The sequence below is a fragment of the Scyliorhinus torazame genome, chromosome 11 (genome assembly GCF_047496885.1).
Source record: "Scyliorhinus torazame isolate Kashiwa2021f chromosome 11, sScyTor2.1, whole genome shotgun sequence".
NCBI lineage: Eukaryota > Metazoa > Chordata > Chondrichthyes > Carcharhiniformes > Scyliorhinidae > Scyliorhinus > Scyliorhinus torazame.
Window position 1 is genome coordinate 125,542,369 of NC_092717.1, and position 144,179 is coordinate 125,686,547.

Here is a 144,179-nt window from a genome sequence, read left to right on the forward strand (position 1 = left end):
GACTGAAATGGCACAGATTTCCAAGAGGTTAGGAAACTTGAGAATGAAAGGTAGGTGGGAGGTGTCTGCTCTCAAAGATAAAGGCCCCTTTCAGCACTTGCTGCGGGCCAGAAAAAGCAGGAGTGCTTCCCCAAGCCCCTAAAGGAAACCTTCAGCTTCACCGAGGCCTGATTCCCAATCTTCCCCCAGCTCTCCTGATCGCAGGTCCTCTCTTCCCTCTCCTTACTGCGAATCTCAACTTACTTCTGATGACCGAGAACATCCCGAAGGGTCTCCAGCTTTGGTCTTCTGTCACACCCATCCATTGGCCAAGCTGTCCCTTAGGCCTGTTGCGGGGTATGAAACAGACCACTTGCCTTTAGGATTGGACAAGACCTCCACATCCCCACATCTCTCAGACATGATGGGTCCTTCAGCCATGACCGGAGTCAACCATCACAAACATTGGCTCCATTAATGCTGTTTCTCTATCCACAGCTGCTAATGGATGTGCTGAGTGTTTCCAGACCTCCAGCATTCACAACATTTTGCTCTTGATCACGTAAAGAAGGATGATTTGATGGTGATTCGGCTTGCTGGACTTCAAGGAAGCATGGAGGATCACATTTTGCTGCCTGTGGTAGCCGGCACCTGGGATGGACTGGTAACAATGGAGGCTTCTGCCTGTATAATGTAATTTGCTTGATGCTGAAAACACTGCTTGAGTAGAAGTTAACAGTGAAGCCTGATCTTCTACCATAAATTGGGAGAGACCATAGAGTAGTGGTAATTTCACTGCATTCGTAATCTAGAAGCCTCAGATTATGCTCTGAGGTCATGGGTTCAAATGCCACCAGGGTACCGCAATGCAACCATAGCAACTATCACTGATTGTTGGTAAAAACTCATCTGGTTCACAAATGTCCTTTAGGGAAGGAAATCATCCATTCTTACCTGGTCTGGCCTACTTGTGACTCCGGATCTGCAGCGATGAGGTTGACTCTTAACTGCCTTCTGAGAAAAGCACATAGTTCAAGGGCAATGATGGATAGTCAACAAATGCTTGCCTTATCAGTGGTGCCCACATCCCATGCCAGAATAAAGAAAGTGGTGGAATATAGGTGCTGGCTGCATTTAATTTATGCCAAAGGCAGTTGTGGACTGCAAACAAAGTTGCTTTGGATGAACAATTTTTAATGTTTAAAATAACAATGTGAAAAAATCTTCAGAGCACATTTAGAAAGCGAAAACATTTCCACAACCTTTCAGGTTTTTAATCATTTGGGAGCAGCGATGGATATAGTACAGAAATTCTATATACTATATTATAACCAATCACTTGTTTTGTGAACTTTCAAGGGCTTATAGTGATAAGAACCAGCCTATTTATTGATTGACATGCATATTTGTTACTTGCAAAGCAATAAGTGAAACAGTCGTTAGAGTAGAGTTGCTCCTTTAATTATCGTGTGGCATTTTGTTCAGATGTGTTTATTGATTTCATTTGTTTTGTATTTAACAGAAATGTGTTCCAAATAATTGGAGTGGTGTCTTAGCGGACTGGATGTATCAAATCCTGATCTTTAATAAGTGAAAAAGAAACACACTGAAAAATAAACATATAGTAGTAACAGTTTCAGGCAGGGAAAGATCTTTTGTGCACTTAGCCCACCCAGCCACGATATTCCCTTAATTAAAAATAAATATAAAATAATGCAGATGCTGGAAATCTGAAATAAAAACTACTGAAAGCTATTTCAAATGAGGAATTAGCCTTGTTAGTTGTGGACAGCACTTCATGCTCCTGAACTCTCAAGTCGCTCCTTGAGGGCACAGGTGCCATGTCTCAGAGGATGATTAGTGCATTGCATATCAAGCAAACTTTGATGCCTGAACAGTGTGTCTGTATCCTAGGAGCATCAGCACCAAAGAGGCAGCTGCCAACAATTTATAATTTATAATAATCTTTATTGTCACAAGTAGGTTTACATTAACACTGCAATGAAAGTTACTGTGAAAAGTCCCTAGTCACCACATTCCGGCGCCTGTTCGGTACACTGAGGGAGAATTCGGGATGTCCAAATTAGCTAACAGCATGTCTTTTGGGGCTTGTGGGAGGAAACGGGAGCACCCGGAGGAAACCCACGCAGACACGGGGAGAACATGCAGACTCCGCACAGACAGTGACCCAAACCGGGAATCGAACCTCGGACCCTGACACTGTGAATTAAACACTAAAGAGCTGGGCTTCACCACTGCAGACCCTTTCGCGGCCACAGGTTCAGTACGTGGATGAGTGAAGGGCAGCCGATCACGGCCTCCCTCATGTTGCTGGCAGAGGTCTGGCGTCTAGGGGATCCTGATCTGGCCAGGGTGAGCGTGCAGAGCACGGTTTTTCAATACAAGTGGCTTGCTGAATAGCACTCTGAGGGAAGGCGGGACAGGCATGGTAAGGGTTGGGGAGACCTGGGGAATCTGAGCATCCCGGGATGGAAGCTCTAACTGGTTTTCGGTCACTCTCCACTAATTCCTTCCAGAAACAAAAATGTTTGCTGTTGGAGATCCTGCGGAGTCTGCCGTCACTGTTTGTGATAGCCACTCGCTGAACGTTAAGATCATGTGTCACCATCACCTCAGAGTCATGCAAATGTGTGTACTCTACCCTTGGACCTTGCATGGTAGTTACATTCTGGGAGACCTGGATATCCCGAGGACCACTCCAGGATGACGGGTTGGCTGACATCATGGCTGATGGCGCCGGTGCGAAGACCTGACCAAAGCGGAGCCCTGTGATAATGAGGCCCACGTTGCCACCCATGCTGTCATTGAGCAGAGCATCAGGCTGCTGAAAATGTGGTTCCGATACCTGGACCAGTACATCCGCCAGAGGGTCCCCTGCTTTATGCTGGTCTGCTGTACCCTTCACAATCTGGAACAGGAGGAGGGCAACATGCTGGAGGAGGAGGATGAAGGAGAGGAGGCAGATGGATATTCGGTCTCGACTGACGAGGAACAGGAGGCAGACCAGGAGGGGCTGGAGGACGAGCTCGAGGAGGAGCCGGAGAATGGGGGACAGGCTGCTATGAGTGTCCATTATGCGAGGATCACCAGGGCTCCAGATTCTCCTAGAATGAGGCTCTGTCTATCAGCTCAACACACCCCCACTCCCCTAATTTCTCCCCAACCCCTGCGCCCATCACACCGCCCTCTCCCTGATCCCCCGGGTGATGGACCTGTGTCGGAACTGCCAGCGGGAGACCTGTCTCGGAACAGTGCAAAGCAGGAGAGTGATAACTCGCTGTGAGGAAAGCTCTGCTGCTCCTCAAGATCTGATATGTTCTGACTCCTGTCTTTCTGCTGACAGCATGCTCATACCCATCCTCATGACGGAATCTGCATCGGGGCTTTTGATCTCGGACCACTGTGCCAAGCGGGGGGGTGGGGGTGGGGTTGGCGATGGGAACATGGGGACAGAGATGGGCAGCTCCGCTGTGAGGATTAATGTGTCAGTGGCTTCATATGTATCAGGTGTGAGGTGTTTTAATGGTGAACATTGTACTGTGACAGATTTCCATTTTCCCTGGCGACAGATCGTGATCTCACCAGTACCCACTCAGTGCTCTTCACTCTTCTTGATCATCCCTGGCCTAGTGCTACATTTGATTTCTTTTATAGTTTGTGTTGTGCTGAATGATAGACATAGAATCCCTCAGTGCAGAAGGAGGCCATTTGGCCCACCGAGTATGCACCGGCCCTCTGAAAGAGCATCTACCTAGGCTCACTCCACTGCCGTATACCTGTAACCCCACCTAACCTGCACACTTTAGACATTAAGGAGCAATTTGAGCATGACCAATCCAGCTAACCTGCACATCTTTGGACTGTGGGAGGAAACCGGAGCACCTGGAGGAAACCCACGCATACACGGGGAGAACGTGCAAACTCCAGACAGTCACCCAAGGTCAGAATTGAACCTGGGTCCCTGGCGCCATGGGGCAGCAGTGCTAACCACTTTGCCACAGTGCCGTTCATCTAGGTGCATCCAGAGAACAAGAGGATTGCTCAGAAGGTTTGTCATATTGATCCCCGGTATGCAGGGATTTTCTTATGAGCAGAAAATAAGTGGGTTGGGCCTGTACTCATTTGGAGTTGAGAAGAATGAGAGGCGATCCTTTTGAGATCTAGGATTCTCAGGAGACTTGAGAGGGTAGATGCTGAGAGGTTGTTTCCCCTTGTAGGAGAGTCTAAGACCAGAGGGCATAATCTCAGAGTCAGCAGCCGCCCATTTAATACAGAGATGAGGAGTAATTCCTTCTCTCAGAAGATAGTGAATCTGTAGAATTCTTTACCGCAGAGAGCTACAGAGGCTGAGATAGACAGAATTTTAATCGGTCAGGGAATCAAGGGTTATGGGGCAAAGGCTGGAAGTGGAGTTGAGGATTATCATATCAGATCAGTCATGAGAGCATCTCACAACCCCAGAAGCTTTTTGCCATTGAAGCATATTCAAATCCATTTCAATTGATGGTAATCAAGTTCACGCCCAGAAAGGGCTTGAACCTTATTACGTCGCTGGCGGGGGACGGAGAAGATATCAAACTAAGATCTTGTGAGAGTTAGCGGGCATAATGGGCCTGGAAAATCACAGCCAATATATTTGGGTGAGCTGTAGCCAGACATGCTTGTAGAATTTTTTCATTAATTGACATTTAAAATTAAAATTCAAAAGTTCACCAAAAATATTGGCAATGAGGAACTACCAAGGAAAAATATCCATTCCTGTCTTCTGTGAGGAAAACTTCAGTTGTGGAAGCATTTGATGAATTCAACTAACAAATGTTTTGAAGTCAGTATTAAACAAAAAAGCAACAGATACAATTCAAAGGGCAATGATGCTTCTGGTTTATGACTTAAAAGACATTACAAAGTTTCTTTAAACAGGAACTTTATAAATCCGATAGTGAATGGCAGAAGATCATGACCATAATCACTCAGACTAAAGTACACATGATAGATGTCAAAATGGATTTGTGTTTTTGAGCAGCATGGTGGCGCAGTGGTAGCACTGCAGTCTCATGGCGCTGAGGTCCCTGATTTGTTATGTTCTAGGTGTAACATAAGCGGCTTCCTTGCGGTGCACTTGACAAAGGAAGGTTCAGACATGGAGATAACTTCAACACGTTTATTAAACTATTTACACTTATATTACTCGGGTTCGACACTACTGTTAATCCTACTATAGCTACTCAGACTGACTAACCAGTTGCTGCAATCCATGTGGTGGGAGTGATATTGAATCAACTCTGTGTCTCTACTCACTGACTGCCTCCACTGGAAAGAGGCAGATCATGTGTATGGTGTCCTTTATAGTGTAATGCCTTCCTGTGGTGGTGTCACCTCTGTGTGTATCGTGAATGTCCATTTGTCGTGTCCTATCTAACTGATCTATTGGTTGAGTGTGTGTGTGTATGTGTGATGTCTCTGGTGCTCCCTCTAGTGTCTAGCTAGCCTACATGCATTTACATTGATGCACATCACCACATCCCCCCCTTTTTTATATGTTATATATTTTCTGCACACTTTAAGAAAATTGAACAAAGAACAGGTAGATAAGGTAAGGTATATACAAGTCATGGGAACACTGATTAAACAATAAGTCCAAATCATTTGTGTGAGTCCAAAAACCATCAATCATCATGGTCAAATGTCTCTCTTGGTTATGAACGCCATCAACGTCCCTGTGCCACAGGAACCAAGAAGTGGTCAAATCACTTCGCTATCTGATTTGGAGTCCCTTTCTTTTTCGATGTCTGTGATGGTGCTGTCGGATGGCATCTTGTAGCTGATCAGGTGTTGACGTTGAAGGGGTACCATCAACAGTATCATTCGAGGTCATGGTTGTGCCATATGTTGAAGTTGGATAAGACTGCACATACTGGTTCTGGCCACATGCTGTGCAGGAAGGGTGATCCTGCTGAGAACCGTTGAAGCTTGTCGAATTGGAAACAGAAAAACAGAATTGCTGCTCGCTAAATACCTGGTGATGGTGTGAAACTAGAACCTTGCATCTGATAGGAATATGCCGTCTGGCCAGGCTGGGGTGCAGCAAATCCTGGGCTGTAACTAAGGCATCCAGTCTGTGGTGCAGATTGCGCTGGCGGTAGTCCTCCTTCCGTCTTGATTCCATTAGTGGGCAATCCGTAGTGCTGGCCTGTTTGAGAATATGCTGCATAGACTGCTAGCTGCTGCATGCCTGAATACTGGATTTGTCCAGCATGAGCTGTCATTGGCTGCACTGCTGGTGTGGAAAAAATATGTGGATATAGCTGTGGTGTATATTGGTGTATTCCTCTTGGACTGTAGCCGCTGCTTATTATTAGTGACCCAGTGTAATTGTTAAGTGATCCATCTCCTGTCGTTGTGGCATCTGCTGTCTGGGTAGATCCTCAGTAGCTGCTTGTTGTTCACTTGGGTTGGGTAAATTGTCAGAGTCTTCATCTGTTGGTGCAAACAATGTGGGTGGACTGTCATTGTCTTGCTGTGGTCCTTCATTTGGGCTTGGACTGTCATCGTCGCTTTGTTCTTCACTGTAGCATGATAGACTGTCATGGACGTACTGCTGTGCACTGGAGCGTGGTAGACTGTCATAGTCTTCTTGCTGTTTACTTGAGCATGGCAGACTTGCATCGTCTGCCGCTAGTTAGTCAGAGGAGGTTGCTAGACCCTCATGGTCTTGTTCCTGCAAGGACTGCGCATCGGAGTCTTGCGTTGCTTCTATCGTGGAGGCTGTCCACAAGCTCGATGCGGATGCTTGTGTCACTGGAGTCACGTCTTGTGTGTGCAAGGACTGCGCTCTGGCGTCTTGCGTTTCTTCTATCGTGGAGTCTGTCCTCGAGCTCGCTGTGGAGGCTTGTGACACTGGAGTCACTTCTTGTTCATGAAAGGACTGCGGTGTGGAGTCTTGCATGTCTTGTTTCGTAGAGTCGGGAACTGCCTGGAAGTCACTCATGTTTTGCCCTTTGCAGAACTTGAATTTTTAAAAGATTTCTTCTGCTCTGGCACCGGCGATGGTGAGCAGAAGCTCTGTCTTTTCAGCATCGGCCGCATCTTGTAGGTCGGCTGCTCCCACAAGATTTCAAACATTTGCCAGAATATCCGCCAGTTTTCGCGGAGATCGCCGTGGCACTGCAGCTGCTGCGGAACCCGGATCTCGAACATCTTGCCTGGGTAGTGTCATAATATACACCAGTATATCATGGTGCAGACACACACACTGATGGACACACAGCAAGACCAATCAACGCACACAACACCGCAGCCAATCACCAGTTAGAGCACACTCACTATAAAGACAGGGGGCATCAGAGTTCCCGCTCATTCGGGATGCAGCCTCTCAGAAGGACAGAGCTTACAGCTTACAGCACAGATCTTCACCATGTGCTGAGTGCATAGACTGGTTAGGACAGGCATAGGTCTTTAGTTTAATCTAACATCGTGTTAACCCACAGTGAAAGTATGTTCAATAGTTTCTAGCTTAATAAAATAGTGTTGTACTATTTTAAATGTTGGTGGCCTGTATGTGTTCCACGGATACAGAGCACCCAACACAACAGGTATCGTTGCTGGTTATCACTGCACGCTGAGGTATGGCTATATGGATTGAAACAGTTCACTCTGGTACCATGATTTGTTATGTTGTAGGTGTAACATAAGCGGCTTCCTTGTGGTGCACTTGACAAAGGAAGGTTCAGACGTGGAGATAACCTCAATACGTTTATTAAACTATTTACACTTCTATTACTCGGGTTCGACACTACTGCTAATCCTAGTATAGCTACCCAGACTGACTAACCAGCTGCTGCAATCCACGTGGTGGGTGTAATATTGAATCAACCCTGTGTCTCTACTCACTAACTGTCTCCACTGGAAAGAGGCAGATCATGTGTGTGGTGTCCTTTGTATATGGATTGGTGTAATGCCCTCCTGTGGTGGTGTCACTTCTGTGTGTATCGTGAATGTCCATTAGTCGTGTCCTATCTAACTTATCTATTGGTTTAGTGTGTGTGTGATGTCTCTGGTTCTCCCTCTAGTGTCTAGCTAGCCTACATGCATTTACATTGATGCACATCACCACAGTACCAGGTTCGATCCCGGCCCTGGATCATTGTCTGTGTGGAGTTTGCACATTCTCCCCATGTTTGCGTAGGTTTTGCCCCCACAACCCAAAGATGTGCAGGCTAGGTGGATTGGCCACACTAAATTGCTCCTTAATTGGAAAAAATGAATTGGGTACCCTAAATTTTTTTTTTTTAATGGATTTGTTTTCAAAGTCAGATTGTTTTGTATTACCAGCTGTTTAAGAGGTGTTGGTGTTAAGCCTTTCAACTTTTTCATAGTTCATTCTCAATTTCTTTAAATAAGCCACTCTTGCTTTTGTTTAACTGGATTATCATTTCAGAAAGTTCATGGGCGGGATTCTCCGTCAGTCAACGCCAGAATCTAGAAGCAAGATTGGGAGGAGAATTTGGCGTGAGCTGAAAATTGAGGTTGGCACCAGGTGCCCGACAGAATGCCGTGCTCCAGTGCCTTGACAGCGGCATGAATGCATTCTATGCTGTACAGTAAATGCCGTTGGCAGATCATTAACAGGCCCATCCCGGTATTCTTTGGGCGCCCGCGATGCTCTGCCTCTGCCAGGAGGAATTAGCGACAGCGAGGTTCACTTGTGTTTTCAAAATCGGGAAACAGGCTGAGGGAGAGAGAGAAGGTAGGTCAGGTTCCCAGAGGCGCGACCGTGGGTTGCCGGTCTCGCTGCTGCCATAGCTGGCAGGGGACATCAGCCAGGTATGGGGGGTGAGGTTGAGTAGAGGGGGAGGCGGGTGACCAGGGGATGGGCCGTGGCATCGGGGTGACCAGGCACGAATGCCGCAGCCTGCAAGGCAGCATCATCTGCGCACCCCATTGACCACCCACCATGGCGCATGGTTGCATAGAGTGACACCAGCCGTATGAGTGTACCCACCTAACCCCTCCCAACCCCTCTCTCCACCTCACCTCCACCCTACAAGCCCCTCGCCCCACACAAAACCGGGTGCCACCTATGGAGGGCGCCGGATTGGGGCCCATAGCTTACCATTAGCATGGGTGGCGCCCACCACTGGCACCCCTGGTGGCAGGGACCGGTGCCGAGGCAAGAGGCCCCTGCCGCGCCGGCTACCGGCGGGGCCAGGGATGCGGTGAGGAGGGCCGAGTGCCAGGGGGAGCTGCCGGGGATGTTTGTGGGAATGGGGGAGGGGGAGGGGGACATGCAGGGGCCAAGGCTGCAGTGCAGGCCAGGGCCACCCTTTAGCCTGTTAAGCCTGGTTGGGCAAGGTGGTATGCACCATGCCTTTCATCTCCTGCTGACATTGGATTTTGGAATCCAACCAGGGATGGCTACCATCATCCTAGTGGCCACAGCCCTGGGATATGCACTGAGGTTGTACGAGCTGCAGCTGCTCAAGGAGGAGGAGGCTGCAGCAGCAGCAGAGTATGCCCCAGACAAACAGGAGCCAGCCAGTGAGGATGGAGAGCCGGTTGCCCAACAGGCCAAGGAGGAGGTGGGATGGAGGTGCCACATGAGGTTGTGTACCAGTTCCACCTGTCATTCGAGGACCTGCCGGACTGAGCTGTGGGACAGTGCGACATATCTGCCAGAACATGGCGCACCTGTCACCCTGGGGGAATGAGAGAGGGCATTCACTCCCGGTGGCCATCAAGGTGACGGTCGCTCTGAAAGTTTACGCCACGGGATCCTTCCAGGCACCGAGTGGGGACTTGCTCGTAATCTCACTGAGTTTGGTGCACAGGTGCATACGTCTATATGCCCGATTGGCAAAACACATCCATTTCAATGTGGACCGAGCCCAAAAGGATGCATGGGGTTCGTCGCCATCACCAAGATGCCCCGGATCCAGGGGTGATCGACAGAATACATGTCACTCTACAAGCACTAGTGCATGAGACGGTGGGCTTCACAAACCTAAAGGGATTCCATTCTATGAATGTGTGTGATTACGAGATGCACATCATGCACATCTGTGCCCTATACACGGGCATGTGCAGAACGCCTTCATCCTGGCACACACAATGGTTCCTGACACCTTCGAGGCGCACCCCCGGGTGAGGAGTTGGTTCTTGGGTGACAAAGGTTTTCGGCTGTGGTCGTGGCTGATGACACCTATCCGGAGATCACAGACCGACGCGGAGACCCACTACAACGACGCCCATGCTGTGACCAGGTTCGTGATCGAGTGGTGGATCGGCATCCTGAAGATGCAATTCAAGTGCTTGGACGGCACTGGAGGGGCATTCCAGTATGGCGCTAGGAGAGTCTCCCACATCGTGGTGGTCTGCCGCGTCCTCCATAACATCGTGCAGCAGAGGGGCGATGTGCTGGAGGACGGGTATGAACACCTGGCCTTACCTGACAGGAGGATTTGGGGAAGGCCAGGATGGAGCCCGGGCAGGCACAGGAGTCCGCACAACCTGTGTGCCAGGGCCGGCGCGCACAGGACGCTCTAATCGCCTAGAGGTTCAACGACTAGGATGATTGGCTGATGGCAGCACGAACATCCAGTCTCTACCCCACACCACCCCCCACTTCACCTGCAACTCGCTCCGTGACTCCTACCTGGGTTGGCAGTAACAGCGGGTCTGGTCCATGGGATGGAGGCTGATGATAACCCGCTCTGTGATGAGCTCTGGTGCTCCACAGCATTTGACAATTCTGCCCACGGTAGCACTTTCTACCATCCACCTGCATGCGAGCTGGCCATTCCACGGAATGGTGATGGGGATGTGTGCGGTGTCAGGAGGTGGGCGTTGGGGAAGTGTGGGGTGGTGGGGTGCTGGGGTTGGGGTGGTGTGGGGGAGGTGGTGTGGAGGTGGTGTGAGGTTGGGATGGTGGGGTGGTGTGACGATGGTGTGGGGTTGTGCCACGCATGCCATCGGGATACCGCAACTCACTTGGTTCCCCGATGCCGACCTCTGCCTTGGCAACTGCCCTCTCCCAGGCCCACTGACCAGATCCAGTGCCCGCTGCTCCGCGATGGTGAGGGGCCGCAGGTCCGGCGGGCCCCCACCAGTCTTCTCCCACTCCCTGAGGTTATGCGCTGCCTTCCCCTGAGGAAAGCGGGGGGTCGGAAACAGAAATTGCAGTGTTAGGCAGTCGGATCCGAGCAACACAACGGGTGGGCAGCTGGCGGCTTTTGTGAACAGGGCACCCAACGATGGCGGGCGGTACGGATATTGATTGTGGCGGGGTGTGGGGTCCGAGCAGACTGCGGGCGGGTGGGGTTCGGCCACCCTCCGGGTAGGGGGTATTACGGGTTTGTGGGACAGGGGTGGTGCCAAGGGCACGGTGCTGGCTACTCACCCTGGCCGCTCGTAGGAGGTTGTGCAGCTTCTTGCGACACTGCTGGCCAGTCCTGGCGGTGGGGCCCACAATGCTCATGACCTCTGCCACCTGTGCCCAAGCCTGGTATACGGTGGTACGTGGCAGCATCCTTCCCTCCCCATGGAACATGGTGCTCTGTCTCCCCTACATGGCGTCCGGCAGGGCTGTGAGCTCTGCATCTGCGAACTGCAGTGCCGCTCTTCATGCTGCCATCTTGTTGTCTAGAATGAGTGGGTGTGGGGAGTGGAGTGCTAATATGCAGCTTGTCAGCCTCTCGAGTGCAAAGCCTGACCCCGACAAAGCAGACACCGTATTTCATTGGAATCGCTCTAGTTCCACGTGACACTGGTGTTAGCCCATTCATGGAACATGAATTGCATGGGACATGCTTATAGTTCATGAGCATCTTCATGCACTGTTCCTACGCCAGAGCCCTACCCATGCTCTATGACAAAAGCTGACCAAAAACAGAGAAATGCTGTTCTAAAACACGGAACTGAACAATACACTCCAGTGTGGAGGAGGGTGACACCCAGACGTGAGAAGCCTTCCGATTTCTCGGCCCACAGTTGAAACACACCTGACGAAGTGAAAATTGGACCAATTGGGTTCGTAGGGCAGGTTTGAGGCCTTCAAACGGCAAGCATCCCACCCAATCAGCGTCTGAGGTCATTGGCCATGACCTGGAACGAGGTCATGCTGTAGTTTAAAAGGACAGAGTCAGGGGAATCAGCAAATGGCAGGACTCCTCAATCAGAGTTGTGCAGCTCATTGGAACTTCAGAGATTTGCAGGCTTTTAAGGTGAGTGTGCATTTTTGTGAGATTTAAAATGTCCAATCATTGCCACTGAGCAGAGTTGGCATTCTTTTTCAGCCTGAACAAATTTTTCATATCTTTGCAAAGATGAGTTGTTGGGTTGTTGCATGTTTCACGCTAGAGATATCAGCGTCAGTGGAGCAAAGGTAAAACCAAACTTTCCCTTCAATTTATTGATGACTCCCTCAGAGCCCCCATGTAGTCTTGAACCAACATGATCAGCTCACACCATCCGGCAAGAGGAGGGGAAACCTGCCTGAAACTCGTACTGCCTGGGAGGAGGTAGCTGCGGAACTCAACAGTGTTGGACTGGTGAGGTGAACCCGGCCTCAATTTCAGAAGAGGCTGAGTGACCTCATGAGGGCAGCCAAGGTGAGTAAGTGCTCAGTTTGTGCAATATTGTGCCAGTTGGCAACAGAGTACCACTGCGAATGCAGGAGGAATATGAGGTTGGGTGGAGCTCCAAGGTAGCATAATGCAGCAAAGGTATTGTTGTCAGCGCTGATATCAGTGTGCACTTATAGCTTTGGTCCAATTTGAAGCTGAGGGTGTTGGCAGCCTGTGCAGATGAGAGACAAGTACAGCGAGTTGCCGAGCACTCTGCGAATGATACATCGGCAAATAAGCTAACAATGTTGGTGATTGCGATGTTGTACCTATTTCCAGGGGAAATGTGCCCATAATGCATGAGATCGATGCCAGACAGGCGGGGGTGTGCCAAGCCCCGTAGTCTTGCCTCCATTTGAGGAGGATGTTTTGATGCTCTTGGAGTCAGTGTCATCAAGGATCACTGCAAAGGTGAGATTGCAGGAGGGCAAGGGTCTGGTGAGATGGCCATTGGCAGAACCCGATAGAAAAAGGGAGAGGGCAAATGGAAAATGGGTGGAGGTTTAGCATGATGCAATGAAACTCCAAAATACTGTTCCAACACTAAAAGGCAGGGAACCTTCACAATAAATTACTTCAGATGTTGGTACAAATGTGTATTGTGCCTGCATTGTGACACCCAGACATGAGAAGCCTCAGATTGGGCAAGAGTAATGTTGCAGAGCTTAATTACTTAGCGTGGATGTGGGAAGGTTTGTGATGACCACTAATCCTCTTCCTTCTGACTCTTTGTCACAGATGAAGCCTCTTTCACTGACCCTCCTCTGGATGTCTGGCCACCAATCCCTTTCGAGGAGGAGGAAGAACCCTCGGAGGATGCATTGTCACAACCTCTCTCTGTCCCAAGCAAAGTGCAGTTACTGGCACCTTGGCAGGGGTTAGCACGTCGGAACGAGGACATGCACAGTCTAGTGAGGGCACTTCTCAGTTGCATGTACAGCTACCGGAGAGTGTGGCGAAGTCTTTCTCAGGCAGTCAGTTAGAGGAGTGATCCAGAGACAGATCCCAAGTCAGAGGATGCGCCTCTGGAGTAATACGTGAGGTGGAAGATGGTTCATGTCCAGTAGCACAAGGTCTGTGAAAATTTGGTGGGTACACCAGAGGGGTTGCAGGCTCTGTCCTGGATAGTGGAGATATCCATCCAGGCCACCGGTACTGCGATCACCCATTCTTCAGAATGTCAGACTTCCTTCATGGACAGACTGCCGACAATCCAGGAGGGGCAAACTGAACATATGTTGCCGATGCAGTCATTGGTATGCACTCAGGTGGCCAGATCCAGGGCAAGGGGAGACTGGGAATGTGGGCACAGACTAACCTGCTGGGACCTCGCCAGTTGTTATGGGAGACCAAATAGTCCGAGTGGTGGGGGATGTGCAGCAGCCGCCGTCATCTGTAAGCATCTCTCAAGACACTTCCGAGTCTCCCCAGTCCATCCGCCATTGAATCAGTCCACGGGCAATGCTGCGGTGACAGAAGATCCTCCTGCCTCTCTCAGGAGTTTTCAGGAGTGACTTCAGGCCGCAGCTATATAGGGGGCAGTTGGAAGAACCCTCAGAGGATGCAGCGTCATATCCTCTCTCTGTCCCAAACACCAAATGCTGGCACCTTGGCATCGTGTTGCGGCAAGGGCATGCAGTCTGGTGAGGGCACTTCATAGCCTCACATGTAACTCCTGGAAAGTGTCAGGCCTCAGGCAGTCAGAGTGATCCGAGACTGATTCTGAGTCAGAGGATGAGCCTCTGGAGTCATTTGTAAGGCGGAAGCTGGTGGGTGTCCAGCTTGAAGTCTGAAAATCTGATGGGTAAATAAATAAAGGTAAATAATCTTTATTGTCACAAGTAGGCTTACATTAACACTGCAATGAAGTTAATGTGAAAAGCCCCTAGTTACCACATTCCGGCACCTGTTCGGATACACAGAGGGAGAATTCAGAATTCTCAGCTGGTACGGGAATTGAACCTGCACTACTGGCCTTATTCTGCATCACAAACCAGCTATCTAGCCCACTGAGCTAAACAAGCCCCATATACCAGAGAGGATTGTGCGCTCTGGCCCAGATTGAGAAAAAATGCATGACTATTGTGGAGAGAAAAGGGAACTAACGTCTCGAGTCTGGATAACTCTTTCTCAAACAGTCATTCAGACTTGAAATGTTAGCTCCCTTTTCTCTCCCGAGATGCTTTCAGACCAGCTGAGATTGTCCAGTATTTTCTGTTTTTGTTTCAGATTCCATCATCCGCAATAATTTGCTTTGATTTGCTTGACATTGTCTTTGCTTGTGAACTTCCAGAGTAAGAGGGGTGGCAGATCAACAGCTTCTGTTTGGGGCAGATAGAACTGAGGGGGAGAACGGTGTCAGAGTACTCATAAACACGTCAAAAAAACTCTACAGTAGTTACCAAGATGGTCACATGGGTGAGAAGCTTATGCATCTGAATGTCATCAGTCATAATAAATTTGTAAATAAACCCAGACCTCATTGTCCCTCATGCTGATATTTTTATCCTATGGTGTGGCTGTGGAAATTGTTTCGGGAGATTGAATGGTTTATAATTTCACTGCGGGGCAGGATGCTTTGAGTTTAAATATTTGGAAAGTGTGACAACATGAGAGTGACATGAGTTGCACATTGCACATGGAAAAAGGTGTAGACACATGCCGTACATGTAACTCTGAGGCCAGGACTTTGGAAACTATTGAAACCTTATTAAGTCATCACTAGTGTCACACCCATCCATGCAACCACAACCAGGGCCTTCCACTGGACGTTACTGTGTTCCTTCACATTATTCCCATAAATGGACCTTATTGGCCTCAAGGGCATCCACTCTTTGGATAGTAACGTTACAGATGGCACAACACACCACCACCATCCGGGACTCACGTAATGGAGTGTACTGCAATGACGCTCCTGAACTTTCCAGGCATCTGAACTTCATTTGCAATAGGCCATGGTCTGCTCAACAATGGCCTGGTGCTTCTGTGACTCTCATTTTAATTTCTCTCCACTTCTGGGTGCGCTCACAGGTAGCATGGTGACACAGTGTTTAGCACTGCTGCTTCACAGCGCCAGGGATCCAGGTTTGATTCCAGCCTTGGCTGACTGACTGTGTGGAGTTTGCACATTCTCCCTGTGTTTGTGTGGGGCTCCTTCTGGTGCCCCGGTTTCCTCCCACAACCAAAGATGTGCAAGTTAGGTAAATTGGCCATGCAAAATTGCTCCTTAATGTCCAAAGATGTGGAGATTGAATGGGGTTACAGAGATAGGGGTGAGGCGTGGACCTAAGCAGGGCGCTGTTTTGGAGGATCGGTGCAGATTCGATGGCCTGAATGGCCTCCTTCTGCACTGCAGTGATTCTAGCGATTAGGTGTTTTGGACCATTCTTCTAGGGCTTTAGGGCCTAGAGTGGATACTGCCCAGCTGATTGGTGCATACCTATGGTCCAACGATGATGATCGCAGACCAGATGGACATTACAATTAGTGATTAGTGGAAGCCCTTTCTATTGGCGAAGGTGCATGGCTGTGCAGCAGTCTTTATAGTGACATGCATACTGTCAATGACTCCCTGTATTCTGGGGAAATCCGCAATCACCGCAAACCCCCTGGCTCTACCCAGTTGACTCTGCTCATCCAGTTTGAATGAGATGCAACTCCATGCCCTTCATAGAATCATAGAATTTACAGTGCAGAAGGAGGCTATTCAGCCCATCAAGTCTGCATCAGCCCTTGGAAAGAGCGCCCTACTCAAGCCCACGTATCTACCCTATCCCCGTAACCCAGTAATCCCACTTAACCTTTTTGGACACTAAGGGCAATTTAGCATGGCTAATCCACCTAACCTGCACATCTTTGGACTATGGGAGGAAACTGGAGCACCCGAAGGAAACCCACGCAGACACAGGGAGAACGTGCAGACTCCGCACAGACAGTGACCCAGCCAGGAATCGAACCTGGGACCCTGGAGCTGTGAAGCAACTGTGCTAACCACTAAGCTACCGTGCTGCCCTCGAAGCGTAGCGTCAGTAAAGACCTTTATGCCATGGCGTGAGCAGACTGCAATAATGCCACTGAGGTCTCTACATGCAGCTTGAAAGAAGTCTGTCGCGGATGTTGAGCACAACAGTGGCCTTTAGAGCTACAGGCATGGGATGACCCCAAAGCAATTGGAGGAGATCTCAATTGCCAGCATGTCACAGAGGAATATCTGTGCCTCTAGAAAGGCTGAGCCTTCTCTTGCATTGTGTCTCTCTCATTTGCAGATAACTCAGCCTCTGTCTGTATTTACTCCGTTGAGGATGTATAACTGACTCATCACCCTCTGGGTCTGGAGCAGCTCTGGTACCTTCATGCATCACTAGTGCATCCTGGACCGCCCAGTTTCCCCTCTTTCTCTCTTCATTGGAGGTTATGTCTCCCATCAAGGCCACAATGCTAATTTCTTCTAACTACTTTAAAATCTGGGTGATGGATGAGGACTCAATGGGACACTCAGTAAGGGGGTCTCTAATTAGGTGGGGGTGAGGGGTAGAATTTGGTTTTATGCCGGCATGAGTTCCCCACGGGATCGTCAACTGGTGCCTGTTATGGTGATCGGGAAAGCCACTGGAGGCCAGCATGGAACTGATTTGTTTCCTACTCATGAGATATAGATGAAGGACCAACTAGAATCTTCCACCCATACCCGAATCTCCACGATACCAACGGAAAAACACGTCAATCCACAACACGTCTGGAATAGATGTCGGGACTCGCCTGAACAATGTCTGGGGCTGCCTCTGGAGTTCGGGATGGAGGCCACCAGCAACCCTGGAACACCACAGCTGTGGGTGAAGGGAGCATCTACATATCGATCTTCCAAATTCAGTGTCATTGAGTGTCGTGTTGGGTGTTCTGCTGCACAAATGATCCAACACGGCTGTAGATGGTACAATTCTGTTTTATTGTCTTAACAACGGTTACAACTAACTGCTGGCTTGGGTACGTGCTTCACCAGCTAACCTGTGGACCCAGCCCTATCACTATCTTAGTGGGGCACTCAGCACATGGACTATGTCTGAGTGGCGCGCTGTGAGCTCTGTGCTCTGAGCTATCTCCTGGTAGAATGAGCAGGAACTGTGGTGTTCCCTGTTTTATAGTGCGTGTGCTCTCACTGGTGATTGGCTGCGATGTTATGTGTGTGCTGGTTGGTCCAACTGCCTGTCCATCAGTGTGTGTGTGATTGCACCATGATATGCTGACGTGGATATCATGACATTGAGGAGGCCTATCTTTCAGCTTCAGAGTTCCTGGAGTTCTATTTTGTTTCTTCAACAATGAGACAGTGATGTTAAGCCTCTTTTCAATATGGCAACAGATATGATGGTGGGATTTATGCCATCATGCCCACACCGCCACAGATTATGATGCTAAACCCCAGGTGCATAATTGCTAAATTCAGAGCTGGAAGATATGCCATGATTTCCTGCCAGTCTCCATAGTGGGAAACATTCTCTGTTCCCACCCTCGCCACAGGGCTTTGTCGCCAGATAAAATAATTCCACCCTGTATCTCCAATTATTGATAAAACATTGATTTACATTGTAGCTTTAGTTAAAAACAGTTATAGCTAAAACAAACGACCTCCTGCCACTCAGGATTTCTTAATTCTTATTAAATACTGTTGAATTCCCTTCCTCATATTCTGAGGGGATTTGGCATTGTTTTGTGTCTTCAAACTTTTGGGTAAATTTAAAATTGGACATGGAATCTGAGAATGATTCTGCACTGCAATATAAACCATGAAATGGTTTCCATTAGTCTTGACACATCAGTTACACCGCAGAGATGCATTTAGACACCTGGAGGAGGCAAGTCTCTTATGAACATTCAAAATTGACAGTCAGGTGGATGGGGCAGCAGGTTAGCAGTGGTTCGCACTGCTGCATCACAGCACCAGGGACCCGGATTCAATTTTGGCCGTAGGTGACTGTGGAGTTTGCATGTTCTCTCCGTGTCTGCATGGGTTTTCTCTGTGTGCTCTAGTTTCGTCCCACAGCCCAAAGATATGCAGGTTAGGTGGGGTTATGGGGATAGAGCAGGGGAATGGGGCCACGTAGTGTGCTCTTTCAGAGGGTCTGTGCAGACTCAATGGGCCAAATGGCCTCCTTCTGCACTGTAGGGATTCTACGATTCTTTGACCAGCATGGTTAAACACTCTATATCACAACCACTGCCGTAACCCAGTAATCTCCAGGGTGAGGCAAAAAAATAGCATCCGAGCATCTGGCTTGATACTGCGTGGAGTCTAAATCTAGTATGGTATGAAGCCTGGTTTAAAATGTGTCCAAAGGTCCAATGCATCTTCTGAGCATAATATAAGCTCACCTAGTGTTGATTCAAATGCTTCGAAGCAATGGCACTCGCATCAGACATTTGCATGTAGAAACCGGGAAGGGAACTGTCCACACACTGATGAGCACACCATCTCCTTGTGTTAGGATTTCAATTCCTGCCAGACAGCAGAACTGCAGTACAACAATGTTTATTCTCAGACCCTGAGCTGTAGTGCACCCTGATTGAGTTCTTTGATTGAACCTAGAAAATAAATTTTAATAATCTGCTCATAGCTTTTTGTATTTATAAATAGGTTCCATTTCATTTTTTCGCTTTCAAGCAGAACACCTTCTGTAATTATGGTAAACCTGAACTTAATTTTACCTTTCCTCCACCAATTCATTACAATGCCTTTGTCCAACTGATTTACTATGTAGGTGTCAGTGCATTGATAAGTATAGCATTTATAGATGCACAGAGCACCATAATCTGCAATTCAAGATCACATTTCTACTTGGGTACTCTGGTGGAGATTAGATGTTTTCTTTTCTGTTTCATTCTTTCTGTATAGTAATTCACTGAAGGATGAATAACATTTTGCTCTTAGGTCACATTTATTTTGCTGTTAAATTATAACCTCAGATAGATGTAGCTGAAATTCACACTATTGTTCTGCATAATATGCAATTATACACACTCCACCATCATTAGAACACTCCTCTCAGTAGTGCTGCAGTCTGCATGTTGTAATTAGAGGTATCTATAATGAATGTTGTGCAACATAGTGTGTAACATAAGATGAAAAATTTAGAGTTATGTCCAACCATCTTGAAACAAAGCAAGTGCTTTTGTGCAGAATTTTATAATGGACAGAAAAAGGCAGAAAATTGCTGGGGTAAACTTTTACCATCAGTGCTAAGGTGGTAACTTACTGGAGCTAGAGCTCACATTTTATAGACCTCCCTGATTTTCATTCCATTACAACAACCACCCAGTGATGAAGACAAAAGTCTACTCTGCACAGTTCTGGTCTTCATTCTATAACAGGGACAATAGACAAATTGAATAATACAGGAACTGAGAATGATACCTACTGGGAAAGACTGAACATGTTGTTGCTCTTTTCTCTAGAAAGGAGAAGACTGAGTTGTGAACTGATGGAGGTGTTTAAGATTATGGAACAGTTCGATAATGTAGATATAGAGAAACCATATGATTTTACTTGTGGAAGATTCCAAAACTAGAAACTATAAATCTAAGATAAACATCAATAAGAGCATATCTAGCCTCCCATTGAATGCATCTAAGCTCTTTGTCCTAACTCCTCAAACTATGCCTTGTGCTTCCACATTCTAACTACTCTTTGTGCAGAGAAATCCCTCCTCAATTTCCTTTTGAAATTTATAGAATCATAGGGCGGGATTCTCCAATAATGGGGCTATGTCCCCACGCCGCCGTGAAAAGCGGCGCCAACCGCTCCGGCGTCAACGGTCCCCTAGGTTGGCACTGGAGTGGTCCCAGCAGCTCTAGCCGGCGCGGAACGGCCAGCGCGAGTGCGCGCATGCGCGCTACGGCCGGCGTATTTCCGTGCATGCGCGCTGTTGCCGGCGTATTTCCACGCATGTGTGCTACGGCGGCATATTTCTACGAGATATCACCGACAAGGCTAGCCTTGATTATCAATCCTTAATTGTCTTTGATGATCTGTTGACTTGAGCAACTGCAGTTGTGTGGTGTAGGTGCACGCACATTGCTGTTACGGAGGGAGTTCCAGGATTTTGACCTTGATGAAGGAATGGCGATATCGTCAGGATGCTGTGAGGGTAGGAGGGGAATATATAGGTGGTAATGTTCCCATGCATTTGTGCAGCATTTGGTACATACGCTTCTCCGTCTGTGCACTGGTTCGTGGAGGGAATGGACTTTATGGTAGTAAATGGAGTGTCAATTAAGCGGGTTACTTTGTCCCAAATGGTGTCAAGCTTTTTGAGTATTGTTGGAATTGGCCTCACTTCCTCTCTCTCTCCCTCAGCATCATCGGAGGCCGGAGTCTACTGGGTCAGGCCCGTTAATGACATGTTAGTGGATTCAACTGTATATTTTGCATGCTAATGATGTGGACTGCATTCATGCCGTCATCGAGGCGTTGAAGAATGGCACTCTGTTTGGCACCCAGCAGCGACCTCAATCTTCGGCTGATACTGTATTTTCCACCCGATCATGATTCACGAATCCTGGGTTGGCCGAGGAAGAATCCCGCCCTACATCTTTTCCTGATACTATTTACAAAATCACAGGATGAAATATTATCTCATCATATGTTCGCAAGCAAATGAAAGATGGTTTCGCAAAAGGTTTCCCAAGAATACAATACCCCTTTAAATCACCACGCAATATTTCCCTATTTTCTGATTAATTTACCAAAATTGTGCAACAACCAGCACCCCTGTTATCAGACGTGAAGCCATTAATATTTCACTCAATTGCTTTTCAGTCCAGTTTTAAGTAAGTGCTATTGGCTCAGCAAAATTGAACCTGGTCACATAATGCGTAGCTGCAGGCAGTCAGTCTTCTTTATCTCGTACCTCCAGAACATATTGCTCATTCCAGATGAGGGAAAAGCGAGTAAGAACCTGCCATTTGAAAAGCAACAGTGGTCCTGGCACTTATGCAATTTCAATAGAGCAGCGAGGGGTTTTTTGAGGAATGACTAGCAATTTATTTTCTTTTTAAAATAGCTTAATGGAACCCCCATTTTGTTGAACAAAAGAGGAGAAAATAATTGCGTGGAAGAGAAATAGCAACTACAGCAGCTTAATGCACAAGTAATCATGGCTGCTGGGAGCCAGAGGGAAGTGTTCATACGCATTCTGGCGAAACAGCCTAATAACTGCCAGTTCTGATCAAATGAAGTGAAGCTATTTAATTTTATCTGTTTGTCTCCCTACTATAGGCTCATTTTATCTTGCTGTATATTATTGACACGCTTTGTGCAGCAGAAGTCCAGTTCCTGCTTGATTTCAGAAATTGTTCGACAATTTGATTTTAGATCTAAAATTCCTCACTGTGTTTTGATGGCTATATTTCATCCAAAATAGGTTTCCACTTTTCAGAGATGCACAACGTCAGATATTGAGAAACATAAATAAAACACGATTTCCATTAATGCAAATAATAAGCCATGAACAAAGGAAACAATTGTCATGGCAAAAGTTGTTGAGCGTGTAAAATCTAGAGACAGAAATCGATTGTCCAATAATTGGAACAATTAGGGAGTATTTAATATATGTAACATTCCAGTAACTTGCGATGGAGATTTGTCCACCCTAATGGTAGCATGTGCATTAATTTACCTGTGCTTCATTTGCATGAATTAGACGGGCTAGCTTTGTTAAACACACTCCCTATTGGCAGTTTGCAATTTGAGGGCAGGAAACCTAATGGAATGGCTAAATGCGAAAGGTCTGCAGCATCACCTTAAAATGAAGAGTGAAAGCATCAGGAATGAGAAGACTCCCATTTCTCAGAAGGAGGTAAAAGTATTTGGGGCACTGAAAGCAAGTAGGACATTAATTGTTGGTTTTTTCCTTCTGAAACCCTACAAAGAACTGCCCCATAAATATGTGCCAAACCTGAATCTTACTTCTCTGCCAGCCACTGAAGATTCCTTTAACCTGCTCTCAAGATGGCCGCCTTCAAACATTGTGAACCCACATTTGATAGGCAAGGGCAGAAACTGTCATTCATCTGATGGGCAGAGACAAACACTTCCCGGACAGAGCCTTGTTTTTGGTTGTGTGCTGAAGGTCATTTTAACTCCCTTTGACTGTGAGCAGCCTCTAGCTTCACAGAAGAAGGCTATTGTTAATAAGGCATTGGCCTTGTTAATTGTGAGAGTACTTCACAGCCCTCAAATGGCTACAGGCTTTGTATTCTGTGTACTGCTGCTTGTGGCTGCAAAAATGCCTGAAGGGCTAGTTTCTGTTTCTGCTGCTGCACCCTTCTGCTTCTTTGGCCTAGAGTGAGGCCAGGGGAGGATTTGGTTGGTCTACTACTGGGCTGAAGAAGGGGTAAATGTACTTTTTCAATGTTTTTACCATGCCATGTGCTAGTGTGGCCTTAAAGTAATGATTGTTCCTGCCTTGAGAGTCTTCTGCTAGGAAGCTGCCAGAGGGGAAGTGAGAGGCAGATTGGCTGGAATGATATTGCTGCTACTTGAAGGTGTGAATAATTGGTTTTCAGCTTGCTGGTGCTTTTGTTCTACTGCTGCCTGTTTACAGTTTGATGTCTAGATGCCATGTGGTTGCTTGCTACTGCCTCTCTTCCGTCTGTGGCCTGGACCGAGGACTGGGTGGCAATTAGGGACCAGATTCCGGTACAACAGGAGGGTAAGGGCTGCGGTCTGATTCCACTGAGCAACTTTACGGTTGGGTCAAGATGCCTTTGTGAACTGCTGGTGGCTTTCTCATGTTGATGATTGTTCACTATCCAGTTTGGAAAGCATGCACATTGCTGGTGTGTTTTTTTGTATTGTTGCCAGTTATGTTAAATAGGAATGAATTGTGCAATTGTGCTACTGCCCTTTCCTTTTTACTGCCATTTACCTTTTACTGCCTAGAGGCTGTGTACTTGTCTGCTGCAGCCCTTCCTGCCTCTGGGACCTGGGCTAGCTGGAACTACTGCCAGTGCTGGAGAGAGGGAGGAAGGGTTTCTCGCTCTCTCTCTCGCCATGTCTGTGTCTGTGTGTTTTTTTCCAGTGGATCGTTTTCTCATTCTTGGGTACCTTTCCATTGATGCGGGTCCCCTGATGGAGCCGTGGGGGAGGGGAGCATTTTTGTAATGTTGGTTGTTTATTGTTTGTTGTCATAAGATTGTGTGCTTGTCTTCTGCGCCCCTCTTGCTTCTGTGGCCCGGAGTACCTGAACTACTGCCAATACTGGAGAGGCGGGATGGGTGGCGGTGGGGTTATTGATGCTGGTGACTTTGTTATGTTGTTGACTGTTTGCTGTTTTCTGTTGGGTGGCTGGGGGATTGTCAACCCAAGCCCCTTTTGCTTGGAGTCTAGAATCCAGAAGGGGTGCTCCCTCGCTCTTCCACCATGCCCTGAGGCTGAGTGCTGCAGGAGAGGGAGGGAGCAGTGGGTTCACTTGACTGCTGGTGTCTTTCTTGTATTGTTTATTGTCTTTGTTGCTATTTGATTATGATTCTGGTGCCTTCAATATGCTATTGTTTGTTCAGTGGTTTATGCTATTGTATTGTGATTTAGTTTGTCTCGTCTCCTTTGTAACAGTGTAAAATTGGTAATTTCATTGGATGTCTGCTTTCTGTTTTTGGTAATTGTTTTGTACCTTGCTTTGTCTCTTTTGTTCAAAGGACCTGTTCAACTAATATCCTCAAGTGGTGCTGCTGGTTGTAGCTGCAAATGCCTGGAGGCCCCTGCTGCTGTTTCATTCTTTTTCTGTGACCTGGAGTAAAGAAAAGGAGGATGTGAGATGACCTGCTGCCTGGTGTGGAGAAGGGGAAGGGGAGCTCTTTCTCTCTTCTGGCATGCTCTGGGTTGGGGTGACTTTCCACTGCTGAGGAGTCTATTGCTGGGAGCTGCAGGAGGGAGAGGGAGAGGCAGATTGATTCAAATGAGCAACTTGATGAAGGTGTTGAAGAAATGCTTTTGCAGATTGCTGGTGATTTTATTGTCAGTGTGGTGAATGATGCATGTTGACTGGCACGTCACAGCGAATCAAACACGCTCAATGTCGAGGCTGTTTTACTGCACCTTGAACGGCAGTGGAACATGTGAATACCGAGTTTTGGTTCCAATGAAATTAGGCCATATAAGAAGGCCGGTACGACCGGATGCTCATGGACAGAGAATAATCTGTAAAACGACCGAGCAGCAAGGATCCTAATTTTCTTTTTTTTTTCTTTTTAAAATTAGAGTAACCAATATTTTTTTCTCAATTAAGGGGCAATTTCACGTAGCCAATTCACCTACCCTGCACATCTTTTTGTGTTGTGAGGGTGAGATCCACACAGAAATGGGGAGAATGTGCAAACTCCATATGGACAGTGACCCAGGGCCAGGATTGAACCTGGGCCCTCGGCACCGTGAAGCAACAGTGCTAATCCTAGATTTCCGTTGCGGACCTGCGAGGGAAGATATAGTGTGTTTTAGTTTTTTTTGTACAAATGAACTGTTGTAGCTTTGTGTTTGTACCGATATTCTGCAGCGGAAAGGTGCTTGTGTGTGTTTGGCACAGTGCCGTTTCCTGGTTGGTTAATGGTTAGTGTGATATATGGACTGTTGAGTAGTTTGTATTTATCTTTTTGTATTAAGGTACTATTGATCGATTAATAAACAAAATATTCTCAAGTGGATTCTCGTGGGTACATGTCACAAGTCTCAGTCGGTGATTATTGCATCACATTCCATAGAATTTACAGTGCAGAAGGAGGCCATTCGGCCCATTGAGTCTGCACCGGCTTTTGGAAAGAGCACCCTACCCAAGGTCAACACCTCCACCCTATCCCCATAACCCAGTAACCCCACCCAACACTAAGGGCAATTTTGGACACTAAGGGCAATTTATCATGGCCAATCCACCTAACCTGCACATCTTTGGACTTTGGGAGGAAACCGGAGCACCCGGAGGAAACCCACGCAGACACGGGGAGGATGTGCAGACTCCGCACAGACAGTGACCCAAGCCGGAATCGAACCTGGGATCCTGGAGCTGTGAAGCAATTGTGCCATCCACCATGCTACCGTGCTGCCCACATTTCATCACATTTCAATCAAACTTCGAAACCTGAACAGTTTGCCTGCCCTCTACAAGCATCAGCACCATTGAGGCAGCAGCCAACAATCAAACACTCGAGAGCTGAGCTTCAGCACGGGGATATCCTCGGGATCAATGGGTGTGTGTGTGGTTCAGGGAAGGGCACCTGAGCACAGTCTCTCTAAAGTTCCCGGCAGGGCTCTGGGTCTAGGGGCTTCTGATGTGGCTGGGCACAGCGAGTTCTCCAGCATATCTGGCTCGTTCCATGACATTCAGAGAAAGCAGGACATGTAAGAGTGGAGGAGGCCTGGGGAATTTGAGGGACCCGTGGTGTAAGCCCTAACTAATTGTTGGTCTCTATCCCTCTCCAATTTCTTACAGACACCAAAGTGAATGGTGGTATCAATCCCGCAGATAATGCCCTTGCGGTGCTCAGAGCAGCCCAGACGGCCAGACACTGGAGAAGGCAGCAGCGTCGACACAGGCTGGAGGCAGCAGCCCATGTGGAGGGGGCCATTGCACACTCTGAAGTTCTGGGGGCCCATCAGGCCAAGGAGGAACCCAAAGGGGATGCCGGTGACGGCCCAATGTACATGCAACATTGGTGTTTTGAGGAGACTACGGCCAGCATGTGCCGCAGGAAACTCAATCTCAACAAAAAGACAGTGTGGCACCTGTGTCATGTCTTCGCTGACTTGGCACCCCATGAAGGAGGAGTATGTCCGCTCCCAATGTTCGTGAAGGTTACCGATGCCCTCAACCCCTATCCAAAGACTTCATTTCAAGACTTGAGCAGAGACTTGTGCAGCATTTCCCAATCTACAACCCACAAGTGCACCGTAAGGTCACGGATGCCATGTACACCCGGGAAGCTGACTATATCAACTTTGAGCTGGTCCAAACCCACCAAGATGTGGGCTGTAGAATTCACCGCCATCGCTGGGATGCCTCAGATCCAGGGGGGAAGTGATGACATGCATGTCGCATTGCGGGGCATCCGTTGTTAACCATTATTAACAGGAAGGGGTTCCACTCCCTGAATGTTCAACTTGTGTGCAACCACCACATCCAGATCATGCACATGCGTGCAAGCTTTTCAGGGAGCATGCATGACAGCTACACTCTGTGACACTTGGAGATCCCCAACATCTTTGAGGATGGGGGGGGCCCGCTGAGGTCATGGCTGATGACGCCAGTGCAGAGTCAGGTGTCCAAGGTGGAGACTGGGTATAATGAGGCCGTGTCGCCACCTGCACTGTTATTGCGAGGTGCATTGGACTGCAAAAATGTGGTTTCAATGTGTGAACCGCTCTGGTGGTGCACTACAGTACACCCCCCCCAGGGGGTCTCCCACTTTGAAATGGTCTGTTGTGCCCTCCACAATTTCAGGAGGAGGCAGACAAGGAGGGGATGGTGCACGACCTCGGGGAGGACCCGCAGGAATAGACTGAGGATGAAGGACAGGTAGCGGCAAAGGTCCAGATTACCCGGAGTACCAGGGAGGCCCTCATCATCATCCGATTCTCATAGGATGAGGCTTTGTCCATCAGCTCACCGCCTTCCCTTGCCCCATTCCCCTCCTTCCCCCACATTCGCTGACCCTCCCACCCAGTCCACTCTTCCTGATTCCCTGACCCTCCCATCCATTCCCCAACCCTCCCACAAGCCTCACCCCCCTTCTCCCCTGAGACTACCCTATTACACCCTCCAAGGGTCTGTGTAACATCACAGGGTGATGGGCCTGTGTTGGTACTTCAGCTGATCAATATACAAGGCAGGAGGGCTATGATCACTCTCTTTCAGCTACAGCGCACTCACATCAAACCTCTGAATGGGCCCTACAGGGGCACTTGATCTTGAACCCCTGTGCCTGGGGGTTCAGGCAGGCAGGCCCGCTGAGGCAATTAACGTGACAGAAGCTTCACATGCATCAGGTGTGATATGTTTTAATTGTGAGCATTTTAAATTTCCACTCCCCCTAGCTACAGATAATGACCCCGCACCGTCACCTGTGCCCGCTCAGTGATCCTCAATCTTCTTTCTCTTGCATGATCTACTGCTACATTGAGGTGTGTCCCTGGGGTGCATATCAGAGGTGGAGGAAATCAGTTGCTTTTCATACCCTATGGCCTTTGATGCCCTTGGCGGATGTCCTCTGCAGGGCCTGGAGCCGGAGGGCCCAAGCTGACTTACCTGAGTCATTGGCATCGCCGTGCCACCGTGTTCTGCCCGCTGCCTTTGGGATGCGCTGGTGTCAGGAGGGGGATTTGGAAGAACTGGACTGTCCCTAACCAGCCAGGGACTACCAATGGCCTGGGAGATACCCCAGGTGCCATTCCATCTGGTCCACGTTTGTGTGGGCCAGTACTAATCTGCATCGGCATGTGGATGGGGTCTCCTTGGAGAGGTCGATGGATGTCGGGAGCCAGTTGAATCTGGTGTCAGCATGGGTAAGTGGTTCAATCCCATAAGACATATTGGCCAGCGGGAATCCCGGGTGAGGCCTCTTCCAGCATTTACCGGCCATGTCCTGCTCCAATTCCAGCGGGTCCCACCTGGTATATCGCGCCAATAAAGTTGTTTTACTACAAGGAAATAAAAGGGTCAATCATCTGGACCATTTAAAGCATCAGAAACCACAAGCACTTAAAACTTCTTAACCTGGTGCAAATATTGGCGACACAGTTCAGAGAGCCAGAGCTGTCAATCAAGCAATTTTTCCCTGGAGCTCAGGTATTTCAACAGACTAATGGATTTCTGGGCACTCAGCCAAGCTTCCTTATGTATGTTTATCTGAGAGCCCAGATATCCATTCGACTTTAAACATGGCTTGATTGACAGCTCTGGTTCTGTGATCCCTTCTGTCAATTGCAAAATGTTTATTTACAGACGTTTAAGAGGTTTCAAGTGCTTGACGTTTCTGCTATTGATACATTAAAGGGTCTGGATGATTGAGACTTTAATACTCTGGAGTAAAACAATTTTTTTAATGAATGAATAAATGTTTAAAGGTTTTTCCATACATCCTATTTGCACTATAGGGATTATTTGTTCTATACAGTGTAGAGTGGGTTAATGGGTGTGAATTTGTCATGGTCTGGCATGGGGGGCATGAAGGACCATGGGTGAGTGGGGGGCATACTTTAACATGGGGGCAACATGGCCATAGAGTGTAGGTAGAGGGACAAGAGGGTCTATGTGGGCTGAGTTGGAGAGCATAGCTGGGCATAGGGGTAATGAGAGGTCATGGAATGGACAGGTATAGAGGCCATGGGGGTGAGTTGGGGGAATAAGATAACATGGATCGGGCATGGTGAGGGTGTGGGAGATGAAGAGGGGTAAGGCAAGGGAGCCTTAATTTTTCATTATAACTGGGATGAAGTCACAAAGCGCCAAATTGGGCCTTTCAAATAGGTCACCTCAGTGCATGGCTGTCACTGTGGCTGTTTGACTCATATCTAGTTCAGCTGTGGTGTTTGCAGCCTGCACCTGGAGCAGCCCGTTCCCCCCTCTACCCCAACTCCAACAATAAAGATCCAGAGATCCCACCTTTGCAGCTACTTTTTTATGAACTGGGCAAAGCTGGAAACTTTTCCAACTCTCACTACATGCCTCAATTATGAAAATCAAGATTTATATAACCACTGGATTGCTGTAAAAACCCCATCTGGTTTTGTAATGTCTTTACTGGAAGGAAATCTGCTGTCCTTACCCACAGCTGAGCTACGTTTTCCATGCCTTTCAGCATGGAGGGCTCACAAAATGGCAGGGAAATAAGTCGGGAGGGGTGCCCCTGTTTTCCTCCCACCATGCCTTATGCCAGTGGCTGGAAAGTTGGCAGGGTAGCCACCTGTGAGGTGCAGCCAATTAGTGGCAACTTTCCACCTCTGGCTATTTTGCCTGCGTCGAGATGGCCCACTGCCATATGGTGAGACAACCCTGGCAGCCCTCTGCTCTGCAGGCAGTGGGGTGGGGAGATGCACTTCATTATGGCCATTCCATAGACCAGGAAGGAGCTCCCAGAGGCAATGTCTGCTCTAGTGGCTAAGGCACTGATGGAACTTTAGGATCCATCCTTCCCATTTGCCCTGGCCCCAGCTTCCCAAACCTACCTTCACTCGCTTCAAGAATTACCGACCATTGAGGTGTCATATCCTTGGAGCTGCAGCTGCACAGAGAATCAGAGGCCCCCAGGGTGCATGCCCTTTGGGAAGGGTGGTACCGCCTGGGTGCCAGCCTGACAGTGACAAAATGCCCAGGTGGTGCTGGCAGCTGCACTGCCAGGGTGCCAGGTTGGCACTGCTAATGTGGCATTTTTTGCGCAGAGGCGACCAGGTCAGGGCTGCCCTTCGCGGGTGTTGGGTGGGATGCAGGTGCAGCGGGAACACGTTGCTAAATGCACTCACTGTGGGACTTTGTTCCCATTTAGTTAAATCCCACCTTCAGTGTCATTTATGATGGGGTTTGCTGGGAATTTCCTGCGGGCGTGTTTCCCCACCACTACCTAACCACACTTACTCACTCTTTGGGCTCTGGAGGGTTTCACCCCGGTCAAACCCACACTTAGAGGGCTGGATTATCCATCCCGGGACACCCGGAATGCGTTTCCCAATGGGATGGAGAATCGGCCGTCAGGGTAAAATCAGGATCGGCGCCGACCTGAACACGATGCTCCGACCCCCCGCCAGTGGCGTGAACCAGATCCACATGCACGATTGCCCCCTTGGCCTACTGCAAGGTTCACCATGCCAGGGCCGTGATGGTTGAGACCATCCGAGTCCAACTGAGGCCCATACCCTCACGCACCTCACATCGGCACAACCCTCCCCCCCACATCCGCACCGCACAGCAGCCTCCAACCCCGGATTGCTTCGGCATCCCACCCCTAAGTACAGGGGTGACCTGACCTGCCTCCCCCCAGGGACCCTTGTAATATGGAGATCCCCCAGGGACCCCTGTGATAGGAAGACAACCCCGACAAGGACCAATTTAATAGGGGGATCGCCCCACAGGGATCCTCTGCCTAAAAGAACCTCTCCACAGAACCCTCCCACACACAGACCCCCCCCAGAAAAGGGACCCCTGTCTTGAAGCTAGAGTGCAACCTAGACAGGGGCAGTGGGAAGCGTTGTAGCTGTAATACTTACCCTGCAGCTCCTTGTGTTCATTCCTCAAAGGAGGGCAGCTGTGTCTGCGCCTGGTTCCCACAGATCTGTCTGCAAGCCATTCATAGCTTTCAAGTAAAGGTCTGTGATTGACAGTCATTAAAACACCTGCAGCTTTGATCCAGTCATATCCCTTCACGCTTCAGTGGTGAAACCCCAATGTTTGTGAACATTGACCACATCAAAGAGATGTAAGTGCACTAAGGGCATTCTGATCACTCCAGCGTGTGCTTTCATGCACTTACCTCTGAGAAGGGTAGGGGTCCCTGTGGGGGGGACGGGGGGGAGGGGGTTCGCCCTATTACTGGGGCCCCCTGCATGATCCCACTAATACATGTGGCCCTGTGGGGGGGTCCCCCTATTACAGGGACCCATGGTGGGGTGTTTCACTGTTACGGGGGTCCCTGTTGGGGTTCCCCTATTCCAGGGGTCCCTGTGGACGACCCCAAAATCCAGTGTCCTGGGAGGGAGGCGGTCTACCTATTCCAGGAGTCCCTGGGATGGGTTGCTCAGGTCATCCCTGTACTTGGGGGTTGGGCGGAGCACTCAGGCAATCCAGGTGTGGGGAGCTGCTATGCGGTGGGGGGTGGTGTAGGGGGGAGCTGGGGCCGAATTGCAGTGTGGTAGGTGCATGTTGTGCCAAGCTGACAGCCAAGGTGCCGTGTTCCAGGGGAGTGCCAAGATGCCACTTTGCCCTGTTCCTGACCACCCAGCGGCCACTGATGGTGTGGGAGACCCCCACCGGGTGCTGTTCCACCTGGTCCACGTTTGTGTGGACCAATACTGAAGGGCGCCTGGCTGGGGTCTCCTGGGGAGACTGCTAGATGCGGGGAATCCGGTAGATCGTGGGTGAGCACTCCTAAGTGGGTTTAAAACTGACATAGGCGCATGAAGCTTGGTCAGGCCCACTGTGGGCTGGATCTTGATCGTGATGCCTCGCGAGATCTGGCTGTCTGGCTTCTCCCAGCATTTACCGGCTGTGTCGCACTACCATTATGGCGCAACACAGCCAGTAGATTGCACCCATAATCTGCATAAGTGAAAATCAATGAAGATATTAATTTTATTAAAGGTGAAATCTAAACATTTATACATGAAACGAATCTCCTTTCAGAATTGGTAAAAAATTCCTATATTAATTTGTGATTGTTTTCATCAGTTTGTCTCTCATCGTTTTTCTCACTTCTGCCTCTTTGACTCCCTGGGAGAGAGAAAGTCAAAAATAAAAACTTAAGCACGTGTTTCCCGGAACTCGCAGTGCCGAGAATCACAAGGCTCTAAAACACGACTCGCATTTGATAAAGGGCCTCAGTGGGGAACGTGTGGCCGAGGTCGCACATGGCCCCATCTTGTGCACTGAGGAGCTCACAATCTCCGAGGCCCCCCAATGCATGGTGGGAGGGTCCTTGTCCTCCCCACATACTCCCCCCAACACCCAAGCAGGACAACCCAGCCCAATAGTACCCGTGCAATAAATGCCAGTTTGGCAGTGCCCCTGCCAACTGCACCTTGTAAGTGCCAGGCTGGCACTAAAGTGGCACTGCCAGAGTGCCAGGCCAGCAGTGCCACTGTAAACCTTGCCCAGAGGGCATGCACGTGGGGGGCTCCATTCCCCTGGGAGACCCCTACGAGTGTCAATATGTCTGGTTCCCATTGGTGAATTGATCCCACGCCTCGGGTAATCTAATATGCAGATTTGCTAAAACATGATCCTGCCCACAACAGGCGGGATTAACATCACAACTTCTCGCGAGATCGTGTTAGATCTCACGAGGCATTGCGAGCTGGGTAGATCGGCCACGCTGCGCCTCGGCGAGCTGCTTTTTGGACGCAGCATGACCATTAAGTCGTGACCTAAGTCTCTGTTTATAACAGTGTTTTTGAAAACTCACCACTATTCTTAGAAGTCCCCCTATACCAAAAAGGGCCGACATTCTAAATGGTGATCAGGGATTCTCACTCCCCGACTCCGATGCAAGCTTCAGTGGGTGCTATTCAGGTCAAACTATATTTTCAAGTTATCCCCCGGTATAACCCATACCTTCACCGAAGATTTCATCTACTTACCACTTAGTAGCATCGATCCTGGGTCCCACATTGCTAAGCAAGTAAAGTAGACTAATAAACACTGTTTCAGGTTAAAACTTTTAAGTTATTTTATTAATATATTTTTTTTCTCTCTTTCTAAAAGATGCAATCACTGTCTTTACAGGAAGGCAAAAAGATCTTGCTTCTGGATCCTTCTGGTTGGTTGAAGGGACCTTCAGGCCCAACTTGACAATCAATCTTCTTTTTAGTCTGGTCTTCTTTAGATGTATTCGCTGGTTAGCTCAGTTGCTGTGTCCTATCTTTCCCATGTACAGAGCTGTGAGAGCTATCTCTGAGCTGACTCTGAGCTGAATGTGGCTACTCTTTAAATTCTAGTCTTCCTTAGATATATTAGCTATTTTGGCTCGGCTGCTTTGCCCTGTCTCTTTCCCATGACCGAGCTGACTGTAATCTGTCTCTGCTTCTCCCCTCTCTCCCTCTGAGTTCTGGTTCTCGTTCTGGTTCTGCTTCTGCCCTGGTCTCTTGGTTTATATTCTCTTTCTAACAATTAAGTTTTATGACGTTATTGTAAAGTAACTCTTGATTAACTTTGATTGTAAAAAGTATCTGTGATCTAAACAGTCTAATCCAACTAAGTATTCATTTTGACATGACTTCATCTCATAGTTCTGATTACATTGTTTCCTTTGTGATGTTAAAAATGCTTTGGTTTCAAGAGGTGTTACTTTTAATTCCTGTCATTTCTATAGTTTTATTTTCCAATTGTGTCCTCAGCTCAATTTTGACTTTGATTTTGGCTTTGAATTATGTTTTTCGTAGACCGATAGTCTCTAGTTTTCTTTAATTTACCTGGTATTAGCAAATTTTCACACCTAGAATTCTCACCAAATTCAACTGAACCTCATCCATTCTTTTCCAGATGCTTACTCAGATAGTTACTTTCAATGAAGGTGTGAGCCATTGTTTTTGGCTTCATTCAAAATCCTGTTTGTCTTGTTTGCTAAGCCTGCTTGACCAAGGATATCTGCATTTTACAATCCTTCCCTGGCAGCTGCTGTTAACCCTTTGTGGGATCTTGCCCTGTACTCTCTCACATTTCTCTCAGACCAGATATTGCCAGACTTCCATGTTTCAAATGACACATCTTTCCATATTTTCAATAACAACAGTCACCACAAACAGAAAACATATTATTTTATCGGTTTTCAAAATTTATATCAGGAACAATTCTTCCTTTGAAGTACAAAGCCTGAAGCCAACAGTAGCAAACCTATTGCTCCCTGACTCAGTTTATCAAACTTAGTGCTGACAAAAGACTAAACCTGCAACTTCCTGAACTATGTGATTCAGCGCGATGCCATGCACTTATCTAGACGTAGTATTTTTGCTTCATTAATTCAAGATTTATACTTTTAATCTGTGTTCGCTTTTGAACTTGTAACATCTTCAGCTATGTTGTCCTGTTCACATTACAGTATCAGTGCTTCATAACCACGACACATTCAACCTATTTCCTCAATAAAATAAAAGTGGAATACCTACAACAAAAATCCTTGCTATTAAAAGGTGAGAATCACTTGCAGCGGGAAGTTTGCACCTTTCATTACTTGGTATGTGTAACCAAATCTTTCTGAGACGTGGAGCAATTGTGGCAATTAACAGTTTTCCAGCTGCTATATAAATAAATGAGGTTGGTTTTTCCCAACCCGCCGTGGATCCCAAGTGCTCTGGCAGACTTTAAAAATGGTGGGCAGCACCCAAATCCCAGATTCCTGCCTCATTCCCAGCGACATCAATTTTCAACAGCATGGGATGAGGGGCAAGTCGTGGCTCATATGCTGATTTTCCAATATTGCCAATAACATTACAGAATTGGACATTTCAGACCTTCAGCACTTTTGATGGAGAAGGCAAAGTGATTCACACCAGCACAGAGGTAACATAAACCTAATTTTGGAGTCAACAACTGGATGAAAGGTGAGTTCAAAATGTGTTGGCAAATTCACATGTATAATAAAATGTGTTTTCATCAGTTATTATTGTTTTCATTGTCTTGCCGTTGTCTTTCATTTGGGCTTGAACAGTCATCATCGCTTTGTCCTTCATTGTAGCATGATAGACTGTCATGGTCGTCCTGCTGTGCAGTGGAGCATGGTAGACTGTTATAGTCTTCTTGCTGTTTACGTGATCCTGGCAGACTTGCATCGTCTGACGCTTGTTGGTCAGAGGAGGTTGCTAGACCCTCATGGGCAAAACAGGTGCGGCTTCCAGGCAGTCCTGGACAAATTCGGCAAATACTGTGAGGAAAACACAATCCAATCGGCAAGAAAAGGTAAGAGAAGCGCCAGTACTCACCTCGAGGCCGAAATCCCGGACCAGAGAACAATTTTGGTCGGGGTCGGCGGCCATCTTGCTAAAGGGACTACACCAGCGCAGTTGCGCGAGAAGTGTGCAGAACCGGAAGGTTTGTTTGCGCATGCGCGAGACGCCCTGCATGCGCAATCAAGAAAACAGGGTAAAAGCAGAAAATGCAGGAAACACTCAGCAAGTCCGGCAGCATCTGTAAAGAGGGAAATCATTTCAGATCCTGGTCTGGATTCTCCCTTGCCCGACACTAATATCGTAAACGGTGATCGGGCAGAGAATCGACTCCGACTCCCAATTCGGGGCCAGCGCCGGTTTGACGCCAGTCAGCCATACTCCACCCGCTCAGAAATGGCGTAATCACGTTGCACGCCGCGCTCCATTGCAATGGCATTGGCGTGTCATTTACGGGCTCTCCCGTGATGCTCCGCCCCCGATGGGCCGAGTTCCCGATGGCACGGACCACGTGTGGTCTCAGCGGTTGGGAAACTGGCGTGGCGGCTGCAGATTGTGTCCAGCGCCGCTACACTCAGCCGGGATCCATGCCGCTGGCCATGGGGGCTTCCGCGCAGGCTGCGGGGACTGGTGGAGTGTGGCCAGGGGCTGGCCTGTGGGGTCACGGATGGCGGGTTGGGTCTGCGCATGGCCGGCGCCATTTTGTACGGCGCAACCAATACAGGTTATGGCTGTGCGCATGCGTGGCCAGGGACCTGGCTGTTTTTAGCACGGGAGCCGGGAGTTTCACACGGCGCCGCTGCTAGCCTCTCACTGGTTCTGGGATCGGTGAGAGGTCGGCGCCGATTTTACCGTCGTAAAACGCCCGCGAATTCGCCGTTCGAGCCGGCACTTAGCTGCTGAAATAGAGAATCCAGCCCCATGTCTTTTCATGCAAGGCTTAAAGGGGATAGTTAAAAAAAAAATGCAGTGGCTTTTAACGAGGTGAAATGGGGCAGGAAGGGTTTCCCTGACTGTAAATAGCCCTGGCAAGCACTGCCAGTTAGGAGGTGGGATTGCATAGTAGGGAAATCTCCTGACTGCCTCCAAGATGAAAATCCAACCCATAAGATCAGTGAATCAATATTAGTAAGAAGCATCCATTATATTCAAAAACATAACTCAATTGGAATCTCCGATTTAATTAAATGATACCATTAAAAATATTTTCTTCGCCGATTTTAACAAATGCTATAATTCTTGATTCTATGATAAAGAATAAACATATTGGTAGGAAAATGATGTGCACAATACAGCTGTCATTTGTAATCATTATACATGTCATTTCAAAACTAAAATCATGTAAACTGCCTGATGAAAAATACACCCACTCTATATGTAAATATCAAATATTCTTTACACTGAAATTACTAAATTAGCATTCAGTCATATTTCACTTGTGTTTTATATAAGGAGTTCTTTTTGGATTTACTCCAGAAATATGTTAACATTGTTCTGTGGTATAGCAGCCCACGATCCTCTTTCATGATAAACAATGGGAGAGCCAGCCACTTTTAAGTAGGAACTAACAAACTGCCGACATAATTGTGGGAATGCATGGACTTGAATCCGTTGATGAGATTTGTAAGAATGCCATTTTGGCAGCAAAGGGAAGGATTTGCAACCAATCATGACATTCTTACAGTAAAACCCTGAATGTTTCCCCAGGGTGAACAAAACCTAAATGGTTTTAAGAAGTCTGCTGTGGAGTGCGCAGTTGCTGTTTAAATTTACTGATTGGTGAGGGAAAATGGTGCGATTTAGTGACAAAATCCTGTGAGTGCTGGCAATTTCTGTGCAATTAACCTGATGAGCAAGAAGTCTGGTGAGCAAGAAGAGCCTCTTCTCAAAGTTTAGTAAAAGTGATGGTAAGTGTGGCAACATGGCAGAGTGGATTCCATCTGAAAGACTTGACAGACTTGACTGACTAAAAGAGCATAAAAATAATTCATGAATCTTCCTGAAAGACATAAACATCGATATGAAAACCTGTAATCAAAAACCCTTGCTGGAAGGCTGGCAGAAACCTAGAAGAAATGGCGTGAATGCAGTTGAAGGCTGTTCGCTAGAATTACTGCCAATCATCTGATGGAGGGAAATGAGGGAACGCCTGCAGATATTCTACCCCCTCTTCCAATCATGCCCGCGCCCCTCACCCCGCTCTAAAGCCTGGTTCTGGACTGGAATGCAATGATCCATTTTTAATTTGGCAATGCAGTTTCAAAGTGCTTCAACATTCCACTATTGCCCACAAATGTTTTATCAAGTAAAAATCCAACTATTTGGTGAGGTACAAATGCCCCCGTCAACAATAAACATCACTGGTGCTTTCTCCTGCAATTAGACCACTTTTTACTCATAGCCAGATGGAGAATCTACCTGACAGTTTTCCTGTGTGCTGTTTTAGTGAAATATGGGGGAGAGCCATATTTCCAGAAAGGTTTGTGGCATTTCACTGATCAGTATTTCACTGATGTTTTCTATAAGAAATTTTGGACTTACTCCAGAAATGTGTTAACATTGTTCTGTGATGTTAAGCCTCAGTCCAAACGGGCACGGTGGCACAGTGGTTAGCACTGCTACCTTATTGCGCCAGGGACCCGGGTTCAATTCTGGCCTTGGGTGAATGTCTGTGTGGAGTTTGCACTTTCTCCCCATATCTGTGTGGGTTTCCCACAGTCCAAAGGTATGCAGATTAGGTGGGCTGGCCATGTTAAATTGTCCCTTAGTGTCCAACGGTTAAATGGAGTTACAGGGATATGGGGATAGAGCAGGATAGTGGGCTTGGGTAGGTTGCCCTTTCAGAGGGTCGATGCAGACTCGATGGGCTGAATGGCCTCCTTCTACACTGTAGGGATTCTATGGTTCTAAGCTGCATAACAGGAGTGTAGCTGAACAAGTTAAATCATGCTCCATATAGAGTCCGGCTCACTGTGGATGCCTTTTGGGATCCAAAACCACACAGAGTCCAAAATAAGGTGTTAACGTGCACAATTTCTCACCTATGTTATCTCCTAAACCTTTTGAATCAGGTATAAGCTTGTGAAATGAAAGTGGTAATGCAATATCAAAGTTCTCATTTTCTCATCCATCATGTTGCAGTCTTTTAATAAAATCGAATAATTTCCTATTTCAAAAGATGTCACTGTTCATTTTGAGGAAAAACAGCATGTTGGTAATAAAACACGAGCAGGAACGTTCATTGAAAATTGTTGAGTAAGATTTTTTTAAAGTTTGCTTAAGGTTTGACGGCATGCTGCAGTAAGTTTTATTTAAATGAATCATCCGGCGTTCTCACTGTACACCATTCATGGAGAATAGAAACACAGAGGAATTACTTCAGTACTGATTTGAAAATTCTACAAGTGTCCCTGTTTGAACAGACTTTCATTGACATTGATGAATTTGTAACAGATGGCCATGGGGGAAATATAGGAAATAGTTGATCATTAGATAGCCAACATATGAGCTGCACAGATAATCTTATATATTTGATAAAGAGCGCCTTATTCATAATTTGTATGAGACATAAAGCCTCTTTGGATAGGCACTAAGGGGATAATTATTCCAGGCAATGACAGACGGGTTTTGGAGTTAAATTCCTGAAAAATGGTGCCTGAATTCACTGATTTCTTTCAGACTTTCATCTGTGCCCATGAACTTCCAAGTGCCTCGGAGCCCATTGAGTACAATTTCAATTTCTAATATAGCCCAGCAGCCATAGCAACAGGAATGACTCCAGCAGCATCATCAGCCTTCCCCCCAGCCACAAGCAGTTCCGTGGCACAGACGGGATAGACACTGGGCTGCAGCTCAAAGGAGGCAATATCCCTCAGCACAGGGTTAGCTAACAGTACAAGAGTCAGCCTCCTCCACCTCAACAATGCCTCCAAGGCTCAGGCTCTTGCAGCAGGCGGTCACAGGTATATGCAGTCTTCCGGGAGCAGACCACTGCCCACGAGGAACAGTGGCCACACAATGTCCAGAGCTGTCAAGAACATCTCAGCCCTCAATATCTTCATGGCTCCTTCCAGGAATCAGCTGATAACACTTGCAGTATTTTACAATCTGTAGCCCATAACTGAATGCGATCATGGAGTGGCTGTTGGAGGTCAATAAAGAACATCACAGGGCCACAGGCGATACAGTGGCGCAGTGGTTAGCACTGATGACACCAAGGACGTGGGTTCGACCCTGGCCTTGGATCACTGTTCATGTAGAGCTTGCACATTTTCCCCGTGTTTGTGTGGGTCTCACCGACCACAACCAAAAGATGCTCAGGGTAGGTGGATTGGCCATGCTAAATTGCCCCTTCATTGAGAAAAAAAGGTTGAGAAAAAAAGAACATCACAGGGCCATGCAGCATTTTTGGTGGGCTAGGAGTACAAACTGGGAGGAGGTGGTGCAGTTAGATTTCAGTAAAGAACATTGGGGTTGGGGTTAGGAGTGCTGTTGGAGAGTGCGAGGATGTAGAGGCCAGCAATGTGGAGTAATTGGGGGGTGAAGGAGGAGAAAGAGGTCTGGAAGTTGGAGGTGGGATTGAAGTCAGATATCTTGAGACTGGGGAAGGTGGCGACATGAATCAGTACAGCCTCAACCGGGACCTTGGAATCATGTTGCATTACATTCACCCCCACCATCTGGCCTGGGCTTGCGAATTTCTACCAACTGTCCTGGTTTAAGACAATTCACACCTTTTTAACCTGGGATTACCCCTCCCTCTGGATCTGTAAAGACTTAATTACCTGCAATGGCTCGCTTTCAAAGCATTGTCTTGCATCTTTGACTTTGTCTATACATATGTTTCTGGAACCTATCTCTTCATTCACCTGAGGAAGGAGCAGTGCTCCGAAAGCTAGTGATTCGAAAGAAACCTGTTGGACATTAACCTGGTGTTGTAAGACTTCTTACTGATCTAACATCCTGACTTCAAAGTTAAATTACCCCTCTGTGACTGAAATATTATGCATCCCCCAAAACAAATAATAAAGATTATTAAACAGAAATTGGTTTAATCAGATTAAGATATAGCGTGGCAGAGACCTTAAACAAAGCTTGAGGCATGCTGCAAAATGAATTAGAATTAGAAGTTGACTTTTATTGGACACATAATTAAAAGCACCATCGACTTTAAAGGTACCCAAGGCTGAGCCAGTTGTGAAACAAGCACCAAGTTGAACCTGTAATATTCCCTTTGGACTGGGCAGCTTAAAATCACAACTATCTGAAAACTGAGAATTTTATAACGATGTTCACCACTAAACATTGATGATATAGCAGTTGTGGGTGAATGCCGAGGGAAGCGTGAATTGACCTTTGTGGCACTGAACATATTTCAAATTCAATGGCTGAGATCTAGTGATGCCATTCACAGCAGTCACTATGTCTCGCGAGAGGGCCAAAACGAGACTGTGCCAGTGAGATCTCGGTTTAAGATATTCCTTGCCCGTCCGGCGGAGACAGTCAGCCAAATAACATGCGGCATGGTAGCAGAGTGGTTAACACTGTTGCTTCTCAGCGCTAGGGTCCTAGGTTCGCTTCCCGCTTGGACGTTCTCCCATTGTCTGCATGGGTTTCCTCCGGGTGCTCTGGTTTTCTCCCACAAGTCCCAAAAGACGTGCTTGTTAGGTGAATTGGACATTCTGAATTCTCCCTCTGTGTACCCGAACAGGCGCTGCAGTGTGGCGACTAGGGGATTTTCACAGTAACTTCATTGCAGTGTTAATGTAAGCCTACCTGAGACAATAATAAAGATAGGGGAATTTCATTAAATATAAAAGAGATGGTCACTTCTTAGTGAGTCAATTTTGAACCTAGATATGAAACCATGTGGTTGGAAAGTGTCAGGTTTGATCCTTGATCTGTATTGATCTCTTGTTTGAATACAATTGGCAGTGAAGACAAAAATCAGCTCGATATCCCAATTCTGATAACTATCTCGTGAACTTTGCAGTCAGTGGATATTGGATGACAAAATTGATTCGATTGAGATCTGCAATCACTGCTCCCCACAACCTCCAGCCATTTCTTGTATCCCACAGGTACGTCATCTTCGGTTTTCCATTTCAGAAATTTAAATTTAAACAAATTAAACAAAAGTCTTGAGTTATGGGTACTGTATTTTACTGCCACATGTCAAATGGACACACATGAAAAATGGCTTTTGGATGAGATGCTAGGAACTGGATTAGTTCTTCAATCATTACATGCCATGGATTAACCATCTTTGAAGCAATAGGAAAACATATTTACAGTATGGTTTTGCGGAAGGAGAATCATGTTTAACCAATTTACTGGAGTTCTTTGAAGAAGTACCATGTGCTGTGGATAAAGGGGACCCAGTTGATGTATTGTACTTAGATTTTCAGAAAGCATTTGAGAACGTGAAACATCAAAGGTTACATAAGAACATAAGAACTAGGAGCAGGAGTAGGCCATCTGGCCCTTTGAGCCTGCTCCGCCATTCAATGAGATCATGGCTGATCTTTTGTGGGCTCAGCTCCACTTTCTGGCCCGAACATCATAACCCTTTATTCCTTTATTCTTCAAAAAGCTATCCTTACCTTGAAAACATTTAATGAAGGAGCCTCAACTGCTTCACTGGGCAGGGAATTCCATAGAATTCCAACCTTCTGCAAAGGTTATTGCAGAAAATAAAAGCTCATGGTGTAGGGGTAACATATTGGCATGGGTAGAAGATTGGCAAGCGAACAGGAAACAGAGAGCCATAAGATGTAATAAATAGTGTGCACAGGGATTAGTCCTGGGTATGACATTATGACAAATGTACAGAACTGTAAGGGTTAATGTTAACCACTAGAGGAAGATAGATGCAGAACCATATAAAGCATGATGTGGAGATGCCGGCGTTGGACTGGGATGAGTACAGTAAGAAGTCTTACAACACCAGGTTAAAGTCCAACAGGTTTGTTTCGAATCACTAGCTTTCGGAGCACAGCTCCTTCCTCAGACGAAAAAGTCATTGATTCCTCACTTGAGGAAGGAGTTGTGCTCCTCACCTGAGGAAGGAGCAGTGCTCCGAGCATTAGTGATTTTAAACAAACCTGTTGGACTTTAACCAGGCGTTGTAAGACTTCTTACAATATAAAGCAGCAATGCTAAGCCTTCTGGGAGAGTAAAGAGGAGAAGGCAAGAAGACAGACTGGAGGAAAGATAGTGTGAGTGCGAGCAGATCATAGTTATTGTATTAGTGTAGAGATTAGGAATAGATGGAGTAGATTGTATGTTTATTATCAAATGTTTATTATATGAGAGTAAGTGTCGAATCCAATTAAGTAGTGTAAATAAATCTTTAGCTTTGTTTAATATAAAAGCTAGTTGTGGTCTTTGTGAACACTAAGCTAACCATCCTAGAATCAGTACCACAAAGAACATCACACTGGGACTTCAATACTTTATAATCTGTATAAATGATTTGGATGAAGAGAACCAAAGGTATGCTTGTAAAATTTGTTGATGATACAAAGTTAGATAGGAGATGATATAAGGAGGTTAAAAAAAGTTATAGATAGGTCAGGTGAGTTAAAAAATGTGAAATTGTCCATTTGGCAGGAAGAATAAAAAAGAAGCACATTATCTAAATGGTGAGAGATTTCAGAGCTTTGAGATGTAGAATGATTAGGGTAACCCGTAAAAGGTTAGCATGCAGATACAGTAAGATGAAAGCTTATAGAATGTCATCATTTATTGTGCGGGGAATTGAATACAAGAGTAGGGAGACTATGCTTCAGTTATACAGGGCATTGGTGAGACCACATCTGGCGGGCTGTGTACAATGTTGTTCTCCCGATTTAAGGAAGGATGCAAATGCATTAGAAGCAGTTCGATTCCGGCTTGGGTCACTGTCTGTGCGGAGTCTGCACGTTCTCCCCGTGTGTGCGTGGGTTTCCTCCGGGTGCTCCGGTTTCCTCCCACAGTCCAAAGATGTGCAGGTTAGGTGGATTAGCTATGATAAATTGCCCTTAGTGTCCAAAATTGCCCTTAGTGTTGGGTGTGGTTACTGGGTTATGGGGATAGGGTGGAGGTGTTGACCTTGTGTAGGGTGCTCTTTCCAAGAGCCGGTGCAGACTCGATGGGCCAAATGGCCTCCTTCTGCACTGTAAATTCTATGATTCTATGATAAGAAGGTTTATTAGACAGACTAATAGTTGGAATGGGTGAGTTTTATTGAGAGGAAAGGTTGGACAGGCTCAGCTTGTACCCACTGGAGTTTAGAAGAGTGAAAGGTGAATTGATTGAAACATACAAAATCCTGAGGGGACTCTTTTGGGTGACATAGAATCCCTTCAGTGCAGAGGGAGGTCATTTGGCCCATCATGGATGTGGAAAGTATATTTCCTCTTATGGAAGAAACTAGAACTATGATTCACTGTTTAAAAATAAAGGGTCACCAATTTAAGACACAGATGACGAAACATTTTTTTCTCTCAAGAGGGTTGCGAGTCTTTGGAACTCTTCTATGAAAAGTGCTGGAGGTAGAATCTCTGGGATTTTCATGCAGGATGACTGAACATCATGCATACAAGTTGGGACATCTCTGGGTCCTGATGCTCAACAGCAACAAATGTGTAACATTCATTGCTACTATCGGAAGACGGCCCGTGGAATCAGAGATTTTTAACAACAAAGAAACACTCCATTTGCCCCATCAATTTTACATCAATATTTTTTCCAATGGGCTATGTAGTCTAATCCTGCTTTCTCTATATTTTTAAGTTTTTGGGTTGGATTAATTTCAATAAGTCCCGAGTTACAGTCACAAGGCATGGTTACAGGGCTGGAGCAGCGGGGGATGGGATTCACCCCCGGGATTCCCCCCCCCCACACACTTCACCCCGAGCATGTGCTGTGGCAGTGGAGCCGACCCACCATTGGCCAGCGGTGGGATCTTCCAGTCTTGCCACTGTCAACCGGGTTTCCCATTGTTCACACCCTTCGTCGGCAGGGAACCCGCAGAACTGTGGGGGGTGGGGTGTCACTGTCGAGATCCCATCCAGCAGGAATGTCCGAACAATCCTGCCCACAGTTAGCTTCTTTCCATGCTGCTCCTAGATTCTCAGATCACAAGTATATGTCACTTATTTCTATGACATTCCAGGCTATTATAGTTAACTTAGTTTTTTTATGGGACTTAGTTTTTTTTAAAATTTAGGGTACCCAATTCATTTTTCCAATTAAGGGGCAATTTAGCGTGTTCAATCCACCTACCTTGCACATGTTTGGGTTGTGGGGGCGAAACCCACGCAAACACGGGGAGAATGTGCAAACTCGACACGGACAGTGACCCAGAGCCGGGATTGAACCTGGCACCTTGGCGCCGTGAGACTGCAGTGCTACCACTGCGCCACCGTGCTGCCCATGGGACTTAGTTTAACATACTCAATTACATTACATCTCCCACCAAGTCTCTGTTCAGACTTCAATGTTCTCTGACCTTCCTGGAAACTAAGTTTCAGTCTCCTGCTCACTCTGTGAATTATATTTCAGTGTTTGAAGTCTTGTGGGAATTGTAGCCTCTTTTTACTCTTATGGATGAATGTCATTTTTCTTTCCCTCTCAGTGTTCTGTTCTTATTCTTTCCTCCCTTTCCATTCTCCATCACCTTGAGGAACACGGGCAATGGATGCATGGGAACACCATCGCTTCAAAATGCACCTCCAAGTCAAGCACTATCCTGACCTCGAAACATATTACTGTTCCTTCATCGTTGCTGGGTCAATTGCTACCTCCTGAGAAGCACTGTGGGAGTATCTTCACGACGTTCAGCTGTTCAAGAAGAAAATAACCAACCACTATCTTCTCAGGGCAACATAGGATGGACAATAAATGTTGGCCTTGCTATGGTCATCCTCAAAATCCAAGGATGAATTATAAATGGATTCATATTACCTTCCAGTCAGGAAGATGATTTTACTTCATTTTAATGTTTGCGCACAGCAGAGGTTTGTGTTCTTCATTTAGAAGAAGATTCTTTCCTGATCTTTCTAGTAACAATAACACCTTTACAATTAGAATGTGATGCCTATAATAAAAGCTCCCAGCTGATATAAATCAGAGCAGTTTAATTATAGACACTGCATTATTAACAATGAAACATGTTTGTGTTCAGTGTGCCAAAAGGAACGAAGAGTTAGGCTGTTCTGCTTATATCAGGAATTTGCACAATCCCTCAGTGAAAATTGAGGTTCATGAGTGCTTGGCATTACATCAGTTGAGACTTACAAACAGCAAGCGTAGCAGAAGTTCTAAAGTGTAGGAGAAGATGATGCTTCACATAAATACCATTGATAGATTAAAAATTAACATTTCAAACTTCCACACAGGTGCAAGCTGCCGTTATATTTGAACTGTTCAAGTTTGGGTTCTGAGGAGCATGTCATGAGCCAGTTCCTGACATTCGCACTGCTGATTCTAGTTACTTTTCCCCATCAGAATTCCTGCTCCTGGTTGCTATCAGCAACCCTTGTTGAAAGTGCACGTGTATGAAGATCAGTTAAGGGTCATCTTGGGCTGTGGGGTCGGTACAACAACAAAAAAGTCCAACTCTTGCTGTCTGTAAGAACATAATGTAGAATGGCTGGGTGAGTAACTGAACCCTAATGGCCATATCCCGTATCAGAAAAGGAGAGAGGACAAGAAACTGTAGAAAGTCAGCAGGAACAAATATCCTGGAATACCTCCTGATTCACGACAAAGGAACATTGAGTTTAGAATCTATTCCAATTTTCTTTTTCTGAAATGGATTGTATGGGCACTTAGATCATTGTTTGTTACAAATAGCTCCTTCCCAGAGATCAGCTTAATACCTTGATTTTTTCTTGAGGCTTCAGCTTCCTGCCTATCAATCCCTCACTAGCAACTGTTCTTGTCATTGCTTCAACAGCAAATGGCCCTCAGATTATTAAAGTCAATTCTTCGGCTCTGCAGGAAAACCATTTCCAAGAAGTAGTTAGAAAACTCCCTACCATGTGAAATGTTCAAAATCAAAACCGCTGGAAACAGCATTACAAAATATTTCAACACAGAAAAAAATAAAACCTTGTGCTTCACATCATCTGTATGCCTAAATCTTCCGCTTAGGATCAGAACCCCTATTCCCATCCCTAAGCAGACAAATTAATGCATATTTACCTTCCTCTGAATTTTCTGGGCAATCCCCCAATGGAGAATCCTTGCAAACTCAGTCAGTGCAGGAAACTGTAGAGATATCAGCGAAAAGAATTCATGCATCAGTCATGCCCCCTTTTTATGCCACTAGCTGCTGTATTCGGGTAAGTGAAGAGTTTAAATGTCCCAAAGCTTCTTGAAAATCTGTGGAGAGAAGATCAGTGTATAAGGGGGTAGGGTGGTTGAGGGAAGTTGGTAAGAGGTAAGGTGGGTAACATAAATGGGTAAAAGGGTAGGGTGGATTTGGTAAGTGGTTAAAGAGGTAGGTGGATTAGGTAAGTAGGTAAGGAGGTATGTGGGTTAGGTCGGGGCAGTCAAGGGTTCAGGGGAGAGTTGGATGATGAGGTCAGGTCTGGTCGTGGGGAAGTCAGCCATTCAGGGGGCAAATCAGGGAGACGAGGGGGACATTTGGAATGTCAACCGTATAGCTACCCAGGGGTTAGATGAGGATTTTTCTGTATAACATTCCATGCCGTAGCTGGCACTGTCCAAGTCTCTAACTCTAATCATTGTTGGAGGCTGAGGGACCCAGGGACCAGGGGAGCTGTCCATCAGAAGTTCAAACTTCGCTGCCAATTCCCATGGAGTCATTGTGCTGGGATTTCCGAAGGGTCCCCAGCACATCTTAGGGGGGGATGTCCGGTCTCAGACTATCTGGACACTGAAACTATCTGGGCCACAATTGTTGTGTTATGCTTCTTCATGTAGCATAAGCTGCTTACTTGATGTTTACTCTGACAAAGGAAGGTTCAGACTTGAAGATAGGTTTAACACATTTATTGAACAGTTAACAATTCTCCTACTTGAGTTTGACTCTCCTGCTAATCTTACTATAGTAACTCAATCTAACTAACCAGTCTGCTCTAATCCATGCGGTGGGTGTGATGCTTCCTGATCTGCCCCTGTGTCTTTGACTGTCGCCTGTGGAAAAGAGAAAGAGCATGTGTGCCCTGTCCTTTTATATGGGTAGCCCCCTTGTGGTAGTGTCACCTCTGGGTGTGTCTTGACTGCCCATTGGTCGTGTACTATCTTACTGACCTATTGGTTGAATGTCTGTGTGTCATGATGTCACTGGTGCTCCCTCTAGTGTTTACTTGGTCTTAGTATTTTTACATTAACCCCTTGTGTATTTACAGTGATGCATATCACCACAATAATGACTGGCAATCAGGCAAAATTAAGTACAATATTTGCCCTTTTTCAATGACTCCAAAGCTCTGGACAATGCAGAGTATGACTTGAATTTATTGCCATGGTTCTGCTCATAGTTTATTTTCACATTTTAAATATTCTTTCCAGGTGAATAAGAGGTGGGCATTACTTAGTGGACACCAATTACAACCCCATCGGGAGGGAGAAAAAGAGGAGAATCACTCATTGCTCTCATTCACCTCTCAACAACCATTAATAAAGTCTTTGGAAAAGATATGCTACTTTTCCTCGCAGCCAGCAAAAGTATATATAACAGAACAATGGCAAAAGAGGTCAAAATAGAATAATACATAGAAAACAGATTGCACGTAAAACATTGGTGCAGCTATGGTGGGCCGAATGGATTCCTTCTGCATGTAACAATTCTGTGGTCCTGTGATAAGCTAAATTATTACTAGAATCCAGACATAGCAGGCAGTTAAAATCTTATGTAGAATCAACAAAAGGTTCAATGAACCAGCTTGAAGGTTTGCGAACATGTGGTTGTGAAACAGGGTCATAATTCAGTACATGGAACACATTGGAAAGAAATTAGAAATGGGCCTGATGCCTGCTTCATGGCAATGCCAAATAGAACAAAAAATAGATCATACAGAGGCGCCTCTCCGCTACTCCGACCCACAGTGATCAAACCAGTGATCCAGGAGTGTTCTCTGCAGAGAGGACATATGAAATAAGATGGCACCCAGCCCACCATCTCCTGCCAACCCCCGAGCTCACCCCCATAATATGCCCGCATAGGCAGGCCCTGAAATCGGCCATCATAGGGCAGCATGGTAGCATTGTGGTTAGCACAATTGCTTCACAGCTCCGGGGTCCCAGGTTCGATTCCCGGCTTGGGTCACTGTCTGTACGGAGTCTGCACGTTCTCCCCGTTTGTGCGTGGGTTTCCTCCGGGTGCTCCAGTTTCCTCCCACAGTCCAAAGATGTGCAGGTTAGGTGGATTGGCCATACTAAATTGCCCTTAGGGTCCAAAATTGCCCTTAGCGTTGGGTGGGGTTACTGGGTTATGAGGATAGGGTGGAAGTGTGGACCTTGGATAGGGTGCTCTTTTCAAGAGCCGGTGCAGGCTCGATGGGCTGAATGGCCTCCTTCTGCACTGTAAATTCTATGATTCTATGATATTTAAACAAATAATCAAGAACCAATTAGGCTTGTTACCAAATGAATTGACCCCGATAATATGCTGCCCACATCATAAAATGTTTGGAGTGGGAAGTCCGATTTTTTAAACAAATTCTTCAAAGTACAGGAAGGAAGGGGGCAGTTTGTATCTTCTATCAAGATCCCAGACGTACCTGTTTCGGGGATCCATTGGGACTTCTTCTGCTTTCTCTTTGTAGTTCCAGCAATGCCCACTAATGCGCTCTTGGCGCTGCCCGACTCGTGGAACTACCGACCTATTAGATTGGACAGCAATTCCCAAGAGCAGGACTTCCTCCCCAGTGAGGAGCGGAAGTCCCACAAGCTGCCCATTTTTCCTGCCTTATGGCTGCGGGATGGAGTGACATGGAATGGCCCGGCTTCCTGGGGGGGGAAAGCCATCTGCACTTCTATAATATTGCACCCCAGATTTTTGGTTTACACTTGGCTGAATTTGGTGACATCATAACTGCAGGTGTACACTTCCTGCACACGTGGTTACAGTGCCTGTGATGTCAAAGCTAGCAATATCCTTGGTAGCTCCCTGCATCAAAAATAGCACAGATCCAGAAAAAACAAAGAGCGAAAGAGCAAAAGAGCAAGTGTGCAAGGCTAGAGTGTGAGATGTAGACTTCTGGGGCAGCAGTGCAACAGAGCCCAATATATTATAGCTGGCAAAGGTCAGGGACTAGATTATTGCACAATGTGCAGCGCACTAGAGGGTTGGCAAAAGTTCAGGAGAGCTACAGCGAGGGCCCAGTGGTGAGGGGGGGTGGGGGGCGGGCAAGAGAGGTGGTGGCAGAAGGACAGTGACAGGTAGGAGAAGCAAGCAGTGAGAGATAGAGGCTGAGTGACTGGCATGCTGTTACCCAGAGCCAGAGAAAGCAGCTGAGTGAGCAGACAGCAATTGTCGGTTTGTGATGACATTGTCATGTGTTAGCGTAAACGCAGGTGAACAGCTTTATTGGTGCTGACCAATGACATCAGTGGTGGAAGAAATTGTGCATGTGTTGGCGGACACATTGAGCAAAGTGTGCATGTGCCTGGCCAATCAGTGTCAGGAGATACAGTACTTGCTGTGGAACCAGGTGATGCAGGAGTGTTCTTCCGAGTTGCACATGTAATATTGCATGCCACTGCCAGCCTGCAATTTCCCCTCTCCAATTCATCTGGCTATTACCCATCATGGTTAACCGTTCAACATCTAAATTCAACAGGAATTGTCTCCAAGATACATAGCTATATCAAGCACACCAGCATAAGTCTATGTAGCTTGGTTCTTCCATTAATTAAATTTGTTTGGAACAAGTGAACAGTTGTCACAACAATTGTATGAATTTATGCAAGGACGGGGAACCCAGCTAGTTTTTAACTTCTGATGTATTAAGAGCAAATTAAAGTAATCAAGATACTGAGAAACACAGATCACAAAAATCATTACAACCTCATATAGATGTCATAGAATTTGCAGTGCAGAAGGAGGCCATTTGGCCCATCGAGTCTGCACCAGCCCTTGGAAAGAGCGCCCTATCCAAGCCCACACCATCACTCTATCCCCGTAAACCAATAACCCCACCCAACCATTTTGGACACTAAGGGCAATTTAGCATGGCCAATCCACCTAACCTGCACACCTTTGTACTGTGGGAGGAAACCAGAGCACCCGGAGGAAATCCATGCATACACGGGGAGAACGTGCAGACTCCACAGAGACAGTGACCCAAGCCGGGAATCGAACCTGGGACCCTGGAGCTGTGAAGCTACTGTGCGAACCATTATGTTACTGTCTTGTCAATCAATCAGAGCAAATATTCCTCTTTCACCTATGTAAACAGACCGTCAATTATTGAATCTTGAAGCTCAGCCAAGTGTTCATAATGAGGCAATCTGTTTCTGTTGATACTGTTCCATTGTAATTATATGGCCCACTGGTTCTATGGTGCATACTGCGTGAATGAGTATGGAGGATGCAGGGGGCCATGAAAGCAGCAAATATGTACAGAGCTCAGCCAAGTGTTCATAATTAGGTCACCTGTTCCTGTTGATATTGTTCCATTGTTATCATATGGCCTATTGGTTCTATAGCGTATCCTGTGTAGTGGGCTTGGAGGATTCAGGGGCTATAGAAGCAGCAAGTATGTACAGGGATGGCATGGAGTGAATGTCGGGTAATGGAGGCATGGCTAAGATCTTTTAACTATACAATATGCAAACTCCACGGGCTGGATTCTCCGCCCTCCCCCCCACATTTCCGTTTCACCCCGCTGGCAGATGCTCCATTATGCCAGCTGGTCAATTGGGTTTCCCATTGTGGAGCAACCCCACACCATCACAAAACCCCCGGTTATCGGCAAAATGCAGCATCCCATTGGCAGAAAATCCAGCCCCACACAGCACCCAGGCCGGGATTGAATCTGTACCCATGTGCTGTGAGGCAGCAGTGCTAACCACTGTGCCACCGTACCTTACCTTCAGCTAATGCAAACAGCTCTTCTTTGTTGACCTATCTAAACCTGTCATGATTTGTACTCCTTTATTAGATCTTGCTCAACCACCTTTGCTCCAGGGAGAATAATCTCAGCTTCACCAAATTAACCTTATTGTTGAATTAACCAAAACTGGAACCTTTTCATTGAATCTTCCTTGCATCCTCTCAAGGATCTTAACATCCTTCCAAAGTGTGGTGACCAGAACTGAACACAATACTCCATTTATGGGTTAACAAGAACTACATAAAAGTTCAGCATTACTTCCCTGCTTTTGTACTCAATTCCTACATTGATAATTATTCCCTCAATTTGTCCTGTCACCTTCAAAGATCACTGAATTTGTACCTCCAGGTGCCTGTGTCCTTGCATGGGCTTTAAAACAGCGCTACTGAGTCTATATTGTCTGCCGAACCCTTCTGATCAAATGTATTATCTCACATTTCTCAGTATTACATTCCATCTGCCATTTGTCTGCCCATTCTGCTACAGTCAGAGCAGGATTCTCCTTTCCGGGGACTGAGTCCCCACGCCGGCGGGAAAACTGGCGTGAATCACTCCGGCGTCAACAGCCCCGAAAGTGCGGAATTCTCTGCACGCCGGAGGGGCTGGCGCCGCGGCAGCTGGCGCCAAAGGGACTGTGCGAGTTAGCGCATGTACCGAAGGGCCGGCGTGATCTCGCACATGTGCGGAACTGCCGGCATGGTTCCGCGCATGCGCAGACCGGCCCGCGTATTCTGGCGCATGCGCAGGGGGTTGTCTTCTCCGCGCCGGCCATGGCGGAGCCCGACAGGGGCCGGCATGGAAGGTTGAGTGCCCCCACGGCACAGGCCCACCCACAGGTCAGTGGGCCCCGATCGCAGGCCAGGCCACATGCGCCCCCCCCCCCGCGTCGGATCCCCCCGCTCTTCCCCCCGCCCGAGGGCCGCCCCAGCTGACCTACTTGCCAGGTCCTCCCGCGTGGGACCATGTCTAACCCATGCCGGCTGGACTGGCCAAAAATGGACAGCCGCTCGGCCCATCGGGGCCCGGGAATTGCCGGGGGGGAATTGCCCCGACCGGCGTGGCGTGGACCCCGCCCCCGCCCGAAAACCTGCGCTGGAGAATACGGCAGCCGGCGTCGGGGCGGTGGGGTGGGATTCGCGCCGCCCCCTGAGGATTCTCCGACACGGCGGGGGGTCGGAGAATCCAGTATCATTCACACTGTTTATCTCACCTACAAGCCTGGTGCCATTGGCAACATTTTAAGTTTTACTCTATATTCCAATATCAAAAGTCATTTGTGTGTAACAAAATAATCGTTTTTTCCAATCTTCCAATCTGAAAAATAACCAATTACTGCAACTGTTTTCAGTCCTTTAGCTTATTCTATTTATTTAAACTGACACTGGCCTTCCAATTCCATGAACCACAGTTTTGTTAACCAGCCTTTTATGTAGTACCTTGTCAAACACTTTCTTAAAATCCATTCATAGACACCAGCTCCGAGACCACTTCAACTAGAATTAAATGCTGTCAATTTATAGCTGACCACTTCAAAATCACTTAACAGTGAAGCGAGATGATTGTAAAGCACTTAATTCTCTTTGAAGTGGTCCAGGAGCTGTCAATCAAATCCTGATGTTTATAAACATTGTGGTTAGAGCACTTCAGAGTTACTCAACCGTGATGGCAGATGAATGGAACAGGGTTGATCGCTCTGGGGTGTGTGGAAGCTGTCAATCGCAGTCTAGTAAAATAAATATCAAAGAGAAATGAATGACTGGCTTGCAGATCAAAGGCCTGAGGGGGTTTAAACCCAGCTGACTGGTTTTCTCTTTCCAAGAATTGACAGGTGGTGCTTCCTGTGTCTGAGCCAGCAGATGTATTGCCCAGGTGAGTGTTAAAGCAGTATTTATTTTCACTGCCTCTGTCTGCACTGCTCCCTTCCAGACAGGCAGTTCTCTTCTGGGGGGCTTCCTGCCAGGCATTATTTTTCTGCGGGGCTTCCTGACAGCAGTCTTTCTTCTGGGGGTTTTCCTGACAAGGTTCACTTTTCTGGGGGTCTGTGGGGTGGTCTCCTTATTTAAGGTGTCTCTATGGGGGGGTGTCTTTATTTAAGAGATTTCTACGGGGGTTTCTTTACTGGGGGCATCTCTGGGGGGTTCCTTATTTACGCAGTTTCTGGGGGTCTCTTTATTTAGGAGGACACTGGGGGTCTCTTACTTAAGGGTTCTCTGAGGAGGTCTCTTGTTTAGGGGGATTCTGTGGAGGGGGGTGGGTCAAGTCACCCCCATACTGGCGGGAAGTAGGATCCAGAAAATTCTGGGGTGGGGATTTGAATTGAGTTATGGGGAGGGCAGTGAGGGGGCTGGATTGTGATGTACAGACAGAATGACCAGGAGGACCAGCGTCCAATGTAGGAAGAAAACCAACGACCTACACTGAGTTGCAAGTGTAAGTTGGGTAAGTTACCAACTCTCTCCTGGAATCAGTTCCACCTACCACCCCTCAAGTGGTCAACACCATGGTGCAAACAGCGGGGAGGTGCCAGGACTGGCAGAGCCAGATGAGTCGGAGGCTTCTGGAGCTCATTTGAGCTGACCCTCCAAGGGCCCTACGGGCACAGTCAGGGAGGAGGAAGTCCTGGAGGCCAGCCCATGGTCGGTCGCCAAGGAGACAACAGCAGTTTCCAGGTCTTCTGAATCCCCCTTCCAGACACCAGAACATCTCAAAAGCAACGGCAGAACAGGGTGGCATGACGATGCCAGTGATACCTGTAAGTCGGCCGAAGCCCTGGGCTCTAGGCCCTCGAGAGGATGTCCACCAAGGGCATCAAAGGCCACAGGGCACAGAAAGCAGCAGGTTGCCTCCACTCTGATGTGCATCCTGGGGACACATCTAGCCATAGCAGTAGACCACGTAAGTTCAAGAAGATTTGGGATCACTGAGTGGGGACTGGGGGTGCAGCTGGGGGGGGGGGGTCTGCCTGCACCCCCACTCCTTGCTCCCCTCCAGTCCTCCCCCACCCCTACCTCCCCACCCCCCCTGGTCCGTAGGCACAGTGGTCCAAGATCAAACACCCCTGATGCAGACCCCATCAGAAGATGGTGTGAGCGTGCTGTCAGCAGAAAGACAGGTGTCAGACTTTGGCATAAACTGAGTAGCACCAGAGCTTACCTCACAGCGAGTGATCATCACTCTTCTGCCTTGTATATTGACCCTTTGACAGTGTCAACACAGTCCCATCACCATGGGATGATATTACAGAGACCCTGAGAGGATAGAATAGGGTAGTGATGAGGGGTGGGAGTGTAGGAGGGGCTGGGAATGGGGGTTAGAGGAAGGAGGGAAATGGGTGCAAAGAGGGGAATGGGGGCAAGAAGGGGAATGGAGGAAAATGAGGGGAATGGAAGAGGAGGGGAATGGGTGGGGAGTAGGTGAGCTGACGGACAAAGCCTCATCATGTGAGAAAGGGAAAAGGGGGGGGTGCGGACCATTGCCGCCACCTGTCCTCCACCCTCTGGCTCCTCCAACAGTTAGTCCCCATCCCCTCCTGAGAGGAGGAGGTCGCATGTCCTCTTGTCCTCTTCCTCCTCCAGCATGTCGCCTCACTGCTGTGTCAGGTTGTGGAGGGCACAGTAGACCACCAGAACGTGGGAGACCCCCCTGGGGGATGTACTGCAGTGCACCACCAGAGTGCTCCAGGAATCGGAACTGCATTTCGAGCAGTCCGATGCCCCGCTCAATGACAGCATGGGTGGCAACATGGACTTCATTATATATGGTTTCCGCCTCAGGCTCTGGCCTCTGCACTGACGTCATCAGCCAGGACCTCAGCTATTATACCCAAGAGCCAACCTGTCATTCAGGGGTAGTCCTATACGATGCTGGGGATCTCTGACTGCCCCAGGATGTAGCTTTCATGCATGCTTCCTGGGAAACATATGCATGATCCGGAGGTGGTGGTAGTTCACAAGTTGAAGATTCAGGAAGTGGAACTCCTTTCTGTTAATGAAGGTCACTCCCTGGTGTCGGTGTGTGCAAGACGGCATGCGTGCCATAAATTACCCCCTGGACCTGGGGCATCCCGGCGATGGTGGAGAATCCTGCAGACCGGGAATCTTGTGGGCTTGGTCCAGCTCAAAATTGATACAGCTGCCCCGGCATACAAGGGAACCATGACCTCACGGGTGCACGTGTGGGCTGTAGCTTGTGATATGCCGCACAAGTCCCCTCTCGAGCCTTGGGATGAACTAATTACTAAGTTCAGGATTGCGGTGACACGCATGGCTGCCGGGAGCAGGTGTCCTTCATCTCCACGGGGTGTTAAGTCCATGAAGACGTGATACAGGTGTCGCACTGTCTCTTTGTTGAGATGGAGTCTCTTGCAACACATGCTGTCCGCCATCTCATAGAAAGACCAATGACACCTGTACACCTTGGGCCATCACTGGCATCTGACTTTGGGTTGCTCCTTGGCCTGATGGGCAGTCTGGCTTCAGGATGTGCGGCTGTCCCCTGGACATGGGGTGCCACCTCCAGCCTGCATCGATGCTGCTGCCTTTTACGGTGTCTGGCCACCTGTGCTGCCACCAGCACCGTGAGGGCATCCTCTGTGGGACCGACACCACCATCCATTAGGTATCTGTAAGGAATTGAAGAAAGAGTTAGACCGACAATCAGTTAGGGCTTCCATCCCTGGACCCTCAAGTCCCCCAAAGCCCCCGCACTCTTACGTGTCCGCCTTCTTTCAGTGAGCCATCCACCGAGCAAGTTGTGCTGGAAACCATCTAGACCCCAGACCCCTGCCAGGAACATTAGGGAAACTGTGTTCAGGTGCTCTCCCCTGATCCACACACTCACCCTTTGGTCACGAGGAGATCCCAGTACTGAAGCCCAACTTTTGAGTGTTTGATGGTTGCTGCCTCTATGGTGCTGACATTTCTCGAGTTCAGGCAAAGTGTTTAGGCTTCAATGTTTGTTTGAAATGTTCTGCAATAATCATTATCTGAGACATCACACGTGTACCAAAGGTGTGCAGGTTAGGTGGATTGGCCATGATAAATTGCCCTTAGTGTCCAAAAGTGCCCTTAGTGTTGGGTGGGGTTACTGGGTTATGGGGATAGGGTGGAGGTGTTGACCTTGGGTAGGGTGCTCTTTCCAAGAGCCGGTGCAGACTCGATGGGCCGAATGGCCTCCTTCTGCACTGTAAATTTTACCCACGAGAAGCCACTTGAATAATATTTTATTGGCAGAAACGGTCAACAAGGGCAGCACGGTGGTGCAGTGGTTAGAATTGCTGCCTCACGACGCCGAGGTCCCAGGTTCGATCCCGGTCCTGGGTCACTGTCCGTGTGGAGTTTGCACATTCTCCCCATGTTTGCATGGGTTTGGCCTCCACAATCCAAAGACGTGCAGGGTAGGTGAATTGGCCTCGCCAAATTGCCCCTTAATTGGAAAAAATGAATCGGGTATTCTAAATTTTAAAGAAACCGTCAACATTAACAAAGATTTGAAAATCAGCTACGTAACATTCCACATATCACACTAGCCAGTAATCAACAAGGAAACGCCATTGTTCCATATTAGCACCAATACAAAGCTATATCAACACATTTTCACACTAAAAACAAACAAACAGTATCATCCCTGCAGTTTCCTCAAAAGAAATGGATGATAAGCCTGAGAATGTTTTATCATGTCCGGGACTATGTCATAGAAATGATCTGTTAATCAATATGTTACTTGTTGGTTGTTCCACATATCAGTGCTATTCTCCATCCAGGAGCCGCAGCTGTGCAGGCCCTCCCACACGTCCCAATCTCACCCGAACCAAACCCTGGCATCCACATATTCCACTGGGGCTCAAGGTGCAGTTGAAAGTTCTTGCCTTCCAGCGTTCTCAACCCGCGGTGATAAGACCATAAGACATAGGAGCGGAAGTAAGGCCATTCGGCCCATCGAGTCCACTCCACCATTCAATCATGGCTGATGTCAACTCCATTTACCCGCTCTCTCTCCATAGACCTTAATTCCTCAAGAAATCAAGAATTTATCAACTTCTGTCTTAAAGACAGATTACATGCAGCACTCAACACACCAGCAACAAAAACATCAGCGATCTGCAAAAGCATTTCTTCAACATCTTCATCAAGTTGCTCATTTGGATCAATGTTGTGCACCAGGCCTCGCAGCATCTTCTTGATTCAAACTGGATTGCCTTCTGGACTCATACATTCCCCTGAGTCTGGTATCCAGGTATCTTAGAAAAAATTATCCTTCTTTCAGGCTATTGACGTCGGAGGAAACAGCAGCAGCAGCATCCAGGCATTTTCAGCTACAAGCAACAGCAAGCTGCAAACAACCTGCAGCACCACTTGAGAATATTTGGTTTATTAAACGGTCCACAGGAACAAAGATTTGAATATCAACTACGTGACTTTCACATATCACATTAACCATTAAACAAGGAAACATCACCGTTCCATATTGGTATCAATGCAAACCTATTGCAGCTCATTTTCACGAAAAAAAAACACGTGGGGCGGGATTTTCCCCTACCCAGCAGGGCGGGGAGTCCCGGCGTCAAGGAGTGGCGTGAACCACGCCGGCGTCGGGCCGCCCCAAAGGTGCGGAATCCTCCGCACCTTCAGGGTCTAGGCCAGCCCCGGAGTGGTTTGCGCCGCACCGTCCAGCGGGGAAGGTGCTTGGCGCCACACCAACCGGCGCCGAAGGGCCTCCGCCGGCTGGCGCTGAAGGGCCTCCGCCGGCCGGTGCGAGTTGGCGCATGAGCGGGAACGCCAGCGTGTGCTGGCATCATCCCAGCGCATGCGCAGAGGGCTTCGTCTCTGCACCGGCCATGGCAGACCGGTACAGCCGCCGTGGCAGAAGAATAGAGTGCCCCCACAGCACAGGCCCGCCCGCGGATCGGTGGGCCCCAATTGCATGCCAGGCAACCATGAGGGCACCTCCCGGGGCCAGATCCCCCCGCGCCTCCCCCCCAAGGACCCCGGAGGCCACCCGCGCAGCCAGGTCCCGCCGGCAAATACCTGGTGAAACATATGCCGGCGGGACTGGCTGAAAACGGATCGTCACTCAGCCCATCGCGGGCTGGAGAATTGCCGGGGGGGGGGGGGGGGCGTTGCCAGCGGCTGCCGGCGGCACAGTGCGATTCCCACCCCCGCCAAATCTCCGGCGCCGGAGAATTCGTCAGCCGGCGGGGGCGGGATTCACGCCGCCCCCCCGGTGATTCTCCGACCCGGCGGGGGGTCGGAGAATCCCGCCCAAGATACCACACCTCGCAGGTTCCTCATCAGAAACAGAGGATAAGCCTGAGAATCTATTCCCGCCCTCCCCTTCCCCACCCACCAATCACCCCCCAGCACTGGGGAACAGCTCCAGTGCCCTTGAGCTGCATGCCGTAAATTGGAAATGGTTACTCACCTCCTCACTTCCCCTCAGCAGCCACTGCGCCAGCTTTACTTGTGGCTTAGTACCATACTGCCTTTTCCCCATACCCCTGCACATTATTTCTATTCAAGTAATCATCTAAAGCCCTCTTGAATGCCTCGATTGAAACTGCCTCCACCACAATTCTTGGCAGCGCGAAAATGTTTTTTCTCACATCACATCTGCTTCTTTTGCAGATCACTTTAAATCTATGCCCTCTCGTTCTTGAGTGGGAACAGTTTCTCCCTATCTACTCTGTCCTCTCCCCTTCATGATTTTGAACATCTCTATCGAATATCCTCTTAGCCTTCTCCTCTCCCAAGGAGAACAGTTCCGACCTCTCTAATATATCCTCATAACTGCAATTCCTCATCCCTGGAACCATTCTTTTAAATATCTTCTGCACTCTCTGCAAAGTGTTCCAATGTCATTATTCTTTTCTCTGAGGCATGAATAAGGGATCTTTAGAAGCACTTGGTGACCCTTCTGTCCAATTAATAGCTAGACCTCGCTGAAGAACTCTGATGCTCATTGGATAGCATCGTTTACAAAGGGAACAGAATCTATAGCTGGCTCCAAAAACACTACAAATTCACCAAAATTTGGCTAGCCTTGATTGACAGCTTAATTGTTTAAACACAGCAGGCAGGTGCTGAAGGGGGGTGGTGGTGCTGAGGGTTCTGGGGGATCGGGTGCGCAAGGTCGGGTCACCCTCATGCATGTGTAGTATTGCAGGGGGGCCCGTTATTCCCGTGGTGGTGGGGAGGATTCCCCTCTTTGAGGATGGGTTGGGGGCACTCGCCTTGTCAGCAGGGGATCAACATTTGCATTGTCGGAGGGCCTGTCTCTGGTCACTGGGATAGTGGCGCCCATTCACAATGGTAGCCCAAGATCAGTAAGTGCAGGGAGACTGATGTGCTCTCTGCTATCCATAATTTAGCATAGTAACAACATGAGAATCCCACCTCGGTGAGGCTCCAAGCACCAGCGAGACACAGCCCTGATTCTCCGCTGGTGGGAGCATTTCGTTTTGAAACCAAAAATCACGTCCGCTGAAAGATAACAGGTGATATTTATTGGTCTTTTAAGACAGTGCTAAATGGGTGATGGTAAACTGACAGCCCATTTGATAGCCTGCCAAGTTTTCTTTGCTGCAACATCCGATTAATGTGGACATTGGGAATCCATTCCGGTTGAAATACATTAGCATTACAGTGGTGCAGCTCTCCCTAAACTACAATATTGCTGGCAATTAAAGCTAAATGACTCCATCACCACTTCTTACAGAGCACAGCAGTTATTCAGCCTAAATAGAAATGTGGCAGAATGCCTTAAATGGTTTGGAAATATGGGCTGCTACACTTCCAGTAGTTCTAATCAGCAAAACCCTGAATACCGCATGTGTTACAGTTCATGTCGGTAAATTCATCTATTCATTTTGTCACAGTTTAGGAATCCAGCTCTTTAAAAACTCATCATCTCCAATATGTCTCATTTGTTCAAAGTCTGCATCTCCCCACACTGTCCTCACTGTGTAACATTGTTAGCACTGACCAACTGTAATCATGAACTGTGAGCAGGCGAGTAAGTGCACCGATTACCCCATTGATGCTTTTGTTGAGCAAGAAAAATTACAAGGAAGTCCATTGCTGTAGTCAGTGCAAAGATGCAGAGTAATTATTTGTTGCAATTTTCAAACTGTGGTTCAGGCCTCACTCAATTTGCAATTCAGAAATAGATAAGACATTCTGAAATTCATGCCAAACTGATTATTTAAAATGAGAATTTTCTGAAGTTTCCTGACAAGTCTTTTTCACAAAATGACAGTGATTTCTATCTCTTATTAATTTAGGAGATTAGCAGTTCTGGAATATTGAAAACGTAGATTATTTCTGGGGGGGTATTTATGAAAGCAAACTGCTGTGGAAAGGTTTGTTTTATAAGCCTCATTTCAGCTGCCCATATGTAGAATTACTTTGTGTGATTGCTTTGTATGTTGAATGTAATTGTTATTTAAATTGGGCTTTCTTTACTGAATGTATTTTTTATTTAAATAGTGCACACTGTAAATGGAACAAAGTTCCTATTATATATAAACAAATAATTATATCACGGAACTGTGTACTTTGCAGATACATGGATTTTCTAAGTCAATAGCTCCACATTTAAAAGTTAAATTAAAAGATCTATGATTATTGTCCTCTCTTCTAATCCAAGGCATATTTTTGTTCAGTGTGCGCTCTTGAAAATCAGGCAAAGAATATGGAAAATTGCCATTGTGCCATTGAGATATATTTCTGATCCAACTTCTATAATTTAATCAAATTGTTTTGATTTCCAAATAATGAAAATTATTCTTTTATTGCACAGCAATTATACCTTTTCTTTACCTATGCTTCGAATTTGAATTCAGAAATCCCCTCGCCGATGCAACCACTTTGATATTTTGAAGACCTGGAGAATAAGAGCTTTGTGGAAGAATCTTTAAAAGAACCTTTTCAAGAAAAAAATATTTTACAGACTTTAACCTCCCATTATGTGTTTGTGACCTTGCAGCATTGAGGAGTCTCTCCATGGAGGTGTTGGAGAATATTGCGGATGATTACTTGGCAGCCATCACTTCCTGGTGGAAGTGACCTCGATTTGTTTTGCATCCCTAAACATCACTGTCATGATCTGGAGAGAGTATATATTCCTCATGGTTTAATCCTGGAAAGAGCTGAATATTTGGTAAGGGATATAATGAAAGCCATGGGAAATCATCACATCGTCGCCCTCTGTGAACTGAAAGGTGGCTTGAAGTTTTTTGCTGACCTTTTAAACTACATTAAAGCATTGAATCGACACATTGACCAGTCAATCCCAATGACAGTGGACTTCATCCGCTTGAAGAGTTACTGTAATAATCAGTCAACAGGGGAGCTACTCAGAGTTTACGAACGGAGCTGCGAAATCCATGTTCTGCTCCTGTGAACCTGATTGGAGTGAGACCATGAGGACCAAGCAGGCTCACCTCACGCATTAAAGGTAAGAGAAAATGGTGGGTTGCGAATGTCGGCCAGCGTGGATCACAAAGGTCGGCCGGCGTGGGTCACGAAGGTCGACCGGTTGGTAAAAATGGGTGTCCAGAAAAAATGTTTTAAAAATACTGCCCTATGGGACTGCGGTGGTGTTCCAACACAGACCGCCATTGCTGCGGCCTGCAAGGCAGCCATCTTGCTCCGCACCCCACTGACCTCTCACCTTGGTCCTTGGTTCTGCAGAGTGCCACCGGCCGTATAGATGCCAATGCATACGGCACCTATCTTTACTTACTGTTCGTTGATTAAATTATACACAAATGATATTCTACATATCATTACCTCCTACTCTTTTTCAAGATGCTTGTTAAATCAGTTACATGCATGTTTGAACTATTTACCAATACATGAAATTTTAAATGGGTCAAATTGTGCACATGCAAAAATGTCCAGTATTTTAAAAAGTCTGTATCATTCTCTTGGCTGATTCTGCTGTTTCACCGTCTTCGATGTGTTCTTTGTCTTGAGCTAGCGGTGTTTAAATGTCTTACCGGCTTTTGCTGCCAGCCCAACTTCCCGATTAAGTTTTGAAGGAAGTAGTTCTGTTTTATTTGGCTTCAGGGATTTCCTTGCTATACCAGGGCTCACCGTTGTGCTGTTCGATATCGGCTGGTGTCCATGTGCTGCAAGGGCAGTTGAATTTTGATGAGGGTACAAAAGAGCTGTGCATCCCGCAACCAGCAGAATTTGTATCATCTTAAAAATCTGAACCACAGGGGCTCAGCCACAACCTCAGAGGGCATTGTGCCTGCATGTGGCTCCGCTTTGTCTGTGTGTCCTTGATGCTGTGCTGCAGGGCACTCATCTTAGTGTTTTGCTGCTTTCTGATTAGCCAATTGTTTTCTATGATTCTTTTGTTGTGGTTCAGTTGTTCTTGCAGCTGCTGAGATATGTGTTGCATTGCTTTTGTTATCACATTTGACTCACGGTTCTGGTTGCTGTGTTGTTGCACGCTCTCGGAGGCAACTGTGTGTATTTCCACAATATTGATGAAGAATAAATCTTCGGCGCCATCTGTTGCACTGGTGTACTCATCATGCCTACTCCGGACAGCATTTTGCAATATAGAAGAGTGATTTTGCATTTCATTTCCATAGTTGAAGCTCCTCAGCACCTGTGTTCGCTCCATGGGTGGCATTGTTGGGCAAAATGGTTGCACTTTGAGCATCTGGCACATGTTTTGCCATATGCAGGGCACTTACGCTGGCTGTTCATTCTTCTGCACCTCGGACACAAAGTGGCATGTTCCGATCGTCTTCTAAAATTCCACCCCCATGCTGACCACGCTGGTAGTTTTGCTGCGACACAGCAAAGATGATGTCGGTCTCACTTTTGCGTGACTTCCCTGTGCTGGAATTTCAGTGATTTGTTGCAAAGCAACTTAGCTGGCCTTGCATATCCGTATTGCATCAGATAAAATCAAATCATATTCGCGCAGCAATCATTCGCGTAACGTGTCGCTTTTAAGTCCATAAACCATTTGGTCCTTGATTAATGAATCCTGCAGGTCTGCAAAATTGCAGGATTACACTTTAAGATGCAAATCTGTTACAAAATATTCAAATGCTTCATCCAATTGAGTATAAGAATTGGCAAGTCATGTTACAGCTGTATAGAACCTTAGTTAGGCCACACTTGGAGTATAGTGTTCAATTCTGGTCGCCACACTACCAGAAGGATGTGGAGGCTTTAGAGAGGGTGCAGAAGAGATTTACCAGAATGTTGCCTGGTATGGAGGGCATAAGCTATGAGGAGCGATTGAATAAACTCGGTTTGTTCTCACTGGAACGAAGGAGGTTGAGGGGCGACCTGATAGAGGTATACAAAATTATGAGGGGCATAGACAGAGTGGATAGTCAGAGGCTTTTCCCCAGGGTAGAGGGGTCAATTACTAGGGGGCATAGGTTTAAGGTGAGAGGGGCAAAGTTTAGAGTAGATGTACGAGGCAAGTTTTTTACGCAGAGGGTAGTGGGTGCCTGGAACTCACTACCGGAGGAGGTAGTGGAAGCAGGGACGATAGGGACATTTAAGGGGCATCTTGACAAATATATGAATAGGATGGGAATAGAAGGATACGGAGCCAGGAAGTGTAGAAGATTGTAGTTTAGTCGGGCAGTATGGTCGGCACGGGCTTGGAGGGCCGAAGGGCCTGTTCCTGTGCTGTACATTTCTTTGTTCTTTGTTCTTTGTAACCGCATGTAAAAGACACAGCGCTCAAACGTTACATTTTTCTTCGGCTGGCAGTAGTCATTGAAGCATTCAGTTATTTTATCATAGCTTTTCCTGTTGCCCGCCGAGACAAACTGGAACGTGTTGTATAAGATAATTGCCTGGGGACCAGCTGCAGTCATCAGTAGGGTGATTTACCTCTGCTCTGAGGTCTCCTGGAGACCCTGGCGCTCCACGCAAAAAGTAAATTGCTGCTTAAAAGCACGCCAGTTGGCGTCTACGTTACCAGTCGTGAGGAGTCGGCTGGGAATATTGAGTGCTTCCATCACGCTTCACCTGGTCGTCTCGAGTTTTACATGCAATCTCTTTATTGTCGAGCCTCCGATTCGATTTTTCTTGCCGTATCTAGTTTTTTCTAACTGCACTCGTGGGAGTTGGCTCCTGGGTGACAAGGGCTATCTGCTGTGACCGATGAGGCCTCTTCAGAGGCTGCAGACCAACGCGGAGACCTGCTATAATGACATCCATGCAGTGATTAAGGGCATGAACAAGCAGTGCTTAAGCATCCTGGAGATTTGGTTCAAGTGCCTGGACCGCTCTGGACGTTCTCTCCAGTATAGCGCTGCAGCGGCCCCAGATCATGGTGGTCTGCTGTGTCCTCCACAACATCGCGCAGCAGAGGGGTGATGTGCTTGAGGAGGACAATGAATGGCAGTCTTCTTCCGACGAGGAGGATGCGGTTGGGCAGAACTTGGGCCCGGGCAGACATGGGAGGCCACACAACATGTGCGCCAGGGTCAATGCACACGGGATGCTCTGATCAGCTCCAGGTTCACCGACTGGTGGAGGGGGGGGGGCGGGATCTGTCCAGGGGGACGGACACTGCATCCCATCCCCATCCCCCCCACCCTGAACCCAGCCTGCCTCCTCCTGCAACCCCCTCCTTCATACATACCTGCCGCACTACGGGGTATGGCCCTGGGTTGGCAGTAACAGCGGGTATGGTCCATGGGCTGGAGGATGATGACAACCCGCTCTGCGATGAGCTCTGGTGCTCCACATCATTTGACAACGTCTGACTCCTGCCCACGGTAGCACTTTCCACGGTCCACCTGGGTGATCCCTGCATGCGTGCTGGCCAATCCATCACATGGTCCCATCAGATCCCTGGGGGTGGAGGTGGTGGTGATGAGGGGTATGGGGAGGACCTAAAATTAGTCTTCAGGGCCAGAGATGTTGTTCAAAAATTATTTTGAACCTGGCGTGCTGTTAAAAATTCAAATTACACCCACTTTGGTCATAGTCATAGAATATACAGTGCAGAAGGAGGCCATTCGGCCCATTGAGTCTGCACCGACCCACTTAAACCCTGACTTCCACCCTATCCCCGTAACCCAATTACCCCATCTAACCTTTTTGGTCACTAAGGGCAATTTATCATGACCAATCCACCTAACCTGCACGTCTTTGGACTGTGGGAGGAAACCGGAGCACCCGGAGGAAACCCACTCAGACACGGAGAGAACATGCAGACTCCGCACAGACAATGACCCAGCGGGGAATCGAACCTGGGACCCTGGCGCTGTGAAACCACTGTGCTAGCCACTTGTGCTACCGTGCTGCCCACTGTGCTACCGTGCTGCCCACACTTTCTGGGTGCAGCAAACCTGTCTGCATGAGGAACCATCCTATAATCTGGCAACCCCCTGTTTTCCCCAGGAGACCTCCAGGATCAGCAGAGTATGCAATCAAACCTTTCTTTCTCCTCTTAACAGACCCTCCACTGCTCCCAATTTCCCCCTTCCCTGACTCCCTACCAACCCAGCTTGGATGTAGTTGGCACTGTGTCCTTCACCAACTATCTCGCTGCCCAACAAGAAGCCAAGACTCCTCTTCCAAGCGAGGAAGCAGCCATGATGTCCCCGACTTGCTGCAGAGTTAACATTCCACCATGCACAGGGGAATCCTGACTTCTGTGTTCACGCAATCTTCAGACCCACTAGCCGCTGGCACAGCAGGTTAGTAAAAACTCAGTCCAATACCTATTTGTTGTAATGATCTCTGGACCACATGATTCCACTAGGTATTATCCAAATGTTCTAGTTAAATCGACCTGGAATTCACAGGCAATGAAGATTGAGATACTTATAGGGAAAAAATATTTAACATTCATGGAAAGATTCAATTATAATTACTGGAAACACCCATTAGAAACATTCAGCATAAAATATTAAACCATCTTTGAACACATCTATCCATAAATTAAGATTGCAAATAGATTAGAGACGTATCTTGACAAACTTCTGTTTTCACCTGCCCTAGGGATGAGAAAATTTGTTAGGTGATGATGACACTCTCTTCATCATCATTTTTTCAGGAATCAAATCCCACAGATGTGTTTCCAAGGGACCACACCTCATTAAGAAAGTCAGGTAAAAGCAAGAGAATGGATCCCCGACGTGATTTAACTTATTCTCTATAAGCAGAAAAAAATGTCACTTGCCTGAGACTCTTAGAAAGAATAGCTGTTTCAGGGTATTCTTTCAAAAAGCAAAATTCAATTCAAGGGACCATGTATGAATGAGAAACACAGAACTATAGTGTTCGCAGAGTTCCACAAAGCTAGTCTATCGCCACCACAAACATGGGGTGAATCACAATCAAAGATGAAAGGATGGTTTGAGAAATTTGAAATGTTGCTTCGAGGACTGACAGGCAGTCAGGGCTCTGCTTTTCAGCCTTACCTTAAGAAGTGTTTTTCAGTCAATGGAAAAGTGATGATACTCACTGCAGGACTTAAAAAAAGCTGCCCACAAAAATCTAATTATCTTTACATATGGATTTCGCCTTTTTGAATGTTAATTTGAAATTGATGCCGGATTAAGGAAATCTCAATGATGTTGCCATTAAGCAGGATTAGCTGCCAACCACATTGAAGAATTCTCTCAGGCTGCAAAACAGAAAGATATTCTTTATTTTAATATTATTTAACTTAGAGTGAAGTGAAATAAAAATTATAGCATTCGCATGAGACTAAGATAGAAGCTGAAATATCATAAACAAACCTTATTTTTAAGAAAACATTATTTAAAAAATATGCATTTTTTTATCATGCAGGTAAAATGTTGATATTTTAAAATATAAAATTAGTTTTTAGGGCCAGGGAAATTGTTCATCAATAATTATGTAATTAGCATGCTGTTAAATATTCAATACATTGCATACATTGGTATTATTTTTCTCGGGTTATGATATGGTAATTGCTGGGCCGCCCAAATCACAAGGGGAAACCTGGACTAGCTATCACAATGATTTGCAATTTATATTTTATTTTGAGGAGGTATCTGCATTGAAGTCAGGCACAAAACCTTGAAAATGTTAAATATTAAATTTTGACAAATATTAAGAAAAATCTTAAACAAACAAGATTGCATTGACACAGTTAACAGTAATTCTACAAACATTTCCCAAAAGATTTCTGCTTAGTTAAACACAGAGATAATCACCTATTTTAGGCAACAGTCCTCACAGATTTTTCTCAAAAAAATTCAGTAAGGTTATCACAAACATCCACTGTTACAGAGAAAACATTACACAGACCTCTCCCTCTTTCATTCGATATTGGAAAATCAAAGCTTATAAACCTTGTAGGCACAACATTTGTCTTCTCTGAGGGTGGCTGTAGCAGCTTTCCTGTCAAGTCTGTTTTAGCACGGCTTCTGGTTGCGGCTATGCCTGGGTAGGTCGCACGTTCGGCAGCTCCCGCCGTGAACGGACTTTTGGGCCCTTTTAAGGAGCCCCAGCGGCACTTGGATGGCGATTCCCGGTGTGGGAAGGCAACAGTGAGATTTCCTCAGCACTGTATGGAGTGGACCAGGAGCGGAGCGGTCAAAAAAGTAGCACTGGTAAAGAGAGGAGAGCGGGTGTGGAAAAGCAAGATGGCGGCAGGTGGAGACCAGGCAGCGTGGGCTCAGTGGTCTCGGGAGCAGCAGGAGTTTCTGAAAAGCTGCTTTGCGGAGTTGAAGGTGGAGATGTTGGCCCCTATGAAGTCGTCGATCGAGAGGTTGGTGGAGACCCAGAGGGTGCAGGGGACAGCGATTAAGGAGGTGCAGCAGAAAGCCTCTGATAACAAGGATGAGATCCTGGGCTTGGCGGTGAAAGTGGAGGCGCACGAGGCGCTGCACAAAAAATGGCAGGAGAAGTTCGAGGACCTGGAAAACAGGTCGAGGAGAAAGAATTTGTGGATTCTGGGTCTCCCTGAAGGCGTGGAGGGATTGGATGTCGGGGCGTATGTGGCTACGATGCTGGGCACTCTGATGGGCGCCATCCCGAGGCCCCTGGAGCTAGATGGGGCACACAGAGTCCTGGCAAGGATGCCGAGGGTGAATGAGCCGACAGGTGGTGGGCGAAGAAGGAGCGGAGTAGCAGGTGGGAGAACACTGAAATCCGCATCTACCAGGACTGGAGTGCAGAGCTGGCCAAGAAGAGGGCAAGATTCAATCAGGCCAAGGTGGTTCTCCATCGAAAGGGGGTGAAGTTTGGGCTGTTGCAGCCAGCGCGGCTGTGGGTCACGCATCAGGACCGACACCACTATTTTGATACCCCGGACGAGGCGTGGACCTTCATCCAAAATGAAAAGCTGGACTCGAATTCATGGTTTGCGGCAAGTTATGGGGATGCTGGGGAGTGGGAAGGGGCGATTTGATTTGATGTGTGTGTTTTCTGGGTATGTGTATTGATTTGGGAGGGGCTGTCCCCCGCGTTTGAAGGGGGGAGTGGAGGCCGGAGGCCCTGGGCCTTTGGGGATCGGGGAGAGGCTGCAGGGGAAAGGAGCTGTGCCACAGGGGGCGGGGCCGGCCCAGGCAGGGAACGCGGGCTTTTTCCCATTCAAAAGGGGAGGGGGCGTGGCCCGACGGTACCGGATGGGATCTCTCACTGGTTTGTAGGGGGAGGGGGGTGGACTTTGAGGGGGAATTCAATCGGGGGATCGTCAGCAGAGGTGGGAGCGGCCAAGGTCAACAAGAGTCAGCTGACTTACGGGAGTGCAATGGGGCGAGCAGGGGGGCGAGGCAATTGCCTGGGCGGGCGAGGTGGGGGGGCGGGGTGGATCTGCGTTGCTGCTGTACTGACTGAGGGGGAGCTGGAGGTAAGAGGGAGAGTCGGGACGGGGAGCCCCCATCTGGGGGGCTGGAGAATGCGGGAGGCGTGGGCACATGGCTGGCCTAAGAAAGGAGATGGCTAGTCGGCAGGTGGGGGGGGGCGGGTAGTCCCCCGATCCGGCTGATCACGTGGAACGTGAGAGGCTTGAATGGGCAGGTCAAGAGGGCCCGGGTGTTTGCGCACTTAAAGGGACTGAAGGCAGACGTCGCTATGTTGCAGGAGATGCACCTGAAGGTGGCGGATCAGATCAGGCTGAGGAAGGGATGGGTGGGGCAGGTCTTTCACTCTGGGCTGGATGCGAAGAACAGGGGGGTCCCAATCCTGGTGAGCAAGCGGGTGACTTTCGAGGCAGTGAGTATTGTGGCGGATAAAGAGGGCCGTTATTTGATGGTGAGTGGTAGGCTGCAGGGGGCCCGGGTGGTGCTGGTGAATGTATATGCCCCGAATTGGGACAATGCAGGGTTCATGAAGCGCATGCTGATCCAGATCCCGGATCTGGAGGCAGGGAACCTGATTATGGGGGGGGTCTTCAATACGGTACTAGACCCAGCACTGGATCGATCTACAAAGAACAAACAAAGAACAAAGAAATGTACAGCACAGGAACAGGCCCTTCGGCCCTCCAAGCCCGTGCCGACCATACTGCCCGACTAAACTACAATCTTCTACACTTCCTGGGTCCGTATCCTTCTATTCCCATCCTATTCATATATTTGTCAAGATGCCCCTTAAATGTCACTATCGTCCCTGCTTCCACTACCTCCTCCGGTAGCGAGTTCCAGGCACCCACTACCCTCTGCGTAAAAAACTTGCCTCGTACATCTACTCTAAACCTTGCCCCTCTCACCTTAAACCTATGCCCCCTAGTAATTGACCCCTCTACCCTGGGGAAAAGCCTCTGACTATCCACTCTGTCTATGCCCCTCATAATTTTGTATACCTCTATCATGTCGCCCCTCAACCTCCTTCGTTCCAGTGAGAACAAACCGAGTTTATTCAATCGCTGCTCATAGCTTATGCCCTCCATACCAGGCAACATTCTGGTAAATCTCTTCTGCACCCTCTCTAAAGCCTCCACATCCTTCTGGTAGTGTGGCGACCAGAATTGAACACTATACTCCAAGTGTGGCCTAACTAAGGTTCTATACAGCTGCAACATGACTTGCCAATTCTTATACTCAATGCCCCGGCCAATGAAGGCAAGCATGCCGTATGCCTTCTTGACTACCTTCTCCACCTGTGTTGCCCCTTTCAATGACCTGTGGACCTGTACTCCTAGATCTCTTTGACTTTCAATACTCTTGAGGGTTCTACCATTCACTGTATATTCCCTACCTGCATTAGCCCTTCCAAAATGCATTACCTCACATTTGTCCGGATTAAACTCCATCTGCCATCTCTCCGCCCAAGTCTCCAGACAATCTAAATCCTGCTGTATCCTCAGACAGTCCTCATCGCTACCCGCAATTCCACCAACCTTTGTGTCGTCTGCAAACTTACTAATCAGACCAGTTACATTTTCCTCCAAATCATTTATATATACTACAAACAGCAAAGGTCCCAACACTGATCCCTGTGGAACACCACTGGTCACAGCCCCCCAATTAGAAAAGCATCCCTCCATTGCTACCCTCTGCCTTCTATGGCCTAGCCAGTTCTGTATCCACCTTGCCAGTTCACCCCTGATCCCGTGTGACTTCACCTTTTGTACTAGTCTACCATGAGGGACCTTGTCAAAGGCCTTACTGAAGTCCATATAGACAACATCTACTGCCCTACCTGCATCAATCATCTTAGTGACCTCCTCGAAAAACTCTATCAAGTTAGTGAGACACGACCTCCCCTTCACAAAACCGTGCTGCCTCTCACTAATACGTCCATTTGCTTCCAAATGGGAGTAGATCCTGTCTCGAAGAATTCTCTCCAGTAATTTCCCTACCACTGAAGTAAGGCTCACCGGCCTGTAGTTCCCGGGATTATCCTTGCTACCCTTCTTAAACAGAGGAACAACATTGGCTATTCTCCAGTCCTCCGGGACATCCCCTGAAGACAGCGAGGATCCAAAGATTTCTGTCAAGGCCTCAGCAATTTCCTCTCCAGCCTCCTTCAGTATTCTGGGGTAGATCCCATCAGGCCCTGGGGACTTATCTACCTTAATATTTTTTAAGACACCCAACACCTCGTCTTTTTGGATCACAATGTGACCCAGGCTGTCTACACCCCCTTCTCCAGACTCAACATCTACCAATTCCTTCTCTTTGGTGAATACTGATGCAAAGTATTCATCTAGTACCTCGCCCATTTCCTCTGGCTCCACACATAGATTCCCTTGCCTATCCTTCAGTGGGCCAACCCTTTCCCTGGCTACCCTCTTGCTTTTTATGTACGTGTAAAAAGCCTTGGGATTTTCCTTAACCCTATTTGCCAATGACTTTTCATGACCCCTTCTAGCCCTCCTGACTCCTTTCTTAAGTTCCTTCCTACTTTCCTTATATGCCACACAGGCTTCGTCTGTTCCCAGCCTTTTAGCCCTGACAAATGCCTCCTTTTTCTTTTTGACGAGGCCTACAATATCACTCGTCATCCAAGGTTCCCGAAAATTGCCGTATTTATCTTTCTTCCTCACAGGAACATGCCTGTCCTGTATTCCTTTCAACTGACACTTGAAAGCCTCCCACATGTCAGATGTTGATTTGCCCTCAAACATCCGCCCCCAATCTATGTTCTTCAGTTCTCGCCTAATATTGTTATAATTAGCCTTCCCCCAATTTAGCACATTCATCCTCGGACCACTCTTATCCTTGTCCACCAGTACTTTAAAACTTACTGAATTGTGGTCACTGTTACCAAAATGCTCCCCTACTGAAACATCTACCACCTGGCCGGGCTCATTCCCCAATACCAGGTCCAGTACCGCCCCTTCCCTAGTTGGACTGTTTACATATTGTTTTAAGAAGCCCTCCTGGATGTTCCTTACAAACTCCGCCCCGTCTAAGCCCCTGGCACTAAGTGAGTCCCAGTCAATATTGGGGAAGTTGAAGTCTCCCATCACCACAACCCTGTTGTTTTTACTCTTTTCCAAAATCTGTCTAACTATCTGCTCCTCTATCTCCCGCTGGCTGTTGGGAGGCCTGTAGTATACCCCCAACATTGTGACTGCACCCTTCTTATTCCTGATCTCTACCCATATAGCCTCACTGCCCTCTAAGGTGTCCTCTCGCAGTATAGCTGTGATATTCTCCCGAACAAGTAGCGCAACTCCGCCTCCCCTTTTACATCCCCCTCTATCCCGCCTGAAACATCTAAATCCTGGAACGTTTAGCTGCCAATCCTGCCCTTCCCTCAACCAGGTCTCTGTAATGGCAACAACATCATAGTTCCAAGTAGTAGTCCAAGCTCTAAGTTCATCTGCCTTACCCGTAATGCTCCTTGCATTAAAACATATGCACTTCAGGCCACCAGACCCGCTGTGTTCAGCAACTTCTCCCCGTCTGCTCTGCCTCAGAGCCACACTGTCCCTATTCCCTAGTTCTCCCTCAATGCTCTCACCTTCTGACCTATTGCTCCCGTGCCCACCCCCCTGCCATACTAGTTTAAACCCTCCCGTGTGACACTAGCAAACCTCGCGGCCAGGATATTTATGCCTCTCCGGTTTAGATGCAACCCGTCCATCTTATACAGGTCACACCTGCCCCGGAAGAGCTCCCAGTGGTCCAGATAACGGAAACCCTCCCTCCTACACCAGCTGTTTAGCCACGTGTTTGTCTGCTCTATCTTCCTATTTCTAGCCTCACTGGCACGTGGCACAGGGAGTAATCCCGAGATTACAACCCTCGAGGTCCTGTCTTTTAACTTTCTGCCTAGCTCCCTGAACTCCTGCTGCAGGACCTCATGCCCCTTCCTGCCTATGTCGTTAGTACCAATATGTACAACGACCTCTGCCTGTTTGCCCTCCCCCTTCAGGATTCCCTCTACCCGTTCGGAGACATCCTGGACCCTGGCACCAGGGAGGCAACATACCATCCTGGAGTCTCTTTCACGTCCACAGAAGCGCCTATCTGTGCCCCTGACTATAGAGTCCCCTATTACTATTACACTTCTGCGCTTTGACCCTCCCTTCTGAACATCAGAGCCAGCCGTGGTGCCACTGCTCTGGCTGCTGCTGTTTTCCCCTGATAGGCTATCCCCCCCGACAGTATCCAAAGGGGTATATCTGTTCGAGAGGGGGACAACCACAGGGGATTCCTGCACTGACTGCCTGCCCTTTCTGGTGGTCACCCATTTCTCTGCCTGCACCTTGGGTGTGACCACATTTACATAACTGCGATCTATGACGCTTTCCGCCACCTGCATGCTCCTAAGTGCATCCAATTGCTGCTCCAACCGAACCATGCGGTCTGTGAGGAGCTGCAGTTGGGTACACTTTCTGCAGATGAAGCCATCCGGGATGCTGGAAGCCTCCCGGACCTGCCACATCTCACAGTCAGAGCACAGCACCCCTCTAACTGACATTGCGTCAATTAATTAAAATTAAAATTTGTCTTTTTTCTTAATACTTTTTTTTTTTAAATTGCAAAGTTACTGTCAACTATCTGTTTCCTAGCACTAGATTTCTAATAGAAATGCGATAGCTAACTATAATACTCTCCGATCTCTGGCTTAGATATCCTCTAAATTATAATTAAGTTATTATGTTTAATTAGTTCCCAAATACTCAAATTTTTTTTTTTTTAATTTAGGTTAGAATCCCAACCAGCCACTCAGGTCACAGCTTTTCTGTGATGTCACTTCAGTTTCCCCCGACACACAATTTGAAAAAAGGTATAAAAGTAAAAATCACTTACTTACCTTCTGAGTGTCTGAGATGTTCTCAGGTTCTCTCGCTGACAGAGACTGCTCCTCCACCTCCGATCCTTGACCTGCACAATGCTAATAATATAATAATATAATATGGCACTTACCTTACACCAATGGGTCTTATTATTAGGTTAGAGGAGGAGGGCGGGTGGGAGACACTACACGTGTACTGTCTCGGGTTTCCTCTCCACCAGAATTTATTGGTTGGGGGGGGGGGACTTGCCAGAGGTCGAACTTCCGGTTCCCGCCTTATATAAAAACAAATAAAACAGAAAAGAAGAACAGACACGGGACCAGGCAAGGCTTATTAAATTCACTACTCACCTCCAAGAAGGCCCCTGCGCACCGCTGCCGCCGAAATCCAAAGGGCTGCTCCTGTAAAGGTAAGGTTTTTAAATACACTACTCACCTCCCAGAGGGCCCCTGCGCACCGCTGCCGCCGAAATCCAAAGGGCTGCTCCTGTAAAGGTAAGGTTGTTAAATACACTACTCACCTCCCAGAGGGCCCCTGCGCACCGCTGCCGCCGAAATCCAAAGGGCTGCTCCTGTAAAGGTAAGGTTTTTAAATACACTACTCACCTCCCAGAGGGCCCCTGCGCACCGCTGCCGCCGAAATCCAAAGGGCTGCTCCTGTAAAGGTAAGGTTTTTAAATACACTACTCACCTCCCAGAGGGCCCCTGCGCACCGCTGCCGCCGAAATCCAAAGGGCTGCTCCTGTAAAGGTAAGGTTTTTAAATACACTACTCACCTCCCAGAGGGCCCCTGTGCACCGCTGCCGCCGAAATCCAAAGGGCTGCTCCTGTAAAGGTAAGGTTGTTAAATACACTACTCACCTCCCAGAGGGCCCCTGCGCACCGCTGCCGCCGAAATCCAAAGGGCTGCTCCTGTAAAGGTAAGGTTTTTAAATACACTACTCACCTCCCAGAGGGCCCCTGCGCACCGCTGCCGCCGAAATCCAAAGGGCTGCTCCTGTAAAGGTAAGGTTTTTAAATACACCTCCATGGATCTAGGTCGAGGTCGGGCAGGAGGCCAGCTGCGGCCAAGTTCTGAGGGGGTTTATGGATCAGATGGGGGGAGTGGACCCATGGAGGTTTGCCAGGCCAGCAGCGAGAGAGTTCTCCTTCTTTTCCCATGTGCACAAGGCCTATTCAAGGATCGACTTCTTTGTGGTGAGTAGGGTGTTGATCCCAAGAGTGGAGGGGACGGAGTACTCAGCCACAGCGATTTCGAATCATGCCCCACACTGGGTGGAGCTGGAGTTGGGGGAGGAGAGGGGCCAGCACCCGCTGTGGCGCATGGATGTGGGACTGCTGGCGGATGAGGAGGTCTGTGGGCGGGTCCGAGGGTGCATTCAAAGGTACATAGAGGCCAATGATAATGGGGAGGTACCGGTGAGTGTGATCTGGGAGGCGCTGAAGGCAGTGGTCAGGGGAGAGCTAATCTCAATCAGGGCTCACAGGGAGAAGAGGGAGAGGATGGAGAGGTTGGTGGGGGAGATACTGAGGGTGGATAGGAGATACGCAGAATCCCCTGAAGAGGGGCTGCTGAAGGAGTGCCAGTGCCTCCAAACGGAGTTTGATTTGCTGACCACGGGGAAAGCTGAGGCCCAGTGGAGGAAGGTGCAGGGGACAGAGTACGAGTATGGGGAGAAGGCGAGTCAGATGCTGGCACATCAGCTACGTAGGAAGGAGGCGGCTAGGGAAATTGGAGGAATCAGGGACAGAGTGGGAAATACGGTGCGGAGTCCAGCCAAATTAAATGAGGTCTTTAGGGATTTCTACGGGAACCTGTACAAGTCAGAACCCCCGGAGGGGGGAGAGGGGTTGCGGCGGTTCCTGGACCAATTGAGGGTCCCGAGGGTGGAGGAGGGACAGGTTGAAGGTTTGGGGGCCTCAATCGGGATGGAGGAGCTTGTTAAGGGGTTGGGGAGCATGCAGGCGGCAAGGCCCCGGGGCCGGATGTGTTCCCGGTCGAGTTCTATATGAAGTTTGTGGAACTGTTGGGTCCGTTGCTGGTGAGAACCTTCAATGAGGCGAAGGAAGGAGGCTCAGCCTGATCCAGTTTAAAGTGGTGCACAGGGCGCATATGACAGGGGCGAGGATGTGTACGTTTTCTGGGGTCGAGGACAGGTGTGTGAGGTGTTCGGGGAGCCCAGCAAACCACGCCCATATGTTCTGGGTGTGTCCGGGCCTTGTGGGGTTTTGGAGGGGCTTCACAAAGGCTATGTCCAAGGTCTTGGATACTCTGTTAAAACCGAGCTGGGGGATAGCAATATCTGGGGTGTCAGACGAGCCGGGAGTGCAGGAGCCGAAAGAGGCCGGAGTTCTGGCCTTTGCCTCTTTGGTAGCCCAGCGAAGGATCTTACTAATGTGGAGGGACGTGAAGCCCCCAAGCATGGAGGCTTGGGTCAGTGACATGGCGGGGTTTCTCAGGTTGGAGAAGATGAAGTTTGTCTTAAGAGGGTCTGTGCAGGGGTTCTCCCGGCGGTGGCAACCGTTCCTTTACTTTCTCGCGGAACGTTAGGTGGAGGTCAGCAACCCGAGGGGGGGGGGTTTCTTGTTTTGGTTTATGTATAGGGCGTTTGCCTCTTTTTGTTCTTATTTTGTTAAATCGTTTAAGGGTAGAGGATTAAGTTGCTTCGTTTGTTGGCGTATTGCCCTTTTTATTTTTATTTTGTATATTTTCTTTCCCTTTTGGAGTGTTTTGTAAAAATTATTGAAAAACTTTGAATAAACATTTTTTTTTTAAAGATGTGTTTTAGCACATATGCTCTTCAGGTTTTAATGGCCAATCTTTCTTTAAATGTGTTTTTGCTCTTTCATCTTTAAATCTACTGTTTTTACTTCGTTTTGGAAGTTTTTTCCCCAGAGTATACATATCTTTCATGTTATTTTTATGGCTACCACTTTTGGGTAAAAATAAACTTCATACTTGGTTTATTCATTTACAATCTTGGCCAATTGTACATTTCCTTTTGAAATACAATAGTCAAACTTCAAATTGCCCCCTTACTGAAAATTTCTATTCATCCTGCAGACTGGTATCCCACCTTCGCCCTGCTCATCTTCACTTGAAAATATTTACTTTCATACCTAACCCCATTTTGATATTTTAACCTTGCAGTCTAACTGTCTTCAGTCTAATTAAATTAGTCACACCCATACACTCACAAGTTTTTTTCATCGTATACCACAGTCATACTGGGAAAATATTGATAAATATGGACCTGGATTCCGCGCCCAAATCGCGCTCGGCGTGGGGGAGGAGATTAGGGCGCCGGACCCGCGCTCGGGTCCGAAGTTGGGACGCGAACCTCCGGAGGATCGGTGGCAGTCACGCACACGCGGTCAACGCGGTTGACGCGGTGACGGTGTGGGCCGTTGAAAGAGGCCCCCGCGGCGATTCTCCGCGGTCGAGCAGCCGAGTTCCTGGTGGAGGGGCAGGGGGATCAGTCTCCGGGTGGGGCCTCCACGACAGCCAGGCCCGCGATCGGGGGCCACCGATCGGCGGGCGCGTGTGAGCTGGGGGGTTACCTTCTTCCGTACCGGCCCACTATGTGACTCCGCCATGTCACGTAGCGCTGGCGCGGACCCACGGCCAGCAGTGCAGGGTCGCGTATCAGCAGCCATTGCAGCGTGGAGCACTCTGGCGCCCTGCTGGCCCCCTGTGGGCCATGGAATCGCTGGGCCAAAAGGCCCGTTGACACCGGCGTGAAACACTCCAGTGTTTACGCCGGCGTCAACACTTAGCCGCGTTTTTGGAGAATCCCAGCCATGATATTTCATCACAACAGTGAGGCTAATGGTATAAGGAGGAAAGTCCTCATTCATTCAATGAATTCCAGTTGACCACAATCTCTGGGCGTTTCAACAGTGCACCCTCCGGAGAAGCATAAATTAATTGAGAGCAACTCACTATTCCCCCGTTTTTTATGTCTAGGTATGGCTTCCAGAAGTTGATGTCAGTTTCAGAAGAGTAATATTAATGCACCTTGACAGTTTCACTATTGTTGGCAATACAAATCTAGGCCGTTATTACTTAAGGTGACTCTAGGCAGAATTTTCTGTGGGACAGGCAGGATTATTGGGTGTTTCCTGGTGGTTGCCGGGCTGGACTCTCCGTCTGATCATCCACTTGAACGCTCATTAAATATAAATCAGCGTAATACTCGCTGAACTACAGAATCAGAAAGTTGTTATGGTGCAGAAGGAGGCCATTTGGCCAATTCTGTCTGCACCAACTCTCCAAATGACTTAGTCTCAAAGTCTTTGGTTCTTGGCTGCACAATAATTACAGTCACCAGGTTTGTAGGTTTAATTAATGTTTATTTATAATAAGAACTATAATCAACTGTACAGCAAATACAACTGGTAAACTATTAACTCATTCCTAACTCCCCACTTTAACTTGCCCCCCACCCACCCTCTACACCTGCACACAAGACATAAAAACACAGAGGGGTGGAAAGGGTAAAAATCAAAAGGAAAAAGAGTCTTTGTTTCAGATGGTGGTTTTTAGCACACCTCCCTTCACAGTAAGCTTGCAAGTTAAATCCTCTGTCCACAGCATGTATTGTTCTTCTCTGTACATTCATTCACCCAGATTCTCTGAAAATTCACAAGTGTACCAGTCATTGACCTTCCGGAGAGAGAGTAGCAAGTTTTGGTCTTTGTTTGTCGCCTGTACTGGGTTTGCTGCCGAGAGATAAAATTCTGAAATAATAGAAGTACCATAATGAATAAAAGTCTTTGAATCTTTACTTCTCATTCCTTCTCCGTGTTTTATCAGCATGTCACTCAGAGCCTAATATCTGCAAATCTGGACCACGTCTGCACCCAGCTATCCCAGATTCGGGGACCGGTACCTGTACATTGTAAAATTCTGTTCATTGCTCAAGTAAGAGGAATAGCAGCAACACTGAATGGATGGCACAACATGTAGCCATTTACCATGTTCTTAAGTGCTGAAGATTAAATTAAACCAGAATTTAGTCCTCCCCGTGCGTCTGAGGAGAACATTTCTTTAATATTTAATGGTGTGTGCAAAAGGCTGGTTAACTGTTGAAACCAAACCATTGGACAAAGATGTTTTGGGGGGTTCTCTTAATGTTAGCAACAATACTATGGTTCACCTCTAACTAACAGACAGTGAAATATGCAACATAGTCATGAATAACAATAAAGAGATGGAGAGTGATAATGATGAAGATGGAAATGGTGTGGAGGAACAGAAAATGTGTATGTATAAAGGTACATTAGGATTATGGGATGGAGCATTACAGAACAGCAGTATATGTGGGTCTACAAAATACGATAGATGCGACTGAAAGAAAGGCCGATGAACTTGAAACAACTTAAGCGGCAGGACATGTTTAAAAGAATTATGACAGGTCCTGAACCTTCAATTTTCACAGCCTGTGTGTACGGCAGCTGTGGCTTCCTCTGTTGATATTGTAAATCGAGTTGTATGATTATGAAATAATAAAAGCACAATGTTGAATAAAGCCTTCCTGTCTTTATTTCTATTAGTTCTCCATGTTTTATAAACATCCTATACAGAGCCTAAAATCCGCAAATCCAGAACATGTCTAAACCCAAGTGTGCCAGACATGGGGTCCGGTGCCTGTACATTGTAAAATCCTGTTCATTCTCGAGTAGTGCAGCATTTTTCTATCACAGGTTTCAGCCCTGGTGATTGGGCGATTATTTGCTTGATATCTTTACCTCAGCCTGAGGAGCATTTTGGTGTCAACAATCTGAGTTCCAGGCTGCTACAAATGATGAATGTACAGGAGCCACTTGGGTTGGGAAAACATGTGGTCGTGCTCTCCAGAGTCATAAAAAAGCCTTTAAAAATTATATCATGCCTTCAGAGATTTTACTGCGACAAATTCTGATGATACATCTTGATGCTGGATCAATTCCGCCTGCCTAAAGACTGAAAATCTGTAGCCATGTCCAGGTGAGAGGCTGATGCTCGTGCACTTCGCCTGAAATTGTGCTTTCACTACTTGACAGGTAATTTCCAATCTTCTGGAAGTCAGTTCACCTGTCCTGGACATCACTCACACTGCCCTGCTCTTCGCTACTGTCTCACCATAGCACTAGATGGCACGGTAGCACAGTGGTTAGCACTGTTGCTGCACAGCACCAGGGTCCCAGGTTTGATTCCCGCTTGGGACACTGTTCTCCCAGTGGGTTTCTGCGTGGGTTTCCTCCGGGTGCTCTGGTTTTGTCCCACAAATCCCGAAAGAGGTGCTTGTTAGGTGAATTGGACATTCTGAATTCTCCCTCAATGTACCCGAACAGGTGCCGGAATATGGCGACTGGGGGCTTTTCACAGCAACTTTACTGCATTGTTAATGTAAGCCTACTTGTGACAAAAATAAAGATTAATATTATTATTAGTGCACCTTGAACCTCTGATGAGGAACAAGAGGAGCAGTAATGCTAAAACCAATAGTAACAGCAGCTGGAGCACAACCAGCAGCAGCAGTAGCAGCTGTCTTCTCCAATTTTCCTTGATTGATACAAGAACCATTTTGTCCCTGATGTCAGGGCTACTTGTTGGTCTGTGGGGGTTCTCAAGGGCTACGAGGTTATTTTGCTCCTTGATAATTGTGCTGCAGACACTAATGCAGAACTCCTCATCAGGAAAGAATGGTTTTCAAAATTAATTTGTCTGAATATTCACAACGATGCTCCAGTTCACCTCCAACTCCCAAAGAGGCAGCATGGTCATAAATGAGAATAAAAAGAATGAGAGTGATGATGATGAAGATGAAAATGGTGTGATGGAGGAACAGGAACAGTGTCTATTGACAGGTGCACACGGAGGAATTGGTTCATGGGATGGAGCAGAAGATCTTCATTAAACAGCAACAGATTGTGGGTCTACAAAATACAGGAGGTGCTACTGAAAGAAAGTCCCACAAACTTGAAACAGCTTACCTGCAGGACATGTTTAAAAGACGTACGGCAGAGTCTGAACCTTCAACTTTCACAGTCTGTGTCTGTACAGCAACTGTCTCTTCCTCAATTGATATGTAATTAGAGTTGTAAAATTATCAAATAATAAAAGTACAATCATGAAATAAAAGCCTTTTTGTCTTTACTTCCCATTCATTCTTCATGTTTTACAAACACGCTATGCAGAGCGCAAAATCCACAAATCCAGAACATATCCAATTCCAAGCATCAGGGCCTTGTACTTGTACATTATAAAATCCTGTTCAATCTGCGAGTAATGCAGCATTTTCCTATCGCCCGTTTGAGACCCGGTGATTGGGCGATTATTTGCTTGATTTCTTTACCTCAGCCTGAGTTCCATTTAGGTGTCAACAACCTGAGTTTCAGGCTGCTAAAAGTGATCAATAAACAGGAGCCACTCTGGTTGTAAAAATCATGTGGCGTGCTCTCCAGAGTTTGGTATCAAAAAGGACTTTGAAAATTATATCATACCATAAGGGATGAGACTGTGGCAGATTCTGCTGATACATCTTGCTGAAAGGATCGATTCAGCCTGTCTGAAGACTGAAAAGCTGTAGCCAGGTCAGCTGAAAGGCTGATGCTCATTCACTTCACAGTGCTTTCACTGCTTGACAGGTGATTTCCAACCTTCTGAAAGTCAGTTCACCTGCCCTGGACATCACTCACCTTGATCTGCACGTCCCTAAGTACTTGAAACAAGTTAAGCTGCAGGACATGTTTAAAAGCATGACCACAGAGTCTGAACCTTCCATTTTCACAGCCTGTGTCTGTTGGCAGATGTCCCTTCCTCAATTGATATATAATTTGCATTGTAAAATTATGAAATAATAAAAGTACAATCTGATATAAAAGCCTTTTTGTCTTTATTTCTCATTCCTTCTCCATGTTGTATAAACACACCATACAGAGCCCAAAATCCGACAAATCCACAAATCCGGAACACGTCCGGACTCGACCCTCCCAGACACAGGGGGCGGGATTCTCCACTCCCACGCCGAAGTGGCCGCGCCGTCGTGAACGCCGTCGAGGTTCACAATGGCGCGGAACGGCCCCGGTCCCGACCGATTCAGGCCCTGACAATGGGCCAATATCGGGGCCGCGTCATCTACCCGCGCCAGGCCTTGTCGCCCGCGTAAAAGCGGCGCCACATAGATGACGCGGCCGGTGCCGCATAACGGACGTCATCCGCGCATGCGCGGGTTGGCCGGCGCCAACCTGTGCATGCGTGGTTGCCGTCCTGTCCAAATCCGCCCCGCAAGAAGATGGGGAACGGATCTTGCGGGGCCGCGGAAGGAAGGAGGTCCTCCTTCAGAGAGGACGGCCCGACGATTGGTGGGCACCGATCGCGGGCCACCCCACATTGCAGGTGAAGCCCGGTGCAGGATCCCCCCTCGCCCCCCCCACAGGCCGCCCCCCCCCAGCGTTCATGCACCGCCCACGACTGCAGCGACCAGGTGTGGACGGCGCCAGGGGGAACCCGCCGTTTTGGCCTGGCCACTCGGCCCATCCGGGCCTGAGAATAGCGGGGGTGCTGGAGAATCGCCATTTTGGGTGTCTCCGGCGATTCTCCGGCCTGCGGCCCGCGAAACTCGACCGGGCCGTTCCCGCCGCTTGGGAGAATTGCGGGAGGGCGTCGGACCGGCGTCCCCGGAAATTGTGGCGGCCCAGGCGATTCTCCCAACCGGCGTGGGAGTGGAGAATCGCGCCCAGGGTTCCAGTACCTGTACATTGAAAAATCCTTTCATTCTGCGAGTAATGCAGCATTTTCCTAACGCTTACTTGATTGTTGGTGATTGGGGGTTTATTTTCTTGGTTTCTTTCCCTCATCCCGCGTTACATTTAGGTGTCAACAACCTGAGTTCTAGGCTGCTAAAAATGATTGTGCTTTCCAAAGTTATAGTATCACAAAAATGTCTTTGAAAATTGTATCAGGCCTTAAGAGATTTAGTCGAGACAGATTCTGCTGAAATAATTTGTGAAATGATCTATTCAGCCAGTGAAAAGGCTGAAAGGCTATAGCCAGGTCCAGGTTAAAGGCTGATGCTTGTGCACTTCTGAAATTGTGCTGTCACTGCTTGACAGGTGATTTCCAACCTTCTGGATGTCAGAGTCCTGTGAGTCCTGGACATCACTCCCCTTGATCTGCACGTCCCTACTGTCTCACCACAGATAGGAGATCTTGAACGTCTGAAGAGGAACAAGAGGAGAAGCAATGCTAAAACCAATAGTAACAATAGCACAGCCAGCAGCAGCAGCTGCCTTCTCCTCAGCCACATACTGACCCAAAGGGCAAAGGTGATGGGCATAGAGCTTCAGCTTGGAGGAGGCTGAACCCACAAAACGGGGTTTAAAGGCAGTTAGTCAACATTTTGAACTTGTGTGAGCACCAGATCAAGGAAATAAAGCTTTATCAGGAGGTCCAGACTCTCCTGGCAGGCTCATTGCTGACATATGCAGCCCCTGGGACAAGTGCTCCCTCCCAATGGACCAGGAGGAAATGCATTGCTTGTGCTTGTCAAGGTGTCTGTTGTTGGAAGAATACAACTGATTCTCTGCCTCTCCTTGCTGATCTGCACACTCTTCTTCTCTAAGGGAAAGAAACAGATAATTGTGAGTGTTCGAAATGTTTTGATTAGAGTGAATCATAGAATCATAGAATTTACAGTGCAGAAGGAGGCCATTCAGCCCATCGAGTCTGTGATGGCCTTTGAAAAGAGCACTCCACCTAAGCCCACACCTCCACCCCATCCCTGTAACCCAGTAACCCCACCTGTAGAGATCGATCATGTGGATCTAGTGGCACTTGCGACACTAAAACTCAGTAGAAATTTGAGCTAAAACTTCTCGGGTGCAAATAAGAATCGGTTATTGCCTCTATTTGATTACAATTGAGAGTCACTTAAATCTAATTCTCTAATAAGTCCAGCTCGCAAAAAAGGACTTAAAGAGAAGCAACTTGTACACAATTTAACTTTTAAAATAATACAGAAATGATTTCTTGCTTACGGCAAAACAGCTTGCATTTACTTCAAGAGTTAGAGTAGAAAAGTGAAAATATAGAGATAGAGACAGCGAATAGTTTAGATCAAAGTATAGGATGATTCCGGAATAAAGATGGCCGTACAGGCTCACACGGTTATACCAAATCATATCAGTCTTTAGCCATCTATCTACACCTCTAAGTCATCCTAATTGGTTTGGGTTAGAATCAAATGAGTTTGATTTGACGGTTAGCTGTCAATCTTCAATGTGCAACATTAGTTTTAAATGTTTCATGTTTGAATACTTGTGCATGTTATGGAATGCAATTCTGTGCTGTTATCGCAATCAGCTTAAACTGGTCTTCTGCTGACTTAACTGTTATCTGTATTGTGAACAATGGTGCCTTCATATTACTATGGCGTTGCTATGGTGTTGCGATGTCCTTGATCTGATAAATGGTACAGCACAAGTATAGTGTCAAACTGTCTTGCAAATGTATTTGTTAGCTCAGTAAAAGTGCTGTTTTAATCTATAATGGAATTATGCTGTTTTATGCTGTTTTGTGTCTCTGTATGTTTTGAGATGGCTTGAGGTTATGAGTGAATGTAAAATGGGTATTTAAAGACTGGGGCTTAAAATTTACGCTAAATAGCTATCTTTTACCTATCAGGTGTATTAGAAAATAGTCAGTTTCTACACCACCTAAGCTTTTTTTTTGGATACTAAGGGCAATTTAGCATAGCCAGTCCACCTAACCTGCACATCTTTGGACTGTGGGAGGAAACCGGAGCACCCGGAGGAAACCCACGCAGACACGGGGAGAACATGCAGACTCTACACAGACAGTGACCCAAGCTGGGAATCGAAGCTGGGACCCTGGAGCTGTGAAGTAACTGTGCTAACAAAGTCAAAGATAGCATTTGTGCAGGGGTGATTGTGAGACATGGCTGTGATGGTTCAAAAATGTGACTGAGTGAGCATTTTGGGTTTTCAGATGAGGGTGTGAGAACGTATTTGGAGAAAGATGAATGAGTGGAACTGTAATCTTTGTTGTTCTGAGGAGTATTTTGCTATAACATTTTGGGAAATTCAGAGGGTGGGTCTTGGCATCTGAACGAGTTATGTCATGCATCTTTCCTGACCACCTGCCATCTTTGATCTTCTTTGAACACTTTAGCCATGTTTGAGAGGCCACAATGTTCTTACTCTCCTGCTCGCCCACTTCTATTCATGCCTCTTTTATCTGTACTTGGACAAATATTACCGAATTTCAATCCATCAGATCCCACAGGAAGAGCTCCATCTAAGTGTTTGAACCATGCAGTGTTGTGAGGGGTGTGTGGGTTCGGCCTACCCATTTCTCCTCTCCATTCCTGTGGTTGCTGTAGCCTCAGGAGTGCATTTTACAATTCAGCCGTCGCAACCACCTCCCGGTCACATGTCATCCAGTTGCTGCAGATGTCAGCAACGACTTCCTATGAAATCCTGATCCTCATGAGAAATGCTTCCTTTTATAGTGTCAAAGCCCACACTCTCTGAGTGGCCAGCGAATGAGGAATCAGGTTGCAAATGCCTGGATTGAATTAAAGAGGCAAATTTAAATTCGGGAAATCAATCAAAAAGGTTCTCCCACCACTGGCGCTGTGTGTGGGTCTGTTGGGCTAAGATTCCATTCCCATAGATTTGCATTGATGCTTGAATCATGAAGAGAGATTCCTGGTGCTGTATTTACACAGAGTGGGGAACAAAACACCCTGATCAGTGGATGATCTACACGGAGATTGTCTGGAGGCTATTGAATGTACGCGGTGCTGCCATTCTGACCTCAGGGACACTATGGAGAATGGAAAGACATTTGAAGCATTAAAGTTGACTGTCCTTTAACTTAGGGCATCATTATTTTCCAAAACACAGTCCAATTGTTTAATATGGTCCAATACAACATTGGAATGTTATTCATGGGCACTAAATCCAAACAATTAAGCTGAATTGCTTGAACATGGATCTTGCTGGATGTTGGAACTGAATTCCTAGCAGATTATCATATATCAGCAATCCAATAACTACAATTTTGAACCCACTAAATGTGTCACAAATATACTGACAACATGAATCATCCTCATAGTTTTAGATTTTATTTGTCTTCCGAGCACTTTTGTGCAATAACTTAATCTGTTCACTTTGTCTCCTTTTCCAATACTAGTGTTCCACCATCTTTGAGCTCAGTATTACTTGGCTGGTTCCCAGCATTTTGTGGAGAGCACTCAAATGAGAGCTCCCTTGGAAACTGAAACATTGTAAAATCCTATTCATTCTCCATTCAGTAGTTTCCTGTCGGCTGTTTGTCGGTCTTTATGTGGGGAAGTATTTGATATGTTTCTTTTGCTAATTTTGGGTTGCATTTAGGTGTCAGCAATTCAGGTTCGAGGCTGTGTTCTAACTTAACAATGAATAATGTTACATTCTAGTGCATTGAAATGATTGAGTCAGTGCACCACAGAACGTCTAGTTCGTGACTAGTTAAGATTTATTAAATCACAATAACGTGGGTAGAAAACAGTACTAATACTACTGACGAACTGTAAACTGTTAACAACTAGAATACGAGAGCTAATACTGAACATAACGACTCCTCGCCCAGACTCTGAGGCTGCAGTGTCATGTGGTATAGTTCTACTGCCACCTGCTGGTTGGAGGTCTAACATATTAACATACAGAATTGCTTGCTTATGCATATTATTACATCCCCTTTCCTTTAGATTTTAACAAAAATATAACACACATCATTTCAATCAGTTATCATACATATGATATGCATAGCATAACAATTCAGATTATTTACAATTCCATTGTCATCCACAGATTCAGTCTGACAGGCTTCTTTCAATGTCTCGCTGACCTTCTAAGCTTTTGTTGATCCGCCGAATCTGCTTGACATTCTAGTGGCCCTGAAGATGTCTCTGTTGGAACTGCATTACTCTGTGCATCATCAGGTTGTGCACTTGATTCTTGCTCAGGTTGTGTTGGATTTGATGGACAGAAGTTTTCACATACACCATCCGCTGACAGTGAAGTAACAGGTTGCTGAATTTTAACAAAGCTCTTCTGTTCCTCCTGAGTACCTGTCCTGGCTCTGTGAATACTGTAAGATCTCGCACCTATCTTCTGTAATACTTTTGCACTTTGACCAGCCAATAGGATCCTCCACCCTCACTACATCATTGTATTCTAAAGGTTGTAGAGACTATCCACGACGACTCCTCACCCAGACTCACCGATGTTGCAGTGTCAAGTGATGTAGTTCTATTGTCACCTGCTGGTTGGAGGTCTAACATATCAACATACAGAAATGCTTATGCATATCATTACAAACAGGAGCCACTCAGGCTGGGGAGCACATTGGTGTGTTTTCCTCAGAGTGCGAGCATTTAGCCATTTATTTGACTCCTGGTTGTTGTGGGGAGTGTTTTCTACATTTTGTTTCCTCTTCGGGGTTGCATTTTTGGCAAAACATTGACAACACACCGAGCTGCTGAGGTTGGAGTGTAACATGTGGATGTCCCCCCCAGAGTTAGGACATTTAAACAACACAATGGTTAGTGTGTGTTGAGCCAGGGATTTGTCAACATTTGGACGATGTAATGGTTACTGGGATAAATAATGTCCTGAGTTGGTGACAAATATTTTGGTCAGGGTGAGGTGAAGTAGATGTTTTCCTCGTTTTGGTCTTCTCACCACCTGCCTCCTGTTTGACAACAATGTCGTTTAGGAGTCTGCCTGCCCGGTCAGTCGTGGTAGTGCTGATGAACATTGAAGTCCTCATCTCCTGAGTACATTATGTGTCTGATTATTCCAATGGTGTTCAACCTGGAGAACCCCAGTGTTGGTGAGGTGGACCTTTCAGGGTCGACTGGATTGAGTAGGCCTTTGCTGTGTCCAAATCCAATACAGATACAATAGCATATGCCAATATTATTCCTCTTTTACCCTTTTGAAGTAATTATGGTGCAATTGTGTGGCTTGCTAGGCCTTTCCAAAATAAATCCACAGTCACATATAGATCAGATCAGTTCAGAAATGCAGATTTCCTTCCATAAAGGATGTCAGTGAACCAGTTGAGTTTTTCAAACAATCTGATAGCTTCACACTGACCATTTCTGATTCTAGCCTTTCTTCAGAGGTTTATTTAATTCACTGAATTTAGATCCACTAAGAAAAGGTGGGATTTGAACTCAAATTTTCCAATTATTAGTGCAGTCCTCTGACCATCACACCTGAGGTTCAGATCCCAGTGAACTAAAGGATATTAGAGCTGGAATTTTCAAAAGAGAAAATTTGGAACAGTTTTTTCTTCAATCGATAATGGCACAGAAATGGGAAATATGGACAACTGAATAACAGCTCTTTTAAAAAATAAATTTAGAGTACCCAATTCATTTTTTCCAATGACGGGGCAATTTAGCATGGCCAATCCACCGGCCAAAATAACAACTTTCAAATCATCGATGAATGTTTGGGAAGTGGCTGCCCGCACTGAATTGTGAAGATTGTTCAAACACAGGATCTGAGGCCCTGTGTTCAGATGCTGGCTGCAAATAGGATTGAAAAAGCAATCGCATTGTAATACATGGAACTTATTCGTACCAGAGTGATCTCCTGGACTAGTTTCCGAATGGCTAAGGGGATCAGAGAGGAATTTACCAGCAACCTTTTCTCCCAAATGAACTTTGGTTTTCAGTCTGCCTAGTTGATAAGGCCACTTTGGTTGTAGTGGAGAAGTCTATATATTGTGCTGCAAGGCATCGCAGTTGAATGAGACAGGCAGCTTGCACCAGAGTGTATTTCTCATGTCTGTAGTTTCCCTTATATGGGCGGCATGGGAGCACAGTGGTTAGCACTGTTGTTTCACAGCTCCAGGGCCCCAGGTTCGATTCCTGGCTTGGGTCACTGTCTGTGCCGGGTCTGCACGTTCTCCCTGTGTCTGCGTGGGTTTCCTCCGGGTGCTCCGGTTTCCTCCCACAAGTCCCAAAAAGACGTGCTGTTGGGTAATTTGGACATTCTGAATTCTCCCCCTATGTACCCGAACAGGCGCCAGAATGTGGTAACTAGGGGCTTTTTACAATAACTTAATTGCAGTGTTAATGTAAGCCACCTGTGACAATAAAGATTATTATTATTATATTTGAAGGGTCATATTTCAATAATTTAAATGTGAGAAGTTTAACTTCTGGAAATAAACATTGAAGGAAAAGTAACTAACTGTGCTTTCTGATTTGTGCACGGATCATAGCAAGGAACAGAAAATGAAGAGCTGAATCTCCAGTAGAGGATTGCAGCCTGGTGATTGTCACTGGATTCAGCAATTTCACTGGGTGAATTCTCTGAGTCAACACACCAAGCAAGGCCCATATGTAATATGCAGTCTGCGCATATAAATATACAAAAGGATAGGCAAGAAAAGACTATTAGAGCAGTCAAAACACACCCCATGCAGTAGTTTACATCGACTTGTGCATTGCTGTTCTAGCACCTTAAAATTTGGTCTCCTACAATAGTCAAAAGCCCCATAGCGAGCATATAGAACATAGAACATAGAACATAGAATGATACAGCGCAGTACAGGCCCTTCGGCCCACGATGTTGCACCGAAACAAAAGCCATCTAACCTACACTATGCCATTATCATCCATATGCTTATCCAATAAACTTTTAAATGCCCTCAATGTTGGCGAGTTCACTACTGTTGCAGGTAGGGCATTCCACGGCCTCACTACTCTTTGCGTAAAGAACCTACCTCTGACCTCTGTCCTATATCTATTACCCCTCAGTTTAAAGCTATGTCCCCTCGTGCCAGCCATTTCCATCCGCGGGAGAAGGCTCTCACTGTCCACCCTATCTAACCCCCTGATCATTTTGTATGCCTCTATTAAGTCTCCTCTTAACCTTCTTCTCTCCAACGAAAACAACCTCAAGTCCATCAGCCTTTCCTCATAAGATTTTCCCTCCATACCAGGCAACATCCTGGTAAATCTCCTCTGCACCCGCTCCAAAGCCTCCACGTTCTTCCTATAATGCAGTGACCAGAACTGTACGCAATACTCCAAATGCGGCCGTACCAGAGTTCTGTACAGCTGCAACATAACCTCCTGACTCCGGAACTCAATCCCTCTACCAATAAAGGCCAACACTCCATAGGCCTTCTTCACAACCCTATCAACCTGGGTGGCAACTTTCAGGGATCTATGTACATGGACACCTAGATCCCTCTGCTCATCCACACTTCCAAGAACTTTACCATTAGCCAAATATTCTGCATTCCTGTTATTCTTTCCAAAGTGAATCACCTCACGCTTCTCTACATTAAACTCCATTTGCCACCTCTCAGCCCAGCTCCGCAGCTTATCTATATCCCTCTGTAACCTGCTACATCCTTCCACACTATCGACAACACCACCGACTTTAGTATTGTCTGCAAATTTACTCACCCACCCTTCTGCGCCTTCCTCTAGGTCATTGATAAAAATGACAAACAGCAACGGCCCCAGAACAGATCCTTGTGGTACGCCACTTGTAACTGAACTCCATTCTGAACATTTCCCATCAACCACCACCCTCTGTCTTCTTTCAGCTAGCCAATTTCTGATCCACATCTCTAAATCACCCTCAATCCCCAGCCTCTGTATTTTCTGCAATAGCCTACCATGGGGACATATTTAGCCTCAAATTTCCTGGCGCTCTCAGCATCGAGAAACACATAGCTGTAAAACGCTATCCATGTTAGATAAGGTGCCTAAGTGGGGAATGCACCCAAAGCTGCACATAGTCCCATTTTGTGCACTTATCAGCTCCGATTGCCGGAACTCCTCAGTGTAGCAAGAGATCAGGATGACACCTACCCCCCCTCCCAGTCCCAACACACTGTAGGAGGGTCCCTGGATCCCCAGGCCTCCCCCTGCATCCTCCCCAACACCCACGCAGATTACCTCAGGCCCCCTCACCAGCGCACAAAAAATGCCAGCTTTGCAAATTGGCAGTGCCCACACCAGATGGCACCAGCAGTGCCAGGGTACCGCCCTGCCCAAAGGCCATGCACCTGGGAACCTCCAATACCCTGGGAGACCCTCACAAGTACCATTCTCTCTGGTCCCCAATTGTGGAGACCAGTGTTGAGTGACCCACGGTCTCCAAGGCAAAAGGAGATTAATCCCACATCTCGGGTAACTCTGGAATCTGCACATTAAAGTGTGACTAGCCCTTTAATATGCTGATTTGCCAGAATGTGATCTCGCTCACAATGGGTGGGATTCACATCGCAACGTCTCGTGAGATCGTGTTAGATCTCCCGAGGAATTGCAACCTGGGTAGATTCCGGGTGCTGGGTCTCCCAACCTTTATTGGCCATGCTGCACTACAGCGAGCTGGTTCTCAGGCGTAGCGTGGCCGTTGGACCGTGCCCAAAGTAACATGGTCATTTCAGGAAAACGTTAAGCAATTCCTCCCCCATTCCTGCGGCTCCAGGAGGGTCACATGATAATCTACCACTAAATCCCAAAAGTGGACTATGGTCGCTCAGGAAAATTTCTAAGGAATGATAATAACCCCAGTCTCATCACTGAATAATTGTTTGAGAGCACAATACCCTTTGACAAGCCATGTCATCCAGACACTGCCATCAATTACCATTTCAAATAACCACAAAGTGTGCAATTTCTTTATTATTTTAAAAGCTTCAATTCAATCCCCTCTGAGCCTGTACTTCAGAAAAGTAAATAACCTAATCTCACAGCCCTTCTAAATCATCCTGTTACCCTTTCTGCTTCCTCCCCCAATGGGGATTTCAAACCTCCATTTAGCCTAAGTATGGAACTCGTCATTTGCCCTCAGTGGACCTATCAATACAACAACACAAACTATTTGCCCTTTTGCAGCACCTTTAATATAGTACAATATCTCAATGGTTTGCACAGGAGAGCTATCAAACAAAATTTGACATTGAGCCACATACAGAAATCAATTTGGCCCATTGTTCCTTTTCAGTGAAAATAGCAAAGTGGTCACTGGCACTCAATGCAGTTTATGTGAAAATGATACAAAGTTGTGATCCCATTTAATCTTATAACTGGGTGGGAAGATCCCAGAATAGAACCCTGGCCCAAATGACTTTTAATTTTTTATAAAACTTGGTGGAACAGCACTGCTAATTAGTTTTAACAACAAGAAAAAAACATTTATTTAACATGAAAAAATTTGATTATGATGCAGTACGCACAAAATGGAAAAATTTGTGCCGATTCCGACACCATGCTCCAGTCCCTCGTTGGCGGCATTATCAAAGTTTGGGCCCTGTGCCAGTGGTCCGTGCCATTTGCGTAGATTTAAATATCATTTGCGGCTTGGATAATTCCTGTTCCTCCTCCCATGATGTTCCGCCCCTCTTAGGCAGAGCTGTCACAGGCGCAAATTGGTGCAAGCATTTACTTTCAGTTGGTTTTGTAAATTTAGAGCACCCAATTCTTTTTTTTCCAATTAAGGGGCAATTTAGCGTGGCCAATCCACCTCCCTGGCCATTTTTGGGTTGTGGGGGTGAGACCCACGCAGATACGAGGAGAATGTGCAAACTCCCACGGTGCAAGCATTAATTAACTGCTGTCTCACGGTGCTGAGGACCCGGGTTCGATCCCAGCCCTGGGTCAATGTCTGTGTGGAGCTTGCACATTCTCCCCATGTCTGCAAGATTCACGAACAGGAATTGCTGTCAAACTATTAGGAAAGAAGCTGCTTCTGTACAAACTTTCTATACAAACACACATCTGGAACACCAACATTGAAATACTCAAACAGGATCAAATCAATTTTTTTACGTTTTAACTGCAAAAACGTTTGATGCCACAAAACAGCAATCACGCCTTTAGATTTGTGTGTCTCAGTTCATGTCTGACCTCAGCAATGTGAGGATCAGGATTCAAAATTTGGTTAATATTGTTTTAGTCAAGGAATGACTCTTCCCATATATAAATCACTTTGAATTATTCAGCATTAGTTGTCTTGCACTAGGTCATTCAATGCAAAGTCTAAGACAGATCAGCTATAATCAAGTCACATACATTCTTGGCATTTAGACATTGTATAAATTTATTTAACGTTAGAAGTGGAAATTAAATAGGTCGATAAAAAATACAATGGCTATGACATCATTCAACATCCTGTTGAATACCGAGGATGTGATCTACTCGAATGGGAACTCAGTCCCATAATGTGCGTGTTTAGCTGGGTGTTTCCCAGCACTCGGAGCGCTATGAAACATGCATTTACTGCATTGAGGAGCTCCGTTTTCTGCACTAAGGAGACTGGCTGGTGAACATGGACCATTACAACAGTGAATATGGCCTGACCAAGGGTGTATTGCCAGCTGTGCTCTTGTCGAGGGATGAGCAAAATATAATGCCGGAGGCACCCTTATATATACCGAGGTGTGGTTGCTCACATCTGCCAGCTTTTCCAGTATGAGTTACCGACTCAAGGCTCTGAAGGAGTAATGCAGAATTTTGGGCCTGCATTTAGTAAATGTCTGTTCGGGTGTCCTTTAAATATGGCACCAGAACCTTCAATGCCGTGACGTAACTTTTCTTGCCCACCCCACCACACAATTTGTACAGTTCCTCCTTGTTGCATAATGAATGAGTTGAAAAGTGGAAGATCTCAGGTGTTCACTGCCCCGCTGCCCAGCGGGAAGTACGACGGATTTTCTGCACACCACTCCAGAACTGAAAATTCTGCCCATGGTAACTGTGAAACTAGTGGGTTGATGTAAAAACCCTTCTGGTTCACTAACATAGCCTTAGGGAAGGCAAGTCTGATGCCCTTACTTAGTCTGGCTGACATGTGACTCTAAATCCACAGCAATGTTGCTGAACTGAACTTCCCTCTGCAATGGATGAATAAACCATTCAGTTATATTCAAGTGGCTAATGATCTCCTTCTCAAGGACAATAAATGATGTCTAGCCAGCAGTGCTGCATTCTATGAATGAGTAAACTAATGCTTCCTCCAGCATGGAATCAAATTCTGCTCACAGTACACTAATAAGTTTATTAAAATCAAATATATGTCCCCTTGGCTGTGCCTTGTATTTTTTTGGTAAAACCTTCACTTCTGAGTCTGACAGCTCATTAGGTTGAGTCTCACTCAAGTCTCACTTGAGTGCGTAGTCTTAGCTGATACATTGGTGAAGGTTTGAGGAGGTTCTGCACTGCTGGAAGTGCTGCCTTTCTGCCTGCTGGATGTTTAACTCAGGCTGTCTCTCAGGAGACATAAGAAAATCCTGCGGTGCTATTTGGAGAAGAGCTGGGCAGTTCTCCTGATCCCCTTGCCAATATTTATCACTCTTTCAAAGTCCCAAAATTATAGGCAATCAGGTCATTAACTCATTGACATTTGAGGGACATTATTGTGCATCAATATGGGTGCCTCATTTTCTCTATTACAACAATGATTATATATTTCCAAAATATTGAATTGGCTACAAAGCATGTTGATATTCTTCGATCATGAATGCAAATTATTTATATTACTCTTGGCTTTAGTTTCCAGTTTTATTTGTTCCACATTCGGTTCCACAGAATACAAACCACCTCGGTAAAGGGGCGGGGCTTCCCGGGTACCTTTACAGTTTTGCTGACAAAAGTCATGATGCACTATCAATTACGACGAGACGAGAGTAGAGAGTAATCGAGGCTTTATTACACAGAGAGGTGTGGCCTCCTACAGCTGCTGCCGAAATGGCTGCCGTTCGGAGAGCACACACATTTATACTCCGCCTACTAGGCGGAGCCAGCAGGCAGGGATCTATCCCCATACCTGTAGTACAGGGGCCTTACCGTAATACCCTGGTATGCAGTGCAGTATATACAATAGAATACAACAGTGGTGACTACCACATTCACCCCCTGTTAAAAATGAGTCCAGCGGGGGTGGTGGAAAACTATTTCCATACAGGTTGTCATTAAAATTTCAGAGAAGGTTACAAACTTAGACAGCCGGGTGCCTTGATCCGTCGTTGATAGCGCTGCAGTGCTGGTGGCGAGTCAGGCATCGGCTCGATCATCAGTGACTCCGGGAGCGTGTCAACATCCTCTTCATTCCCGGGTGGGACCAAGGGGTGGACAGATTGTCCTGGAGCGGGGCTGTGGAGGGTGCGCTGGGGGAAGGGAGGGTGGCGCGGAGGCAGAGGGGGGGGGGTTGTGGGGACCCAGCTGGTGCCAGGTCCTTGAGGGAGACTGTAGATTGGCGGCCGTCGGGGTACGCTACATAGGCATACTGCGGGTGTGCATGGAGTAGCTGTACCCTCTCAACCAACGGGTCCGCCTTGTGGAGCCGCACGTGTTTGCGGAGGAGAACGGGTCTGGAGCTGCCAGCCACGTTGGGAGTGAAACCCCAGAGGTGGAATTCCTGGGGAAGGCAAAGAGACGTTCGTGGGGGGTTTCGTTGGTCGCCGTGCACAGGAGCGACCGAATGGAGTGAAGTGCGTCGGGGAGGACCTCCTGCCAGTGGGAGGCCGGGAGGTTTCTGGACCGTAGGGCCAGCTGGACAGCCTTCCAGCCCACCCCATTCTCCCGCTCCAACTCCCCGTTACCTCGGGGGTTGTAGCTGGTCGTCCTGCTCGAGGCAATGCCCCTGTTGAGCAGGTACTGGCACAGCTCATCACTCATAAATGAGGATCCCCGGTCACTGTGGACCGAATAGAGCGAAGATGGTGTTGAAGGCTTTGATTACGGTGGCAGGCGTTATATCGGGGCATGGGATGGCAAAGGGGAATCTGGAATATTCGTCGACCACATTGAGAAAATACGTGTTGCGGTCGGTGGAGGGGAGGGGCCCTTTGAAGTCACGCTGAGGCATTCAAAGCGGCGGGAGGCCTTCACCAGGTGCGCACAGTCTGGCCGGTAGAAGTGCGGTTTACACTCCGCGCAGACCTGGCAGTCTCTGGTGACAGCCCTGACTTTCTCGATGGAGTAGGGCAGATTGCGGGCCTTAATGAAGTGATAAAAGTGGGTGATCCCTGGATGATAGAGATCACTGTGTAGGGTCCAGAGTCGGTCCACTTGTGTGCTGACACATGTACCTCGGGACAGGGCATTGGGAGGCTCGTTGAGCTTACCAGGGAGATACAAAATCTCGTAATTAAAGGTGGAGAGCTCGATCCTGCACTGCAAGATATTATCATTTTTGATCTTGCCCCGCTGTGTGTTGTTAAACATGAAGGCAACCGACCGTTGGTCAGTGAGGAGAGGTAATGCCTCCAGTGCCGCACAGCTTTTATGATAGCTTGGGCCTCCTTTTCGACGGAGGAGTGCCAAATTTCGGAGGCATGGAGGGTGCTGGAAAAGAATGCCACGGGCCTGCCTGCCTGGTTGAGGGTGGCGGTCAGAGCGCCGTCTGATGCATCGCTCTCGACTTGGAAGGGGAGCGTCTCGTCGACCACGTGCATTGCGGCCTTGGCGATGTCGGCCTTGATACGGTTAAAGACCCGGTGAGCCTCGGCTGTCAGTGGGAAACCGGTGGAGTGGATGAGTGGGCCGTCCTAGTCCGCATAGTCAGGGACCCACTGGGCATAGTACGAAAAGAACCCCAGGCATCATTTGAGGGCCTTGGGGGCAGTGGGGAAGTGGGAGATCCATGAGGGGGCGCATGCGATCGGGGTCAGGCCCTAGAACTCAGTTCTGAACCACATAGCCGAGGTTGGCTAATCGGTTTGTGCTGAACACACACTTCTCCTTGTTGTAGGTTCGGTTGAGGAGTTTGGCGGTGTGGAGAAATTTGGAATGGTTAGCGTCGTGGCCGCAGATGGTGACATTATCCAGATACGGGAAAGAGGCCCGCAGTCTGTACCAGTGAACCATTCGGTCCATCTCCCATTGGAAGATCGAGACCCCGTTAGTGACGCCGAAGGGAACCCTAAGGAAATGGTAAAGGCGGCCGCCTGCTTCAAACGCAGTGTACGGGCAGTCCGCCTTGCGAATGGGGAGCTAGTGGTAGGCAGATTTCAGGTCCACTGTCGAGAATACCCGGTACTGTGCAATCTGATTGACCATACCAGATATGCGTGGGAGGGGGTACGCGTCGAGCTGCGTGTACCGATTGATGGTCTGACTGTAGTCAACGACCATCCTGTTTTTCTCCCCGGTTTTCACCACTACCACTTGGGCTCTCCAGTGGCTGTTGCTGACCTCGATGATACCTTCCCGCAGCAGCCGCTGGACCTCAGACCTGATGAAGGTCCTGTCCTGGGTGCTGTACCATCTGCCCCTGGTGGCGACGGGTTTGCAATCTGGGGTGAGGTTTGCAAACAGAGAAGGCGGGTCGACCTTAAGGGTCGTGAGGACGCGTGCAGTAAGGGGTGGTAGGGGCCTGCCAAATTTCAGGGTTAGGCTCTGCAGGTTGCACTAGAAGTTCAGGTCGAGTAGCAAGGCAGCGCAGAGGTTGGGGAGGACTTAGAGCCGGAAGCCGCTGAACTCTACACCCTGGATAGTGAGGGTGGCGATGCAGTACCCCCGGATCGCCACAGAGTGGGATCCGGAGGCCAGGGAGAATCTTTGGTTAATGGGGTGAACCGCGAGGGAGCAGCGCCTTACCGTATTGGGGTGGATGAAGCTCTAAGTGCTCCCGGAGTCCAGAAGGCAGGATATCTTATGCCCGTCGACCTTCACCTTTGTCGACGCAGTTGTGAGGTAGTGCGGTCGCGACTGGTCGATTGTGAAGGAGGCGAGACGCGGCTGGTCGTCGGCGGTTCCAGGAGATGAGCGGCCCGATGAGGTGCCCAACAGGCAGGGGTCCTGAGACAGGGAAGATGGCGGCGCCCTCAGGCCGCACATGTCCTGGGGCAGGCAAGATGGCTCCGCCCATTGGTTGTGAGGCAAGCAAGATGGCGGTGCCCAGGGGCCGCACGTGATCTGAGGCGAGGAAGATGGCGGCATCCACTGGCCGCACGCGGGAGATGCAGGGACAATAGCGGTGATTGAGCGGGCCTGGCACACTGCAACGAAATGTTCTTTCTTGCCGCAGGCCTTGCAGAGCGCGCTCCGTGCCGGGCAGCACTGCCGGGGGTGTTTTGTCTGTCCGCAGAAGTAGCACTTGGGTCCCCCGGGGTTGGTTGGCTGCCACGCGGCGCAGGCGTGGGGTTGGCTGGGGGTGGTCACTGGTGGGGTCCACGGTGGGGTGGCCACTGGTGGGGTCCAAGATGCCCAGGAGGGGTGGGCTGTGCGGTCGGGGGCATACGCCTGTACGTTGCGTGAGGCAACTGTGAGTGAGAGCACTATTTTCCTGGTCTAGTGTAGCCCCTTCTAAGAGACGCTGGCGGATGTAGGCCGACCCTATGCCCGTAATGAATGCATCTCTCATTAGCAAGTTAGAATGTTCAGTGGCCAAAATGGCCTGGCAATCACAGTTCCTCACCAGGGCGAGCAGGGCACGCCAGAAATCTTCCACAGACTCACCGGGAATTTGGTGCCGTGTGGACAGGAGGTGCCTGGCGTAGATCTTGTTGGTCTGCTGAGTGTAGTTCTCCTTCAGTAGCGCCATGGCCTCTGCGTAGGTAGGCGCGTCCTGGATGAGGGGAAAGACATCGGAGCTCATCCACGTGTACAGAATCTGGAGCTTCCGTGCTTCTGGGATTGGGTCTGTCGCAGATCCGATGTATGCTTCAAAGCAAGCTAGCCAATGTGCAAAGTCCTTTTTGGCGTTGTCTGCTTGAGGATGCAACTGCAGGCGATCCGGTTTGATGCGGAGATCCATCTTTGTAAAATCTCTGTGTAATAAATTGATGCACTATCAATTACGACGAGACGAGAGTAGAGAATAGGCTTTTTTACACAGTGAAGTGTGGCCTCCTACAGCTGCTGCCGAAATGGCTGCCGTTCGGAGAGCACACACATTTATACTCCGCGTACTGGGCGGAGCCAGCAGGCAGGGATCTATCCCCGTACCTGTAGTACAGGGCCTTACCGTAATACCCTCGTATGCAGTGCAGTATATACAATATAATACAACAGTGCTGACTACCACAAGTCAACAGAGGAAATCTTCTCTATTTAGTTACCTTTCATGTGTACCAATTGTCATATTTTGACACCACCTCTGTGGTCATGGTGAGTAAACAGGACCTTCTGTTACAAAGCAGCTACTACTATCAAAAGCTGACAGTGCTGTTGAACATACAACTGTATTTCCAAATCCCTGCAGAACCTTGGCTGGAACTTAGTGCTGCATGCAGGATTCCCTCTGATGGACCCAGAAGAGGGGGACAACTGTGTTTCAACAGTAAGCGGGGCCCCAGGTTTTATCTTATCAGCAGCAAGCACTTAACTGACTTCCGCCAGGGAGTCCATCCCTATTATTGTCGGCCGCCTAGCCCCAGGAACTATGGGGCAATAAGGTGGAATGGTGGCTGCTGGGGCTCCACTTGGAGAAGGCGGGCATAGTGATAGATGTGTGCTCTCACAGGTTCAGTGGGATCTGGTGCCATTGAGGTCAGTCAGGCAGGCTTTGGCGGTGCGTTTATCATGGGTGTTGCCATTACACCGAGGGCCCCTCCACAGGCTAAAGCATCTTGTTAAGTTATAAACGAAAACATATTATAAGCGGCCATTACAGAATAAATCAATAGTGTTTAAATGCTTCAATGTGTACATATATATATATACTTTTTTTGTACACTATAATGAAATGTCAAGAATTATTGTGCATGTTTAATGTTCAGGAGAGATTCATTTAGATAATAGGCCACAAATTCCAAGCAACATTCTAATTGTAATTAGTCAATAATAGTATTAGGCTGGTTTAGCACAGTAGGCTAAATAGCTGGCTTGTAATGCAGAACAAGGCAGCAGCGCGGGTACAATTCCCGTACCAGCCTCCCCGAACAGGTGCCGGAATGTGGCGACTAGGGCTTTTCACAGTAACTTAATTGAAGCCTACTTGTGACAATAAGCGATTATTATTAGTATTATTTTCTAGTGTCCAGAGGGAATGGTAATGTGGCCATTGGCAATGGATCATGAGGATGGAGTACACTTAGCAAATGTGATGTAATTATACTGCAATGTTGTTCAAGCAACACAACTGTAACCATCAATACTGTGACCATCCCATGCTTTATTTCTCTGCCAATTCTTTATGTGCAGATATTGATAAATATTATTTTCAACCCGTTAGTGACCTTTATTTCAGCAACTCAGACATCCGAGCCTTTGTAAAAACTTCCTCATGTGTCAGGTGTTTGTGCTTGCATTTACCGTGCTGTGGGTGCAAAGTCTCGTGAGACTTGGAAAATGGGAATCTTGATGGTGAATTCGCTCTGCCCCTTACCGGTGATGTAATGAGGGACCTGCCCAAGAAGGTCAGGAACCTCAATTCAGTAAATCTTAATATCTCCTGGGGGACAGACAGGTCCCAGGGGTAGAGAGATATGGTTTGGTAGTATCCCGGCAATGCCCCCCGGCACTGCCCACTGAATACAATTTGAGGCGGGTTTACCTTATCCATGGGGGGTGGGATGTGCTTCTGCACGCGAGAGGTGTTTCCCTTATCCGTGGCATGGGAGTTTCCCTTTTGCTTGTTGGGGGGGCTTCCCCTTATCCTTGGGGGGCGGGCGGTTTCACAGTCCCAATCTCTGTAGGCCGTACCTTGTAGCATAATGGTGTGGGCCACATCGGGAGACTTCAAAATGTCCCTCAAAATGTGCCGAAAAAAGTCGGCTAGGTAGCCTGCGAGCTGGGCGCCAGTTTTCTCACCTCAACCAACACACTGTCCAAATAACAGAAAATTCCGTCCATTGTGTTATGACGTTAATAGTTGTGCCCTCATTCACAAATTAATTATGTTATAACATTTCACACATCGCTCTCTTTGGCTTTGAAATCTTTCTGTAAAACAACATAAATTAATGTCGCTGTCAAAGTGGGATTTTTCTTTCCAAATAAATTTAAATAGACTGAAAGGACAGTGTTCTAGAGATACAGTGTTCTAGAGACAGTGTTCTAGAGATGTGCTTCTCATTCTCTTTCCTTTTCTCTGTATATATGCAATATAAAAAATATATGTATGTATATGTATCCTTGCTGATAGGTGTGTATCTGAGTGCATATGTGTATATAATATGTATATACACATACACAAAACTATTGCTTTCACTTATCTACCAAAGGGGAGTAATTCAAATTTCATGTTTTGTGTAAGACTCCTGATAGAAATCTGTCATGTTGAATTTTCTAGCCAATAAAGGGCTTCACAAGTCGTGGGACCGGTGCACCCACAGTCTTTACATTTCTTTCTCCTGGTCCTGGAAGGTGATTCTGACGGTTCAGCAAAATATACAGTTCAATGTCAACCTGCTCTGGACAGTTCAGCACTAAATGTTTCACTGGAAATGCAGGTTAATGAAGCAGCTTGAGAAAATGCTGTAAGCATTGTATTTATTTTCAACAATGTTGGATAAAATCTGCACATTGCAGCATGAATATTAATAACAAACGCAGAGTGAATACCTGGAAAGTAAGAAACTTACTGAAGCAACAAATTAAAACTAACATGATACAGTACAGTGGGTCATTAATTTCTTTAAGCCTGCTGTCATTCAGTTAGATCATGGTTGATCATATCCTCAATCTATATACCCATTTTACTCCATATCATTTGACACTTTTAACCAACAAAACTCTATTGATTTCAGGCTTGACAGTTTTAATTAAGCCAGGCAGCATTCACGACCTTTTGTTTCCATGGCTCTGTGTGAGAACATGCTTCCTGATTCCCCTCTCTAATTTTTCGATTATATCTTCTTTTTCTGAATCCTCCCTACTAGGAAATAGGTTCTTGCAGCCTGCATGGACAAGAGCGGAGACCACAAGGTGGATGAGTGAACTGACCATGTCACCATGGTACAAGAAGGCACAGTGATTAACACTGCTGCCCCACAGCACCAGGGATCGGGTTCAATTCCAGCCTTGGGTCGCTGTCTGTGTGGAGTTTGCACGTTCTCCCTGTGTCTGGTGTTTTTCCTCCGGGTGCTCTGGTTTTCTCCCACTGTCCAAAGATGTGCAGGTTAGATGAATTGGCCATGCTAAAATTTCCCCTTAGTGCCTAATGATGCGTGGTTGGGTGGGGTTACAGGGATGGGGTGGGGGACTAAGTAGGGTGCTCTTCCAGAGGGTCGTTGTAGGCTCGCTGGGCCGGATGACCTCCTTCGACGCTGTAGGGTTCAATGGATTCTATGAAGCCATTCAAGAAGTAAGGGATAATATAGTCAGGGGGATAGTCATGATTCTCTGCAGCCCAGAGCAAGCACATAGCTTTATAATTTTAATTATCTCATTTAGATCATTCCTGCTATTTTGAAATACAAGGGCACACAAGCCAACCCCCTTGAGATAAATACCAGTGTACAATTAATCTTTATGATTGCTTTTGTACTTTTACACAAGCATGTAGTGATTTCTGTAAATCCTGTTGCAGGACTAAAGACCTTAATTACAATGTAATCAGTGAAATAATTAATTAATTCAATGGTATGAAGATGGTAGGACAGGTGATGTACAGTTGCTGTAGAGTGTGGGAGCTTGTGGACGCAAGGGTGTACCAAGGTGAATATGTCTGCAGCAAGTGCCTGTGGCTGAAGGAAGAAAGAGGGGAAATTACCTGGATGCTTTGTTGGTCCAGGAGGCATTCATGTCCCTTAGGATAGGGTCACCTGATTTGGTCCATGTCAGGGACAAGAGGGTGAGACTGCTAGTAAGGCAGATATGAGGATCTAAAAGGGTAGTAGTGGAAGCGCCTCAGCCCTTTCAAATGCCCAACACATATGAGTTCCTTGCAGCCTGCATGGAGACTGCAGGGTGGATGAGCAGACTGATCATATCACCTGGTACAGGAAGCCATTCAAGTGGGGGTGTTAATAAGAATATAGTAGTAAGGGACAATTGTAGTAATTGTCAAGGGATGAGACACAATTCTCTACAGTCGAGATTGAGTATCCAGAAGGCCTTGTTGTCTGTCTAGTGCAAGGGTTCGAGATATCTGCTCTAGGTTGAGGAGGACTTACAGTAGGAGAGGGAGGATCCTAGGTAGGACTAAGAATGAGGCTCTGCTGAGCAGCAAGAGCAGTGAAGGGCTAAATTTAAAAGCAGAACCTCAAGGTAATAAGCTTTGAACTATTGGCCCTAAATTTCCTGCATGATTTGCGACTTAAGTGGCTGGTGTGCCGCTCATGCGCGGCGTTACAGCCCGGAAGTGTGGGCATTCAGGCATGTTGGCTGGAACTGCGCAGTATTTAAACTCCCGGACAACTTTATTTGACTTCTTGATGATGCCCTGCGCTGCAGCTGCTGAATGAAAAACCCAGCCACAGCACTAAGGTGGGCCACTTACCCGGACTTTACACCTTTTTATTGCCACGGAAATCTTTCCGTCTAGCAAAGGCAGGAGACATCGGGAGACATTTTTTGGTTGGTTAATGTTTTATATTATTAGTATTTTGCATTTATAAATATATTTAAAATGCAAATAAAATGAAAGGAAGACCTTGGTTTGTCATGAGGCCGTTAATTCCATCAGCCGCTTATGTTCCATTTCTTGAGGTAAGCCTACAAGGTATCTTCGAAGAAATACCTTTGTCCTCCTCTTGTTTGGGATCCTTCCTTAAGCTGGGTGAAGATTTGCCTCTGACATCCTAAGCATATGGACAGCCCAAAGGAGTGGTTTTGGATGATCATGGCCTCGACACTACTGGTGCTATTATTGACTCCTTCAAGGACACAAATGTTAGCACGCCTGTCCTCCCGGCTGATTCAGAGCTAAAGTACATTTGAATTTTCAAATGTATTTTAAACTGAGTTGTTTATGATGTAATGTTCATCCTTAAAAGCCTCAGTGATGAATTAAAACGGTTTAACAAAGTTTAATGCCCTAGTTGACATATGCAAGCTTCCTGTAATGTGAACTATCTGTCTGACAGGTATTGAAGCAAATCAATCACCCACCCCTAAGAGTGTACTGCCAAAGGACATCCCAAAATGATGTCAGAGGAGATGTGTGCCAGGATTCTGCGCTTCAGCATCCGCTGCTTTCCAATGTTTGCCGTTGGGCTTGTCAATTAACAATTGTCAAAATCCTCCCCTTCCCTCATTCCCTCCCCTCGTCCCTCCCTTCTCTTCCTCCCTCCCCTTCCCCCTCTTCCTTCCCTCCCACATATAGACATAATCATTGTGTTTAAGTGAGAAAATATATTTTATTGCAAGGAATTTGGAAAAGTTGAAAGGTTTATGTCATTGTTCAGTTGATAAAATTACACATTCAGTTAAATGTTAACTGGTTTCAAAGTTCTGTATTTATAAAATTATTTTTGTTGATAAATGTTTTGCATTAAACTTTACAAGCTTCTAAAAATGTCTTACTGAAACATCAGAACACAACATTTAATTGAGATAATTATAAATTAATAAGATAATTGAAGTAAACAAGGAAGAAACATATTTAACATGGGTAATACAGTCGTACACTAGTTAGCACTGCTGACTCACAACACCAGGGACCTGTGTTCAATTCAGCCCTTTGGTGACTGGGTAGAGCTTGTACATTCTCCCCATGTCTGCATGGGTTTCCTAGAACCATGGAATAGAACCATAGAATTCCTACAGTTCAGAAGGAGGTCATTCATACCATCAAGTCTGCACCAACCCTCTAAAAGAGTACCCTACCTGGGTCCACTGCTCCTCCCCATCTCTGGAACCTAACCTGTACATCCCTGGACAATAAGGGGCAATTTATCATGGCCAACCTGCCTAACCTGCACATCTTTGTGGGGGCGGAACAAGAGCACCCAGAGGAAACCCACGCAGACATGGGAGGACATACAAAGTCCACACAGACAACCATCCAAGGCTGAAATTGAACCTGTGAGGCAGCAGTGCTAACCACTGTGCCATCGTGCCGTCGCCATTTCCTCCAGGTGCTTTGGTTTTCTCCCACAGTCCAAAGATTTGCAGGTTAAGTGGATTGGCCATCCTAAATTGCTCTTGTGTGTCCAAAGGTTGGGTGTGGTTATGGGGATAGGTGGGAGTGTGGGTCTGGGTAGGGTGCTTTTTCAGAGTTCCAGTGTAGACTTGATGGGCCGAAGGGTTTCTTGGGTACTGCAGTAATTCTATAAACACTAACAAAACAAAATCAGATGTTACAAGGACAGTGACAGCAAAAGGCCCTGGGGTTGCTTTCAAAATGTTATGACCATAATCGGAGAGCGGGCCGACCGCAGGATCTAGCTGACGTCCAGACAGGTTTTGGGCTTCCAGAACGGACAGTCCCATCGAATATGGAGATGCAGTCGCAGAGCCAGGGACTACATGAGGGGTGGTCGGCAGGCTTCTAGCTCCTGCAGGTACATTTGGAGGAGTCCAACCGTGTGCAGGAGCAGGAGGTGGTGCCAATCATGCATGCCAGCCAGGCTAACATCGCACGGGTGGCATCCGCAGTGGAGGCATTGTGGGCGATGCTTTTGGCTATGGATTAGCATGTCCAAGGCCTGGGGAATTCTGTGCAGGTGCCGGCTGAGGCCCAGGGCAGGGTTGCTGCTTCACAGGCAGCCATGTGCCAGAGCCACCTCGAAATGGCAGCGGCGTTCCTGAGCATGGCCCAGTCACAGCGGGCCATGGCTGGGAACATTGGCGGCATTGCCCAGGCGTTGGTCGACATGGCGCAGACACAAAGGGAGGTTGCCCAGTCCCAGAGGGAGATGGCACAGTCACTGGTTGATGTGACATAGGCCCAGAAGATGGTAGCAGTCAATGGGTGATGTGGCGCAGTTCTAGACAGCAATGGACCACTCCCTGTGCTCCATAGCCGTGAGCGTGCCGACACTGGTCAAGACCAGAGTGGGCCTCCAAGACTGGTAGCGGCAGGTGGCGGGGGAGCCTCTGTGGATGTCTCCGCTCACGCCCCAGCCCCATGGAGTAGCCTGGGGGGCCATTGGGCACCCCGAGGGAGGAGGAGGTGATGGGGCATGTGCCGGTGGATCCCACAGGGGAGGTGTTAGAACATCGCAGCACCTCGGACTCTCCCCCCCATCCTGTCCCTGGTGCATCTGGTGGGCAGCGGGCAGAACAGGCGGCACCACGCCATCTGGCACTCCTGAGCAGCAGCGAGGCCCATCCAGTCCAGAGTGCCCCAGAAGACGCCCGCCAACATCGACCCAGGTTGCAGGGCGGAAATCACAGCAGACCGCCACCACATCTGATGTACCATCTGGGGATTCACCTAGCGTTAGGGCTCGTAAGGCCAGAAGGTTAGACACCAGTTAAGTCAACATGGCTACAGGACACAACCTAGTTTTAGGGGCTAGGGCAGGTATCTGTAAATATTTGTGCACTTTAAAAATCTGTTAACACTGTTATAACCTGCCTCAGTGCTCTGTTGGATGGGTGTGAAGGATGGGCTTGTCTCGGCTGGCCAGAGACAGGATGCGGGGGGGAGAGGGGGAGGGAAATGGAGGACATTATGGGTGGCCTGGGCACTCCACACTCCCCCTCGACTAGCCCCACCATCTCCACCCCAGGGATCACACGGCACCGTGTGATGGTATGTCCAGCTTGCAAGCAGGGATCACCCAGATGGACGGTGGAAAGTGCGACCATGGGCAGGAGTCAGACGTTATCAAATGATGTGGTGAGTGGGTTGTCATCATCCTCCAGCCCATGGACCAGACCTGTTGTTACTGCCAACCCAGGGCTCACACCCTCTAGTGTGGTCGGTATCTATCATGGAGGGGGTTGCAGGCAGGGAGGTGGCCGGGGGGAGAGGGGATGGGGGAATGTGGGGGTGGGATGTGGTGTCCCTGCCCCTGGCCAGTTCTCCAACCCCCTGCCGATTTGGTGTACCTGGAGTTGATCAGAGCGTCCTATACACATTGTGCGGCCTCCTGTGCCTGCCCGGGCCCCATGTCCTGTCCATCCTCGCCCTCCCCCACATCATCCTCGTCGGTCGTGGCCTGGCATTCATCCTCCTCTTCCAGCACGTCGTTCCTCTGCTGCGCGATGTTGTGGAGGATGCAGCAGGCCACCACAATGCGGGTGACCCTCCCAGCGTCTCTCAGCGATCCACTCGGCTCCACAATGTAATTTCTTACCCACCCCAGCTGATTCTCCCACTGATCCCCCCGTCCCCAATAAGACCTCCCCATCAGACACCCTCATCAGACACCCCTAATAGACCCTCCCAGTAGACCCCATCAGACCTCCCAACAGATTCCCCCATCAGATACCCATATGAGACCACCATCAGGAACCCCCATCAACGATTCCCAACAGGCATCACGAACAGAGACTCCCAACAGACACCCTCAACAGAGACCCCTAACAGAGACCCCTAACAGAGACCACTAACAGAGACTCCCATCAGATACCTCTAAATGAGACCCCGAATAGAGACCCCAATCAGAGAACCTTTGAAATTCAAATCTTCCATTCAGTTTCACACAACAATACATTGCATTAGCCAGTGTTTAGCAATTTTATTACTCCAGACACTGGTGCTTGATGGACTGTTGATCTATGTTTCCCTTCACGCTTGAATGGCCTCAGCTTTCATGCTGACCATAATGTTTATAACCATGTTTGCTATGATTGACAGTTCCTCACCACATCAAAAGCAGCTTATTACGTTCTGCCGCTTATCAGTCCAAGCCTGATAGGTCTTGCTGCATTTGGCATGGACTACTTCAGTATCTAAGGAGTCACAAATGGTGCTGAACATTCTGCAATCATCAACGAAAATCCCCACCTTTGATCTTAGGATGGAAGCAATGTCATTGATGAAACAGCTGAAGAGGGTTGAACCGCGAACACTACCCTGAGGAAATCCTACATTAATGTTCTGGGAATGAGATAATTAACCTTCAACAACACATCCATCTTCCTTTTGTGCGGGGTATGACTCCAACCAGTGAAGGGTTTTCCCCTTTATTCAAATTGTCTTCGATTTGCTCGGGCTCCTTGATGCCATACTCAGTCAAATGCTGCCAGTCACTCTCACCTCATCGGTTGAGTTCAGCATTTTGCCCGTGTTTGGACTAAGGGTGTAATGAGGTCAGGAGCAACAGTGACCCCTTAGGGTACCATGGTATCATGGCAGGGTAGAAACCTGATTGGAGGGATCTAAGCATAAAGTTCTGAGAAATATGGGCATAAATCTGGGAGCCGTCACTGGAGAGGAAAGGGAAGTTGGAGATGGGATGTTAATTGACAAGGATGGAGGGGGAAAGTGTTGGTTTATTTGAGGTTGATGATGGTAGACTTGAAAGACAGGGAAAGAGAGGTGAGGAAACCATTAGTAATATCAATCACATAGGATCGAGAAAGAAAAGCTAGGTGATCAAGCGTTTAATAGAAACAGGGCTTAGATAGCAAGAAGTGAGACATTATGACAGGATGAGCTCAGAGGTGGCATCAGAGGAGTTGGAGATAAACTAAAGAAAAATGGGAATTCAGGGTTAGAGCAGGGGAAACATTTGAGGAAATTTGTCCTGGGGAACTCAAGGAAGTGAGTAAAGCTGAAAGGATTGTCTCAATCTTTGTGATAAAAATGTAAAAATGCTCTTGTAGGTGAGGGTGGAGGAGGCAGGGGAGGATGAGTTAGGATGATGTGTTTGTGTTGGAGAAGAGAAGTCATGTGTTATCTTCAACGTTTTGGAACAGTTTTAGTGATGGAGAACAAGGCTCCATTCTGCTTTATGCAATCCAGGCAGATTGAGGAGTAGATTGTTAAACTAACTGCCCACAAATGCATTCCAATCGGCATCCCTCAGACCCAAAGGAGCAAAGATGTTGGAGTACCAGGGAATGATTAGGGTGAAAGAATGTAATGATCCTCTTGGGGACAAGGGCATCAAAGATGGTAGGGGGTATGGTTGTTTGAAAGATATTGTGCCAATCGTAAATAATATTCTCTTTGTTGCAAATTAAATACAGAAATAGAATTGACATCCAGTTCTTGATTCAAATGTACAGAATGTGAGCTGCATTTCTTTGCTGCTGCTCTCTCTGCTGTTGAGCAACAGATTCGTGATCAGCAAACAGCAGCACCTGAGACATTATGATGGACAAAATTTACAAGGAAGCAGCTGGTGGTATTTAGGCTTAAGAGGCTAACTTGATAAACTCCTGTGGCTGAGATGATTGATTGCATCCAACAACGACAATCAACTTGCTTTGTGTCACTGGAGAGTCCACCTTTCCTCCGACTCCGACAGAAGGAGGTTCGAGTGAAAAGTCTTGAATATTTACACAGATTCAGAAAGAATGTTCCCAATGGTGGGGAAGTCCAGAACTAGGGGTCATAGTGTTAAGGGATAAACTTTTTAGGACTGAGGTGAGGAGAAATCTCTTCACCCAGAGAGTAGTGAATCTGTGGAATTCACTACCACAGAAAGTAGTTGAGGCCAAAACGTTGTGTACTTTCAAGAAGGAATTAGATATAGCTCTTGGGGCTAAAGGAATATGGAGGGGGGGGGGGGGGGGGGGGGGGGGGGGGGGGGGGAGAAGCAGAAGCAGGAGCAGGGTGTTGAACTTGACCAGTCATGATCATAATGAATGGCGGAGTAGGCTCGAAGGGTCGAATGGCCTCCTGCTATATTTTCTGTGTTTCAATGTTTCTATGAAACTTTTAATAGCACTAACCACTGTGAAGTTATATTTTCTATAGACAGTTAGCATTTTTAGGCATTCCCTGACCTCCAGTTTAAAAGTCACAACTTAACAGGGTGAATGGTGAAGAACTGCAACTCCAGTTTACATAAAAAATATTTATGTAGGGGTTATATGTGTGCAAACAAAATAATGCACATGCAATAGGGTAAGCCATATGCTATGTATTTACTAGAAACTGGTAAAACAAAACCTTCTTCACTGTTGCTGGGTTTTCTGCATCCAAATAGATATATGTATCCCTCCACCATCACCTCAGTAAATGGATAAACTAATACACTGATGAAGAAACACATTTTGTGTCACACAAGAAGAACATGTACACAAATTTCATCTGTTTGAATCAAAACAAAAGTGATAACCATTCTCTGTTTCATTCCCCAGGGCAAGGCCTTAATTGATCAGAGTCAACCTTCCTGGTTTGAATTTAATCAAAGCTTGGCAGTTAACTGTCATTCATTAGTTAACTGGTGCAGTCTCCATGGCAATGCCCCTATCAATCAGTCCACTTGCCAAACAATCAGTGCTTTCTTCTCATGAAGTATAAATTGTTGTTCCCTTTACATTCAGTATCCTTGCAATTGTTCTGATGAGTGTAGGACGAAAAGCTTCAAGGATATTCAAGTCCTATAATTACAAAACAATTATTAATGTTGGGCTTAATTTCAAATCAGAACTTTAAGTGTTGTTTCTAAGAGGTTGCAAAGCTCTTGGGCTGGTGTAATAAAATAAGTAAAAATAAACAATTTAAAATGGTATGCTGCGATTGAAACTGCATTGTTCTTTTCCCCTAAATGCACAGCTGAACAACATGACAGCGAGTGAGAATTTATAGTTGTTAAAGCTGGCTAAGTCGGGTGTAATTACAATTGTTTCACACGGTTCCGAAGCAAATTGTACTGGTTCCTTGGAGGAGGAAAAGGTTTTTAATCAAACCTTTCACATAAGACAGAAATGAATTATGATATACACTCATGGCAGATGTTGTTCAAAAGAGAGAAAGACATAAGGCAGATAATTCATGTGCAAAAAACTGATTTTACCCTGTTAATTGTTATACCCTGTGCCTGAAGAGCCAGTTGTTCTTGTCACGTTCACAGTGAGTATTGGACAACAGAGTCGTTTTGTAGTAAATCCTTGTATTAAATGCCTCCTTCTGCACTGTAAATTCTATGATTCTCTGAAATCATAGCTGAGTATAAAAATTTGAATACTCTTATCTAATATTCATACTCAACAAGAATGCTAATTCCAAAGGATTTTACTTTTGCAGTAAGTTTTGCAAACAAACCAGAAATGCAATTTGCAGACCACAGCTATGTATTCACAAATGGTTCTGTTGCTTGGACTGCATGAAAGGCAAGCCCTAGAATATTTGCTAAAGTGTGCTCCAAAAGGTATTAAAAATTATGTAAGGAAGGGCGACACAGTGGCGCAGCGGTTAACACTGCTGCCTACGGCACTAAGAACCTGGGTTTGATCTGGCCCCGATCACGGTCTGTGTGGAGTTTGCACATTCTCTCCATGTCTGCATGAGCCTCACCCTCACAACCCAAAGATTATCAGGTTAGGTGGATTTGCCACACTAAATTGCCCCTTAATTGGAAAAAAATAATTGGGTACTCTAACTGTATATTAAAAGAAACATTGTTGGTCTTGCTAAATTATGTAAGGAAAATGTTTTTCACCCAGAGGGTGGCTGGAGTTTGGAATGAAATTCGTGAGAGGTTGGTGGAGGCAGGTTCAATTGAGGTATTCAAAAGGGAATTGGATTACTATCTGAAAAGAATGAATATGCAATGTTACAGGGTAAGGCAGGTGAGTGGAACTAGGTAGAGTGTTCTTTCAGAGAGCCAGTGCAGACTCGATGGGACAAGTAGCCTCCTTCTGCACTGTAAAGAATCTGTTCCAACCTCCCAGAGGCTCCTACTTACTTGCCCTACACACCCCAACCCTTCAAACCCCACCCTCCACCCTCCTTTCATGGGAATGGTCCCCCACCTCACTCCCTGGCCCTTGGCAGTGCCACACTGGCACTTAGACACCTTTGCACTGCCACCTTGGCCCCCGGGCAGTTCTCCTGCTGGCTTGGCAGCGCCATCTGGGGAAGATGTCTCAGTGATTTCCAATGACTAGAGCTTAGCTGATGAGAAAGCTGTTGACCTTCAGAGAAGAAGACTGCACATGGCCTTACAGGATGACTTTGAGCTGCTTTGAATCTTCAGAAGCCAGCTTCAGAATGCATCACCTCGATATGGGCAATAACAGTCTCAGCTGGTTGGCCATGAGACACCAGAAAGGGCACTAGTGGAGTGACAGTAGAGCAAGCACAAATGTTGTTCTCCTGAGAGGGAACAATGGGTTCATGCTTTATGGAGTCAGTCGCTGGCACCTCTCCTGGATTGGATTTGATTTGATTTGGATTTGTTTCATTGTCACATGTACCTAGGTACAGTGAAAAATATTGTAGTCCAGACTCCTGGACCACATCAAACAGAATTAAGTGCTTTCTAATAACCCCCCTTCATGCTTGAGCGATGTTGAAGTGGTCAGTTAGAAATTGACAACACTTAACTCTGTTTGAAGTGGTCCAGGAGCTGTCAATCAAAGCTTGATGGTTTATAAACATTGCAGTTAGAGCACTTCAGAGTTACTCAATTGTGAAGGAAGATGAATGGAAAGATGCTGACAGCTGGGCTGTGTGGAAGCTGTCAATCACAGCCTAGTAAAATCAACATCAAAGAAAAATGAATGAATGGCTTGCAGATCATAGATCAGAGGGGATTTAAACACAGCTGACTGGTTTTATCTTTTCAGGAATTGACAGTTGGTGTTGCCTGTGTCTGAGGCCGTAGATGTATTGCCCAGGTGAGTGTTAAAACAGTAATAGTTTTCACTGTCTCGGTCTGGGCTGCTCTCTAGCTTTCAGACAGGGGTCTCTCTTCTGGGGCGCTACCTGACAAGAGTGTCACTTCTGGGAGGTTTGCTCACAGGGTTCACTTTTCTGTGCGGGTGTCCTGACATGGGTTACTTTTCTGGGGGTCTGTGGGGGGGCCTGTTTCATTATGGGGTCTCTGTGTGGGTCGATTCATTTAGGGGTGTCTGGGGGTTCCTTATTTATGGGGTTTCTGGTGGGTCTCTTTATTTAGGGGGTCTCCACTAGGGACGGCATTGGGGGATCTGGTGGGGGTTGGGTGAGCAGGTCTTGCATTGTAGGAGGGAGGGACTTTGGGAGCAACTCCCTTAAAGAGTTACCCCCTTGGCCAACCACGACGTCCATTGCATCAGGGCCATGCTTGTCAGTACCATCAATGATTCTTGCCCATGTGATTCCCAGCCCAGAGGACCGGAGAATCACAAGGGCCTGGAGAATAGGGTGCCCGACCTGCTAAGTGGGTCATTAGGACACATTTGCATCCTCCCGCTGGCATAGGGTGCGAACCTCGATCCTGATGCCAGAGGCACCGGAGCACCTTCATGATACTGGATTCTTCGTCTCACCGGAACTCCGCTACCAGCGGCACCAGGCATAGAATTCCACACTACAAGGCGTCACGGTGGCACAGTGATTTGCACGGCTGCCTCACGGCGCTGAGGACCTGGTTTTGATCCTGGCCTTGGGCCACTATCCGTGTAGGGTTTGCACATTTTCCCTGCACCTGCATGGGTCTCACCTCCACAACCCAAAGCAGAGGTAGATTGGTCAAGCTAAATTGGTCCTTAATTGGAAACAAAGAATTGGGTACTCTGAATTTATTTTTAAAAATAATTCTACACTATATTTTATGATGGTGTGATGACATTTCACCACGAATATGTGTTGGGGACCTCAGCATTTCATCATATCCATACTGACATAGAGGAAGGAGTAGCGAACATCTGGTTCACTGGTTCACTAATGTCCTTCAGAGGAGGAAATCTGCCATCCTGATTCGGTCTAGCCTATGCGTGATTCCAGGTCCACAGCAATGTTGTTGACTCTTAAATTTCCCTCTGAAATGAAATAGCCTATCAAGCCACTCAGGTCAAGGGCAATTATGGATGGAGCAAAAAATGCTGGCCTTGCCAACGATACCCACATCTTATGAAAGAATAAGTACAAATAAAGAGAATTAGCAAAATAGGTTTGCAAGAGGTGATATTAAATTAAGAGTATCATCAGTTGTGTAGATGGTAGTAGGAGGTAACAGAGCGGCATGGACAGACTAAATGAGTGGATAAAGAGGATGGAGGTCAATGCAGAGAAGTATTAATCATCCACCTTGGATCTGATGAGGACAATTTGGAGAATGTTCTCAAGAACAATTCTCAACCTTTTTAGAAGGTTGAGTCCAATGATGTGCAGGTTAGGTGGATTGGCCAGGCAAAATTGCCCCTTAGTTTCCAAAGGTTAGGTGGGGTAATGGGATTTCAGGGATGGGGTGGGGAAGTGGGCCTAGGTGGGGTGCTCTTTTGGAGGGTCAATGCAGACCTGATGGGCCAAATGACCTCCTTCTGCAGCGTCAGGATTCTATGATTCTCCCAGCAATAGTGCAAAAATCAAGTATCAAGTATATTAATACCACAAAGGATTTCTGAAGCCTTTACTAGTATGTCCATCTGTTGTCTAGCTTTTGCTACGCAAGCATTGGTTTTTGAGGCAGGCCACATGCATTGGGAGAGAGAAACCTCATGTGACTACCAGTTGCCCAATTTAAATCCAGTTGGCATGGTGGGCCTGCAGCGGGCATTGTGGACTATCTACAATCTGGACAGAGGAGCATTGGGAGGGCATTTGGATTAGGCCTCCTCATCCATTTTTCTCATCATTCCACCAAATCCATTGCAAAACAGGCAGAAAATCTAGACCAATCTTACAGTTTGCTAGTCTTCCTTCTTTTCACCAGTTCAGGTTAATTGTGCCTTTCCATCATTTGACTGGCGTTTAGCAGCACGTGCTCATCCTGTCATGTATTAGCATACAGGAAAAAGGACTCATTTTGATTTTTCGTGGCAGAAGATTTTAATAGCTTAAATTGATTTCAGAATGGGAGTTTCAAATGAAGCTGCTGCTATTCAAGATATTGAATTAGCTTTTTACGTGATAAATGAAGGAATACACTGCGTATGTGAGTAAAAGGCCTTAACGTTCACAAATCATAATATCGTCTCCTCAAATATGCAGTACTCTGTTTATTAAATGTACATTATTTGGTGTCTGATGTTTTATTATTTTTCTTTTCTTGCTTCTTTTGTGAACCATGGAGATTATGAAACGTGTCCAAAATCTCTCTTGCTGTCTCCATTTGATGAATAATGCACCGGTAGAGCAGAGATTAGACAAGAGATCTAAGGTTCCCACTGACTGTAGAGAAAAGTCACCTAATGAGCCTGAAGACATCATTAGGTAAATATCAGAGAGGGTGACTATTCGATCGAAATGCAACTCTTAAAATCTCAAACTAACATGGCAAGTGCTTTCACAGTGGCTAAAATTAATTTTCAAATTCACAAGGAATCTTCATTTACTGCTGTCCTTGCAACTCAGCAGTTTCAGGAATATTGTAAAGGACCATTAATGGGTCACCAGTTTAATGAAGAAGTGTTTGCAAACCTCTAGTTTATGCATAAACAGTGCAGTGTTTTCATGAATCAGTTCAACATGGTGTATATTGTAAATGTATAAACCCAAGTAGAAACTGAGTTGCTCAGCCTTTGTGGGCCAGGTTGGCAAGGTCACAGCTGCATATTATCCACGAGCCTTAATTAGGCTGTTGAAGTTTAAAGTTAACACTGGAGAGAAGGCTCTTTATTCATCCACATTCAAGACAGTTAAGGCAGCATTTGGTGAAAGAGGTGTTTTTTGTCACGGTGAATAGCTCAAGAAATAGATTTTGCAATTCCAGTGAAGAATTTGGTTTCAAAATTCGACTCCATAGCACTGATAGCTTTGATGTTATGGGTGCCTATTTTGCAGAAAAATTGCATCTGGACACTTGTATTGCAGACCCCAGGCCATTGACAGAACAATTAGGTATACCCGCCAGAATGATGCAGAGTCAGCATATCGTGATTCACGTCAGTGCAGAACACTAATTTGATACCAGCATTGCAATTTTCAATCTCACTGCTCCAGCTAATCACCTTTCTTAAACATGCACAGCTGAACATGCATTTATCAGTGGGAAGAAACCTGAACCAAAGCCATTTGAAGACAGAGAAATCTAGAAACATAGAAAATAGGAGCAGGAGAAGGCCATTTGGCTCTTTGAGTCTGCTCTGTGTCATAGTATACACCAGTATATCATGTGCAGACACACACTTATGGACACACAGTGGGACCAATCAACATACACAACACCGCAGCCAATCACCAGTGAGAGCCCACGCACTATAAAGACAGGGGACATCAGAATTCCCGCTCATTCGAGTAGCAGCTAGCTAGGAGCACAGAGCTCACAGCCTGTAACACAGATATTCACAATGTGCTGAGTGCATCGACTGGTTAGGACAAGGCAAAGGTCTTTAGTTAAAGATGGTATCGTATTTACCCACAGTTCAAGTATGTTTAAATAGTTAACCTTTTAATAAAATAGTGTTGCACTACTTCAAGTGTTGGTGACCAGTATGTGATCCAGAACACCCAACACATCATGGTACCAGGAGTGGTTGCATACTAGCACTTCTTAGCCCTACCTGCAATTGATCTGCCTTCCGCCAGCATTCCGTCATTCTGCAACATGCACAACATCAGCCCGCCGCCGCCACTCCGCATCGCCGGCAACCTTGGGGCCAACTGGAAGATTTTCAAACAGCGCTTCCAGCTCTACCTCAAAGCCACGGACAGGGAGGGCGCCTCAGACACCAGAAAGATTGCTCTTCTCCTCTCCACGGCCGGGAACCATGCCATCTATATTTTCAACTCTCTCACCTTTGCAGATGACAAAGACAAGATGAAGTTCAAGACGGTTCTCCTCAAATTTGACACTCACTGCAGCTTAGAGGTGAATGAAAGTATCGAATGCTACGTGTTGCAGCAGCGTTTGCAGGGTAAGGATGAACCTTTCCAGTCCTTTTTAATGCACCTCCGCATCCTTGCGCAGTCTTGCAGCTACGGGCCCACCTCCGACTCCATGATATGCGACCAGATCGTTTTCGGTGTTCAGTCGGACTCCCTACGTCAGCAGCTCCTCAAAGTAAAGCAACTCACCCTAGCGACCGCCATCGAGACCTGTGTCCTACATGAAAATGGCACCAATCGGTACTCCCATATACAAGTGGCTGAAACGACGCAGCAAGGTCCCCACGAGGCGTAACGGGTCCAAATGATTGAACACCTCCAGGGCCTCAGCCTGGATGAGGGCGGCCATTACGCGCGCTTTTTGCGGACTCCCGCGCTTATACGCACCAAACGAGGGGACGGCGACATGGAGGAACGTAATGCGCAGGTGCGCACCACGCAGGACCGCACCGCACATGCGCGGTGGCACAGCGAACGTGCTGACATCACGACGTGCGGCAACTGTGGCTCCGCCCATTTAAAGCGGCAATGCCCCCAAAATCTCGACAATGCCTATGACGTGGAAGACTTGGCCACCATGCTGCCTGCTGTTGAGCAGCTCAGCCTTCCATTTCATATCGCTTCAGCCAGCCTCGCAGGAATGTTTGGGCAATTCAAATCACGGTCACCGAATCCGATTCTGACCTCCCACACAGCAATGACACCGAGGACCCGAAGGCACCTTTTCGAGTCAGTGTCATAACGAAAAACAGGCTGTCCCGAAGCAAAGACACCAGCCGCTGTCGGTATACAGCATCAATCCAGACGATGAGTGGTGTGCCACCCTGACGGTCAACTGGTCCTAAATACGATTCCGCCTGGACACTGGTGCCTCCGCCAATCTCATGGCATGGTCTGCTTTCCAAAGCCTTTGTGTCAAACTAACTATTCTCCCATCGGCCTGCCAGGTATTGGACTACAATGGCAACATCATTCCTGCTACCAGCTCATGCCAACTCGAAGTGACGCACAAGTCACGAAAAGCCATCCTTCCTTTCGAGATTGTGGGCTCCTCGAAGGACTCTCTGCTTGGCGCACAGGCGTGCAAATTGTTAAACCTCGTTCAAAGAGTTCACTCTCTCTCTCCTGATGAAACGTCTGCCTTCCAGGATGCTGACTTCAGGGCGCAACTCAACGCCATCATCGACCAGCACCGCGACGTCTTCGACTCTCATATACTTACAGTATCATACTCAAACAGAACGCCACGCCTGTGGTGCATGCACCTCGCAGAGTCCCAGCACCCCTCAAAGACCGCCTCAAGCAGCAGCTGCATGACCTCCAAGACCAAGGATTGATCTCCAGAGTTACGGAACCAACCGACTGGGTCAGTTCCATGGTGTGCGTAAAGAAGCCTTCCGGCGAGCTCAGAATCTGCATTGATCCAAAGGATCTGAATTGCAACATAATGAGGGAGCATTACCCAATCCCCAAGCGCGAAGAGATCACATGCGAGATGGCTCGGGCTAAGCTCTTCACCAAACTTGACGCCTCGAAAGGATTCTGGCAAATTCAACTAGACAGATCCAGCAGGAAACTGTGCACCTTTAACACCCCTTTTGGCAGATATTGTTACAACAGGATGCCGTTTGGGATCATATCGGCATCAGACGTATTCCACAGGATCATGGAACAAATGATGGAAGGCATTGAAGGTGTTCGCGTCTATGTTGACGACATAATCATTTGGTCCACCACCCCGCAGGAGCATTTCAGTCGCCTTCAGCAGTGTTCAAATGCATACGGGAGCAGGGCCTCCGCCTCAACAGAGCCAAATGCTCCTTCGGCCAGACAGAACTCAAGTCCCTGCGGGACCACATCTCCCAGTTGGGTGTGCGGCCGGATGCGGACAAGGTGGCTGCCATCACAGCCATGAAAAAGCCAGAGGACAAGAAGGCGGTCCTCCGATTTCTGGGCATGGTCAACTTCCTAGGAAAGTTCATCTTTAACCTCACCTCTCATACCACAGCTCTCAGGAACCTGGTCAGGAAGACGACAGATTTCCAATGGCTTCCTGCCCACGAGAGCGAATGGACAGAACTTAAAACCAAACTTACCACGGCCCCGGTATTGGCCTTTTTGATCCAACGAAAGAGACAAAAATTTCGACCGATGCCAGCCAATCCGGCATTGGGGCAGTGCTCCTGCAACACGATGAGGCCTGATTATGGGACCCCGTTGCATATGCGTCACGCGCCATGACCCCCACGGAACAGCGGCAAGCGCAGATAGAAAAGGAGTGCCTGGGCCTGTTGACCAGTGTCGTCAAATTTCATGATTATGTGCACGCCCTTCCCCAATTCACCGTCGAGACCGACCATCGCCCGCTGGTCAATATAATACAAAAAGACTTGAACGACATGACGCCTCGCCTCCAGCGCTATCTGCTCAAACTCCGGCGATACGACTTCTAGCTCGTATACACCCCGGGCAAAGACCTGATCATAGCCGACGCTTTGTCCAGGGCAGTCAACACCCCATGTGACCTAGCGGGATTCGTCTGCCAGGTTGACACCCATGTGGCCTTTGTGGCCTCCAATCTACCAGCCACGGATGAACGCCTCGTCCAAATTCGCCGTGAGACTGCGGCTGACCCCCTGCTACAGCGCCACCTAACAGAGGGGTGGCTCAAGGGCTAATGCCCACAGTTCTACAACATCAGAGATGATCTGGCATGGTAGTTGATTGTGTCCTCCTGAAGCTGGACCGCATTGTTATCCCGCACAGCATGCGCCAGCTCGTCTTGGAACAGCTACACGAGGGCCATCTTGGCGTGGAGAAGTGCCACCGACGGGCCCGAGAGGCAGTGTACTGGCCCGGCATCATAGACGACATCGCCAACACATTGTTCAACAGCCCCACCTTTCAACGGTTCCAGCCGGCCCAACCACGTGAGACCCTACAGCCCCATGAGTTGGTCACATCCCCTTGGTCCAAGGTTGGCATCGACCTGTTCCATGCGCTGGGCAGGGACTATGTTCTGATTGTAGACTATTGTTCAAACTACCCGGAGGTGGTACGTTTGCACGACATCACATCGTCTGCAGTCATCCGTGCCTGTAAGGACACCTCTGCTCGTCACGGCATCCCACTCACTGGGATGTCGGACAATGGCCCCTGCTTCGCAAGCCAGGAATGGTACAACTTTGCCAGGAGGTACAACTTTGTGCATGTGACGTCCAGTCTCCTGTACCCCCAATCCAATGGCAAAGCGGAGAAGGGCATCCACATAGTCAAATGGCTCCTCTGCAAGGCTGCCGATGCGGGATCCGACTTCTACCTCGCCCTGCTGGCCTATCGCTCGGCCCCACTGTCCACTGGCCTGTCGCCAGCCCAGCTGCTCATGGGTCGCACCCTGAGGACGACGGTGCGTCCATTCACGTCCCAGACCTCAGCCATGTTCCGGTCCTTCAACGAATGCAACTGTCTTGTGCACAGCACAAGGCGGCTCATGACGCCCGTGCAGCTGATCTCCCTGCTCTGGCTCCAGATGACAATGTCCGCATCCATCTTCCGGATGGTGGCTGGTCTGCAACTGCTGTGGTTCTTCGGCAGGTGGCTCCCCGCTCGTTCCTGGTTCATCTACCGGATGGTTCCATTCTGCGCTATAATCAGCGTGCCATTCGTCTCGTTCTGCGCGCGCGCTATGTGATCCTCCACCATTGCCACGCCCTCCTGTTGTCCCTGACCTGGACTATGCAGAGATTCCGGTTACTCTGCATCCACCTCACTCTGACGCAGTCCAGCCCGCTCCTCAGCTGGTGGCTCCTGACCCACCCTTGAGGCGATCAACTAGATTTTGTCACCCACCTCAGAGACTTAATTTGTGAACTTTGCACTAATGGACTCTCTGGTCTGTTCTGTTCTTCCGTTTAATCGTTCAAGTGGTTTGTATATAGTGTTCATCTCGTTATTTGTGTGACACACTGTTTTTTTCTGCACCAGGCACCTTCCCATGTAAATAGCTTAGTTTTATGTACATAGTCCTGTAAATATTTCGCTCACATGTAGTCAGGAACATTCACCACATACTATTTATTGTCACGCAGGTATATTTTTTTATATAACAGGGGGGGATGTCACTGATGGACACACAGTGGGACCAATCAACATACACAACACCGCAGCCAATCACCAGTGAGAGCACACGCACTATAAAGACAGGGGACATCAGAGTTCCCGCTCATTCGAGTAGCAACTCGCTATAGCACAGAGCTCACAGCCTGCAACACAGACATTCACCATGTGCTGAGTGCATCAACTGGTTAGGACACGGCAAAGGTCTTTAGTTAAAGCTGGTATCGTATTTACCCACAGTTCAAGTATGTTTAAATAGTTAACCTTTTAATAAAATAGTGTTGCACTACGTCAAGTGTTGGTGACCTGTATGTGATCCAGAACACCCAACACATCACTCTGCCATTCATTTTTTTAAAAACATTCTATTAAGGCATTTATGGGTTTTATAACAATAAGCGATACAAATACAAATGTAAACATAGTTCAGTGCGTAACCCATCCCTCCATCTCACACTTTTCCTGCCTACTCTAAACACAAAATAGCCTAACTCCCCCCTACCCCACCTTACCCCTCCCCCTGATTGAATCTGCTGATAGTTTAGTTTTCCCGAAGAAGTCGATAAACGGCTGCCACCTCCAAAAGAACCCTAACGTTGATCTTCTCAGGGCAAACTTAATTTTCTCAAGCCTAAGAAACCCAGCCATGTCGCTAACACAAAACCCTTATTTCAGGGGCTTCGAGTCCCTCCACGCTAGCAATATCCGTCTCCGGGCTACCAAGAAGGCAAAGGCCTCTCTCGCCCTCTGGACTCCCAGATCTTCCGACACTCCAAAACTCGCCACCTCTGGACTTGGCACCACCTTCGTTTTTAGCACCGTGGATATGACATCGACAAATCCCTGACAGTATCCCCTAAGCTTCGGGCATGCCCAAAACATGTGGACATGGTTTGCGGGCCCTCCCCCGCACCTCACACACCTGTCCTCCACCCCAAAGAACTTGCTCATCCGGGCCACCTTCATGTGTGCCCAGTGAACCACCTTGAATTGTATTAGGCTGAGCCTGGCACATGATGAGGACATGTTGACTCTACTCAGAGCATCCTCCCACAGACCCGCCTCTACCTCCCCTCCCAGCTCATATTCCCATTTACGCTTAAGCTCACCTAACTGGGTTTCCTCCCACTCCATAAGTTCTTAATAAATTTCCAAAATCTTCCCCTCCTCCACCCCCGTTCCGGAAACCACCTTGTCCTGTATCCCCTGCGGCGGTAGGAGCGGAAAGGTCGAAACCTGCCTTCGCACAAAATCCCTTATCTGCAGATATCGAAACCCATTCCCACCCGGCAATTCAAACTCCTCCAAAACCTCTAAACATGGAAAGCTCCCATCAATAAATAGATCCCCCAGCCTCTCAATCCCTGCTCTCTGCCATCTCCGAAACCCCCACCCAGCCTCCCTGGGACAAACCGGCGGTTGCCACAAATTGGAGCCCACACCGACGCTCCCTCCACTCCCATATGCTTCCACCACTGCCCCCAAACTTTCAGAGCCACCACTACACTGGGCTTGTGGAGTACCGGGCTGGCGAGAATGGCAGAGGAGCCGTTACCAATGCCCCCAAACTTGTGCCCTTACATGAGGCCACCTGTACCCGCCCCCACACCGACACCTCCCCCACTACCCACTTCCTAACCATGGCTATATTTGCCGCCCAGTAATAGTTCCTAAAGTTCGGCAGTGCCAGCAAACCTCCCGCTCGGATCCACTCTAACAGCACTTTCTTTACTCGTGGGGTTTTACCCGCCCATACAAAACCAGAGATTACCCCATTCACCCGCTTAAAAAAGGCCTTTGGTATAAAAATAGGGAGGCACTGGAAAACAAACAGAAATCTTGGGAGGACCGTCATTTTTACGGTCTGTACCCTCCCCGTCAGTGACAAAGGGAGCATGTCCCACCTCCGAAAGTCCTCCTTCATTTGTTCGACTAACCGGGTCAGTTTAATTTATAGAACTGCTCCCATCCCCGTGCCACCTGAATTCCCATATAGCAAATACTCCCTCCCACCACTTTAAACGACAACTCCCCCAGTCTCCTCTCCTGCCACCTCGCCTGGATCACAAAAACCTCACTTTTACCCAAATACAATTTGTACCCCGAGAACCGGCCAAATTCCCCTAAGATCCGCATAATCTCCCCCATCCCCCCTAACGGGTCAGAGATATATAGGAGTAGGTTGTCATGTGAGAGTACTTAGAAATAAAATGGATATATCAGAAAGCATATACAGAAGAGGAATCTGAGAGTATACCAGAGTGTTATTACTGTAAAAATGATGTCTTGATGAGAAAATGGAGACCTGTACATATGCAGGCGGATGAAAAGTGGGCAGAAGTTCATCAAGTAGTATTGCCGGTAGGGTACAGAAAGGAGGTGTTGCGAGTTGCACATGAGGTACCAGTGGGAGGTCATTTGGGAATAAGGAAAACTCAAGCTAAAATCCAGAAACATTTTTATTGGCCTGGACTACATAAAGATGTAGTTAAATTTTGTCAGTCATGTCACACATGTCAAGTGATAGGGAAACCTCAAGTAGTGATAAAACCAGCGCCCTTAATACCCATTCCAGCATTTGAGGAACCTTTTACAAGGGTCCTAATCGATTGTGTAGGACCGCTTCCTAAAACAAAAAGTGGGAATCAATATCTTTTGACAGTAATGGATGTGTCTACTAGGTTTCCAGAGGCCATTCCAGTCCGTAATATTACAACTAAAAGGATAGTGGAGGAGTTACTTAAATTCTTTACTAGATATGGACTACCCACAGAAATTCAATTGGATCAAGGAACAAATTTTACTTCAAAGTTATTCAAAGAAGTTATGGATAGCTTAGGAATAAAACAATTTAAATCAACTGCGTACCACCCAGAATCGCAGGGAGTGTTAGAAAGGTGGCATCAGACATTAAAAGCAATGTTGAGGGCGTATTGTCAAGATTATCCAGAGGATTGGGATAAAGGAATCCCATTTGTATTGTTTGCAATTAGGGATGCACCTAATGAGTCTACCAAATGTAGTCCTTTTGAACTAATTTTTGGTCATGAGGTAAGAGGACCACTTAAATTGATTAAGGAAAAATTGGTGGATGAGAAAGCGGAAATTACACTATTGGATTACGTGTCAAATTTTAGGGAACGATTAAATAGAGCAGGTGAATTGGCTAGACAACATTTGAAAGGTGCACAAAATGTGATGAAACGGGTAGCGGACAAGAAATCCAAAGTTCGTAGTTTTGCCAGTGGGGATAAAGTTTTAGTGTTGTTACCAGTGGTAGGGGAGCCTTTAAAAGCTAGGTTTTGTGGACCGTATCAGATTGAAAGGAAATTAAGTGAGGTGAATTTTGTGGTAAAAACACCAGATAGAAGGAAGACTCACCGAGTGTGTCATGTGAATATGCTTAAAAGGTACTTTGAAAGGGAAGGAGAGAAAAAGGAGGTTTTAATGATTCTAACTCAAAGTGACAAACCAAATCCAGATGACTGTGCATTTGACATACCTCAAATTAAATTGGAAAATTAGGATGTTGTTAAAAATTGGGATGAATTGTTAAGTTACCTTCCAGAGGAAAAACTAACTGACCTGAAAGAGTTATTGATATCACATGGTCAAGTTTGTAGAGATAAATTGGGAAGTACTAAAATAGCTATACATGATGTAGATGTCGGAAATGCTGTTCCTATCAAACTTCCAAGAGACTTAACACCTTTAAACAGTATCACATCAGGTTAAAGGATATATATATTTTCTGTAGAATTGCAGAGATATATTAGCTTGGTTAATTTCAGCTCCAGCACCTTGTTTTTTTCCTGCAGCCCCCGTTGACACACACAGACCCACACAACCTGCTTTCTCCAACTGCAAAACAAAACTGCAAAACTAAACTGCAAAATGGCTGACCTGACCTCAGCTCCACCCACTCTCTGGCATCACTGTTTTCTTAAAGGTACATTGCTTAAACATCCATGTCTTAAAGGTACTCTCACATGACAAGGTCGTTCGCATATAATGAGACCCTGTGCTCCACCCCTCCCGCCCCGGACTAGCCCCTTCCAGTCCTTTGAAGCTCTCAGCACCATCGCCAATGGCTCTATTTCCAATGCAAACAACAGTGGGGAGGGAGGACATCCTTGCCTTTCCCCCGGTACAGTCTAAAGTAGTCTGAACTCACCCGGTTCATCCGCACACTCGGCGGGGGGGGGGGAGGGTAGCCACTGGTGCCTGGTACAGCAATCGAACCCAGTCAATAAAGCCCTGCTCAAACCCAAACCGTCCCAGAACCTCACACAAATAATTCCATTCCAGCCGGTCAAAGGCCTTTTCCGCGTCCACAGTGACCACTACCTCCGCCACCCTCCCCTCGGAGAGCATCATGATCACATTTCAGAGCCTTCTAATGTTGCCGGTTAGCTGCCTGCCTTTAACAAACCCCATTTGGTCTCCCCCTATCACACCCGGAACACAGTCTTCTATCCTTGAGGCCAAGCCTTTGGCCAGCAATTTGGCATCGGCATTCAATAGGGAGATTGGTCTGCATGACCCACATTGCTCCGGGTCCTTCTCCCGCTTCAGGATCAATGAGATCGAACCCTGCGACATTGTTGGGGGAAGGACACCTCGCTCCTTTGCCTCATTGAATGCCCTCAACAGCAGCGGGCCCAACATCTCAGAAAACGTCTTGCAAAATTCCACAGGGTAGCCATCCGGTCCCGGGGCTTTGCCCGACTGCATGGCCTCCAATCCCTCTACTACTTCTACAATCCAGTTCGGGGCTCCCAACCCCTCCACTGACCCTTCCTCCACCTTCAGAAATACCAACCCTTCCAAAAACTGCCTCATCCCCTCCACCACAGCTGGGGGTTATGATTCGTACAGCCGACTATAAATCTCCGTGAACACCAGATTCACCCCTGGGTCCACGACCGTCTTCCCCCCTCTGTCCTTCACTCTTCCTATCTCTATTGCCGCCTCCCACTTCCTTAGCTGGTGTGCTAGCATCCTACTGGCCTTCTCCCCATATTCATATACCGCCACCCTCGCCTCCTTCAACTGCCCCACCGACTTCCCTGTGGATAACATACCAAACTCCATCTGCAACTTCTGCCGCTCCTTCAACAGTTCCGCCTCCGGGGCTTCAGAGTACCTTCTGTCTACCTGCAGTATTTCCCTAACCAGCATTTCCACCTCTACCCGCTCCACCTTATCCCTATGAGCCCATATCAAAATTAGTTCCCCCCTAACCACTGCCTTCAGCGCTTCCCATACCGTTGCTGCCGATACTTCCCCCCCGTATCATTTATCTCCAAATAGTTCTGGATGGTCTCCCTCACCCGCCTGCACACCCCGTCATCTGATAACAGTCCTACATCCAATCTCCATTGCGGGCACTGACCCCCCCTCCTTACTCACCCACAAATACACCCAGTGTGGGGCATGGTCTGACACAACAATCGCCGAATACTCGGTATCTACCACCCCCGCCAGTAAAGCCCTGTTCAAAATGAAAAGAATCAACCCGCGTGTACACTTTATGTACGTGGGAAAAAAAAGAAAACGTTCGCTCGTGGCCATCTGAACCTCTATGGGTCTACCCCCCCCCCCCAACTGTTCCATAAACCCCTTTAGCTCCTTCGCCGCGGCTGGAACCCTCCCTGTCCTTGAACTCGACTGATCCAACTTTCGATCAATGACCGTATTGACGACCGCCCCCCCCATGATCAGCTTATGCGAGTCCAGGTCCGGAATCTTCACTAACACCCACCTCATAAACTCCGGGTTGTCCCAATTCGATGTGTAAATATTCACTAGTACTACCAGCATCCCCTCCAGCTTCCCACTCACCATTATAAACCTATAAACCGAGTCCACCACTATATTCCCTTCTTCAAATGACACCCCCTTATTAATCAAGATTACAACCCCCCTCGTTTTAGAGTCTAGCCCCGAATGAAATACCTGCCAACCCACTCCTTCCTCAGCGTAGTCTGATCCACTACCCTCAGGTGTGTCGCTTGTAACATTATCACGTCCGCCTTCAACCTCCACAAATGTGCGAAAAGGCGAGCCCTCTTGACCGGCCCATTCAGCCCTCTCATGTTCCATGTGAAAAGCCTGGTCGGGGGGCACCTTGCCCCCCCCCCCCTCCCCCCGCCCCTTCCGATCAACCATCACCCTTCTTAGGCCAGCCTCCAGCTCGTGTCCCGTGCCTCCTCAGGCCCGCCCTCGGGCACCCTGATATCCCCCCTCCCCCCCCGCTCGAACATACATATGCAAAACATCACAATCCTCAACAAACACAAAGAAGAAAATTCCACCCACCATCCCCCCACAAGATCAAAGTTAACCGTGTATAAAACTGAGCAACTGCCCAAAGAATTGGTACAAAAACACACATACACAGCCCAAAAAGAAAAGAAATTTTAGCAGCATAGGTACAGAGTTACTCGCCCCCAAGTTCAATCACCTCCATCACCTGCCAGTCCCTTTGTCCTTAACAAAGTTCAACGCCTCATCCGGCGATCCGAAATACAGTTCTTGACCCTCGTAAGTGACCCAGAAACGAGCTGGGTACCACATGCTGAACTTCACCCCCTTCTTGAAGAGGGCCGTTTTAACTTTGTTGAAGCTCGCCCTTCTTTTGGCCAGTTCCGCACCCAAGTCCTGGTAAATGTGCAGCTTGTTGTTTTCCCATTTACAGCTCCTCGTCTGCCTGGCCTACCTCGAGATCTGTTACTTATCCTCGGCGTCTCATTCATCCGCGGCTTCCTCGCAAGCATTCTATGAGCCCTGTCCACTTCCAAGGGTCGAGACAACGCACCTTCGCCCAGCAGCTTCTCAAACATATGCGCCACGTATGCCCCTGCGTCCGATCCCTCGATGCCCTCCGGGAGGCCAACAATCCTCAAGTTCTACTTGCGCGACCTGTTCTCCAGATCCTCCACCTTCTCCTGCAGCCTTTTCTGGTGGCCCCTGATCAGATCCATCTCCGCTGCCCTCGCAGTTAGCTGGTCCTCGTGCTCAGCCACCGTCTCTTCCACCTTCTGGATCGCCAGTCCCTGGGCTTCCAATCTTTGCTCCACCCGGTCAATCCCCGTCTTAATCGGGTCCAGGTACTCCTGCCTTTGCTTGGCGAAACTCCCCTGAAGGAATTTTACCAGCTGCTCCGTTGACCACTGGGCCGGCAATCCCAGTCCCTGAACCTCTGCCATGTTTTCCTGTGCTGCAGACTCCACTCTCTTCTTTGCCCAACAATCTCTCCTTTGCAGACCACTTCTGGTCCACGACTTCATAAACTGGTGGGGGATTCCTCTCCGCTACCTCACCAGTCTCCAATTTTACCAATCAAATCCCCCATAAGTCGGGTGAAAAAGTCCCAAAAGTCCACCACGATCGGGAGCTACCAAATAAGCGACTTCTCACTCCATGGCTGCCACCAGAAGCCTGCTCCGCCATTCATCATGATCATGGCTGAACATCCAACTCAATAGTATAATCCTGCCTTCTCCCCATATCCTTTGATCCCTTTCGCCCCAAGTGCTGTATCTAACTGCTTCTTGAAAACATACAGGGCAGGATTCTCTGTTTCATAAACTAAGGGTGCTATTCTCTGGTCATGTTGCGCTCAAGCGAGAGCACAACATGGCTGGAGGAACCCGGGAGTGCCCTCTCACGGGTCTCCTGGCAGCCTCTGCGTCTCAGGGGATTCACCCAAGTGATTCAGAAGGTTTCAGCCATGGGTCAAGATGTCTAAGGACTTGGGCACACTGTGTGGGCAGTGGCTGAAGCCCAGGGCAGAGCTGTCCTGTCACAGGCAGTCATGTACGAGGGCCATCTGGACATTGCAGCGGTGCTCCAGAGCATGGCCCTGTCACAGCAGGTCAAGGCTGAGGGCACTGGCGGCATTGCCCAGGCACTGGCTGACATGGCACAGACCCAGAGGGAAGTGGCACAGTCACTGGCTGATGTGGCACAGGCCCAGAAAGTGGTGGCACAGATACAGCGTGACGTGGCATAGTCCTAGAGGGATATGGTCTACTCCCTGTGCTCCATGGCGGCGCGCAACGAGACCCTAGTCAAGATGATAATGGGCCTCCAGGACTGGCAGGGCCAGATGGCAGGGTAGCAGCAGGGGTTAGCTCCGCTCCTACCCCCGTCCCAAGGAGTAATCCGGGAGCAGGAGGCAATGGAGCCCATGTCAGTGACTCCTGCAGGGGAGGTGCCGGAATACCACAACGCCTTGGACTTGGACTCCCACCCCTCCTCTTCCTGGCTCATCTGATGGGCAGCAGGCAGAACAGGGCAGCACCACGCCACCTGCGACACCCGAGCAGCATCCAGGTCCATCCAGGCTCAGTCACCCCAGAAGACGGCCGCCAAAGGGGACCAAGGATGAGAATTGAAACAGGCCACCTTTACTCCTGATGTATCACCTGGGGATCCACCTAAGTGTAGCATTAGGTCCCGTAAGGCCAGAGTGGTGGATACCAGTTAGGTTGGCATGGGTGCAGCATATAAGATAGCGATAGCGGCTAATGCACAAACTTGTAAATATATATATAGATATGTTCACCATTTCACAATAAACACCTGTTCACAATGTTTTAACCTGCCTCGGTGCTCCATCAGACGGGTGTGAGAGTTGGGCTGGGTTGGCTGCAGAGGAGGCAATGGGGATGGGGGGGGGAGTGGGGAGAGATGGGCGGACATTGGGTGTGGATATGGGCCAAGGACCCCAGCTCAGCCAGTGCTCATCGTTCCGGTGCCTCACCCCACTCCTTCTCCACCCCATTCCCTCCCCGCTTCCCACCTCCACTGTCCCCACCTCCGCCACCCAAGGGTTCGGTGGGACCGTGTGATGGAATGGCCAGTTCGCATGCAGAGGTCACCCAGGTGGATGGTGGAAAGTGCTACCGCCGGCAGGAGTGAAGCACAGCATCAGTCATTCGTCCCGGCGGAGGTGGAGCAGCGCGGACGCCTGGAGAATACTGGCACAGGCCCGCTCATGATATGCGAACGGCATTTACTGTACGTGCGGAGTAGAACGCATTGACACCACTGTCAAGGCATCGGAGCATAGCATTCTGTCGGGCGCCACAATTTTGGCTTCACGACCAATTCTCCGCCCAATTGTCTTACCAGATTCCAACGTCAGCCGATGGAGGATCCCACCCACAATGTTTTGGCCTCAATTATTTCCTTTGATAACAAATTCCATAGACTCACCACTGTCTGGGTGAAAACATCCTCATCTCTGTCCTAAATGATCTACCCCATAATCCTCAGACCATGACCCCAAGTTTTAGACACCCCCGCTATCAGGAACAACCTTCTTGCATCTACTCTGTCTAGTTCTGTCAGAATTTTATGGGTTTCTATGAGATTACCTTCATTCTTCTGAACTCCAGAAAATACAATCATAACTGACTTAATCTCTCCTCATACGTCTGTCCTGCCATCGCAGGGATCAGTCTGATAAGTCTTCGCCGCACTCCTTCTATAGCAAGAACATCCTTCCTCAAATAAGGAGAAAAAACTGCACACAATATTCCAGGTGTGGCCTCACCAAGGTCCTGTATCATTGCAGCAAGACACCTCTGCTCCTGTACTCAAATCCTCTCACAATGAAGGTGAGCATACCATTTGCCTTCTTTACCACCTGCTGGACCTGGATGATAACCTTCAGTGACTGGTGTATGAGGACACCCAGGTCTCTTGCACATTACCCTCTCCTAATTTACGGCCATTCAGATAATAGTCTGCCTTTATGCTTTTGCTACCAAAGTGGATAACCTCGCATTTATCCAAATTATACCACATCTGCCATTCACTCACTCAATTTGTCCAAATCACACTGAAGGATCTCTGCTTCCGCCTCACAGCTCACCCTCCCACCCAACTTTGAGCTATCTGCAAATTAGGAAATATTACATTTTGTTCCCTCATCTAAATCATTAATATATATTGTGACTAGCTGGGGTCCTAGCACCGATCTCTGTGGTGCCCCACAAGCCACTGTCTGCCAAGTTGAAAAAGACCCATTAATTCCTGCTCTTTGTTTCCTGTCTCCCAATCAGTTTTCTACCCATCTCAATACATTACCCCCAATCCCATGCACTTGAAATTTACACGTTTATTGGCCAGATTTCTTGTTTTACTTTTGTGCCAGGCAGAAATAAGCAATTGTTGCAGTGCCCCCGTGCACTCCTTAAATGTTTGCCATTGCTTATCGACAGTCATCCCTTTGAGTAACGTTTTCCAATTGATCAGAGCCAACTCACACCTCATATCATTATGGTTTCCTTTATTAAGATTCAGGACCCTACACCCAGAATCAACTACTTCACTCTCTATCATAATGAAAAATTCGAACATATTATGGTCACTCATCCCCAAGGAGTCTGGCACAATAGGATTGCCAATGAATTAGTTCTCATTTCACCGTATGCAGCCTGGGATGGCTTGTTCACTAGTTGATTCCTCAACATATTGGTCTGGAAAACCATCCCATGTTCAAAGAGCAAAGAACAAAGAACAATACAGCGCAGGAACAAGCCCTTCGGCCCTCCCAGCCTGCGCCGATTATGGTATCTGCCTAAACTAAAACCGTATGCACTTATGGAGTCCATATCCTTCCAGTCCCACCCTATTAATATATTTGTCTAGATGCCCCTTAAACGCCGCTATCGCACCTGCTCCCACCACCTCCCCAGGCAGTGCGTTCCATACATTTACCACCCTCTGTGCAAAAACTTGCCTCGCACATCTGTTCTAAACTTTTCCCCAGGCACTTTAAACCTATGTCCCCTAGTGCTTGACTCTCCGACCCTCGGAAAGAGCATCTGACTATCCACTCTATCCATGCCACTCATAATCTTGTAGACCTCTAGCAGGTTGCCTCTCAACCTCCGTCATTCCAGCGAGAACAGACCGAGTTTATTTAACCTCTCCTCATAGCTAATGCCCGCCATACCAATCAACATCCTAGTAAACCGCTTCTGTACCCTCTCCAAGGCATCCACATCCTTCTGGTAGTGTGGGGACCAGAATTTTACACAATATTCCAAATGAGGCCTAACTAAGGTGCTGTACAGCTGCAACATGACTTGCCAATTTTTATATTTAATGCCCTGACCGATGAAAGCCAGCATGCCGTATGCCTTCTTGACCACCTTATCCACGTGTGTTGCCCCTTTCAATGATCACTCCAGGAATTCCTCGGCTAAGTTATTGTTACTAATTTGATTTGCTCAATCTATATGCAGATTGAAATCATCCATAATTGCAGATGTTTCTTTATCGTATGCATCTCTAATTTCTTATTTAATGCCTTCCCAACATCACCACTACAGTTTGGGGATCTATACACAATGTCACTAATGTTTTTTACCCCTTGGTGTTTCTCAGCTCCACCCATACAGATTCCACATTGCCGGAGATAATATCCTTCCTCACTATTGCATTAATTTCCTCTTTAACCAGCCCTGCAACTCCACCGTCTTTTACTTTTTGTCTGTCCTTCCTAAATACTGGATATTGCTGGACATTCAGTTCCCATCCCTGGTCATCCTGCCGCCATGTATCCGTAATCCCGAATATATCACACCCATTTACGTCTATTTGCGTGACTAGTTCATCTGCTTTATTGCAAATGTTCCGCACATTAAGGCAGAAAGCCTTTAAGCTTGTCTTTTTAACATTACTTTTTCTGCTTCCAATATTTTTTACTGTGGTCCTGTTTGAATCTGGCCCTTGGTTTCTCTGCCTATCACTTTTCTTATTCCCCATTCTCTCTTCTGTTTTTGTCCTTGTTCATCCTTTGCTGACTCCTTGCATGGGTTCCCATCCCCCTGACTTTTCCGTTTAAACCCTCCCCAGCCACTCTAGAAAATGCTCCACCTAGGACATCAGTCCCTGTCATGCCCAGGTGTAACCCATCCAGTTTGTACTGGTCCCACCTCCCCCAGAACTGGTCACAATACCTGAGGAATCTGAAACCCTGCCCCTCACACCATCTCTTCAGCCATGTATGCATCCAATATATCCTGCTATTTCTACTCTGACTAGCATGTGGCACTCGTAGTAATCATGAGATCACTACTTTTGTAGTCTGACTTCTCAACTCCCTGTATTCTGCTTTTAGGACCTCATCCCTTTTTTTACCTGTGTTATTTGTACCAATGCGTACCACGGCCACTGGCTGTTCACCCTCCCAAGACATCACTTCACCGTTCCAAGACATCCTTGACATGAGGAAGGCAACATACCAGCCTGGAGTCTCATTTGCAGCCACAGAAACATAGAAAAATAGAAAATAGAAGCAGGAGGAGACTATTTGGCCCTTTGAGCCTGCTCCGCCATGGCTGATCATCAAATTCAATACCTGATCCTGCCTTTTCCCCAATATGCCTTGATCCCTTTAGCCCCAAGAGCTATTTCTAATTCATTCAAACAACATTTTAGTTCAACTACTTTCTGTAGTTGTTTATTCCCCTTACAATCGACTCCCCTCTAACTATTGCATTTCCACACTTTTTACACCTACCCTCTAGAGCAGAACCAACCGACAGATTTGGCTGTTGTGGCTTTCCCCTCAATAATATCCAAATTGTTATATTGTTTTGCAGGGGAATGACGCACGAGCTTCCTGTACTGCCTGCCTACCTCTCTTGCTCTGCTAGTGGTCACCCATTCCCTTCATTCCTGTGGAATCTGAGCCTGTGGAGTGACCATCTCTCTATACATGATATCCACAACACTCTCAGCCTCACAGATGCTCCAGTGTCCCAACTGCTGCTCCAGATCTGAAACCTCCCAGGAGCTCTAGCTGAAGACACTTCCTGCACACATGCTAGTCCCAGGCACTGGAAATATTTCCAACTTCCCACATGCAGCAAGAGGAGCAAACCAGGGCTTTGAGCGCTCCTACCATGACTTACGCCCTCAAATTCTATCTTTGGAAGATGCTTAATTTCCAATTGTATCCAATTCTCTAGGGTCCTTCTTTCCTAGTCCTTGTTACTAACAATTATAGCCCTTACAGATTATAAACTATAAAATGTATTTTCAAACTATAAGTGATAAAGTTATAGAGTTACTGACCTTGCCCATTACTTACCAATCATCTCTCTCCCTTGTAGCCTCAGCTGCTGCAGCAGGGCAAGACCACTCATAGAATCATAGAATCCCTACAGTGTAGAAGAGGTCATTCGGCCCATTGGGTCTGCACTGACCCTTCAAAAGACCACCCTACCGAGGCCCAATCCCCTGCCTTATTCCTGAAACCCTACCCTAAGAGACAATTTAACAAGGCAAATCCACCTAACCTGCACATCTTTAGACTGTGGGATCAAACCGGAACACCCAGAGGAAACCTACACAGACCCAAGGAGAATCTATAAACCCCACACAGTCACCGGAGGTCGGATTCAAACTCGGTCCCTGGCGTTGTGAGGCGGCAGTGCTAACCACTATGTTCACCGTGTTGCCCTCACTGAAGATTTAAAAAGTTACAAAGCAAGGAGAAAAAAGCAAAATGCACCTATTCCAGCTCTGAGCAAATTGCCACTCTGTTTCAAATTCCCGAGTTTCAAACTTACTCTGGCTGTGTCTCACTCTGGATGTGGTCTCTCTCACTGCTTGTGCGCAAGACTCACTGTGAGTGCACTTTGCAGCGCCTTTCTTAAATAGAACTGAGATGAGCTGAGATGACTCACACATCAGTTAAACTTCTCAAATATGTAATCAACACCTCTTGACGTCTAATCAGCCTTCAGGTGATTGACAGATAACTAACTATCACAAACAACTTTCATGTCATTTGTTGATTAACCTCTACTGTCTCATGTTGTAGATCTACAGTGAGTTTTCTACTGTTAACATTTTGAGAGGTGGGCACAAGGCTTGGAAGAGAGTTAAGTGTGTGAGGTGAGGCCAAGGCATGAGTCATGCTTGATAGAAAATCCTGGTAGGTGAGTGAAGTGCGAGTGCAGAATGGAACAGTGTATAAAGCTACAGGTTTATTTGTAAAGATACAACTTTTCCAATGGTAGTCACTTACGATAGAAATCCATGTGAAGTCATTAAACTTCATACAGTACTTCATCCAGATCCTGAGGGTTGCATTGATTGCATTGACAACAAAGCATTTCTGTTTTCACGGCTTTCCGTGTTTATCTAGAGGGCCTCCTTTAAACAGAAGACCTCTCTCCTTTTACTCACCTTCTGCACCAAGGTCTTGTACATTAGAGAATCTCGGAGTACTCTCCCTGAGGCGCCATTTTCAATCATGTTGTAGATCATTCTCAATTCCTACTGTAATCAGATTCATTGCTTCTTAAATAGGCTACCTTTAACGAGCACATTTTAAGCAGTGCTAGCTTTGCACAATCTTGGGCCGCATGCTGAGGCATGAAGCCACACAGTAGCACATTTAACCTGGACGACTACAAGTTACGATCATTTAAATTAGCAGACAGACAAAAACAACGACGACTGCTTTTATTATTTGACAAAAGCATTATGAAAGATAGAATGACATTGAGCTACATAAAAGAGAGATTTGCATTTATATAGCACTTTTCAGAACCACCTCAAAGCACTTTGCACCGCCTCACCTTTACAGTCAGTGCAGTTGGCTTTTTGAAGGGTGGTCACTATTGTAATGAAGGAAAGACAGCAGCCAATTCGTGCACAGTAAATTCCCATAAACAGCAATGTGATAATGATCAGATAATGGGACGGGATTCTCCGGTCGCCGACGCCGAAATCGCTTTTGGCGATCAGCCGGAGAATCCCCCATCACGACCGAATCAGGGGCGGTGCCACTTTCGCACTGCTCCACCCCCTCCAAAGCAGCGTACTCAAAGAGTACGCCTGCCTGCCGTATCGACGGCCTCAGAACATTGCCTGAGGCCCACCTCCCGATTCTCCACCCCCGACCGACCGAGTTCCCGACGGTGTCGGTCACGTGTGGTCTCATCCGTCAAGAATTCGGCGTGGCGGCTGCAGACTCAGCCCAGCACCGCCACAGTCGGGGGAGGGCCGATCCGCGGGCAGGGGTGACTTTAACAGAGGCTGGGGGCACTGGTGGGGGATGGTCCGGGGCGCGTGAGTCAGCTAAAGGGGGGGCACTATTTCGAAGGCCATGCCTTGCGCATGCGTGACCATGGACCTGGCAATTCTCCCGGCCATATCGGCAGCTAGAGCTGGGTGCTCTACGCTGCCTTGATGCTAACCCCCAGCCAAACGGAGGATTGGTGGCCATTTTACGCCATTCCTTCTGTTGTAAACCGCCACCGTTCCCGCGCCAGCGTGGGGACATAGCCTCAAAATTGGAGAACCCAGCCCGTGGTTTTAAATGGGGTGATGTTGTTTGAGGGATAAATATTAGGCATAAAATTCCACCCAAAGTTGGTATACACTGGCTGCCTATATTGGAACGAACTGGTGGGTGTTATTCACACATCGTATTGCCTGTGCTTGGTTTGGGGCTTGTCCAATTGAATCTCCTTATTTCTAATATTAGTCCATTGTCAATAGAGAGATTTTTGCTCTAAACTGTATTGTAATTATAGTGTTCCAATGCCTGTGAGGTGTGTGGATTCCAATTCTTCTTTAGCTGGCTAAATTCCAGTCTGTCGACAGCTCTAATATAATTCAGACATTATGGATTAAATGTCTTCACTGATAGTTATATGGAAATCACTGACAAATACTGTTTTCAGCCTTCACATTACACTGAGCTGTGGGCCATGTCAGTAGAAGAACAGATTTTAGCTACTAATTGCAAAATCGCATACCTTAGAAATTTCCAATGTTAACCTTTGATGAATTGTTAAATTTTTCTTTTTTCCTCTGCCTCGTAATCGCTAGAATACAATCCCTGTGCTTTGTATATGACTTTCAACCAGATGGGTACATTGACAGAATCACTCATTTCTGCAGGAATATCAATAAAAAGCAAGTGACAGCTCATGCAAACCTATCCAGCTGAATAAAAGAAAGGGTAAACTCGAAACAAAAGTGTTTTTCCACTTCTCTTTGATTTGACAGCAGGTCCTTGACTGGAATTTATTTAATTTTCTAGCTGTGATCTAAAATCTCACATAGTCACTGCAAGTAACTGACTTCTGCGTCAATAATTTAATAATTTTAGGCTTATTCATTCTGCAGCTTAAAGAAAAGCAAGGCATTTAGATATAAGTCGGGTGTCACTAAGTCCTATATTCTTAATACACTGTATTGACAGCGAAGACAGACTCAATGGATATTTTCCGCACAGATTCACAGATACCTGTACAACTGATTAATTTTGTCACTGTCATCTAAGCTATGGCTGAAAATATCAGACAATCACAACCACTTCACAGCTCTATATCATTATAGACTTCTAAATAGTGAACCTCCCCAACATAAGTATGAAATGCCCTAGCATCCTGCATGACATGTGGACCTGTTTGTTCCTGGAGATGGATAAATAAAAATGAGGCGAAACCCAAAAGATTGATGTCATCTAAATCTGGAATATGAAGGGAAGGGGAGGTGGAGAACGGATGAGGGGATGGTGGAAGTGTGAAACACAAATAGGCTGATCCAATCTGACATTCCGCTTATTCCAATCAGATTTAGAGGACGCTTTTTAAAATTTCACCATAGTACAATTGTGCAGTCACAGTGCACACACTTGGAAATAATTCAATGTTGCAATTTCTTTGCTTAAGTACTTTTCAAAGCAAGAAGCGACAATCTCATTTCAAGTTTCAAATGAACAAAAGGAGGCAAAACCAAAAACTGACTTTTTAAAAAAGCTGAACAATAGACATATTAAGAGGCCAATTTCAGAATCACAAATCCTTCACCCCGAGGATATGTGAAAGCCATTCGTGCCAAAATTGGACTGGACAATATTTCAGGTGCCCCGCCAGCTGCTTTAAACAGAAGTGAAAATTCTCATCCTTTTTTTCAAATACGTCCATGGCCTCACCTCTCCTTACCTCTGTAACCCCCTCCTTCTGAGATATTGCACTCCTCAGATTCTGGCTTTGTGAGCATTCCCGATTTTCAGCACCCCATTGTTGGTGGCCGTACCTTCAGACCCTAAGCTCTGGAATTCCCTCCCTAAACCTCTCTAACTCATCTGTCCTCCTTTACGATGCAGCTGAAAACCCATCCCTTTGACAATCTGCACTAAAATCTCATTATGTGGCACAGTAACAAATTTTATTTTATAATGTTCCTGCGAACCATCTTTGGACATTTTACCAAGTTAAAGGTATATAAATGGAAGTTGTTGAGATTGTCAAAGTTAGGCCCCTTACATATGTGAAATGAAGGGCACTAACTGCCATTGTAGGATGTTCCTGCCAAATTGGGCAGCAAAGGAGAATGGAGCTGACTGCAGGATTGATTCCAATCAAACCCCACCCTCTTCCCTCGAGTTGCCATGTCTCCCTTACCCCAAACTGACAATCTCCTTTTTAAAATGGACAAGTTGCATGTGGAGCTGCATCAGACTCAGCAAGACCACATATAATTAATTGCAATGAGGTCTGAGGCCCCAGGGAAATTGTAATATAGTATAGTGAGTGTGGGGATTAAATTCTCAAAAAATGGAAGCCTAAAGGGAACCTGCTCCGATCCACCAACATCCAGATGTTACTCATGTGGGCAAAGAACGGGCAGCCAACTTACTCCCAGGAGGAAGAATAAATGCAAATTACACATGAACTAACAGGCAAATGATACTTCAAATAAAAAGGTAAATTTCATTTTAACTAGCCACTACAACAAAGATGCGTCTTACACAACCACAAGCATTCCCCTTCATCATGTATGGTATTGCATGGCTACATTGTCCCACAAGAGACTGGTCTTTATTGATACACTGCAGTCAGGAAACCTATCTGATGACAGATTTCACCCCCAAGTTTCATGGGTATGATTATCATCAGCAAGGCTCACTTCCATAAACCCTCTCCTTCCTTGGGCAATCCTGATGGTGTAGCTTTCCAGAGTTCCTAACTAACCAATAACAATCCAGTGCATGGTTTGGCTATTTCAGAACTTTGACAAGTTATTCAGATGGATCTCCAGGTTTTATACTTTTTTAGCTAGATTGCACAGTACCTCCAAGAACTCCAGTCTCCTTTTCTGCTGAACAGAAAACTCGATCTCTTGGTGAGAGTGATTTGCTTCTTGTCTTCAAAATAATTATCTAGGTTTGTCTTCCATCTCTGACTGCTTCCTCTTTGTGCCTGCATCTATGAACTGAAAAGCTTCATTCTCCAGCTCATCTGCTTGTAGCTCTCCTTTGCATCATCAGCTCCACTTTGTGTCTGCCAGCCACATTGCTTCTTTCTTTACTTCCTTCCTCTTGTTATTGCTTCCAGGTTATTGGTTGTCAGGTCACATGGAGCAGAGTTTCTTGCTGTCCAAAACTCACAATTAATGCCTTCAGAACACTTAAAAGTCCTTTTCAAACATTCTAAAAAGCAATTGCAGATATAGTAGAACTTTAAAGAAATTAGAATTATTCCCTAGTGCACTGCTTCTGAGTCAAAGATCATCACAGTATTATTTTGGTACAGCAGTTTTGGTCACTATTGTGATACTTTCCAGATTGTGCTCATTATGTGTTAACATAACCCAATTCTCATCATTTTGTGATCTTGCCTTATTATTGTATCTTTTACATGCATTCTCATCCTCCAATTTTTCTGAAATTATTTATTAAGATGAAACCGGAGAGGAATTGTGGAATTGTTTTATTTTACAACAGTAAATGAAAGTAGAGCTGCTTTAAGTTCCTGATATGCTGGAAGCAGGAGCATGAGAAACCCAAGAAGCCCAGCATGTTTGCCAGTTAACTTTTCATTAAACCACTGCATGACAATGTTAGTTATGGATTTTCCAATCAGTTTGCATGAACGTGATGACTATCAACTTGAATTAATTTTAACTCTAGTATTTAAAGCAATAGTCCAAATGTGAAATCTGATGGATTCTGGAGTTGGGACAGAGAAGATCCACGTGGTTGATGCTCCACCCACCCACTGCTGCAATTGGTGTTCCAGGTTCCCATCACTGGATGCCTCTATATTCCATCCTGAGCCTCGGAGGCTTCCCCACGCCTTCTTTAGGTAAGTGCCAACATGTACACGCCACGTCAGTCCAGACGGTGCACTGGATCAGTGTGATTTCCTGGGGGCAGCACAAGTAATCTGGTGGCATGGGTGGGGGTGGGATGGGGCCATTCTGGGCCAGAATACCAACAGCATTTCATTAGCAGGATGCAAATTGATTTCACATCGGACTCTGGTGGGAATTGCAACTTGCCATTGCAGGCAGTAGTGCACAATCCCATCATTTAATGCTGGCGGGAATTTTTAAAAATTAATTTACAGGATGTGGGCTTCGCTGATTAGGCCAGCATTTATTGCCCATCCTTAGTTGTCCTTCAGAAGGTGGTGGTGAGTTGCCTTCTTGAACCACTGCAGTCCTTCAAGTGTAGGTACACCCACTGTGCTGTTGGGTGAGAGTTCCAAGATATTGTCCCAGCAACAGCGAAGGAACGACAATATATTTCCAAGTCAGGGTGGTGAGTGATTTGGAGGTGAACTTCCAGGTGGTGGGTTCCCAGGTAACTGCTGCTCTTGTCCTTCTAGGTGATAGTGGTTGTGGGTTTTGAAGGTGCTGTCTATAGAACCTTGGTGAGTTACTGCAGTGCATTTTGTAGATGGTGCACACAGCTGCCACTGTTCATCAGTGGTGGAGGGTTTGAATGTTTGTGGAAGGAGGAGCAGTCAAGCGGGCTGCTTTGTCCTGGATGGTGTCGAGCTTCTTGAGTGTTGCTGGAGCTGCACTTATCCAGGCAAGTGGAGAGTATTCAATTACATTCCTGGCTTGTGCCTTGTAGGTGGCAGTTGCCGTCGTTGACGTGGGCAACATTGTCCGGACCAGCGATCAGTGCCGGAAGACACTGCTTGACCTCTTCAGGTCGGCCTTGGCACCACTGTGCCCCTGACACTAACCCCCGTCCGACACACACGTAACACCGCCTCCACTGCCCAGTAGCACTGTACCACATGCCAGCACCTATAATGGCCTGCATGGCTGGATGGCCTGGCCACTGAAGCGACCAGATACCCACCCACTGGTCTGCATGTGTCGTCGGACTATCTAACTCTGTGCGTTTTGTGTTCCACCCCACCAGGAGAAGGCTGTGCACAACTGCCCTGAGCAGGAGAAGACTGGAGGGGAACCACTGGACCTGTGGCCCCTCACCGCAGCAGAGCAGTGGGCACTGGACATGTCCAGAATGCCCAAGGAAAGAACAGTCGTTGGGGTGGAGGTCGGCATCAGGAGAGGAAGTGAGACCCCGCTGAGTTGCGGTTCCTCATGACACATGTGACACCCACCCACCCCCACCCCATCCCCTCAAACCCTCCCCACCGCCATTAATCCTACGCCCCCTCCTCCCCCCCCCCCCCCCTCCCACACACACACACACACACACTCACCCCAGCCCTCGATACAATCAAATGTCTTGTCTTGTGTCTTGTAGGGGCTACTGGTGATGGGGCAGACCCTTCTGGTGTCCCTCGACACCAACCCCAAACACAGCCAAACCCTAAGTGTCGACCAGCGACGAGGACAACACTGACATGGACGGACGCCATCGACCTGCATCCCAGGACATCCCAGAGCTCAGGTCTGGGGAAGAAACTGACTTCTTATCACAGCTCTCTCCAACACCATCCCAGAGACACTCACCTCAGATTGGCACTTTAGTGAAGAGGCTCCTGGGACACTATCTGGTGCATACCACACAGTTGCTCTGGTACATCAGGTGGAGGTAGGAACTCCCGAGGGGCAGACGGTCGGAGGGCGGCCCGGCCCCAGGGACTAGCTTCCCTCCAGATGGGTTTCAGGCTTCTGGAACGGACAGTTCGATCAATCGTGCAGATGCAATCACAGAGCCAGGGGCTGGCATGAGGCGTTGTCAGTGAGCATCCAGCACCTGCAGGTGCAGTTGGAGGAGTCCAACCGCGTGCAGGAGCAAGAGCTGGTGCTGATCCTGTGTGCCACTCAGGTCAAAGCCTCACGGGTGGCGTCCATGGTGGAGGCCTTGGAGGCGAAGGTTTCGACCATGCGTCAACATGTGCAATGTCTGGGGGAATCTGTGCAGGGGGTGGCTGCAGCCCAGGACAGGGCTGCCGTATCACATGTGCCAGAGCCACCTGCTCATTGCAGAGGTGCTCCTGAGCGTGGCCCAGTCACAACAGGCCATGGCTGGAAACGTCGGTAGCATTGTCCAGTCGCTGGACGATGTGGCACAGGAAGGTGGCCCAGTCCAGAAGCAGATTGCACGGTCATTGGCTGATGTGGCACAGACCCAGATGGTGATGGCACAGTCGTAGCATGATGTGGTCCATTCCCAGACAGAGGTGGCCCACTCCCTGTGCTCCATGGCCGCGAACATGACGACCCTGGCCGAGACGAGAGTGGGCCATCAGGGATCCCAAGGGAGGAGGAGGTGATGGGACCCGTGCCGTTAGGGGCTAGGGCGCAAAACTGTATATATTTGTTCACATTAAACACCTGTGCACAACGTTACAACCTGCCTCGCTGCTCCCCCCAGTCAGTGGGGGCGTTTAGAGTGTCCTGTGCACATATGCCAAGGCGCACACATTGTACGACCTCACGTGCCTGCCCGGGGATCATGATCTGCCCATCCTCGCACTTCCCCGCATCCTCCTCTGGCACGAGATAGATGTTCATCCTCCTCCTCCAGCACATCCCCCCGTTGCTGCGTGATGTTGTGCAGGGTGCAGCAGGCCACCATGATGTGGGGGACCCTCCCAGAGCTACTGGAAGGCTCCTCCAGAGTGTTTCAGACACCTGAAACACAACTTCAGGATGCCAAAGCACCGCTCAATCACACCTCTGGTCGCGACATGGGCATCATTGTAGCGGGTCTGTGCATCGGTCTGTGGCTCCGGATAGATGTCATCAGCCACGGCCGCAGCAGATAGCCCCTGTCATCCAGGAGCCAACCCCTCCCAGCGGGAGTGCACCACAAACAGACCAGGAACCGTCGAGTGTGCCAGGATAAATTGTCATGCACACTGCCCGGGTATTGGGCACAGACGTGCATGATACACAGCTGATGGTCACACACCAGCTGCACATTCATCGAGTGGAACCCCTTTTGGTTTCTGAAGGGCAGCCTGTCACCTGCAGGTAGGGTGACCTCGTGGGCTCAGTCCACATTCAAATGGATGTATTGTGCCGACTGGGCATGTAGGGCCTCCATGACAGCGCGGATGCACCTGTGCACCGAACTCTGCGAGATTCCGGACAGGTCCCCACTCGGGGCATGGAAGGACCCGTTGCATAAAATGTCAGGATGACCATCACCTTAACGACCACTCTGAACGGTGTCATCCCCAATTTCCCATGGTGCCAGATGCCCCATGTTCTGGCTGATATGACGCACCGTCCCACTGACCTCCTGCTCAGCCAGAGTTTTCGACGGCATTCTTGGTCCAACAGGTCCTCGAATGGCAGACGGTGGCGGTGCACATGGGGCCTCATGCAGCACATTCATTGAACCTCTCCCTTCTCCTCGGCCTGTTGGGCGGCTGCTCCCCAACCTCACTGACTGCCTCAGCGTGCTTCTACTCTAGCAGCTCCACCTCATATAGCTGCAGTGCATCCCCCAGGGATTTGGCTACTAGGAGGAAGGCCAGCATTGCTGGTTGTATTCCGATATCCATTGTCTGCAGGGGCTAAAGGGCAGACATGTTAGCACGGTGCATAACCCCGTGCCCAACCAGCTCCAACGTGCTACATAGTAGCCCAGGCTAGCCCTGCAGACTCTGCCCCGCATGTTCCTCCTTCCCTTCCTCCCCCATCCCCGCACCCTGGCTCCGTCGGTGCGTGGCATCGTGGGTGCCTCTGGCCCTGGCGCCCATCCCTGCTGCCAGGGGTAGCACTGGCTGGCACTCTTTCGGAGAGTCAATGCAGACTTGAAGGGCCGAATGGCACTGGAGGGAGTCTATGGATCTGACTTGAGTTTTGCGGTTATATGTCAGTAAAATAGTCTTTTCTATTGATGATGTCATACAGTATTACAGAGGGCAGTCATCCTTTGGCTCACTTCATCATCATGAATTCTATGACAGGTGAAAATTACACTGTCTATGATATCAGTGATGTGGAGATGCCGGCGTTGGACTGGGGTGAGCACAGTAAGAAGTCTTACAATACCAGGTTAAAGTCCAACAGGTTTGTTTCAAATCACTAGCGTTCGGAGCACTGCTCCTTCCTCAGGTGA